General features: G+C 42.3%; 2 protein-coding genes across 3 annotated transcripts; one reads left to right on the top strand and one right to left on the bottom strand.

Annotated features, from left to right (window-relative positions):
* Nucleotides 1–82,998: 82,998 nt before the first annotated feature.
* On the bottom strand, nucleotides 82,999–89,457 carry LOC139555826 (spermatogenesis-associated serine-rich protein 1). Its single transcript, XM_071369222.1, has 6 exons — nucleotides 89,202–89,457; nucleotides 87,473–87,597; nucleotides 84,578–84,745; nucleotides 84,041–84,146; nucleotides 83,497–83,556; nucleotides 82,999–83,296 (listed from the first exon to the last, which is right to left on the bottom strand). Exons 1-6 carry the CDS (start codon nucleotides 89,348–89,350, stop codon nucleotides 83,179–83,181), a joined length of 726 nt encoding a protein of 241 aa, XP_071225323.1. The 5' UTR covers nucleotides 89,351–89,457; the 3' UTR covers nucleotides 82,999–83,178.
* A 2,872-nt stretch (nucleotides 89,458–92,329) lies between these two features.
* LOC139556382 (protein cornichon homolog 3-like) lies at nucleotides 92,330–142,743 on the top strand. 2 transcript variants are annotated; one of them, XM_071370287.1, is made up of 7 exons: nucleotides 92,330–92,893; nucleotides 98,777–98,845; nucleotides 105,424–105,471; nucleotides 131,666–131,778; nucleotides 138,144–138,287; nucleotides 138,860–138,888; nucleotides 141,258–142,743. In XM_071370287.1, exons 1-7 carry the CDS (start codon nucleotides 92,816–92,818, stop codon nucleotides 141,275–141,277), a joined length of 501 nt encoding a protein of 166 aa, XP_071226388.1. In that variant the 5' UTR covers nucleotides 92,330–92,815; the 3' UTR covers nucleotides 141,278–142,743. The 2 variants fall into 2 exon arrangements, with proteins under 2 accessions (XP_071226388.1, XP_071226389.1); XM_071370288.1 differs by lacking the exon at nucleotides 138,860–138,888.
* The last annotated feature ends 1,436 nt before the right edge of the window (nucleotides 142,744–144,179 follow it).

The following is a 144,179-nucleotide window of genomic DNA, read 5'->3' as shown; positions in this document are numbered from 1 at the left end:
CTGAAGAAATTTGGCTTGTCACCTAAAACACTCACAAACTTTTGCAGATGCACAATTGAGAGCATCCTATCGGGCTGTATCACCGCCTGGTACGGCAACTGCACCGCCCTCAACCGCAAGGCTCTCCAGAGGGTGGTGCGGTCTGCACAACGCATCACCGGGGGAAAAATACCTGCCCTCCAGGATACCTACAGCACCCAATGTCACAGGAAGGCCAAAAAGATCATCAAGGACAACAACCACCCAAGCCACTGCCTATCATCCAGAAGGTGAAGTCAGTACAGGTGCATCTAAGCTGGGACCGAGAGACTGAAAAACAGTTTCTATCTCAAGGCCATCAGACTGTTTAACAGCCATCACTAACATAGAGAGGCTGCAGTCAACATACAGACTCAAATCACTGGCCACTTTAATAAATTGACTTAATAAAGGTATCATTAGTCACCTTAAATAACACCACTTTAATTATGGTTACATATCCTACATCACTCATCTCATATGTATATACTGCTCTATACCATCTACTGCATCTTGCCTATTCCGCACGGCCATCGCTCATCCATATATTTATATGTACATATTCTTATTCATCCCTTACATTTGTGTGTATAAGGTAGTTGTTGTGAATGTGTTAGATTACTTGTTAGATATTTACTGCATTGTTGGAACTAGAAGCACAAGCATTTTGCTACACTCACATTAACATCTGCTAACCATGTGTATGTGACCAATACCATTTGATTTGATTTGATATACTCATGCTGTCATCACCCATGAACCTTTGTTACATGAGAATAGGCTATAACATTGATAAAATTGGATTTGGGCTATACTATATTCAAAGGCTTTGTGACTGAATTCAAAGGCTGTGTGATCCTTGAGTTTTGCGATGGTACAGTTGTCTAGACTGTGTCCTATAAAGATGTCTGCTGGGGCAGTTTGGTGAGTGTTTTCTATTTTAGATATCTAGGTTATACATTAATAGACGCTCCCCTCTTTTTGAATTCTCAAAAGGCTGCATGATTCCTAATCACAACCTTAAAAAGGCGCTAAATGTACTCTCTGACACAAAATAGTAGTGACCCAAGGTGACTCCTCCTCACAATTAAAAAGAGGGCTACCGAAGATTATCAATTATATTGACAAGATAGTCTAATGACCGCTCTAACAGTGGAAATACATGACCTCAAAGAAGGAAGGCAGGCGGGAAGAGGCGAGATCAGGTGTGACCATTCTAGCCAATGAGAAGGCAGATACGCGTGTGAACAACAGGCAAAACTAAGTTGTTTTTCTCAAAGTTGCAGGAATGCCACTTGCATCCACTTATGTCAGTACATTTGTAACAGCCTAAACATTATGAAACATCTATTAGATTAAATAAACCTCACGTAATTCGACATGCTTTCATAGACCTCCCCCCCCCAAAAATCCACACTTGTTCTGCTTATCTCACATGGACATATTTTGTGCGGAGTAAATCCTCTCGCTTGCCCTTTTCCTCTCTGCGGCCACTCAGAGGGTCAAAATAGTTCAACTTTGGTGTGTCACCTATTTGTCTAACGTGTTATCTGCTAATAGGAAGCCCAATTGGTCCCACCTGTTTGTCCTCTGCCTGGTCTCCTCCTCAGAACACTGCAAATCCATAGATAGATAATTCTCTCACCAAACAACCATTAGCCCAGCCCCATTAGTTAGCCTGATTAGCTAACCAACTTCTCAAAGCAGCATGTAAAACAATCTCAAACTGATCAGCCAGATGGTTTAATGCCAGATGTGGTCTTCTGTAACTCAGTTGGAAGTGAATGGCACTTGCAATGCCAGGATAGTAGATTCGATTAACAGGACCACCCGCATGTAAAATCTATTCACGCATGACTGTAAGTTGCTTTGGATAAAAGCATCTGCTAAATGATATACATTCTATTCATATATAATATGGCTATGATCAGATTACCTGCACATTAGGTAAAAAAACAAATGTCATTTCCACCTTTCTAACTAGGCTGCTACCTACGTGTTATTTGTGTCTATTGATAGTTTAGCGTCCATTGGAGCAGCACGTGGTACAGTTAGCTGACTTTAGATGCAGATAGGATGTGAAAGAGTGAAGTAATAACATCATATTAGCTCTCTGTATAAATAGGCGATTGGCTATTTGTTATAGAAAGCCGTAAGTGTAGTTAGAGGCCCAAGTCATGCACTCATCCAGCCAGCACTCTCTCCCTCCGCCGGAATCAATTTGCACACTTGACATTTTAAACTGTGGCCAAATACCGTCTAAAATATAATAACCGTGCTTTCTGAAACATCAGTGATCAATTCATGCCTTTTTTCGAATATTAAAATATAAAAATGCGTTGTAACTTCTCTCTCTGTTTTAGGACTATTTAAGAAGTTTAAAAAATGTATCTCCTCAATCTCAGAGCTACTTGAAAGCAGCACTATAAAACATCCCGCTGTTCTTTCAGAGACGCCTCCTCCCCCTCTCTCCCTTCCCCTCCTTTCCCCCCCCCCCCCCCCCCCCTCCCAGGTTCTCAGATGAAAAAATGATCGACGTGGTCGTTCCCACCCCAAATCTGTCATTCGTTTATCCAAAATAAAGGAAGCAATCACAATTATTAGATTAATCAAAAATGTAAATGAATAATTTTAATCCATCCCGATTAAAATTAAAATTATAATTTTAATCTACTTTCCTTGTCTCACAGCACCAACACAATTAAAAAAGAAAACAGAAATAGGAGGATTATCAGACAACAAAGTCACATGAGTTGCTCCTACGTGGGGGAGTTCACATTGATTCCACAAGGCCTCCATGTCAATTATTCATAAGAAAGAAACAAGCAAAGCAATTCACTTTGCTGTGTACTGTGGTCTGTCAGGAAAGATACTCTATCTGGGAAAATAATGTTGTAAAACTCTGCACGGCACACAGCATATTCATTCAATCAGCATGATTGGTTATGATTGAATTATTCCCAACAACTTTTGGTGTAAACAAACATGTATGTAAATTATGTTAAGGCTTTGTATTAGTGTTTCTCCTGTGAGGGATGTAAAATGATTGTGACACTGTTGTCACATCTACTCCCGCTCCTCTGCTCCGGCACTTGACGTCACCGGTCTACTAACCACCAGTCCTGGCAACCCATCTTTACGCACACCTGCAACCCTCATTACGCACACCTGCGTCTCATCATCAGTCACACCTGGACTTCATTACTCCCTTGATTACTCACCCTTTATATAGTTCTGTTAGTATTTGTCAGGTAGTATTGTTTGTGTTTCCATGTCAGACGCGTCTCTTGTTTTGTATCGTCCCATGTTCATTATTATTAAACTCACTAACTCCACTTGTTTCCTGACACCTTGTGCCTACATTACAACTGTGTCTGTTTGGGACCACAGTTGTACCTGTTCAAAGGTGGTGGGTGTATGACAGAACACATGCTGATGGTTAGACCTACTCAGCTTTCCTGAACTATCTTGGAAAATTATGGTTTGTGAAATTGCCCCAAAGCCCCTCACATCCTGTGTTTCAATTAACATGCCATTTGGCAGTCAGCATGACCATGACTATGCGGCTGGGGGGCAAGTTGGGAGCAGCTATTATGCTCCTGAGGAGAGTGGATCAACCAAGGATCCGTTCAGGTGTTCGCTAAGCTGTTTAGAATCTGTAGAGGTGCTACCTGCTGAGAAGCTCTGGGGCACTGTTTTTCCTGTCTCTCCTCTCTTTTTTTCTATGTTCTTCTACGAGGATTTCATAATACCCGACGGAAGGATAAAAACAATGCAGGAGGAGGAGAGAATCCTTCCTGTTGTGATGGAGGAAATAGAAGAGGGGTTTCTGGAAAAAGAGAAGGGGGAAAGCTGCCCTTAGGGAGACCAGATAAAGGCTTGCCAACAGGAGTCCTTGAAGTCATTCACGGTAGCTGTCCATGGTGCTGAAACCACAAAATAAACCTACTGTACCTCACCAAAAAATGTCCCTTTACTCTCAAGAAACCACACTGTCCATTTCTATCTAAAACCATTACAGAAGTATAGCCTGAAAATACCAGTATATTGTGACATTATCCAATGAAAAAGGGAAGCTTGACCATCAGCATTTTGATTGTAGTTAATCATGCATGTTTTTGACTTTTTTTTTATCATGTAGTGGAAATTAAAGATAACTTGAACGATGGAGTTCATGCATCCATTCACAAGTTACAGATCCATATGTTGACAGACAGTGAGGAGATTTAGGTTGCAATCAAATCTGTCATGGTGGAGTTTATTAGCTTTGGCATATATGTTCCACCCCTTTGGATCTTCTCAGGTCGTGAAAATCTCAGGTGGAATGTGCTGCTTGAATTATGCAGCCCCAGCAGTCAGATCATTTGCATTTAGGCAGCATCTTAGCTGAAACTTAAATTAGCCATAGCAATGAGGCCTGGATAGATAGCAGCTAATTGCATCACTGCAAGGGTGAGAGAAGCGACAGAGAGAGCGAGAGAAAGAGAGAGAGGCTGGGAGAGAGAAAGGGGGAAAGGGAGGGGAGAGAGAGAGACAGAGAGATAGTGAGTGGAGACAAGGTGAGAGAGGGAGTCTTTCCCCACCTTCTTTGTGTGATTTATGTAAATGTGTTAGATTTTCCTCCTTCAAAAGTCAGTCAGGCAATCAGTTAGCTTCAAGTCTCTCAACTGTTACATGGTTCAAAGGATAAGCTAACTTCCCTTATTATCGCTAGTTATGAATGTAACGTGTCAAGTCATGAGCATGTCTGCCACGCCACCACAGACTAGAATCCCTAGATAGGCCATAGGAGAGATGTAGGAAATCTAAAGCCCAATTGAAAAGGCCCTATTATATTTTATTGGACAAATCAATAGAATGAAACAGGAATTTCCGTGGAAGGTAAAGAGGCCTCATCAGGCCCCATCATACATAGAAATTACCTTTCCCTGTCTATCATCTGTGTGTGTGTGTGTGTGTGTGTGTGTGTGTGTGTGTGTGTGTGTGTGTGGGTGTGTGTGTGTGTGTGTGTGTGTATGTGTGTGTGTGTGTGTGTGTGTGTGTGTGTGTGTGTGTGTGTGTGTGTGTGTGTGTGTGCGTGCGTGCGTGCGTGCGTGCGTGCGTGCGTGCGTGCGTGTGGCACCCGCTCTCTGCTTTCCACATCTGTCTGGTGCCCTTAGGGTCAGAGACTAAGGCTCACTCTAACACAATCTATATGAGTGAAAAGCCTAACCGTTTAAATTAAAATCAAGTTGGATTGTTTTCCACATATAACATGTCTACAGTGCTGTAAATTGAGCAAGTTACGGGGGATGGAAATGGAAGAAAGTATAAGGGCTTCATAACTATTTATGCTTCCCATAACTTAAGAGGTCTATTGTGATATTTGATGCTACTGTATATTGAGTTCCACAAGAATCTTCTACAATACAACACTGAAATAACCAATTTGTAACAGTTGAATGCATATAATAAGACCAACAGAATCCCCATGTTTTGATTGGCTTATCATTGTGGTGTCTACTTTTTGATGGCTTATCATGGATGTTCTTATCCATCACTTTTTTAATGAGATTCATGTTTAGAATGAAACCAACAAACAGTGTATCATTGGCACCCCAGTCAGTGTACTTGTGCTGCATCTTCTTGAATACAAACAGGCACTTTGTTTGTCTAAATATAGACTCAGATCCTTTGGGGCAGAGACTATGTGAAGATGACTATCTTCAGAAAGAACTGATTCTGTTTTGTATATGATGTGTAACTGAAGACAAGTAAGATTTGACCTACAGTATAGGCCCTGGGACCAGTACAGTAGCTTGCCATTTTACATTTGAACAGTGTCCATCTCATCAGAGGCTAAGCATTTCTCACAATATTATAAAAAGACAAACTTGCAAAGCTCACCTCTTATTCATAATCTATAATAGTCTCACTCTCCTGTGTTAGATGTCCACCAGTCTCGGAGACCTTGCGTTAAGCCATTCTCCCCGCAGGCGAAGACTTAAAAAACATCCTGTTTTTTAAATGTGAGGAGCTCCCACTGTCCATCTGACTCCATCTGATACGCAACATTGAAGAGATGGATTTGGGTAAAGGCCCAGCAACAGTCTGGGTGTCAAGCTGCTTCACACTAGTGAGAGCTGAGAGCAGGGACAACACCCACCAGGCACCAGGCCTGGACCAAGACCAAGACCACATGTCCTCCCCTCCACTGCCCGAGAAGGCCTGCATCTCGCTGGGGATGGACCAGCACCACATCACGCCTCACTGGTGGAGGACCAGGGGTCAAAGTTGAAGGCAGAGAGGAACACGTAGAACTGATGATTAAAGATTTTGATGGCCTCGTTGCTGAGCTGGAGCCCTACTCAGGGGGGTGAAGAGAGCGTTGACGAGAGAGGCAGGAGTTCATCAGTTTATTGGCATATATAGAATGTACAGGTAACTGACCCCAAAAAATGAACCACCAACATAAAGTGTCTTAATAGGGCATTGGGCCACCACGATCCATAACTGCTTCAATGCACCTTGGCATAGGTTCCACAAATGTCTGCAATACCATCCTTCCACGAGAAATTCCATCATTAGGTGTTTTGTCGATGGTGTTGGAAAACGCTGGCTCAGGCGCCGTTCCAGAATCTCCCATTAATGTTCAATTGGGTTGAGATCTGGTGACTGAGACTGTCATGGCATATGGTTTATATCATTTTCATGGTTATCAAACCTTTCAGTGACCACTCGTGCCCTGTGGATGGGAGCATTGTTATCCTATGGGCGCATAGCCATGGTAGCCAACATAATGTCCTGCCCAGCGTTTTTATAGAGCTAAAGTTAAGAGAATGAACGTTTGCCACATTCACAAAGACATTTTCTTGATGGATGAAAAATATCTGGGATTAGTCTGCCATGCGAGGTTAAGTGAATTCCTTCATGTCTGAGGGCTATCTCCTGCGATGTGTTCCACCACCTCATTGCAGATAGCCAATTCTGCTGTGTGTGTGTGTGTGTGTGAGTGTGAGTCTGTGTTTGAATTTGTGTATGTGTGTGCATTTGTATTTGTCTATGAGCACTCTGTGCCTGCATGCTTGTGTGTATTATTGAGCTCTCTTTCTAAGCTCTCTATGAACTGACTAAAAGTGTCAGTAATAAAGCCTCTCCTGAAAAAGCCAAACCTTGACCCAGAAAAATATAAAAAACTATTGGCCAATATCGAATATCCCATTCTTCTCAAAAAAAATTGAAAAAGCTGTTGCGCAGCAACTCACTGCCTTCCTGAAGACAAACAATGTATACGAAATGCTTCAGTCTGGTTTTAGACCCCATCATAGCACTGAGACTGCACTTGTGAAGGTGGTAAATTACCTTTTAATGGCGTCAGACCGAGGCTCTGCATCTGTCCTCGTGCTCCTAGACCTTAGTGCTGCTTTTGATACCATCGATCACCACATTCTTTTGGAGAGATTGGAAACAAAAATTGGTCTACACGGACAAATTCTGGCCTGGTTTAGATCTTATCTGTCGGAAAGATATCAGTTTGTCTCTGTGGTTGGTTTGTCCTCTGACAAATCAAGTGTAAATGTTGTTGTTCCTCAAGGCTCTGTTTTAGGACCACTATTGTTTTCACTATATATTTTACCTCTTGGGGATGTCATTCGGATACATAATGTTAACTTTCACTGCTATGCGGACGACACACAGCTGTACATTTCGATGAAACATGGTGAAGCTCCAAAATTGCCCAACCTGGAAGCCTGTGTTTCAGACATAAGGAAGTGGATGGCGGCAAATGTTCTACTTTTAAACTCGGACAAAACAGAGATGCTAGTTCTAGGTCCCAAGAAACAAAGGGATCTTCTGTTGAATCTGGCAATTAATCTTGATGGTTGTACAGTCGTCTCAAATAAAACTGTGAAGGACCTCTGCGTTACTCTGGACCCTGATCTCTCTTTTGATGAACATAAAAATGATGCAGAAAAATGTATCCATGCTTTTGTTACTTCTAGGTTAAGCTACTGCAATGCTCTACTTTCCGGCTACCCGGATAAAGCACTAAATAAACTTCAGTTAGTGCTAAACACGCCTGCTAGAATCTTGACTAGAACCAAAAAATGTGATCATATTACTCCAGTGCAGCCTCCCTACACTGGCTTCCTGTTAAGGCAAGGGCTGATTTCAAGGTTTTACTGCTAACCTACAAAGCATTACATGGGCTTGCTCCTACCTATCTTTCCGATTTGGCCCTGCCATACATACCTACACGTACGCTATGGTCACAAGACGCAGGCCTCCTTATTGTCCCTAGAATGTCGAAGCAAACAGCTGGAGGCAGGGGTTTCTCCTATAGAGTTAAATTTTTATGGAATGGTCTGCCTATCCATGTGAGAGACGCAGACTCGGTCTCAACCTTTAAGTCTTTATTGAGACTCATCTCTTCAGTAGGTCCTATGATTGAGTGTAGTCTGGCTCAGGAGTGTGAGGGTGAATGGAAAGGCACTGGAGCAACGAATCGCCCTTGCTGTCTCTGCCTGGCCGGTTCCCCTTTCTCCACTAGGATTCTCTGCCTCAAACCCTATTACAGGGGCTGAGTCACTGGCTTACTGGTGCTCTTCCATGCCGTCCCTAGGAGGGGTGTGTCACTTGAGTGGGTTGAGTCACTGATGTGATCTTCCTATCCGGGTTGGCACCCCCCCTTGGGTTGTGCTGTGGGGGAGATCTTTGTGGGCTATACTCGGCCTTGTCTCAGGATGGTAAGTTGGTGATTGGAGGTATCCCTCTAGTGGTGTGGGGGCTGTGCTTTGGCAAAGTGGGTGAGGTTATATCCTGCCTGTTTGGCCCTGTCCGGGGGTATCATCCGATGGAGCCACAGTGTCTCCTGACCCCTCCTGTCTCAGCCTCCAGTATTTATGCTGCAATAGGTTATGTGTCGGGGGGCTAGGGTCCCTCTGTTATATCTGGAGTATTTCTCCTGTCTTATCCAGTGTCCTGTGTGAATTTAAGTATGCTCTCTCTAAATCTCTCTCTTTTTCTCTCTTTCTTTCTTTCTTTCTTTCTTTCTTTCTTTCTTTCTTTCTTTCTTTCTTCCTTTCTTTCTTTCTTTCTTTCTTTCTTTCTTTCTTTCTTTCTTTCAGAGGACCTGAGCCCTAGGACCATGCCTCAGGACTACCTGGCCTGATGACTCCTTGCTGTCCCCAGTCCACCTGGTTGTGCTGCTGTTCCAGTTTCAACTGTTCTGCCTGCGGCTATGGAACCCTGACCTGTTCACCGGACGTGCTACCTGTCCCAGACCTGCTGTTTTCAATTCTCTAGAGACAGCAGGAGCGGTAGAGATACTCTGAATGATCGGCTATGAAAAGCCAACTGATATTTACTCCTGAGGTGCTGACCTGTTGCACCCTCTACAACCACTGTGATTATTATTATTTGACCCTGCTCGTCATCTATGAACATTTGAACATCTTGGCCATGTTCTGTTATAATCTCCACCCGGCACAGCCAGAAGAGGACTGGCCACCCCTCATAGCCTGGTTCCTCTCTAGGTTTCTTCCTAGGTTCTGGCCTTTCTAGGGAGTTTTTCCTAGCCACCGTGCTTCTACACCTGCATTGCTTCCTGTTTGGGGTTTTAGGCTGGGTTTATGTACAGCACTTTGTGACATCAGCTGATGTATGAAGGGCTTCATAAATACATTTGATTGATTGATTGAACTCTGTAGGAGATTTTTTTGCAGCCAATCCTCATTCTGGGGGAGAATAAGCTCAATTACAGGATCTGTCCATCAGTTGGCCTGCCTGTTTTCTGGGGCCTGTGTTGTTGCAGCCAATCACAGTGACAGCCAGAGTGGATTTGTCCATCCCAGTTGAGTGTGATTTATCAACCGGCTCGTGACCAGAGCATCTTCTGGCCACTGTGTGTGTGTGTGTGTGTGTGTGTGTGTGTGTGTGTGTGTGTGTGTGTGTGTGTGTGTGTGTGTGTGTGTGTGTGTGTGTGTGTGTGTGTGTGTGTGTGTGTGTGTGTGTGTGTGTGTGTGTGTGTGTGTGTGTGTGTGTGTGTGTGTGTGTGTGTGTGTGTATTGACAGCGAGAGTCACCACAAAAGCCGCAAGAAGTTTCCCTCGCACCAAAGGGCTGTTTCTCTCCATTGAACTGTGAAGTGCAGCAATATATTTTCATTGTGAATTTATGGCTTGTGAACGGGAATTAGATAGGGTTATTTAATGATACATGGGGCATTCCCTGCTCACCTTGGGGTCTCCTTCTCCACTCTGCTCTAGCATTATGTGGGCTTTTTAAAATAATTACTATAGTAAATGGAAAGTGCACTGTCATAATGTGGCTGGGGAATTCACAGACAGTTATTTGCCAAACCACTAAATATATTTTCAATATACTGTACTGTGATATAAGTAATTTATCGCTGTGACCTTGTCTTTGAGGACTAGCTACCATGATTTGTTTAGTTTCCTTTTTATTTAGTTTTCCTCTTAGAGTTGAAAGCTTGAGTTTGTGATGTGGTTTTACTGCCGAGCTGAGACCCAGCATTGACAAATCAATAGCCTTTAAGAAAAACCATATCACCAGAGTCAACTGCATTCATCAAGTAAAGGCAGTCTTCTTCAGTGACTCACACTGACCATTACTCTGCAAAGCTGCAAATGTGATCTGGTAAGAAACGGGCCCAGAGAGAAAGAGGGAGGGATGGATGGAGATTTACAAAATCCCTCCCTTTCACAGAACTGAAACCACTCTCGCCTCTATCTGTGATATTTCAATATCAGACTATTTCCATGTATCATTGTTATCAAGTATGCCCTTCTTCAGCATACTGCTTAAATTAACAATGTATACAGCAGTGATGTTGGCTTGCTGAGAGTAATCTCTCTCAGACATCCATCAAAGCACCCCCACCCACCTCCTTTCCATGACAGTTAGACATTTTGGACTGTCTGTGCATACGGCAGTAAGGATTGTGTATTCTCAAGGCTTTGAGACTTTGTGATATGGGAGCAATGAGCGCTCCCCGTGGGTAATCTTTTGTGTGCTGACCTTGCAGGAGTTCTGCTGGAGCTAGATCCAGCAGATTTGCAGTACCTGGTCCACCGTTTATTGTTACTAGCTGCCCAGAGGAACAGAGAGGAATGTCATCATCCAGGAGACCCAGGAACTCATAGAGGCAGTAATTGTAGATGTAATCACATTGTATCATTATATTTACGTCTGTCTTAAAAGTTTGTGAATAAACAAATGATCCTGACACTGAACAAAATGCAATTGCCGATAGAAAATGATATTCTTAAAGTTCATAACACATGGATATTGTATTCTTGAGTGTATTGTGTAAGAGTTGTCACATAGAATATTATTTCATAGCGGAGTCTGACTTATACGGACATTCCATGTTATTCATAAACAATGACATTTGATTGATACTTTCCTCACTGGAGGAAATGCTGAAATATTGATGTGTTTAATTTATCAGAACAAAACTGCAGTTTAGCTAATTCAGCCATCGTCCCAGGTTTATATTGCCCCGGCTCAGAGAAAGTCTAATGAAATGTAATCTTAAAAAATAAATGTAAAAAAATACTGCAATTGGGTTGCTTTTATGTGATCACTCATTGCACACAAGCCACTGTAAAACGAATTAGGAGTACATCAGGGGAGAAGGCAATATGCGGCTGTGTTCACTCTGGGCCTGCAGCATAAAACCCATTGTGCCTGGGTGTCATTTGTAATGTGTTGTGTTGTTGAATGTGGAGCTGTACTGGTTGTCAAGGACAACCATAATACGTGTTATGGTTGTAGTTCTGTAGTATGACATTGTAAAAATAGCAAAGCATTGTACAGTACAGTTCCTATTTGATTTAGCTAGCGTATAACCTTCAGCCAAGGATTTCCACTGATTCATAAGTACTTGAGCCTTCAGGCCCCTCAAGTTGTCCTCCAAACCTTTTTTAGTGTGTCCATTTGTGATGGGATTCAAGCGCTGGAAATGCTGAACGCTCTGGAGTTAGTCCACTGATGAGTACTAGTAAATAGGATGCTTATTGTGGAGATGGATAGTGTAAAAGCTCTTCCAAGTAGTCAGTCTGCCTTCATGGCTTTTCTATTTGTAACCATATAGCACTGACTCAAGGACTAAACAATACACATTAAGTCACATCTATAAATGCCAAATGTTGCTATTGCTTTGTTGTTGCCCTTGTAATACTGTTGAATTGTTACAGCATTTATAAACCATCAACAGTAGTTTATTGAGCAATACCATTTTTGGCCATGGTCCTTATTCTACTGAGACTAGTACTGAGCTATCAACCGAAATGTTGGTTATTTTTCAGTTTTTAACAACTGTCACGCCCTGACCGTAGAGATCCTTTTTATGTCTCTATTTTGGTTGGTCAGGGTGTGAGTTTGGGTGGGCATTCTATGTCTGGTGTTCTATGTTGTCCTTGTTTTGTATTTCTATGTGTTTGGCCTGGTATGGTTCTCAATCAGAGGCAGCTGTCTATCGTTGTCTCTGATTGAGAATCATACTTAGGTAGCCTGTTCCCACCTGTGTTTGCGGGTGGTTGTTTTCTGTTTTGTGTGTTCACCTTACAGGACTGTTCGTTTATAGTTTTTGTTGTTTTGTCAAGTGTTTCATATTTTAATTAAAATAATGAACACTTACTACGCTGCACCTTGGTCCTCCTCTCCTTCTCCAGACGATGATCGTGACAACAACCAATTGACCGATGTCGGTTAAATTATTCAGCCTGGTCTCATAGACTACACGTAACATAGTAAATGTAAACCTGGGACACTGAAATTAGTATGATATGTTACGTTTGGTATGGTTACATAAGACGGAAGGTTACGTAAGGCAAAAACAAAAGTAGGTTGGTTGGATGGGGTGGATGGGTGGACGTATAACATGAACGTATAGCAACCCAAAGGTTGCGTGTTTGAATCTCATCACGGACAATTTTAGCATTTTAGCTAATTTGCTCATTTGCAATGACTTTTTATGTATTAGCTACTTTGCAACTACTTAGCATGTTAGCTAGTCCCTAGCCCTATCCCTTTAACCTAACTCCTAACCTTAACCCCTAACCACTAACCCCTAGCCTAGCTAACATTAGCCACCTAGCTAATGTTAGCGGTAGCCACTTAGCTACCTGCAAATTAGCCACTGGAATTCGTAACATAACATAAGTTTAGCAAATTTGTAACATATTGTATTAATTGCAATTCATAACATACTGTACGAATTGCAATTCATAACATATGATACGAATTGTAATTCGTAACATATCATACAAAATGGATGATGGCCAACCACAAATAAATACATACCATACAAAACTTAACATATCATACTAATTGGAATAGCCCAGATTTACATTTTACTATGTTACATCTACCCCTGAGTCGAGGTTGAATTATTTGAATTCCATTAAGTTTGTTATTTTTTTGTGACCTCAATGTGCACATTGCACAGTTTCTCAGGAGCTAAATCAGATCAAGCCTGAACTGTGCGATGTAGTAGGGAGTTATTAATTGGTGGTAATTAACTACAATGACCATAATCCACTGCGGGACCACTTGTCCGGTCTGTATGTGTTTTTTTAACGCACGCATTAGATTACTGTGGGGCAGACAAGAAAAGAAGAGACTGAAGAATGAGCGATAAAGAGAAGTTGCTTCAAGGATTCTCTAAGTGATCTAAGTGATTGATAGTTGGTATTCAGCAGTCATAAAAGTATGCCTTATTTATAAAGAAGAACTACTAAAATAGTGATTTGTCATACAGCATAGGCAACAGCTCTATAGATGAGATGACTTGGGGGGAAAAAAGTCATCAAATACAACATATGCAATATTCCCAACAACTGAAATATTTAATTGAAGTAAAGTAATGTGAGTAAATTATTGTTAATATGCGGCAGGTACCCTAGCAGTTAATAAGAGCGTTGGGCCAGTAACCGGAAGGTCTCTAGTTCGAATCCCTGAGCCGACTAGAGGAAAAATCTGTCGATATGCCCTTGAGCAAGAATTGCTCCTGTAAGTCTCTCTGGATAAGAGCATCTATTAAAATGTAAGTGCTAAGCAGTAGGCCTAACGGGCAGTCACTACCATCATGGGACTTTTATGAATGGTTTTATTCTGTGTTGTTACAGCATTCAACCCACATAATACATAGTGCATTTCATGTTTAAAAACAGTAACGAAACCGAACCGAGCTCAAAAATAAGTAATTTCTCAGCACTAATTAAGACTTGTTTTCAGATACTTCATAACATAGTTTGAAGAAAAAAATAATTCAGCACACCAAGTTTAGACAGCACACCTAAAGTAATGCACCCCCAATGCAGTGCATAATAGAATTTGATGCATAGCTAATTACCATTACCTCACCAATATGTATTAGTATCTTAGCCTCCCTCATCAGCCACTCTATTACCCCCATTTATCCCCTCCAGAATTCCAAAATGTTCCCGCTCCACATCCTTGCTTCCCTGTGATGGTGTCCCTGAACTGTCTGTGAAAACTCTCTCTATTGAGTAACACAATGATGGGCTGCCATCTGTCGCCTTCTCATTAAAGTAGAACAAATGTTAATGCTTCTCTACTGTCTAAAAGTGCCTGAGCTATGTCAAGGACAAAATTATATTGCGTCCAAGATTGTTCCCCATATGACTTGGCATTTTGCTATGTCTTGCTGATTAAAACTTTCCCTCGCTCCCCTCTCTTGTTTTTCCATGAAGAGCTCTTCCTGAATATTTTATGACCTTTAACACTTAGTCTTTTTCATAACTCAGAACGTATAAGAAATGTCAAAATGACCCATGCTTAGAGATGCTGTGGACTTTGCAACTGTCTCTACACTGTCTCTACATGTTACATAGCATGTTGTATTGAATACACAGATGTGGGATCTTCATTTGATCACCCTGTTGCAGAAGAACTTTCCTGCAATGCAGGACATTTAAAACTTGCAGTGTATTTTAGGTTTAAAAAGGCTTCTGAAGTTTGTAATTCACACTGTGAAATTTCAGAATTGATTTTTCCTTACGAACACCTACAAGACAATGGCCATTAATTATAATCCACAGAATAATTCACATTTCCTGATCCTGCAGGATTATTTTCCTGCTGAAGCAAACTGTCTCAAAGTAAGATCTTACGTCTGTGGTAGGTTTTATTGACTGCTAATGTGGCCTTAACATTCAGTGAAGTGCTATAAAGGTTTTAGAGAGATATATTTGGTTGTGAAGTGGTTGTTTTGCATTTGGACTGTTGTGAGAAATTCTTTCCAGCAGCATATTTGTTGTATAATGTAGGTCATTTGTTTTCTGTGTCTGAAACACTTTTTCACTCTGTCAACAAAAAGGGGATGAAGCAATTATGTTCCAGAGACAGTCCACCTGCGTGCATCATAAATCTTTCATAATGTTGAGATAAATTATTCCTACACAGCAAATTGTCCAGTGTTAAATCAACACTGACACTGTTCAATTTAACACTGGTCTGGTGTCTATGAGTCCACACTTTTCAGTGTTAACACACTTCTAAGTGTGAAGCCTTATTTACATATTTCCCAGAGTGCCTTTGCCTTTTGAGTGAATTGTAGAGTTGTCATAAATGACTGTATTTGTTAGTGACAGAGACAGTTGTTGCATTCATCCATTTTCAGTCCTGTGACATACACAGTGGCGATTTTAGTATTCAGTCCCTTTGACTTTTCCCACATTTTGTTACGTTACAGACTTATTCAAAAATGTATTAAATTGCTGTTTTTCCTCATAAATCTACTCACAATAACCCATAATGACAAAGGAAAAACAGTTCAATTTTTTTTGCAAATTATTATTTAAAAAACAGAAATATCACATTTACATAAGTATTCAGACCCTTTACTCAGTACTTTGTTGAAGCACCTTTGGCAGCGATTACAGCCTCGAGTCTTCTTGGGTATGACACTACAAGCTCGGCACACCTGTAATTGGGGAGTTTCTCCCATTCTTCTTTGCAGACCCTCTCAAGCTCTGTCAGTTTGGATGGGCAGCGTCGCTGGACAGCTATTTTCAGATCTCTTCAGAGATGTTCGATCGGGTTCAAGTCCGGGCTCTGTCTGGGCCACTGAAGGACAGTCAGAGACTTTCCCCGAAGCCACTCCTGCGTTGTCTTGCCTGTGTGCTTAGGGTCATTGTCCTGTTGGAAGGTGAACCTTCACCGCAGTCTGAGGTCCTGAGCGCTCTGGAGCCGGTTTTCTCATCAAGGATCCTGACTAGTCCCTCGATCCTAACTAGTCTTCCAGTACCTGCCACTGAAAAACATCCCCACAGCATGATGCTGCCACCACCATGCTTAACCCTAGGGATGGTGCCAGGTTTCCTCCAGACGTGACACTTGGCATTCAGGCCAAAGAGTTCAATCTTGGTTTCATCAGACCAAAGAATGATGTTTCCCATGGTCTGAGAGTCCTTTAGGTGCCTTTTGGCAAACTCCAAGCGGGCTGTCTTGTGCCTTTTACTGAGTAGTGGTTTCTGTCTGTCCACCCTACCATAAAGGCCTGATTGGTGGAGTGCTGCAGAGATGTCCTTCTGGAAAATTCTCCTATCTCCAAAGAGGAACTCTGGAGCTCTGTCAGTGACCATCGGGTTCTTGGTCACTTCCTGACCAAGGCCCTTCTCCCCCATTTGCTCAGTTTGGCCGGGCAAACAGCTCTAGCTAGTTGTCTTGACGGTTCCAAACTTCTTCCATTTAAGAATGATGGAGGTCACTGTGTTCTTGGGGACCTTCAATGCTGCAGACAATTTTTGGTACCCTTCCCCAGATCTGTGCCTCGACACAATCCTGCCTCATAGTTCTACGGACAATTGCTTCAACCTCATGTCTTGGTTTTTGCTCTGACATGCACTGTCAACTGTGGGACCTTATATAGACAGGCTTTTGCATTTTAAAATCATGTCCAATCAATAGAATTTACCACAGGTGGACTCCAATCAAGTTGTAGAAACGTCTCAAGGATGATAAATGGAAACAGGATGCCCCTGAGCTCAATTTCGAGTCTCATAGTAAAGTGTCTGAATAATTATGTAAATAAAGTATTTCTGTTTTTATTTTTAATAAATGTGCAAAAATGTGGTGTATTGTGTGTAGATTGATGAGGAACATTTTGTATTTAATACATTTAAGATTTTTTTTTATTTTACTGTTATTTTTACCAGGTAAGTTGACTGAGAACACATTCTCATTTGCAGCAACGACCTGGGGAATAATTACAGGGGAGAGGAGGGGGATGAATGAGCCAATTGTAAACTGGGGATTATTAGGTGACCATGATGGTTTGAGGGACAGATTGGGAATTTAGCCAGGACACCGGGGTTAACACCCCTACTCTTACAATAAGTGCCATGGGATCTTTAATGACCTCAGAGAGTCAGGACACCCGTTTAACATCCCATCTGAAAGACCGCACCCTACACAGGGCAGTGTCCCCAATCACTGCCCTGGGGCATTGGGATATTTTTTTTAGATCAGAGGAAAGAGTGCCTCCTACTGGCCCTCCAACACCACTTCCAGCAGCATCTGGTCTCCCATCCAGGGACTGACCAGGACCAACCCTGCTTAGCTTCAGAAGCAAGCCAGCAGTGGTATGCAGGGTGGTATGCTGCTGGCAAATAAGAATAAGGAATAAGGCTGTAATGTAACAAAATGTGTAAAACGGGAAGGGGTCTGAATGCAATGTACATCTTGGTGGGGCAAACTCAACCAATTTTTAGTTGCATGCCAGCAAACACACAACACAACATTTGCTGGATTGACAGCAGGCCCAATGTATTCAACCTTATCTGGCCCATTGTGTTGCATGTGAATGTGTATCCTTTAAAACTTGGGGGAAAAAACCTTTCAGACAGATGTTTTATATCCTTAAACCCAAACTTGGACCACACACCCAAACCACCGAATAGCAGGCAAAATAGTGATTGCTTGCCAGGCTTGCTGTTAGCCATTGATTTCTTTCAAACCACCTATTGTTGAATTTGCGATTTTCAACTTGTTGTGTAAAGTTTATGTCCAATGACAGATGAGCACTGATACATTTTATCTATAATTTATCTTCGTATGACAAGGATTGAAAAGGATTTGCCAGCAGATTATTGATGTGATTCATGAGGATGACTGCTTGTCTAGCTTACTAGCTAAGATTGTGAAAGTATGATGTTGACATGATCAGTTCAATCAAAGCAACAGTAGATATGTGATTTGAAGTCATATTATCTGTGGCCAATAACCTTGAGCATTCTTGGACGGGTACTTTTAATGTGAATCTATGGCAGCACCCAAGGGGGCTTGAACTGCCTAGCTCTCCCGTAGATTCAACAGTGACGTAGTGTCTCCATGAGTGACAGAACACTGAGACAGTCATGGCTCAACTACAGAAGATTACTAACGCCTATGCTCTGTATTTTCACTGGCTGCACCTACACCACAGAAAGCATTGAGCTAGGCTGAAATACCTGCATTTTGGAGCTGACTTACTCAAGAAAGAGAGACTGTTTGTATGCAGCTTTATTAACTCAAGGACATTTTTTTCTCACATTGTTGGCAAACTGATATGTGACACAAATTAATGCCATAATAACATGCAAAACAGGGATAATTTTTGTTTTTTGCTAAACAGGTGGGGCTCAAAATCACCTTCCTTGAATGACGGGTCACCACTGGACCTTCACCAATTGAGATCCTAAGCGAATATGTTGTCATTAAAATGTTCTTATTTAAAACAACAAGTATTTAATAAGGCCTTATTTAGAGTACCTAGTTTTACCCTAATACAGTGGCCTGAAACTCCGAGTTTTTAGGCCTGTAAGTCACATTATTATGGCTTGCAAAGTGATGTGTATTTCCTATTGAAATCAAGCCAGAGTTTGGAATTCATTTTCACCCACAACCTGAATTTAGAATGACTGCCAGGTAGGGTATTAGACTACCTAAACCATCTAAACTGGAACAACCATTCTAGTTATGGGTGCAGTAAGTCCAATTAACAGATTGGTTTAGTTTAGAAACATTTAAGTTATTAATATTTGAGTAGCATAAGATTAATTTATCAATCAATGTACATGCAAAAACATAGATATTAAAACAAACCATTCTAAAAATCAACCTGAAATAGAGCATGCTGGAAAATATGATAATGATGGGCGTGGTTATTAACACCAACATTGGAGTTCTTTTACACATGAGTTTTTAACTTTTAACTCTTAATTTAACACAATGTTACACTGAAACATCTACAGTAGGTAACACTAGCCAATTTGATGGCTTTCATTTTGTCTAGGTCTACCTTCCTCTCAGGCCAAATGTCTCCCCCTCAAAAAGCCTCAAGTCTTTTTGTTGTCAAAGCAGTCCCCTAAAGTATTTACTACTGCAGAATTCCAAATCAATCCTTGGCTTCAAACCCCCAGGCACTTGTGGGCAATTCCATGGTAACGGAATTACGCTGTGTGTGTGAGTGTGTGTGTGCCTGCCCGCATGTGCATGTCTGCGTTTATGTCTGTGCCCACACGTGTGTATGTACAGTATGTGCCTGTGAGTGTACGAAGTTACTTCCACCCCCTGTGTTTGCCATATAAATAGATAAATGTAGATGTTTGCATCTCTCAGGGCTCAGTTGCCAGGTAGTGAATAGTGATGCCTTTAAGGATGGTTATCCTGTTGAAACTCCTCACATAAATATCAGGAAACATTGACTTTTGGACAGATATTATCACTTATTCAGGAGTCCAGGATTTTAATTAACAGTGACACAACCCATTCCAGGGTGACCCTGACGTGTGAGGTTGTCAATAAACCCTGGCTGTTTTTCCCTTCATTTCTCTAGTGTCTAACGGGGAGTAGCATCCTTACATGATAAAGTGCCTATCATAGCACCTTTTCAGCACTAGGCTTTAGTGTTTGGCAGCCGATGGTCGGAGTTAGCGATCCGCCTCGTGGGTTGTCTCTCTTCAAGGATAGCCTAATTAATGGTGAACTCCCAGCTCAAAGACGAGTGCTTCGTTTCAAATGGATGGATTTATTTTGCCCTCTACAAACAATACCCAAGTGGGGTACTGTGGGCCAGAGCTGTTATGCTGCACAAACTTCTATAATCTAAGGCCACTGCGGACACAGAAACAGACTGCTACAGATGCTGTCAAGGTTACCAAAACTAAACATCTTTATTCTGTTGTTTCAACCAAATTTGATGTGACATTAGCATTACATTATGGAGGAAAGTGATTATGTGAAGATTGTATAAAAAAGCTAAGGATGTTTTAACCTTTTAATAGAGCAATAGCAACTAAGATTCACACATCTTTATTTTGCATGATTTTCAGAAGATATTCATGGGTGATACTCCGAGAAAAGGTGAGGATAAATCTGATGGTCTCATGCTCAGTTTGCATGGGCCAATTCATTTTCTGCATTATAGCATGCATGACACCATAAACAGTCCATTATACACGTAATTCACACACACATTGCCCCCCTGTTTGCGTATAAATCACGCAATTACTATATGCATGAAATAAAACACCTAATGGTTTCCGCATCACACCACTAATTTGCAGCAGAAGTAATGGTAGGACATGGGAGAAATTTCAAAAAGCAATTTACTAATATCCCAATGATGCCGCTAATGGTCTCTGTGAAATCGCCATGGAAACTGTGTGTAGTTGTAGTATTTTGACTATCCCTCCTCCACTCCAGACAGACACATCTGCTAGATGTAGATACTACATAAAGTGGAGTGTCGAGGCTGCAGCAGAACCCATCCAGTTAGCTCCACTACCAGTGGATGTGTGACTGTGCGCAGATCAAAAGGTTTGGGGAAGCTAGATAAATGAATTCCTCATGGCCAGACTCACTCTGGTATTAGGCTCTTGAATGTTTATATGTCCTCAGAGAGGGCATGCCTATAACGCAGCAGCACTAGTATGTCTTTGCAAAAGTGTCCTTTCTCAAGCATCACGTCTTGTAAACAATGGACGCAGGTTTAAAAGTGGTGCTTTCATTCGGCTGTGCCTATGGTAGCAGCCCGAAAATGAGAAAATGGTATCAGCGCACAAACATCACTACCAATGACACTGAAACCAAAAGAGCCAAGAGGTGTAATCTGCATGCGGACTAATGAAGGCTATTTAAATGCATGCCTTGAGCATTAACCACATGATACAGTGCCTTGCAAAGGTATTCATCCCCCTGGGGATTTTTCCTATTTTGGTGCATTACAACCTGTCATTTAAATAGATTTTTATTTGGATTTCATGTAATGGACATACACAAAATAGCCAAATTGGTGAAGTGAATTTAAAAAATAACTTGTTTCAAAAAATGTTAAACTGAAAAGTGGTGCATGTATATGTATTCACCCCCTTTGCTATGAAGCCCCTAAATAAGATTTGGTGCAACCAATTACCTTCAGAAGTCACATAATAAGTTAAATAAATTCCACCTGTGTGCAATCTAAGTGTCACATGATTTCAGTATATATACACCTGTTCCGAAAGGCCCCAGAGTCTGCAACACTACTAAGCAAGGGGCACCACCAAGCAAGCGGCACCATGAAGACCAAGGAGCTCTCCAAACAGGTCAGGGACAAAGTTGTGGAGAAATACAGATCAGGGTTGGGTTACAAAAAAGTATCCTAAACTTTGCACATCCCATGGAGCACCATTAAATCCATTGTTCAAAAATGTAAAGAATATGGCACCACAACAAACCTGCCAAGAGGGCCGCCACCATAACTCACGGACCAGGCAAGGAGGGCATTAATCAGAGAGGCAACAAAGAGACCAAAGATAATCCTGAAGGAGCTACAAAGCTTCACAGCGGAGATTGGAGTATCTGTCCATAGGACCACTTTAAGTCATACACTCCACAGAGCTGGGCTTTACGGAAGAGTGGCCAGAAAAAAGCCATTGCTTAAAGAAAAAAATAAGCAAACACGTTTGGTGTTCGCCGAAAGGCATGTGGGAGACTCCCCAAACATATGAAACAAGGTATTCTGGTCGGATGAGACTAAAATTTAGCTTTTTGGCCATCAAGGAAAACGCTATGTCTGGCGCAAACCCAACACCTCTCATCAGCCCGAGAACACCATCCCATCCCAACACCATCCCAACACAATGGCCTCGTCAAAGCCCAGACCTCAATCCAATTGAGAATCTGTGGTATGACTTAAAGATCGCTGTACACCAGTGGAACCCATCCAACTTGAAGGAGCTGGAGCAGTTTTGCCTTGAAGAATGGGCAGAAATCCCAGTGGCTAGATGTGCCAAGCTTATAGAGACATACGCCAAGAGACTTGCAGCTGTAATTGCTGCAAAAGGTGGCTCTACAAAGTATTGACTTTGGGGGGGTTGAATAGTTATGCATGCTCAAGTTGTCAGTTATTTTGTCTTATTTCTTGTTTGTTTCACAATAAAAAGTATTTTGCATCTTCGAAGTGGAAGGCATGTTGTGTAAATCAAATGATACAACCCCCCCAAAATCATTTTTAATTCCAAGTTGTAAGGCAACAAAATAGGAAAAATGCCAAGGGGGTGAATACTTTCGCAAGCCACTGTATATGTTGTCATCATTAATGTGTTACCCGACACTTTGTCTACTTCCAGCAAAATCTACTGAAACTGTAATGAAACTGAGGCCTGATGTATACTTTTTCATCACCACGCCATGCATCATTTAGCCTTAAAAAATGTAATCGATTAGGCTACACTCTGTATCGTTCCAGCTATGGTAAATCAAATCAAAATAAATTGTCTTGTTTGCCCGCTTTAACCCCGGAGTGTGTAGAATGTTTGATATTCTCCTCGTTACTTGTGATAATCACAAGTATGAGCCTTCAACCACCACTGTAAAAGTGAAATTATAAGTATGCAATATCATGTTACTCAAGATACTGGATTTTATGTCAACTATTTATTTGACATATTAAGGTAGGCCTACTGTTTAATGTTCAGTATTAGTCAACTGTCTTTGGGATCTTGAAAGTGTCTTTACAATGATAATTAATCATTTTCATTGCTATCATTATGAAAATGGGAAGTGTAGTCTAAGAAAATGAGTTGAAGAGGCTGGGGTCCGGTGGCACTCATCGATAGACAGACAGAGCTCTGAGTTGTGAGTCGTCTCAACCAGCCTGGCTCTGAGTACTAATACATCCATTAGCTCTGTCATCAAACTCCTCTCAAGTGCCCCCTCCCCCCCCCTCTCCAGCCTCCGCTCGCCTCTACCCTCCCCCTGCCTGCTTCCAGCTGTTAGCCCGGGGCCACATCCCTCACGCGTGCACACACCTCCTTCAGGACCTCTCCACTGATTTATCGACATGTCCAGGCAATGCTTCAAAAAGACTGAAATGTCCTTTGGAAAAATCTGTGCGCATCAATCTCCCCATCCTGGTGCTCCGAGTAGGAGGAGGAGTTAATGCCTCTCTGATGCATATTCCTTGTCTGCCAAATTACATTCAACCTTATGGGGAGACAGACAGACAGTTAAAGCATCACAACTTTCTCACAGACAGAGAATGACAGACAGGCTTCCGCTTAAGTGACCTATTTTCTGATGTAGACTCAAAGGACGATGCATTTGGTTTCTTTGTTGGATCAATGCAGAGACTCCCAGGACGGTTCTTATCATTTATCTTGTAGACTCAAAGCTGGACATGCTGCTGAACTTCCCTAATTCCACAGGGAAATATCATAACGAAACTATTGGAGCATTTATTTCCAGTTGGTTCAACCTAATTTGTCACACTTTGAATTCCTCTCATGGAGTGTCATCATTGTGCAGTTTAGCTGTGGGCAGGCTAGTTGATCAAGTGACAGAGTGAGGAGAGTGATGAACATTACCCACTATTCACATGTAATTACTATTTTTATCCAGTCAGACTAAGACAGTAGTTCCTTGTTGGTAATAACCACTATGGACGATCCAAGAAGCATGAAATGGGGAAATATTTGTTTTGGACAGCCTGCACCCTAGGTCAATTTGGATGACGTGCCCACTGATAACACTCAAATAAAACAATTGTCTTCTTCTCCTGTTTTTTATCATATTTCTCTCTCACCATGGAGACACCCAGGTGGACTGATGATGAATCAGGTTTGAGAGCGAGAGAGAGAGAGAGAGAGAGAGAGAGAGAGAGAGAGAGAGAGAGAGAGAGAGAGAGAGAGAGAGAGAGAGAGAGAGAGAGAGAGAGAGAGAGAGAGAGAGAGAGAGAGAGAGAGAGAGAGAGAGAGAGGGGGGGGGGGGGGTAATAAAAGACAGTCAAAGGTGGATTTTAAAAGGGAAATGCTGTATGAGAGATTTTATTGAATGATAAACAATTGGTGTATCATCCATAATGAGGATGAGACCAATGTAGGCCTTGTGTAGAAAAGCAATAAGCAATCTAAAGTGTTTGAAAATTAATTGGTTTTATCAAGAGTTAGTCATTTAACATTGATAACTTGATTTAGTAGAGTAATATCAAATAAATTTCCAATGGGACGGAAAATATTAAGGGAAAAGCTATTGGGTTTTGTAAACCAATAGGCTAGCTAATGAAATGGAACAAACCACAGTTCCATCTTATTGCACTGGGGCCCCTGTGGCCATTTCGGATCCAGCTTCTGATATTATTTCCAAAGGGGTCCATGTAAGGCATCATTCATTTTTAGGAAACTCAGTCCAGAGACCCCTATGGCACCAAACTAAGTTAAGCCTGTCTCCGAAAGAAACATTGATCCAGTTTTTAAAGTTACACACAACTCATTGAGGAAGAATTACATACCACTCTAGGCGGAGTTTGCCAAGTTCACCATGAACACAAGTTATTAAATCAAGCCAGGGGTTGGAACCAAAATAATTTTCCAATCGTTTCATTGTGAACAGAACCACACATTTCTTTTATTACGTTCCACTGTTCCGAACAGCAAATTAAAGTTCTGAACCGGTTCGAACCCCCAAAAAGTACCGGTTTGTATCGTTCTTTCTGTTCCCGTTTTAACCTGTGAAATCAAGAGTATTTTTATATTTAGCTCATTAAAATACTTCACCAATGTGCAGACAGAGCAGTTGTTTACATGTGTGATGGACAGAGAAATGTAGTCTATGGCGCAAGATGAGACAAAGAGGGTTGAGGAGGAGGCTTGAAGTGCTGGGTATCTTGTTATGACATACTTTATTTGAATTAGGTCTACAGAATTATACTTAGGAGGACCAGCTTCTATTGTTATAACATTTACAGAAAATGCAGAAATGCCAATGGGGGCGGTGTTGCAGTCTTTTTTTTTTTTTTTTTTTTTATCTTTATTTTAACAGGGAAAACAGACTGAGACCTGGATCTCTTTTACGGCTGTGCCCTGTGTAACATGTTGACATGTACAGTTTTAGACATACAGACAAGAACATTTCAAAACATACACGATTCAACAGAAACAATCACAGACAACATCATATTGATCCTCCATAAGCATTTTAAAATGGGCAAGGGACACCAGAGTGTCTAACTTAAGTTGGATCTGCAGTTTGTTCCATGAATAAGGTGCAAAGGAACTGAAGGCAGTCCTACCCAACTCTGTGGAGACCGCAGGAGTCTCTAATGTAATCCACATCTGTGATCTGGTTTTAAAATTAGTACATCTTGTGGAAATTAATGATGATATATATGGAGGTAGTTTTAAAAGAAGTGCTTTATAAATAAACAAGAGAGCATGTTGCTCTCGCCTCACAGATAGAGAGACCCAACCCACATGTTGATATAGGATACAGTGATGAGTTCTGTAACTATCACCCGTGATAAACCTGAGTGCACAATGGTAAATAGCATCCAGTGTTTTTAATGTGTTTGCCGATGCATGCATATAGATAATATCACCATAATCTAAAACGGACATAAAAGTAGCCTGCACAATTTTTTTCCTATTTACAGAGGACAGACAAGCCCTGTTTCTGTAAAGGAATCCTATCTTGAATTTGAGCTTTTTTCCCAATTCAGTAACATGTTTTTTAAAAGAAAGCCTATCATCTAACCATACCCCTAAGTATTTATATGCAGAGACCTTATTGATTTGAGTACCATCCAAGCTAGTGATTACAAACGTGTTTCTAACTGAGAGTTTAGACCTAGAAAAAAACATGACATTTGTTTTCTTAGCGTTTAAAACAAGTTTAAGCTGTAAAAGAGACCCCTGTAGTATCCTAAAATCAGACTCCAACTGCATTAAAGCTTGGTCCGCTGTTGGAGCAATAGAGTACATCACTGTGTCATCTGCATATAAATGGAATTTACAATATCTGACATCATCACCAATGTTGTTTATATAAAGTGAGAACAATAGTGGGCCAATTATTGAACCCTGAGGGACCCCTTTAAGTAACTGTAAGGGGTCAGACTTGACCCCATCGACCATGACGGCTTGAGTTCTATCTTTAAGATAGTCATAAAACCATCGGCAGGCATCAGTGCCCAGTCCTATAGATGACAGCTTACTCAAAAGGATAGCATGGTCTACAGTGTCAAAAGCTTTTGACAAATCTACAAACAACGCAGCACAGTGCTTTCTATCGTCTAAGGCATTTGCAATATCATTTACAACAAGCATAGTGGCCGATGTGGTACTGTGTTTAGATCTAAAACCAGATTGATTGGTACTAAGAATACTGTTAGCAGAAAGAAAAGACTGTAACTGTTTGTTGACTATAGATTCTAGAATCTTTACCAGACAAGGGAGCCTAGAGATGGGTCGATAGTTATCCAAATCACTACCGTCACCTCCCTTATGTAATGGCAGAACAAAAGCTGCTTTCCACACCTTAGGGATATTTCCTGTGCTTAATGTTAGATTAAAAATGTGTGTTACTGAACCAGCAAGAATAGGTGCAGCACACTTAAGTAAGTACGGGTCTAAATTGTCAGCGCCTAAGGATTTCTTAGTATCAATGGCACACAGGGCAATTAAAACCTCTGCTTCAGTTATTGTCTGGAAACTAAAAACAGGGTTACCATTTTTCAGAGTAACGGTTGAAAAGCAAGACGAAAAATCAACTAACTGGCCAGTACCACAAAGTCCACTTTTCCTTTCAAATAAAAAACCAGCAGAGATGAAATGCTTATTAAAAGCATCACAAATATCATTTTTTTCAGTTAGAATACAGAAGTCTGAGGTAATTTGCTTAGGAAGAGAAACAGCAGAATTCCCCCGTTTCAGTGAATTAACGGTTTTCCAGAATTTTGCAGGATCTCCTGCAGAATCTGTCATAGCATTAAGGAAGTAATTTGATTTTGCCTTTTTGACAGCTGCAGTACATTTATTTCTCAATTGCCTAAAAAACAGCCAATCAGCTGGAGTACCTGTTTTCCTCGCCAAGGCCCAGGCCCGATTCTTTTGCAGGAAAAGACCTGACAATTCAGGAGAGAACCAAGAACTGGTTCGGTTTCTTACTCTGTGATTCTTAAGCGGAGCATGTTTATCAGACATAGAGGTAACAATAGAAGAGAAAAAAGCAAGGGCTAAAACCGGGTCCAGAAAGCAGCAAGTGGATAAAAGCTCAGAGTGATATAAGTCAAGGATAAAAGCTTGCTGTGAGAAATGTTTATAATTTCTCTTAGAGATTATACAGGGATCAGGGTGTTTCAGCCTGGTATCTCTAATACAAGCAATAGGGCAGTGGTCACTGATATCATTTGCAAAAACCCCACTGGCTGTGTATTTATGGGGGGTATTTGTTAGAATAATGTCTAGTAGAGTGGATTTTACTGGGTTCTTAAAGTTGGGACGGGTTGGTTTAGTTATCAGCTGAGTTAGATTTAGCTCAGTACAAATGCCTTTTAATTTATCGGATACTGGTGAGAGCCAATCCAGGTTAAAATCTCCCAAAATCAGTAATTCAGAGTTTGCATAATTAGACAGTATATCAGATAATTTGCATAGAGTACAAGGAGGAGCTGAGGGGGGGCGATATACCCCTGCTAGAGTTAAATGAGCATTATTACCAAGTACCACGTTTAAAACTAGACATTCATATTGCTTTGAGACAGAGGTTGATATGGACACAGAAACATTTAAGCAGCATTTAACATAAATCGCAATACCACCACCTCTACCAACTCTATCAGTTCTATAAATATTGTATCCAATCAACTGAACATCTGAATCTGGCACAGAATCACACAGCCACGATTCAGATACAATCAGAACGTCAACATTTGATTGTGAGACCAAAATTTCAATAAAGTCCAACTTTTGGATCAGGCTTCTAGCATTCAAATGAATTATTCCAATACCATTGCTACGGGAATTCATATCAGATGGAGTATCCAAGGTAGCACCTGAAGCTGCACTGGATGAGCAATAAACCATTTTCGAGCTATTGACAGAGCTCAATTTTATGGGGACAAGATTACTACTAACAATACCTCTCTGCATGTGAGTAGTATTCGCAATACGGTGATTGGACAATAATCTAGGAATTGCAGAAAGGTTGTTAACTGTAGTTTGTTCCATATTTGCAATTGAGGAACTAATTAATGAAACTGGGAGAGGAGCATTGAACATAGTCTGATAGGGGAGCGTACAATCCCAAAAGTCAACCCCCGAGAATACACAACGTCAGTCTATATTAAGAACCACATTCCTGTAAAGCTTAGAGAGGATCTCATGTTAAATACTGTTGAAGTAATATGGTTACAGGTTAATCTGCCTCACCTAAAGCCCATTCTTATAGGAAGCTGCTATAGACCACCAAGTACTAACAGCCAGTATCTGGATAATATGTGTGAAATCCTTGATAATGTATGTGATATCAACAGAGAGGTATATTTTCTGGTTCACCTACATATTGACAGGCTTTCATCAAGCTGCCCACTCAAGAAAAAGCTTCAAACTGTAACCAGTGCCTGCAACCTGGTGCAGGTTATCAGTTAACCTACCAGAGTATTTAAAAACAGTACAGGAATTAAATCATCAACATGTATGGATCACATCTTTTCTAATGCTTTAAAGCAATATCCAAATCCATCGGATGTAGTGATCACAATATAGTAGCCATATCAAGGAGAATAAGTTTTCAAGTGATTCATATGTTGATGTAAATAATATTTGCTGGTCTGTGATGTGTCATGAGGAGCAGCCAGACGATGCACCTGACACATTTATGAAATTTCTTATTCCAGTTACTAATAAGCATGCATGTCACGTTCTGGCCATAGTTCTTTTGTATTTTCTTTGTTTTACTGTGGTCAGGGCGTGAGTTGGGTGGGTATTATCTATGTTTTCTGTTTCTATGTGGGGTTTCTCGTTTGGCCTGATATGGTTCTCAATCAGAGGCAGGTGTTAGTCATTGTCTCTGATTGGGAACCATATTTAGGTAGCCTGTGTTCTATTGTGTTTTGTGGGTGGTTGTCTTCAGTCTTTGTGTGTCTGCACCAGATAGAACTGTTTTGGTTTTCACTTGTTGTTTTGTAAAGTTTGGTTAAGTGTTCTTCGTTATAATAAATAGAAGATGTATTCATATCACGCTGCGCTTTGGTCCGATCCTTCTTCCACCGACGAAAGCCGTTACAATGCACCCATTAAGAAAATTACAGTAAAAACTTAAATTCACTTGGATTGATGAGGAATTGAAAAATGTTACAGTTGAGAGGGATGATGCAAAAGGTATGGTAAATAAGTCTGGCAGCACAACCGATTGGCAAACGTACTGCAAATTGAGAAATCATGTAACTGAATAAAAAGAAAAAACTATACTATGAAACAAAGATAAATTATATAAAGAATCACCTTAAATGACATTTTGGGCAAAAAGGCAAACTCAGCTCCATCATTCATTGAATCACAAAACCCACTGATATTGCCAACAACTTTAATTATTTTTTTATTGGAAAACTTAGGCATGACATGGCAGCAACAAATGCTGGCACTACACAGCCAAGTATATCTGATCAAATTATGAAAGACAAGCACTGTAATTTTGAATTCCATACAGTAAGTGTGGAAGAGGTGAAAAAATGATTGTTGTCTGTCAACAATGACAAGCCACCAGAGTCTGACAACTTGGATGGAAAATTACTGAGGATAATAGCGGACTAGAAAGTGTGTGCCCTCAGGCCTGGAAGGAAGCAAAAGTCATTCCGCTACCTAAGAATAGTAAAGCCACCTTTAAGCTCAAATATCTGACCAATCAGTCTGTTACCAACACTAAGTAGACTTTTGGGAAAAATGGTGTTTAACGAGGTACGATGCAATTTTACAGTGAACAAATTAACAACAGACTTTCAGCACACCTATATCAAATCAAATGAAATCAAATGTATTTATATAGCCCTTCTTACATCAGCTGATATCTCAAAGTGCTGTACAGAAACCCAGCCTAAAACCCCAAACAGCAAGCAATGCAGGTGTAGAAGCACGGTGGCTAGGAAAACTCACTAGAAAGGCCAAAACCTAGGAAGAAACCTAGAGAGGAACCAAGCTATGAGGGGTGGTCCTCTTCTGGCTGTGCCGAGTGGAGATTATAACAGAACATGGCCAAGATGTTCAAATGTTCATAAATGACCAGCATGGTCAAATAATAATAATCACAGTAGTTGTCGAGGGTGCAACAAGTCAGAACCTCAGGAGTAAATGTCAGTTGGCTTTTCATAGCCGATCATTGAGAGTATCTCTACCACTCCTGCTGTCTCTAGAGAGTTGAAAACAGCAGGTCTGGGACAGGTAGCACGTCTGGTGAACAGGTCAGGGTTCCATAGCCGCAGGCAGAACAGTTGAAACTGGAGCAGCAGCACGGCCAGGTGGACTGGGGACAGCAAGGAGTCATCATGCCAGGTAGTCCTGAGGCATGGTCCTAGGGCTCAGGTCCTCCAAGAGAGAGAAAGAAAGAAAGAGAGAAAGAGAGAATTAGAGAGAGCATACTTAAAGTCACACAGGACACTGGATAAGACAGGAGAAGTACTCCAGATATAACAGACTGACCCTAGCCCCCCGACACAAACTATTGCAGCATAAATACTGGAGGCTGAGACAAGAGGGGTCAGGAGACACTGTGGCCCCAACCGATGATACCCCCGGACAGGGCCAAACAGGCAGGATATAACCCCACCCACTTTGCCAAAGCACAGCTCCCACACCACTACAGGGATATCTTCAACCACTAACTTACCATCCTGAGACAAGGCCGAGTATAACCCACAAAGATCTCCGACACGGCACAACCCAAGGGGGGAGGCAACCCAGACAGGAAGACCACGTCAGTGACTCAACCCACTCATGTGACGCACCCCTCCTAGTGACGGCATGGAAGAGCACCAGTAAGCCAGTGACTCAGCCCCTGTAATAGGGTTAGAGGCAGAGAATCCCAGTGGAGAGAGGGAAAGACAGCAAGGGCGGTTCGTATCTCCAGTGCCTTTCCGTTCACCTTCACACTCCTGGGCCAGACTACACTCAATCATATGACCCACTGAAGAGATGAGTCTTCAGTAAAGACTTAAAAGTTGAGATCGATTCTGCGTCTCTCACATGGGTAGGTAGACCATTCCATAAAAATGGAGCTCTATAGGAAAATGCCCTGCCTCCAGCTGTTTGCTTAGAAATTCTAGGGACAATTAGGAGGCCTGCGTCTTGTGACCGTAGCGTACATGTAGGTATGTACGGCAGGACCAAATTGGAAAGATAAGTAGGAGCAAGCCCATGTAATGCTTTGTAGGTTAGCAGTAAAACCTTGAAATCAGCCCTTGCCTTAACAGGAAGCCAGTGTAGGGAGGCTAGCACTGGAGTAATATGATCAAAGTTTTTGGTTCTAGTCAGGATTCTAGCAGCCGTATTTAGCACTAACTGAAGTTTATTTAGTGCTTTATCCGGGTAGCCGGAAAGTTGAGCATTGCAGTAGTCTAACCTAGACGTAACAAAAGCATGGATTAATTTTTCTGCATCATTTTTGGACAGAAAGTTTCAGATTTTTGCAATGTTACGTAGATGGAAAAAAGCTGTCCTTGAAACAGTCTTGATATGTTCGTCAAAAGAGAGATCAGGGTCCAGAGTGACGCCGAGGTCCTTCACAGTTTTATTTGAGACGACTGTACAACCATCAAGATTAATTGTCAGATTCAACAGAAGATCTCTTCGTTTCTTGGGACCCAGAACAAGCATCTCTGTTTTGTCCGAGTTTAAAAGTAGAAAGTTTGCAGCCATCCACTTCCTTATGTCTGAAACACAGATTTCTAGCGAGGGCAATTTTGGGGCTTCACCATGTTTCATTGAAATGTACAGCTGTGTGTCATCCACATAGCAGTGAAAGTTAACATTATGTTTTCGAATGACATCCCCAAGAGGTAAAATATAGTGTGAAACATATGCACGCACCACTTTTCCATTTAAAAAAAAATATATAGTGAAAACAATAGTGGTCCTAAAACGTAACCTTGAGGAACACCGAAATTTACAGTTGATTTGTCAGAGGACAAACCATTCACAGAGACAAACTGATATCTTTCCGACAGATAAGATCTAAACCAGGCCAGAACTTGTCCGTGTAGACCAATTTGGGTTTCCAATCTCTCCAAAAGAATGTGGTGATCGATGGTATCAAAAGCAGCACTAAGGTCTAGGAGCACGAGGACAGAGCCTCGGTCTGACGCCATTAAAAGGTAATTTACCACCTTCACAAGTGCAGTCTCAGTGCTATGATGGGGTCTAAAACCAGACTGAAGCATTTCGTATACATTGTTTGTCTTCAGGAAAGCAGTGAGTTGCTGCGCAACAGCTTTTTCAAAATAATTTGAGAGGAACGGAAGATTCCATATAGGCCAATAGTTTTTTATATTTTCTGGGTCAAGTTTTGGCTTTTTCAAGAGAGGCTTTATTACTGCCACTTTTAGTGAGTTTGGTACACATCCGGTGGATAGAGAGCCATTTATTATGTTCAACATAGGATGGCCAAGCACAGGAAGCAGCTCTTTCAGTAGTTTAGTTGGAATAGGGTCCAGTATGCAGCTTGAAGGTTTAGAGGCCATGATTATTTTCATCATTGTGTCAAGAGATATAGTACTAAAACACTTGAGTGTCTCTCCTGATCCTAGGTCCTGGCAGAGTTGTGCAGACTCAGGACAACTGAGTTTTGGAGGAATACGCAGATTTAAAGAGGAGTCCGTAATTTTCTTTCTAATGATTATGATATTTTCCTCAAAGAAGTTCATGAATTTATTACTGCTGAAGTGAAAGCCATCCTCTATTGGGGAATGCTGCTTTTTAGTTAGCTTTGCGACAGTATCAAAAATAAATTTGGGATTGTTCTTATTTTCCTCAATTAAGTTGGAAAAATAGGATGATCGAGCAGCAGTGAGGGCTCTTCGATACTGCACGGTACTGTCTTTCCAAGCTAGTCGGAAGACTTCCAGTTTGGTGTGGCGCCATTTCCGTTCCAATTTTCTGGAAGCTTGCTTCAGAGCTCGGGTATTTTCTGTATACCAGGGAGCTAGTTTCTTATGACAAATGTTTTTGGTTTTTAGGGGTGCAGCTGCATCTACGGTATTGCGCAAGGTTAAATTGAGTTCCTCAGTTAGGTGGTTAACTGATTTTTGTTCTCTGACGTCCTTTGGTAGGTAGAGGGAGTCTGGAAGGGCATCAAGGAATCTTTGGGTTGTCTGAGAATTTATAGCACGACTTATGATGCTCCTTGGTTGGGGTCTGAGCAGATTATTTGTTGCGATTGCAAACGTAATAAAATGGTGGTCCGATAGTCCAGGATTATGAGGAAAAACATTAAGATCCACAACATTTATTCAATGAGGCAAAACTAGGTCCAGAGTATGTGTAACGATCGTCGTCCTCGTCTGATGAGGAATATGAAAGATAGGACCAAACTGCAGCGTGGTACGTGTCCATGTTAACTTCATTAAACTGAACACTGAATACAAAATAACAAAGGTGAAACAATGAAAAAACGAAACAGTCCTATCAGGTGACACAACACAAAACAGGAAACAACTACCCACAAATACAGGTGGGAACAGGCTACCTAAGTATGGTTCTCAATCAGAGGCAACGAATGACAGCTACCAGGGAATGACAGCTACCTGGGAACCATACCAGGTCAAACACAGAAATACAAAACGTAGAACAAAACATAGAATGCCCACCCCAACTCACGCCCTGACCAAACCAAAATAGAGAAATAAAAAAGGAACTAAGGTCAGAACGTGACAGTACCCCCCCCCCCCCCCAAAGGTGCGGACTCCGGACGCAAAATCTGAACCTATAGGGGAGGGTCTGGGTGGGCATTTCACCGTGGTGGCGGCTCTGGTGCGGGACGTAGACCCCACTCCACCTTAGTCTTGGCCCACATATGTGGTGCCTCTGGAGTGGCGACCCTCGCCGCCGACCCCGGACTGAGGACCCTTACAGTGGGCCCCGAAAAGGAGGGAGACTCTGGCAGCGCCGGACAGGCGGGAGACTCTGGCAGCGCCGGACAGGCGGGAGACTCTGGCAGCGCCGGACTGACGGGCGGCTCTGACAGCTCCGGACTGGAGAGAGAACCTGGAGGGAGGAGACGGAGAGACAGCCTGGTGCGTGGGGCTGCCACAGGATCCACCAGGCTGGGGAGACCTACAGGAGGCCTGGTGCGTGGAGGAGGCACCGGATGGACCGGGCTGTGGGGGAGCACTGGAGCTCTGGTGCGCAGCCTTGGCACCACTCCTCCAGGCTGGATGACCACTTTAGCCCGGACCCTCCAGAGTGCAGGCACAGGTTGAACCGGGCTGTGGGGGAGCACTGGAGATCTGGTGCATACCACTCGCACCTCTCCCTTAGGCTCAATGCCCACATTCGCCCGGCACGGGCGGAGCGCAGGCATAGGGCGCACTGCACCCTCCCAGCGCTCCGGAGACACAGCACGCAGAGCCGGCGCAGGATACCCTGGGCCGAAACGGCGTACCGGAGACCAAACACGCTGAGCCGGCACAATACGCCCTGGCTGGATGCCCACTCTCGCATGGCACTTGCGGGGGACTGGCCTATAGCGCTCCGGGCTATGAGCGAGTACTGGCGACACATTGCGCTTGACCGCATAACACGGTGCCTGACCAGTACTACGCTTCTTCCGGTAAGCACGGGGAGTTGGCTTAGGTCTATCGCCTGACTCCACCAGTCTCCCCGTGTTCCCCTCTCGTGCCTGTTGTGCTGCCTTTACCGCATATCGCCACTGCTCAGCTTTAGCTGCCTCCAGTTCTTCTTTGGGGCGGCGATATTCCCCAGCCTGTGCCCAGGGTCCCTTGCCGTCCAATATCTCCTCCCATGTCCATTTCTCCAGATAACGCTGCTTCTCCTTACCCTTTAAAAGGGTTCTTCAAAGAACTTATAGAGGTACCCTCATTGTTTCAATTTGAAGAACCCCTAAAGGATACTCCAGGAAGCTTTTTCTTTTTAGAGTGTATGCTGCCCTTCAGTCCCTAGACTTTTTGGCCCAGACGGGGACATGGATCACCCCAGAAAACACTATTTCAGCTGCTCTCCCTTCATCTGACTACGTGTTCTCTCATAGTCAGAGCATCTGATCGTCGCGTTGGAACCTCGGAGCTACTAATTTCTCCTCTGAGATTTTCTCTCTTCTCCCTCACTCAGCTGTACATCTCTTCATTTGAATTCCATGCTGTCACTGTCACTAGTCCACTCAAGCTTAAAATTGTTATTTATTTCCGACCAGGTGCCCTTAGAGTTAATCAATAAACTTGACACCTTGATAAGCTAATTTATTGACGATGGCTCACTGCTCTTCGTACTGGGTGACTTCAACCTCCATATGTCTGCCTTCGATTAATTTCTTTCTAACTCTTTCTTTCCCCTCCTTGCCTCTTGACCTCTCTTTCCCAGTCCCCTTCCACTCACAAGGCAGGCAATATGTTTGACCTCATATTTACAAGTCTGCTCACCTACTAATCTCCCTGCACCCCCCCCCCCCCCAGCTCTCTGATCACTACCTTGTTTCTTTTTCTGTCTTCCTCTCCTACAATCCTAGTCCCTCAACCCCTACACAGATGGTCATGCGTCTTCGCAATTTTTTATTTTGTGTCACGGAGGCTCTCTGCACTTCCAAAACTGTCTCCCTCTCCTCTGTTCTCATCCTCCTAGATCTATCTGTTGCCTTTGACACCGTGAACCATCAGATCCTCCTCTCCACCCTCTCAGGGCTGGGCATCTCAGACTCTGCACACTCTTGGAATGCATCCTACCTGGCAGGCTGCTCCTACCATGTGACTTGGAGAGGATCTGTGTCTGCACCACGTACTCTCACTACTGGTGTCCCCTAGGGCCTGGTTCTAGTCCCTCTCCTCTTCTTTCTATTCACAGTCCCTCAACTTCGCAATATCCTCATATGAACTCTCTTATCATTGCTATGCGGATAACACTTTAGTTAATTTTTTTAACTTAAGTTTATTTAGTACAGTGCCTTGCAAAAGTATTCACCCCCTTGGTGTTTTTCAGGCGCAGGAGAGCAAAAACTGTGTTACAACGGCGCAGTTTAATAATAAAAATCACCGTAAACAAAACAAGCAAATACAATAGGTTAAAAAAAACGTTGCACACCAGACAACGTGCACAAGCACTTACAATAAACAATTCCGGACAAGGACATGGGGGGGAACAGAGGGTTAAATACACAACATGTAATGATGGAATTGAAACCAGGTGTGTGGGCAGACAAAACAAAAGGAAAATGTGGGAAAAGTGGATCAATGATGGCTAGAAGACAGGCGACGCCGACCGCCGAACGAACAAGGAGAGGAACCAACTTCGGCGGAAGTCATGACACAACCTGTAATTGAAATGGATTTGATCTGGATTTAATGTAATGGACATACACAAAATAGTCCAAATTGGTGAAGTGAATTTTTTAAAATGACTTACTAAATTACTGCGTGCATATGTATTCACCCTCTTTGCTATGAAGCCCCTAAAGAAGATCTGGTGCAACCGATTACCTTCAAAAGTCACATGATTTAACTAATTAAGTCCACATGTGTGCAATCTAAGTGTCACATGATTTGTCACATGATCTCAGTATATATGCACCTGTTCTAAAAGGCCCCAGAGTCTGCAACACCACTAACCAAGGGGCACCACCAAGCAAGCGGCACTGTGAAGACCAAGGAGCTCTCCAAACAGGTCAGGGACAATTGTGGAGAAGTACAGATCAGGGTTGGGTTATAAAAAACATCAGAAACTTTGAACATCCCACGGAGCACCATTAAATCCATTGATAAAAATGGAAAGAATATGGCACCACAACAAAACTGCCAAGAGATGGCCGCCCACCAAAACTCACGAACCAGGCAAGGAGGGCATTAATCAGATAGGCAATAAAGAGACCAAAGATAACCCTGAAGGAGCTGCAAAGCTCCACAGCGGAGATTGGAGTATCTGTCCATAGGACCACTTTAAGTCGTACACTCCATAGAGCTGGGCTTTATGGAAGAGTGACCAGAAAAAAGCCATTGCTTAGAGAAAGAAATAAGCAAACACATTTGGTGTTCGCCAAAAGGCATGTCGGAGACTCCCCAAACATATAGAAGAAGGTACTCTGGTCAGATGAGATTAAAATTGAGCTTTTTGACCATCAAGGAAAATGCTATGTCTGGCACAAACCCAACACCTCTCATCACCTCGAGAACACCATCCCCACAGTGAAGCATGGTGCTGGCAGCATCATGCTGTGGGGATGTTTTCATCGGCAGGGACTGGGAAACTGGTCAGAATCGAAGGAGTGATGGATGGTGCTAAATACAGGGAAATTCTTGAGGGAAACCTGTTTCAGTCTTCCAGAGATTTGAGACTGGGATGGCGGTTCACCTTCCAGCAGGACAATGACCCTAAGCATACTGCTAAAGCAATGCGAGTGGTTTAAGGGGAAACATTTAAATGTATTGGAATGGCCTAGTCAAAGCCCAGACCTCAATCCAATTGAGAATCTGTGGTATGACTTGAAGGAGCTGGAGCGGTGTTGCCTTGAAGAATGGGCAAAAATCCCAGTGGCTAGATGTGCCAAGCTTATAGAGACATAACCCAAGACACTTGCAGCTGTAATTGCTGCAAAAGGTGGCTCTACAAAGTATTGACTTTGGGGGGGTGAATAGCTATGCGCGCTCAAGTTTTAAGTTTTTTGTCTTATTTCTTATTTGTTTCACAATAAAAAATATTTTGCATCTTCAAAGTGGTAGGCTTGTTGTGTAAATCAAATGATACACCCCCCCCAAAAAATCATTTTTAATTCCAAGTTGTAAGGCAACAAAATAGGAAAAATGTCAAGGGGTTGAATACTTTCGCAAGCCACTGTAAATATTATCTTAACTCTATTTCTTGAACTGCATTGTTGATTAAGGGCTTGTAAGTAAGCATTTCAAGGTATTCGGCGCATGTGACAAATAAAATTTGATTTGACACTACTTTTCTCTTTCCACCCTTCTGACACCCACGTGGCAGCACACATCTCTGCATGCCTGGCAGATTCTCAGCTTGGATGTCGACCCACCACCACAAGAAGACGGAGCAGATCTTCCTCCTGGGTAAGCCCTGCCCGCTCCAAGACCTCTCCATCACTGTTGACAACTCCATGGTGTCCACCTCCCAGACTGCAAACATCAAAGCAGTGACACACTACTGCAGTTTCATGCTCTACAACATCTGTAGAGTACGACGCTAACTCACACAGGAAGCGGCACAGATCCTAATCCAGGCACTTGTCATCTCCCGTCTGGACTACAGCAACTCGCTGTTGGCTGGGCTCTCCGGTTGTGCGATCAAACCCCTGCAACTTATCCAGAACGCTGCAGCACACATGGGGTTCAACCTTCCCGAGTTCTCCCATATCACCCTGCGCCTCTGCACACTCCACTGGCTTCGAGTCGAAGCTCGCATCCACTACAAGATCATGGAACTTGCCTACGGAGCAGCAAGAGGACCTGCCCCTTTTTACCTTCAGGCTATGCTCAAACCCTACACCCCAACCCAAGTACTCCGTTATGCAACTCTGGTCTCTTGGCCCTGCCACACCTACAGGAGGGCAACTCCCGTTCAGCCCATTTCAAGCTTTTCTCTGTCCTGGCCTCCCAATAGTGGAACCAGCTTCCTCTGAAGCTAGGACAGCTTTCCTCTGAAGCTAGGACAGCTTTCCCCTGAAGCTAGGGCAGCGGAGTCCCTTCCCATCTTCCAAAAACATCTCCCCCAAAAAGTATTTCATGAACTAACACTTGCACCTGACTTTACTGATAGCTACCTTATTGAGGAAAAATTTACTTACTATGATTGTGATGTGTGGTTGTCCCACCTAGCTATCTTAAGATGAATGCACTCTGTAAACTGAATGAGTAAAATATAAATGTAAACACCATTCTGCATAAAAGCTCATATAGAGTGTGTCTGAAATGAAGCCTTCAAACTGAAGGATCTAAAATAGCACATTCCAGAAACTCTCTGTAATTTTCATTGTGTGTGGTATAGCATTCACGAAGGCAGCTGCCAGTGAAAGGTGGGGAGGACATGACATTTTCAAATTGCTACTAAACCTGCCACCTCGATGAGAAACGTCAGAGTTCAAGGGCTAGTATTTGTCTTACCTTCCTTTCAGTCTGTCTATCCATTATTGATATTTCTGATTCTTTCTGTGTGTTCTTTTTCCTATCTACACTGTTGACCCATTAGCAATAGGGATCTGAGTTATACTGCACTAAACCAAGAAGAGACTGAGCTAAAACAAATCATGTGGAGAGAAAAGAGTTGCAGGACGGATCGATCTGTTAATGGATTTCAGCTCTACACTTAAATGTGAGTAATTCATCACAGAAACCTGACTGTAGTTATTATATTGTATAGATAAATAAATAAACTAAACCCATTAAGATTAGAATTTCTAATAAATGGATATTGCTACTCTTGTTCAAACCTTTGTTTCCCTAAACGCAGCCAAAACGTTGTTTTATGAGAAAGAGAACTCCATTGATGCACTTAGGCACTATAGCAGCACGTTAACATATTGTTCTAAATAGGCTACATTAAGTAGTGCAGACGTTTGTAATTCACAAATGTGCTGTATGTCCAGCGTTTGGTTTGCTATTTGGCATGATTCTGGCTTTATATTGAAGTGGATCTCCACTATGGTCTGTGAGAACAGGATCGGCTCATGTATGGGAACTGGGAGAATTAAGTTGAGTGTGTTTCAGACTCGTCAGCAGAAAGCCTGCTACTCTCCTTAATACCATACATCGACTGTTAGTTTGCCTCTCTCACACACTTTGATCAGCCTTGACAAACACAAACTGTCTGCAACGCAGTTTCTCTTTTCCCGGTCATCCGTCCTGAGCTAAATACTTTTTCCAATTTCTAAATATCCCTCTGGTCTCTGGTCTCACCACCACAATAACCCTGTCAGAGACGAGTGTCGGTGACGCATCATCAGTGAAATGCATAGCTACGTCAAAAAATGCATAATGAAAACGCATAGACATTGAGTAAGTGATGTCTGATAGCAGCAGAAACTTCCTCAAAACACATGGTGCAAGTCTGTGATTATGCTGAAGAAGGCTGCTACAGTAAGGGCCTCTTGGGCATGTGGGGGGGGGAACAACATTAATGACAGAAGAGGGGGGAAAGCAGAGGGAAAAAAACACACTTGTGACATTGTTTGACAGATGCCTCCAGCATGAGTCTGGCAGTGTCTGTGGAAACAGCTGGGAATATAACGTCATTTTAAATGTCATTACTCTTCCTGATAATTAGGAGGAATGGAGCGTTCAGTTATAGCCCATTATGGCCTGTTACTTTTTTGGTCATTACTGGATTTCAAAATGTCTCCAGTTAGCTGTAGCTAATTATCATGGCTTGTGCTCTACATCTGTTGGTCCTTCCATCAAAAAAAAGATGCATGAAAAGCATTGGTAACATTCTACCTCCAACACCAGCGCACTTCATGCCCACATGTCAAAACACATATGCAAGATGTTCTTATCAGCAAGAAGAGCTGTAAAAAAAAAAAAAAACTATTTAATGAGTGGCAGTGAATCTCCACTACCCACGTTAGCATGTTCCAGTGTCATGTGGGGAGGCAGGAAATCTCTGAAGCATGTTGCTGAAATCGCTGACTGAGGTGTCTCCGGGCAGATCTCCAGGGTCATGTATTTTTTTAGAGGTTTCACGCTGATGGAATGACAGTGGGGCAGTGGCGGCCATCTTGGATTGGCTAAACGCTTAATCCCTGTGATCTCACCTCCACTCGGACGAGAGAGAGACAGAGACTGATAAGGGGGGTTGCCTACACTGGGAAAACCCTTTTACAGAGGGAGATTTCGTAGTATATAGTGTTCCTTTTCAATTAAATGTATATTATTTTGTTGGAAAATTTCAGTGAGCGAAGAATGCCATTCTGTAAGATTATGGACACTATGTCCTTATTAGCTATTGCTTCATATGGAGTACTTTCTCATTACTGCATTGTAATGTGTTGGATGTTGAAATGCTAGGGGTGTAGTGAAATGCTAGGGGTGTAGTGAAATGCTAGGGGTGTAGCGAAATGCTAGGGGTGTAGCGAATGCTAGGGGTGTAGCGAATGCTAGGGGTGTAGCGAATGCTTGTTGTGTAGCAAAATGTTTGTGAGAGGTATTAGTGGAGAGCTGCCTCCTGTGGAATGCTTAGCTATATATGTCTTAGATTCTGAGTTACTCTATGCCGTGTTTGTGTAGGCTATAAAGTACAGATGCAAACACATAGGATGGATACTATTTACTGTCAATATTTTGGCCTCAATGCCTTTTAGAAGAAAAGTCATGAGCAACATCATAACAAACATGAATTAGAGTGTTTAGGCCTACTGAAATGACTTACGGCTATGCAACGTTGTATTTTTATTATCATTGTTGATTGACAGCACACAAAATGTAGCTAAAGCTCAGAACACTTCTATTTTAAAACCTCATACAAGAGGCCCCAGTTGTTCCTCAAAGCGATAAGCCCTAATTTTAGAATGCTGTGCGGGGCGGTTGATGTTAGCAGCCACTGAGCCACCACAGCAGATGACTGGCTGAGTGAGTAACATGTCATAATAAGCCTCTGATCGTTATTCCCTTTCTTCTATTCCAGGAGCTGCAGGATTCTTGCTCTTCGTTTTGTCCTGACATCCACTCCTCTCATCTTCATGCTGCTATTTTTACATCCACTCCTAACCAGCTCCTAACAACGGTGGGGAATTATGGGCCGCCGCAAACATAACAGGAGGGTAGGATGGAACACTGACAGAGAGGATCATAGTCCCTATTTGGTAATGACATACAGTACATTGGTGGGATTAGTTTGTATGATATTGTATGTTAGTGACAGTGTCATTACATTGTCATGGGTAAAGGTGAAACACTGTTATTTTTCTGAATCTTTTATATTTTGACCACAAGTCAATGAAAATCCATTCTGGCTGTATAGCCTATAGCAAATATGATCAAGGCTCTCATATGGAGAGCCTTGATCAATGCAATTCTAAGTGAACCAGATAGATGCTTGCCTAATACAGTAAGGCTCTTTGACAGGCCGGTATTTTATATTGAAATATAGTTCCATTCATCCACGGGGTTTATCAATTCCTGTGTTTTCTTATTCCGTTCTATCATACATCAATGTCAGTTGTGTTCTCAATCAGAACCCTCTGACACTATGTAATCTGGGCAGAATCCCTGGGTATACTCTACTGAATGGGGGATGCAGCATATTGTCTTCTCAGCCTGAGAAAATTCCATGAAGTGTATTCCTTCCTAGTGATTCCAAGATGCCCCAGATGGAACACTGTGGAATGTTTGAAAACCATGGAGTCAGAGTGTAATTTTCCATCGGGTCCCCAGCAGGGTAGGGTGGTGGGTAGTGACGGTGGGCTACTGTACATCCTTGAGTAGGACAACCCCTTACAGCTTGGTAAATAATTGATAATGTTCACAAAGCATTGGAGGGGAAGAGAGGCTGGGAAGGAGGCAGAGGCCCCGCAATAAATAAACCGACAATTATCTCCAGTATGCCATGACTCCTGGATTCACTTGCTGTTTTTTTCCTAATATACAAAATGTCTAAGAGTGACTGAGGCTTCCTGATCTTTTTATAAAACTGTCAGTCGGCATTAATTGTGAATGTTAAAATATGTATTGTCTGTGGCAGAATAGTTTCATGTGAGATCCATCAGATTTCTTGAGGGACTTTGTTAATGTGCCACAGATTGTGCAGAGACCCTCAAAATTGCATTCTACATAAATTATGAAATATGTTTTCTCAAATTGGGATCTGGATGCAGTGAGATTCAGGTGAATCCAGTGGAGACTGGGAGGCCATTACACACAGAGAACAGGATGGAGACAAACATTTTACCTCATTTGTTTTTGTGTCTAAGGATGGGATGGGATGGGGGAGGTCGTGTTTGTGTTTCTGCACATTTACCTGAGCGCATCTGTGGAAATAAATATTTCAACAATTCCTCTGAGGACTATTTGTTATGTATTTTGTATGTATTCCTTGCCAGGGTATAGCCACACAAGCAGGTAACGTCAGGGGTAATCCATCATCTCAAATGAGAAATCTTATAGGAACAACACCATGCTATTGTATAATATTGCACAAATACAAAATACAAACCCCAGAGTAAATCTGAATGGTTTATACCATAAAGCTTGCCAGCCAGTTTAACTAAGTGGCAACGCATGCATGTTATTTTCAGAATCAGTCTTTTCAGACCACCATCGTAGCAGAGCCAAACGATCAGAGTTTAATTTCCTTGAAAGCTTCCATTTGTGTGTGATAAAGGAAATGTCACATAAAACTACACTCGTCGATTGAGTGTAAACATAAAACAAATCTCTGCCATATATTACGGCCATTAGGGCTAGTTGGTTTGTGGCAGGCAAGCAGGAAGAAGGGTGGCTTGTGAGAGGTTTAACCACAAGAGGTCCCATGGGTAAAACAGGGAGCACACCCCCCCATTAGTCACTGGTAAATCAGTCTAATGCCTGCTGTAGAATTTTACAGCAGCAGCAGCACCAATAGTACCACTACACTGCATTCAGCTCATGATAACCATGTCTACTAGTCCCAAAACTCCCCCGCAGGTTTTCTTCCTCAGGCTTTTCCCAGGCTTTGTGTGGGTGTATTGAGGACTTAAGGTGTTTCACATTGGATTTGGGAAAAGTGGGTCTCCTTCCAAAATCAAATCACATTTTATTCGTCACATGCTTCATAAACAACAAGTGTAGAGTAACAGTGAAATGTTAGGGCCCCTCCCAACAATGCAGAGAGAAAAAAATTATAATAATAGAAAAATAATGACACAAGGAATAAATACACAATGAGTAATGATAACTTGGCTGTGCAGGGGTACAAGGTATTGTAATTGAGGTAGATATGTACAAGTAGGATACAGTGGCTTGCGAAAGGATTCACCCTCATTGGCATTTTACTATTTTGTTGCCTTACACCCTGGAAATAAAATAGATGTTATTATATCATTTGATTTACACAACATGCCTTCCACCTTGAAGATGCAAAATACTTTCTTTAGTGAAACAAACAAGAAATAAGACAAAAAAAACTGAAAACTTGAGCATGCATAACTATTCAACCCCCCCAAAGTCAATACTTTGTAGAGCCACCTTCCGCAGCAATTACATCTGCAAGTATCGTGGGGTTTGTCTCTATAAGCTTGGCACATCTAGCCACTGGTATTTTTGCCCATTCTTCAAGGCAACACCGCTCCAGCTCCATCAAGTTGGATGGGTTCCGCTGGTGTACAGCAATCAAGTCATACCACAGATTCTCAATTGGATTGAGGTCTGGGCTTTGACTAGGCCATTCCAAGACATTTAAATGTTTCCCCTTAAACCACTCAAGTGTTGATTTAGCAGTATGCTTAGGGTCATTTTCCTGCTGGAAGGTGAACCTCCATCCCAGTCTCAAATCTCTGGAAGACTGAAACAGGTTTCCCTCAAGAATTTCCCTGTATTTAGCGCCATCCATCATTCCTTCAATTCTGACCAGTTTCCCAGTCCCTGCCGATGAAATACATCCCCACAGCATGATGCTGCCAGCACCATGCTTCACTGTGGGGATGGTGTTCTAATGGTGATGAGAGGTGTTGGGTTTGCACCAGACATGACGTTTTCCTTGATGGCCAAAAAGCAACATTTTTCTCTCATCTGACCAGAGTACCTTCTTCCATATGTTTGGGGAGTCTCCCATATGCCTTCTGGCAAACAGAAAACATGTTTGCTTATTTTTTTTCTGGACACTCTTCCGTAAAGCCCAGCTCTGTGGAGTGTACGGCTTAAAGTGGTCCTACGGACAGATACTCCCATCTCCACTGTGGAGCTTTGCAGATCCTTCAGGGTTATCTTTGGTCTCTTTGTTGCCTCTCTGATTAATGCCCTCCTTGCCTGGTTCGTGAGTTTTGGTGGGCGACCTCATGGCAGGTTTGTTGTGGTGCCATATTCTTTCCATTTTTGAATAATGTATTTAATGGTGCTCCGTGGGATGTTCAAAGTTTCTGATATTTTTTTATAACCCAACCCTGATCTGTACTTCTACATAACTTTTTCCCTGATCTGTTTGGTTAGATCCTTGGTCTTCATAATGCCGCTTGCTTGGTGGTGCCCCTTGCTTAGTGGTGTTGCAGACTCTGGGGCCTTTCAGAACAGGTGCATATATACTGAGATCTTGTGACAGATCATGTGACACTTAGATTGCACACAGGTGGACTTTATTTAACTAATTATGCAACTTCTGAAGGTCATTGGTTGCACCAGATCTTATTTAGGGGCTTCGTAGCAAAGGGGGTGAATACATATGCATGCACCACTTTTCCGTTGTAATTTTTTTGAATTTTTTGAAACAAGTAATTTTTTTCATTTCGCTTTACCAATTTGGACTATTTTGTGTATGTCCAATACATGAAATCCAAATAAAAATCTATTTAAATTACAGGTTGTAATGCAACAAAATAGGAAAAACGCCAAGGGGGTGAATACTTTTGCAAGGCACTGTAAGACTCAATCTAGTCAAAATGCAAAGAGCATTAGAGCACCACTCTGTCTGTTAAAAGTAATTATTTTATGGATGCAAATATCTTCATGGCTACTCAGTCACTGACTGAATTCAGCAGCATCGTGCTTGGTACTTCAATATTTGATTGGGGCTCAAACCTGAATGTACCAGACAAAATGTGTCAGTTCTGAAAGTATTTAAAAGGATACTAGAGGATTTTAGCGTTCTATTAGATAGCCATAGACTTCATTGCCTTGCTAAACTACCTAAACGTGCTTCATACTAGACACAAAGACATAAAAATGGTATCCATGAGTTCATCTGACTCTGGGTAAGTAGATAAAGGGCCTCATTGCCAAAATCCTGAAGTATCCCTTTAATACAATGAAGGTCTTGATGACAGCACTCTGGATTCTATGGACAAATGACTGTTGCTAGAGGTTTCAAAATGCTTTCTCCCATTCTATGCCAAATGAAAGCGAACCAGTCAGGTTAAAGGTTGACTTGATGGTGAAGGGCAACATTCAGCGAGGGGAAGTGTGCCCAAAGCATCAACCTGCAACAAGGTCAAATTAAAGGGTTGTTTAACAACCCAGCGATGCAGCACCACCGTGGTGGGCCTTTATGAGCAATGGCATGTCATCTCTTCCATCTGAAGCAATCTCATGATAGATTTTATGACAGTGCTCTGCTCCTAAATGGTAAGGGGTAGGAAACGACTGTGGGATGTGCTGTACCTGTGCATCACGTCCTGTGTTATTGTGATTTCATATTTCAGGCCCTGGAAAGATCATTTACATCCAGTCAGTGGAATTGATATTTGACAGAGGCAGATCCCAATATAGCGGCTATTGTGTATGGTGGGATGAATATCTCCACAGTAGAGGTAAAAGAAACAGCCTACTCCCTCCTACAGTATAGTAATCTTATTACTTGCCAAACCTCTTCCTTGAATTTGGCCTTAGGATATGTCATGTATTCTTGGGTTTGTTTGTCTGCGTCCGTGCTTGCGTGTGTTTTCCGCGTGGAGAGTGATGTGTCTGCAATGCTAATAGTGTCATTCCACAGCAGGCCACACAGTAGTACACACACACAGAGAGCTCCTGAACTAGCAAACACCTATCGTGACTGCAGCTTAGACCCACTGCAAGGCTGCTTTACAGACGTGTTAGTGTGATAAACATCTTAAGTCTGTTCCTATCATCCTATCAGACCCTGCCTCCCCCATCCGGATATTGAATTATCAGCCATTCCAAACACACCAGGAAGACAGTAACTACAGCAATCTGTTAGGAAAATTTCCCAAGGGCACTGTATAAGGTTTCTTTGTAGGATGGAAGTTATTCTGGGCCTGTTTATTGCCTGTTTACAGGCTGTCTGTAGATAACAGTATATTACCTAAATTACCTTTCCTGCAAGAGCTACTGCAACAATAGCTCTGGTTAGTTGTCACAAAAATGATTATATACAAATTTTAAAAAAATGTACACTCACGTTTTAAACCATGCATGGTCACATTTCTCTAAGTGCATATCTAAGGACCCTACAATGGCTCAAAAGCAGAAGAGCTGACATATAGTGACGCTACGGTGGCATGACCATAATATTGAACATGAAAGAATGACGTTTAATTTGACGATTTTCTCCAGTAGACTTTGTCAACCACTTTGAATAGAAGGTTGATGACATCCGCTCCTCATTCACTCAGCCTATTGAGTCCACTGGTCCACTCACACAGAACTACCCTATGCTTTACATCTTTCTGCCCTCTCTCCAGATGAAATCCTGCGAATAGTGAGGTCCAGCTGCCAGGACAACCTGCTCGCTCAACCTCATCCCCTCCTCCCTTCTCCAGATAATCTCTGGAGACCTTCTCCCATTCCTCACTTCCCTCATCAACGTATACCTGACTACTGGCTGAATCCCCTCTGACTTCAAAATGGCCAGAGTTGCTCCCCTCCTCAAGAAACCAACACTCGACCCCTCTGATGTCAAAAACTACAGACCGGTATACCTTCTTTCTTTTCTTTCCAAAACACTTGAGTGTTCTGTCTCTGACCAACTCTCTCGCTATCTCTCTCAGAACAATCTTCTTGACCCTAACCGTCAGACGGGTCACTCAACCAAGGCTGCTCTCCTCTGTGTCACGGAGGCTCTCCGCACTGCCAAAGCTGACTCTCTCTCCTCTGTTCTCATCCTCCTTGATCTATCCGCTGCCTTCGACATCGTGAACCATCAGATCCTCCTCTCCACCCTCTCAGGGCTGGGCGCCTCAGACTCTGCACATTCTTGGATTGCACCCGCGTGGCTACCAGGTGACGTGGAGAGGATCTGTGTCTGCACCATGTACACTCACTACTGGTGTCCCCCAGGGCTCAGTTCTAAACCTATCCTCTGTATACAGCAAATCACTCCGCTCGGTCTCTCCTATCACTGTTACGCGGTTGACATTCAACTACTTTTTTCCTTCTCCCCTTCTGACACATCTCTGCATGCCTGGCAGGTATCTCAGCTTCGATGTTGTCCCACCACCTCAAGTTCAACCTCAACAAGATGGAGCAGCTTTTCCCCCCGGGGAAGGCCTGCCCGCTCCAAGACCTCTCCATCACAGTTGACAACTCCATGGTGTCCCCCTCCCAGAGTGCAAAGAACCTTTACGTGACCCTGGACAACACCCTGTGTGTGACCCTACCTCACCCAGGAAGCAGTGATCTTGTCATCTCCCGTCTGGACTACTACAATTCGCTGTTGGCTGGGTTTCCCAAACCCCTACAACTTATCCAGAACGCTGCAGCCAACCTGGTGTTCAACCTTCCCAAGTTCTCCCATGTTATCCCGCTCCTCCGCACACTCCACTGGCTTCGAGTCGAAACTCACATCCACTACAAGACCATGGTACTTGCCTACAGAGCAGTAAGAGGAACTGCCCCTCCCTATATTCAGGTTATGCTCAAACCCTATAGCCCAACCTGAGTTCTCCGATCTGCCACCTCTGGTCTCTTGGCCCTCCCACTCCGACCCAATGGTGGAATCAGTTTCCCCCTAAAGCTAGGAGTCCCTGCCCATCTTCCAAAAACATCTGAACGCCCCCCCCCCCCCCCTCCCACACACACACACACACTTTATTGAGAGGAAATGTTGTAGATAAGAGCGTCTGCTGATTGACTAAAATGTCAAATGTAAATGTTTCCTTGTGCTGCAAACAACAGCTATGTTGAACTGAGAAACTGTTGCCAGCTTCATGAGTGCTTGAGCCAACTTACAACATGAAGAAACAGAACATCATCAAGATGCAGATACCCTGATCTACTCAGCCAAAACACTGGCTCCAACTATCGGTGATGATACGTGGCCAACATATCAATCATATTTGAATTGAATTTGACAAAATAATATCCTGAAATTGAAAGGAAATTAACGGTAGAGCAATCTTGGACAGCTGCAGGTTAACAAACTAATAAGGACTGCTGAGGGAGGGGATACGCTATTATAGTAAATCAAATATAAGACAAATAAACAGAGGATTAAATGAGGTGTGAGGAAAGGGAAATGAGGAGGTACAGGGGGCAGAAGGTAATGGACGTTGTTGTTTAAAAAACACAAGATATAATAAATCTCCCCTGAAGAATCATTTGTTATTCTGGTAACTTCTTACATAAGAGAATACCAGAGACTTTGCTGTCTGTGGTGATGGATGGGTAAGGACCCTAGTAACACCTTCACAACAACTGTAGGTTGTTCCTATTCCATACTGGACTGTATCATAAACAAACCAGAGAATGTACCTGATTTAATATTATGATCCAGGTCAAAATAAGCCCATTTTATGTTTCTTGGTTTAATTACATTGATATGTTTTTTCAGCCAATCCACATCCTGTGATCTTTCCTCAGGTCACGTTGTGGTCAAGCAGAAGTAGCCCATAGCAACTGCCGGACAGAACACTCCTCTGGAGACTCCCATCAGTTCTAGAGCCGTTTCTAACTTCCCTATGGCTCATTTCATCACACAATCTGAAGAGAGACAATTTAGAGAAATTGGGAGGAAATATGGTTATAGGAGGATATCCAAGCTCCAACCCGCGCTGGTGTTCTGAATATATCAAAGGGAATGGGACTTCGTGGATATAAAGGGGGGGGGGGGGGCGGTAGAATGTTGTCCTTCTTTACAGGAGCGAGCAGTGAGATGCGAAGTGGTTTGGGTACCTTGAAGTACTGTTTTTTTCTATCAAAACATCATTAACATTTGCTGCATAGCCATTTGTAAGGTCCATCATGAAGACACAACTTTGCTCAGTTTTTTTTTGTTTAATGATAAACATGATATCGATTTTGTTGCCATGGGTCCCCAGAGAAGAATTACACATTACATCTGAGGGAATGTTTCTGCTGCTGCCAGAGAGCAGGGACCTACAGAAAGGTTAAGTCTCAAAGATGTTTTAATTAGGAGCACTAATGAGGGAGCAGAATGATATGGGTAAACTTTCAGTACGGATATACAGTGCAGCCCAAATTCTACCCACCAGTGACAACACCAGAGGGCCTATTGGTTTCTGCTCTATTTTCCCAGCGGTACTGTGTATTTGCAACTTCCATGAATTAATATTGCCAATAAAATCTATTCCAAATACTCTACCTCTTTTTTTCTTTCTTACTTGTCTGTCCTACCAGAGCTGTTGCTCTCATTTTCTCTGTCTCCTAGCTGCCTAGACGTTTCACCATAATGTTCCATAAGGAGAGGACAGAGTTACTAAAAATGACTTGTCTGCATCCATTTCTGTCAGCCAAGCATGTCATACATAATCAATTACGCTTAGCATGTATGGATTGGGTTTCCGGATAGGAGAGTCTCTCTCACGGCCCAGTGAAAGTCTATGGAGACTGCAGCAGACAGCCAGTGTTGCTATCAGGAATGAGTAATTCCCTGGTGGTAATAGTATGCCTTCATTCCTCCATCCCAGCCCATTCTCCTCCAGTCACATCTAGTCATATACATCACATCACCATGGATCCATCTGCTCCGTCTGCTGCCTGCATGGCTGGAGGGGCCTGCCTGCCTGGCAGTGTGAATGAACCAAAGAGAGGAAAAAAGTGAGATTCAATGTTGATGGTGGTGAGAATAACATTGTGTAGAGTAGAATAGATGGTCAACTGTGGTGGGTTTAGTGGCGGATGTGTTGTGAATCCTAAATGAAAGGTGTGCAGTATGGCAGAGCGGCCAGTGTTCAACGAGCCATGGGTGTCATGCTACGTTGACAAAGTTGGGTCCCTGGGCGCCCTGTGTCACGACCTGTTTACACCTCTACAAGATCTGTGCCTTTCCTCTCAGTTGAACAGGTGACAGCTGAAATATACAGTAGTGAAGAAACTGCGGTAAGCTGTGCTTCAGGGATTCATTTCGTATTGTAACTGTACCCATCTCTCTGCACATAGCTACTGTACAGTACATGATGATGTTTACGCTATAAGATATAGAGGTGAAAGAAAGAGTCTGTTTATGCTTGTTTTGTTTGAAGCTACTGGTTTTAGAACACCTACTCATTCAAGGGTTTTTCTTTATTTTTACTATGTTCTACATTGTAGAATAATAGTGAAGACATCAAAACTATGAAATAACACATATGGAATCATCTAGTAAGCAAAAAAGTCTTAAACAAATCTAAATATATTTGAGATTATTCAAATAGCCACCCTTTGCCTTGATAACAGCTTTGCACACACTTGGTATACTCTCAACCAGCTTCATGAGGTAGTCACCTGGAATGCATTTTAATTAACAGGTGTGCCTTCTTAAAAGTTCATTTGTGGAATTTCTTTCCTTCCTAATGCGTTTGAGCCAATCAGTTGTGTTATAACAAGGAAGGGGGAGGGGGTATACAGGAGAAGCCCTATTTGGTAAAAGACCAAGTCCATATTATGGCAAGAACAACTCAAATAAGCAAAGAAAAATGACAGTCCACCATTACTTTAAGACATGAAGGACAGTCAATGCTGAAAATGTCAAGAACTGAAAGTTTCTTCAAGTGCAGTCGCAAAAACTATTAAGCGCTATGATGAAACTGGCACTCATGAGGACCGCCACAGGAATGGAAGACCCAGAGTTACCTCTGCTGCAGAGGATAAGTTCATTAGAGTTACCAGCCTCAGAAATAGCAGCCCAAATAAATGCTTCACAGAGTTCAAGTAACAGACACACCTCAACATCAACCGTTCAAAGGAGACTGTGTGAGTCAGGCCTTCATGGTCGAATTGCTGCAAAGAAACCACTACTAAAGGACACCAATAATAAGAAGAGACTTGCTGGGGCCAAGAAACAAGAGCAATGGACATTAGACCAGTGGAAATGTGTCCTTTGGTCTGGAATACAAATTTGACATTTTTGGTTCCAACCACCGTGTCTTTGTGAGACGCGGTGTAGGTGAACAGATGATCTCCGTATGTGTATTTCCTACCGTGAAGCATGGAGGAGGAGGTGTTATGGTGTGGGGGTGCTTTGCTGGTGACACTGTCTGTGATTTATTTAGAATTAAAGGCACACTTAACCAGCATGACTACCACAGCATTGTGCAACGATACGCCATCCCATCTGGTTTGTGCTAAGTGGGACTATCATTTGTTTTTCAACAGGACAATGACCCAACACATCTCCAGGCTGTGTAAGGCTATTTTACCAAGAAGGAGAGGGATGGAGTGCTGCATCAGATGACCTGGCCTCCACAATCACCTGACCTCAATCAAATTGAGATGGTTTGGGATGAGTCGACCACAGAGTGAAGGAAAAGTAGCCAACAAGTACTCAGCGTATGTGGAAACTCCATCAAGATTGTTGGAAAAGCATTCCAGGTGAATATGGTTGAGAGAATGCCAAGAGTGTGCAAAGCTGTCATCAAGGCAAAGGGTGGCTATTTGAAGAATCTCAAATATAAAATATATTTTGATTTGTTTAACACTTTTGGTTACTACATGACTTCATATGTGTATTTTCATAGTTTTGATGTCTTTACTAGTATTCTACAATGTAGAAAATATTCAAAATAAAGAAAACCCCTTGAGTGGGTAGGTGTTCTAAAACTTTTGACCGGTAATGTATGTTACAACAAAGCAATAGAAATGTGCATGGCTCTCTTAATTTAAATCCAGCTCTCATTTCCTGGTTCTGCTGCTATCTAGCATCCCTGGATGTTTCTGTATAACCTGGTTAGAAAGAAGTCTATTTTTTGGATTAACACATGTTTCATAGCATTAGATGGTTGCCTGATAATGAGGTCAGGGAAAGAAAGGGAATGGAAGAGAGGGATCTGGTTTGTCTAATGCCGCAACAACACTGTGATAAAAGACACTCAACAGTGGGGTACTCTTTCATTATCTCGCTTTTCCAACAAGGCAGAATTATTTAGGGAATTAGAATCACAGAAACTGTGTCACTGAGTCATTTTTCAGGGGAAGGTTTGGTTGGTAGTCATTTCATAAAGTGCCTCTTTCTATTTGAACTTGTACAGGAGAGCTGAGGTTTGATAGTGACCCATAAAGATTAGCCACCAGTGAGGGCTGGCCATCTGGACAGTGTTGGCATCACTTATGACATCATAGAGGTTAATAGTTCATCGTCCAGGAGAAACACCTCTGATTCAAGCACATTGATTCAAACCTGAGTAGGGTTTCAACTGGGAATTCTGGAATTTGGGCAAAGTTACCAGAATTTTGCGACCCTAAACCTGAGCAGATATCATGAGATTGCCCCTACAATAGCCCACCAGGTTCTGTGTATCTGACCACGTCCCCATAGCAGTCTGATTGTGTCCCCATCAGTGACCACAGACTCGCCACACACCTGGCAGGGTGTAACGGCAGTGGATTTAACTGCAGTGTTTATTGAGTGGCCCAGAGGTACCCAGAGCATTCAGTGAGTAACACATGAAGGTCAGAGTTGATGACCCAGCTCAATCTGGGTCCTGGAGAAAAGAGGGAGGGATCTGGGAGCCACTGCAGGGCATGTCGATCTTGTCAATATGATTTCACAAATTATTTGAAACATTTTCACATTGTGTTTCGTTCAAGATATGGCCTAAGAGTGTGTATTCAGAAATAGAGGTCTTGAACACTGACAACCTGTCACGCCCTGACCTTAGAGAGCCGTTTTATTTCTCTATTTGGTTAGGTCAGGGTGTGATGTGGGGTGGGCATTCTATGTTTGGTTTTCTAGGTTTCTGTATTTCTATGTTCTGGCCGGGTATGGTTCTCAATCAGGGACAGCTGTCTATCGGTGTCTCTGATTGAGAATCATACTTAGGCAGCCTTTTTTCCCACCTAATGTGTGGGTAATTATTATCTTCCGTGTGTGTTTGTGTGCACCTCGGTCACGTTCTTTGCTGTTTATCTGTTTGTTTTTGTTTGTTAAGGTTTCACTCCTATTAAAAGATGTGGAACGACACGCACGCTGCGCCTTGGTTGTTTTATGACAGGGAGTTTGAGGATAGGGAGCGTGACAGAATTACCCACCACAAGAAGACCAAGCAGCATGCGCCAACATGGAGGACGAGTTGGACCGGGAAGGAGAGAATGGCAGAGGACAAGACCCGGTCACGGAAGCCCGAGAGGCAGCTCCCAAATTTTTTGGGGAGGGGCACACGGGGAGATTGGCAGAGTCGGAGTTTAGACCTGAGCCAACTCCCCGTGCTTACCGTTGGGAGCGTGTGACTGGTCAGGCACCGTGTTATGGGGTGATGCGCACAGTGTCTCGAGTGAGCATTCACAGGACAGTGTGCTCTGTGCCAGCGTCCTGCATTTGCCGGGTGGAAGTGGGCATCCAGCCAGAACGGGTTGTGCCAGCTCTGTGCTCGAGACCTCCAGTGCACCTCCACGGCCCAGTGTATCCGGTGCCTTCGCCAAGAACCAAGCCTCCTGTATGTCTCCCCAGCCTGGTGAGCCCTGTGGCAGCTCCACGTACCAGACTGCCCATACGTCTCCTCACTCCAGTGATGATCCATGGTAAGAAGCCTCCAGTGATGATCCATGGCAAGAAGCCTCCATTGATGATCCATGGCACGAAGCCTCCAGTGAGGAGTCATGGCATGAAGCCTCCAACGACGGCCTCCAGTCCGGAGCCTCCAGCGACGGCCTCCAGTTCGAAGCCCCCAGCGACGGCCTCCAGTCCGGGGCCCCCAGCGACGGTGCCCAGTCCGGGGCCCGCAACGAGGGTGCCCAGTCCGGGGCCCGCAACGAGGGTCCCCAGTCCGGGGTCGGCGACGAGGGTTCCCGCACCGGAGCTGGAGCGGGGTCTGCGTCCCGCACCGGAGGTGGAGCAGGGTCTGCGTCCCGCACCGGAGCCGCCACCGATGTAGATGCCCACCCGGACCCTCCCCTATAGGTTCAAGTTTGCGGCCGGGAGTCTGCACCTTTGGGGGGGGGCGACTGTCACGCCCTGACCTTAGAGAGACATTTTATTTCTCTATTTGGTTAGGTCAGGGTGTGATGTGGGGTGGGCATTCTATGTTTGGTTTTCTAGGTTTCTGAATTTCTATGTTTTGGCCGGGTATGGTTCTCAATCAGGGACAGCTGTCTATCGTTGTCTCTGATTGAGAATCATACATAGGCAGCCTTTTTTCCCACCTAATGTGTGGGTAATTATTATTTTCCGTGTTTGTTTGTGTGCGGTTGCGTCACGTTCTTTGCAGTTTACCTGTTTGTTTTTGTTGGTTAAGTTTTTCACTCCTATTAAAAGATGTGGAACGACCTTGGTTGTTTTATGACAGGGAGTTTGAGGATAGCGAGCGTGACACAACCTCAATTCTACTTCACTAATAAGACTACACAGTCTCTAAAATGAAACAGTCCTTTGAGTCCAGTTTAAGAGTGAAACAGAATAAGAAAGGTAACTCAATGTCTTTTAAAAACAGCCTATAACACAACCTCTGCGGCGGTGAAGAAAGCCAAGGCCCAAAAAAATCAATCCAATAGCGCCACAGAGCACACTCAGTAATGAGAACGGGGTTGAGGAACTGGCAACAATGGGACCCTTAATAAACTCAATCCCTGGCCTGCATCTAAAGCGGCAATCTTTTGGATCCTATTGTTGTGTGTATAATGTACAGTATTGATTAGCTGTGCATTTACATCAAGGTGAACTCTAGGGACATTGCTATGTGGACCCCAGTGTAGTTTGTCTGGCTGGCTAACAATCACATCCTTCCTGGAGATATTTTCCAGGCTGATTTAAAGGATGCTGACTTCACTGTCTACTAAAGTTAAATTAAAAAGCAGGGCCCTTCTGATTGAATGGCAGGCAAAACTCTTACTGAAATGATAAAAGAGATAGACAGTGGAAGAGAGAATAAGAGAGGAGAGGAGAAAAGAGGAGGTGCTAGGCACAGAGAATAGACTGGGTTAGAACAAAGCGCTGATCCAGCACACCATGTCCTACCCAGATCGGCTGATGCTCGCTGGCAAATTTAGAAAGGCGTGCAGGCAGGCATTGTTACTCAGTCCTCAGTGTGCAGAATCACTCTCAGTGAGACCGCTTTGACTTTGCAGCATTCTCTCATTGAGCCAGTGCAGCACGACGGGCAGCTCTCTCTCTCTCTCTCTCTCTCTCATCTCTTCATCAGTTAGGCCTGATAGAGTTCCCTAGATTGACACACGGTGGCTTTTCACAATCAACATCACAGAGAAAAAGAGATGAAGTTGAACCTTTACTGAGGAACATTGAGACTCATCCATACTGTGGGCTACTGTATGTCTTTCAGCTGTACACTATGTCCGTTGCAGCAAGAACTCATGCACTGTATATTACTTTGAAAGTGGTCAATTGTTTGTGTAAAATAATTACATTTATTCAAGTTTCAAAAAACCTATAATTTATACTGGACTGGAGACATGATAAGATAACATTTCATAAAGGCAGATGGAGAGGAAAGAGGAAAGCAATGAAACACCGTCCTCTAGTTGTTTGTCTCTATAACACAGTGCCAATAACGTGCTGTACATTACCAGTAGGCTACAGTACATTTTCACACAGGTTTGTACGGTGGTTTATTCATTCCTTATAGACTGTAAAAATCTATTCCGTTTTTGTGTGGATGGAGGGACAAAGCACAACTTGGTGCAACAGGGATGACTAATCAGCAACTTGTCAGGGACGTTCACGTCCCAAGGTCGCTGAGGTTTTACAGTAACTCTCTTTCACCCAACTGGCTAGACTGAAATATGTTGTGTGCTATAGCACATATAAAATGGTGCCCACACAGACTCGTTTTGCAGTAAAACTTCCTGTACATAATCTGCTCTGGTTCCTATGCGTAGTTATCTGCAAAATGCTCAGTAATGCGTATTCACAAGACTTGAATAAGCTCAGAGAATGATAACCTATTGAATCATATATCATATCGTGTTGGGGTGATATCTCACTATCAATCAAATGTTATTCATCACATGCTTCGTAGACAACAGGTGTGGAGTAACAGTGAAATGCTTACTTACGGGCCCCTCATCAACAATGCAGAGAGAAAGAAAATAGAGAAGTAATAGAAAAGTAATAACACGTAATAATAAAAGTAATAATGAATACACAATGAGTAAAGATAACTTAGCTATAAACACAGGGTACTATTATTGTGTAACTAGGAATAAAGTGACAGATAATAAACAGTAGCAATTACAGTACCTGTGAGTAAATGTCTGGAATGCATCAAACTCGTCCATACAAAATACATCAGAGTGTGTTGGGTCATGTAGATAACACCTAGAGATAAGGCCTCACCACAGGGCAGACTCTCCTCTGAAATGGAAAATGGCAAGAGATTACCATGGATAGTGAGTGTGCAGAATAGATCTAATCTTTAAACCATACCTCCCTGGTTGTGTACAAAACTGCCCTTGGATATTGCCTGAGAACACAGTCGTGAGTAAAGAAGCATCTTAAAAGGATGGTTGTGTATGGAGACTCTCTATGCTCAAGAACCCTATACAAATACTTGGAGGGTGCCCCAGAAAATGAAATCAAAACACTTAAAGGCCCAGTTCAGTTACACTGTCCCCCAAATGTATTTTACTTTTATTGGAATGTATAAACCACCTTCCACCAAAAGTGTGTTTTTTGATCAGTTTAATAACATGCTTAGGGAATGTGATTTTGGGAAAGAGGTAATCTTAATGGGAGATTTTAACATTAATTATGAAGACAAGTCTTGTAGAAAAACCATCAAATGGATCACTAATACCTTTGACCTTACACAACCAGGGTGACTTGTTGTTCTAAAACACAGATTGATCTGGTGTTCAGTAATAAACCAGAGAGAGTGACTAAATCATTAATTATGGTTACTGGGCTGTCTGATCATAATCTGACACTTATAGCCAGAAATCTTTCCAAGAACAGGTTTAACCTCTCTACTGTTAAAAAGCCTGTTCTGCTCAGAATACCTAAGAGTGAAATAAATTATTTTGAAAATGCAATTGAGGGAATTAACTGGAATGATCTTTTGTCCTATACAGATAGGGTAGCTGATAGTCAGGTGTTTCTATCCACAATCCAGAATACAATAAATGGCTTCTTAAAGAAAATCAAATCCAAACCTGGCCAAAATAATACTCTTCCTTAGCTAAATTGAGAAATCTGGAAACTGCTGATAGAATGAGATCATGCTCTAAAAACAGCCCTGAAGTCCAAATTAGAGCATGACAGACGTAGGTTTACCATGGTGAGAAATAATGTGATGAAAGAAATCAGACAGGCCAAGGATAACTTTTTTATCAACATAATTGGTGAAGCAAAGGGAAATTCTAAATTGATCTTGGAGAATCTAAAAAAAGTTAACAGGGAAAGACCATAGTAACACTGCAAAAAGACTAGAAATCAATGTGAATGACAGTCTAACAGAGGATGCAGTCGAAATAGGAACAGCATTCAATTCCTACTTTGTTGACTCTGTCAAGATACTGACACAGAACCCCTCCACCGGTTTCTTGGGCTCAGTGCTAGTGAATGACATTCAACCTGTCTTCATCATAAGGGAGGTTTCTGAGTCAGAGGTAAAAAAGGTAATTAGCTCACTAAAGAACTCTAAAGCCAAATATGTCTTTGGGCTGGAATCTACCTTTCTTAAAAACTACAAGAGTCACTCATTGGCCCAATTACTAAGGTCACCAACACATCTATTAGTCAGGGGGTCTTTCCAACGTTCTGGAAGTCGGCCATAATAACGGCAATCTTTAAATCAGGTGACCCTGCTGACGTGAGTAACTACAGGCCCATCAGTATACTACTACCTGTGGTGTCGAAGGTTGCTGAAAAGTGTGTAGCAGAGCAACTGATTGCCCACGTTAACAACAGCCCCTTTACATTACACTCCATGCAGTTTGGCTTCAGAGCAAAACACTCCACAGAAACGGCCAACTGCTTTCTTCTGGAAAATGTGAAGTCCAAGATTGACAAAGTGGGCATTGTTGGGGCTGTATTTTTAAACCTAATGAAAGCTTTTTGTCACAGGTTCCATTTATTTTATTGTTGTTCCCTTAGGTTACCGCTGGAGGGCACCCTTGCCTTGTGTTCTAGTTTCCAGGTTACTCTAATTATTACTTATTGGTTTCACCTGGTTTTGATTACCGTCACTGTTCACCTGGTTGCCTTGCTATTTAGGTTCCTCTGTTGCTTGTATCTGTGCTTAGGTCATATGTTTTGTTTTAGTGCACTCTTGTGCTGTTGCCTTGTTTTTGTCAAGACTTTAAGTAAAGAGCTAAATTTACCTTTACTTGCTGTGTTTCTCTGCGACTGAGTTCGCACAAGCATCATTGTAACACTTTTAATACTGTTAACCATGCGGTTCTCATCACAAAACTGTCCAAGTTCAACTTTTCCCCCGATGCTTTGAGATGGAAGAAATCATACCTTGAAGGCAGAACACAGTGTGTCAAAGAGAGCAATGAGCTGTTGCCCACTCTCAGCTATGATGTGGGTGTGCCCCAAGGGTCAATACTGTACCCCCTCCTGTTCAGCCTGTATATTAATGATCTGCCTTTTGTCTGTACTGGGTCTGAAGTTCAAATGTATGCAGATGACACGGTAATATATGTGCATGCAAAGAGCAAACAACAAGCTGCACAAGAACTCACTACTGTAATGGCCCAGGTTACAAAGTGTCTCAGTGACTCATGTTTACATCTCAATGTGAAAAAAACAGTCTACATGTTCTTCACAAAGAGGGCAACAGATGCTACTGAGCCAGATGTCTATGTGTCGGGGGAGAAGCTCCAGGTGGTATCTGATGCTACTGAGCCAGATGTCTATGTGTCGGGGGAGAAGCTCCAGGTGGTATCTGATGCTACTGAGCCAGATGTCTATGTGTCGGGGGAGAAGCTCCAGGTGGTATCTGATGCTACTGAGCCAGATGTCTATGTGTCAGGGGAGAAGCTCCAGCTGGTATCTGATGCTACTGAGCCAGATGTCTATGTGTCAGGGGAGAAGCTCCAGCTGGTATCTGATGCTACTGAGCCAGATGTCTATGTGTAAGGGGAGAAGCTCCAGCTGGTATCTGATGCTACTGGGCCAGATGTCTACAATACTGTCAGGGGAGAAGCTCCAGCTGGTATCTGATTTGAAGTACCTTGGCATCATACTTGATTCTAACCCCTCTTTTAAAAAGTAGCTGAAAAAGGTAACTCAAATAACCAAATTCAACCTAGCTCATTTCCGATTCATACGCAATAGTTTGACTACAGAGGTAGCAAAACTGTCCTTCAAATCTATGATACTCTCCCACATAACATACTGCTTGACTAGTTGGGCCCAAGATTGCTGTGTAACATTAAAACCCATGCAGTGTGTCTACAAACAGGCTCTCAAAGTGCTTGATAGGAAGCCCAATAGCCATCATCACTGTTACATCCTCAGAAAGCATGAGCGCCTGAGTTGGGAAAATCTTGTGCATACACCGATCCATGTCTTGTATTCAAGATCCTAAATGGCCTGGCTCCCCCACCAAGTACTTTTGATAAACAGAAAACCCAAACATATGGCAGCAGATCTACAAGGTCTGCCATGAGAGGTGACTGTATAGTTCCCTTAAGAAAAAGCACCTTTAGTCAATCTGCTTTCTCTGTGAGAGATTACCATGTCTGGAACAAACTGCCATCAGAAACACATAACTGCACCACCTATCACACTTTCACAAAAAACATATAGACATGGCTAAAGGCCAATCAGACTTGTGAACATAATCCCTAGCAGTGTATTGCCGCTTTTAATGTTGTCTGTAGCTTGTGAGGTGTGGAAACACTGTAACTTTTATGTATTTTGTTTTGTTGTTTTTTGTGGTATTGCTCTGTCTGCGTGTTACATGTTGCTTGTTCTATGTTGCTCTGTCTGCGTGCTACGTGTTGCTTGTTCTAAGTTGCTCTGCATGTGCTCACTGCTCATTGTTTGTCTGTATTGTTATTGTAATTGTTTTTAATAACCTGCCCAGGGACTGTGGTTAAAAATTAGCCGGCTGGCTAAAAACCGTCACTTTTACTGAAACGTTGAATGATGTGCACTGTCCCTGTAAAAATAAAAATAAACTCAAACTCAAAAATGTGATTTTCCTGTGTCTTATATGCATTTCTACACTATGAAATTGGAATAATACTGTGAAATTGTGAAAATTATGATAATGCCCTTTTAGTGCAAGAGCTGTTTGAAAACACCGCCTGAAATTTCAGCCTGTTTTGGTGGGATGAAAATTAGTTGGGATTAAAAGTAATTAGCTAATAGACCAATAAGAAAGAGAGTTCAAAACCTCTCAGCCAATAACAGCTAGTTTTCCCCTTCCCACTCAGATCACTCCCAGACAGTCCTAGCAAAATTCTTGCTTGAGAAATTGCTAAAAAGCCATTTTTGTTTATTTTTTACAATTTTAATTGAAAACAATCATAGTAACTGAAATTTGTGGAAATGTGAAAGGAATGTAGGAGAATATAACACAATAGATATGGTAAAAGATGATACAAATAAAAAAACAATCGTTCTTTATTTCTTTTTGTGTACCATCATCTTTGAAATGTAAGAGAAAGGCCATAATGTATTATTACAGCCCAGGGGGAAATGAGATTTTGGCCACTAGATGGCAGCAGAGTATGTGCAAAGTGTTAGACTGATTCAACGAACCATTGCGTTTCTGTTCAAAATGTTCTATCAAGACTGCCCAAATGTGCCTGATTTGTTTATTAATAACTTTTCATGTTAAAAATTGTGCACTCTCCTCAAACAATAGCATGGTATTATTTCACTGTAATAGCTACTGTAAATTGGACAGTGCAGTTAGTTTAACAAGAATTTAAGCTTTTTGCCAATATCAGATATGTCTATGTCCTGGAAAATGTTCTTGTTTCTTACAACCTCATGCTAATTGCATTAGCCTACGTTAGCTCAACCGTCCCGTGGATGGGACACCAATCCCGGAGAAGGTTTACTCTCTGCACTTAACTTGTACATGAGCCCTGTATGTCAGTGTCAGTGGATACATACGGTACAGGAGGGTCCCCTTCTATGTGTCTGTGATGGGGTGTATACTGCAAGACTAAAGGCCAGCTGAAGAAAAAAGTAGTCCAGTTAATAATGTGAGGGTACAGCCGTCCCCCATGCAGTCTGAAACAGATCCATACAGAGTGCTGTGTAGGGTGTTTCTCTGATCAATTTGTGATAATGTGTTAATCAATATGCCCTGAGGCCAAGCGTACCAGTGCAATAAAAGTAAAACCAAGACTGGAATTGTACTGTACCAGTCACATCCCTGTGTCAGTAGAAATCAGGCCTTGCTAAAATGTGCATACTAATAGGAACATTCTGTATCTCAAGGAATGTTAATGAGAGCAAAAAACAACAACTTCCCTCAGCCTCCCGAGGGGCGCAGGGGTCTAAGGCATTGCATCTCAGTGCTAGGCCTGCTGGAGGTAATTTTGCAGGGCTCTGGCAGTGCTCCTCCTGCTCAAAGGCGGAGGTAGCGGTCCTGCTGCTGGGTTGTTGCCCTCCTACGGCCTCCTCCACGTCTCCTGATGTACTGGCCTGTCTCCTGGTAGCGCCTCCATGCTCTGGACACTACGCTGACAGACACAGCAAACTTTCTTGCCACAGCTCGCATTGATGTGCCATCCTGGATGAGCTGCACTACCTGAGCCACTTGTGTGGGTTGTAGACTCCGTCTCATGCTACCACTAGAGTGAGAGCACCGCCAGCATTCAAAAGTGACCAAAACATCAGCCAGGAAGCATAGGAACTGAGAAGTGGTCTGTGGTCACCACCTGCAGAATCACTCCTTTATTGGGGGTGTCTTGCTAATTGCCTATAATGTCCACCTTTTGTCTATTCCATTTGCACAACAGCATGTGAAATTTATTGTCAATCAGTGTTGCTTCCTAAGTGGACCGTTTGATTTCACAGAAGTGTGATTGACTTGGAGTTACATTGTGTTGTTTAAGTGTTCCCTTTATTTTTTTGAGCAGTGTATTATAATAACCCACCCTTTGAAAGGGAAGCTGTACATTTTATCTTCTGTTAAGAACAAAGCTGTGTCCTACAGTATATCAGCCAATTTCCCACTTGCCAATTCTTGCCATGAGAGGACAATGGAAAGATACCTTTGGTGATCTGCTTTTCTCCAGCCTATTGTGTGCCAAGGATTTGTCATTGCAGCAGTGACACAAATGTTTTAAAGGTAATCCTCAAAGCTTTGTAATTCTTGACTGAGCATGGCATTCTTCTTAATGAATGTCAGGGGTGTTAAATGTTCCATCATGAACAAGGCCGCTGCTTTACATTTCAACAGGCACTTTCCCTATCAAAGAATACCCAGTGTTTCTTCAGTTGTACGATACACCTCCATACAGAGAATACACAGGCAACATGCAATACAGGTCAAAATAATTCATATTAACAAAGGAAATAGAGAGACTAACAGTACAGATAGATAGCACAAAAAACGGTACCATAGAGGCATAGAATACATTAGAGGAAAAACAAAATGAAATGGAGTAACTTATTCAAGAAAGATCAGTGTAATATATATATATATATATATATATATATATATATATATATATATATATATATATATATATATATATATAATAAAAATTAAGCAAACTGGATGGAACACTGGAAAAATGCACCAAATTATTTTTGAATCATAAACATACAGTGGCAAGAAAAAGTATGTGAACCCTTTGGAATTATCTGGATTTCTGCATAAATTGATCATCACATTTGATCTGCTCTTCATCGAAGTCACAACAATAGACAAACATAGTGTGCTTAAACTAATAACACACAAATTATTGTATTTTTCTTGTCTATATTGAATACATCATTTAAACATTCAATGTGTAGGTTGGAAAAAGTATGTGAACCCTTAGGCTAATGACTTCTCCAAAAGCTAATTGGAGTCATGAGTCAGCTAACCTGGAGTCCAAACAATGAGATGAAATTGGAGATGTTGGTTAGAGCTGCCTTGCCCTATAAAAACCACTGACAAAGTTTGAGTTTGCTATTCACAAGAAGCATTGCCTGATGTGAACCATGCCTCGAACAAAAGAGATCTCAGAAGACCTAAGATGAAGAATTGTTGACTTGCATAAAGCTGGAAAGGGTTACAAAAGTATCTCTAAAAGCCTTGATGTTCATCAGTCCACGGTAAGACAAATTGTCTATAAATGGAGAAAGTTCAGCACTGTTGCTACTCTCCCTAGGAGTGGCCATCCTGAAAGGTGACTGCAAGAGCACAGCTCAGAATGCTCAATGAGGTTAAGAAGAATCCTAGAGTGTCAGAAATCTCTGGAACATGCTAACGTCTCTGTTGATGAGTCTACGATACGTAAAACACTAAATAAGAATGGTGTTCATGGGAGGATACCACGGAAGAAGCCACTGCTGTCCAAAAAAAACATTGCTGCATGTCTGAAGTTTGCAAAAGTGCACCTGGATGTTCCACAGCGGTACTGGCAAAATATTCTGTGGACAGATGAAACTACATTTGAGTTGTTTGGAAGGAACACACAACACTATGTGTGGAGAAGAAAAGGCACAGCACATCAACATCAAAACCTCATCCCAACTGTAAAGCATGGTGGAGGGAGCATCATGGTTTGGGGCTGCTTTGCTGCCTCAGGGCCTGGACCGCTTGCTATCATCGACGGAAAAATGAATTCCCAAGTTTATCAAGACATTTTGTAGGAGAATGTAAAGCTATCTGTCTGCCAAATGAAGCTCAACAGAAGTTGGGTGATGCAACAGGACAATGACCCAAAACACAGAAGTAAATCAACAACAGAATGGCTTCAATAGAAGAAAATACACCTTCTGGTGTGAGTCCTGACCTCAACCCGATTGAGATGCTGTGGCATGACCTCAAGAGACCAGTTCACACCAGACATCTCAAGAATATTGCTGAGCTGAAACAGTTTTGTAAAAAGGAATGGTCCAAAATTCCTCCTGACCGTTGTGCAGGTCTGATCCGCAACTACAGAAAACTTTGGTTGAGGTTATTGCTGCCAAAGGAGGGTCAACCAGTTATTAAATCCAAGTGTTCACATACTTTTCCCACCCTGCACTGTGAATGTTTACGCGGTGTGTTCAGAGACATGAAAACGTAGAATTGTTTGTGTGTTATTATTTTAAGCAGACTGTGTTTGTCTATTGTTGTGACCTAGATGAAGATCAGATCAAATTGTATTACCAATTTATGCAGAAATCCATACTTTTTCTTGCCACTGTAGAAATGCTACCAAATATATTTATTGAAACTTGATACAAATGACGGAGTCTTCCATGATTCATCAAACCTTATTTTGAAAGGAAGCAAAGTATTATAAGCATATCTTTTCATTTCAGTCTCCTCCATCTCCCCTAAACAAAGTTAATTGTAAAGATGTTTTTCCTATTAATAATGTGAACTTAACAGCTGTACAGAAAGACTAATGTGAAGAATAAATGACAGAGGAACTTCTTGATGCAATTAAAGCTTTTAAGTCTGGAAAAACTCCAGGGCTGGATGGCATACCAGTTGAGGTATACCAAACCTTGTTTGATGTACTCAGAGGACTGTTATAATAATGTTTTAACCACTCCTATATAAATGGTAGATTATCAGATACTCAACAAGAAGGTCTGATTTCATTATTACTGAAACAGGACCCAAGTGGTAAATATAAAGATCCAGTCCATTTAAAACATTCGAGGCCCCTTACACTTCATTGTTGTGATCATTGACGTCACCAGACCCAGGCTTTTGGGGCTTCAGCCCCGAGTCTTTGCCCTGCTGGGATGGTGTAAAAAAAGCTAGGCTCCACTGCATTACACACTGCAATGGATACTCCAAACATGAGCCCTGTCCTGCCCTGCCTTTTTAGTGCTGCCTAAAAACAGCATTTCTGTGTACAGTGGCACTTTAGGAGACGGAGTCAATGTGGTTTCCCAAAGTCATTTTTGATTCATCCAAAACAATTATATTTTGGCGCGCTTGTACGACTGTTCATTCTCTGAGGGAGAGAGCGCAAAGGTGAGAAGGAGAACCAGAGGAAAACTTTGTTAGCTTGCTATTGCTATAGCACATTTTGTTAGCCCATGATGAGGTTATTCAGAGTTATTGGCCTCACAGTAATCCAGACTCCAGTAACATACATTTCAACATGTTGACTCAAAAGCTGCACTGACAGATAACGTAAAGCTAACTAACTAACATGAGGGACTACCCAGTCTCGCTAGCAGTGCTGCTTCATTAGTAACCTAGCAAAATGAACAGGGTTTTGACAGTACAGTTATTGATTAGCTATCTGGAAACTGAACCCAACTTCTGGAGCTCTGTTCACCACCAGACAAAGTATCACTAACGAACCAATTACTGTCTAATCAAGTACTGTCCAAATTATGCTAAAAGTTACTAATAAAGATATCTAGCTAACTTATGGCTGACATGACGTTAGCTACTTTTTGGTAACGTCAGCTCAATTAGCTAGGTAAAAAAAAATCGTATGTATAGAAGATGGACATACAGAATTGAAGATGCAGCTCAGCAAACATAGAGATGGTTGTTGCATTTGCAGGAGTAAGTGAATATATTGTGTGTCTGTGTTTACAATACAGGTATTTAGTATCTACAGTTGAAGTCGGAAGTTTACATACACCTTAGCAAAATACATTTAAACTCAGTTTTTCACAATTCCTGACATTTAATCATAGTAACAATTCCTTGTCTTTAGGTCACTTAGGATCACCACAATATTTTAAGAATGTGAAATGTCAGAATAATAGTAGAGAGAATTATTTAGTTCAGCTTTTATTTCTTTCATCACATTGCTGTCCCCAGTCCGCCTGGCCTTGCTGCTATTCCAGTTTCAACTGTTCTGCCTGCGGTTACGGAACCCCTACCTGTCCCAGACCTGCTGTTTTCAACTCTTAATGATCGGCTATGAAAAGCCAACTGAGATTTATTCCTGATTATTATTTGACCATGCTTGTCATTTATGAACATTTTGAAAATCTTGGCTCTCTCTAATTTTCTCCTTCTCTCTTTCTTTCTCTCGGAGGACCTGAGCCCTAGGACCATACGTCGGGACTACCGGCCGTGGTGACTCCTTGCTGTCCCCAGTCCGCCTGGCCTTGCTGCTATTCCAGTTTCAACTGTTCTGCCTGCGGTTATGGAACCCCTACCTGTCCCAGACCTGCTGTTTTCAACTCTTAATGATCGGCTATGAAAAGCCAACTGAGATTTATTCCTGATTATTATTTGACCATGCTTGTCATTTATGAACATTTTGAAAATCTTGGCTCTCTCTAATTTTCTCCTTCTCTCTTTCTTTCTCTCGGAGGACCTGGGCCCTAGGACCATGCGTCGGGACTGCCGCCCGTGGTGACTCCTTGCTGTCCCCAGTCCGCCTGGCCTTGCTGCTATTCCAGTTTCAGCTGTTCTACCTGCGGTTATGGAACCGCCACCTGTCCCAGACCTGTTGTTTTTCAACTCTTGATAAGCCAACTGAAAATTATTCATGATTATTATTTGACCATGCTTGTCACTTATGAACATTTTTGAACATCTTGGCATAGTTCTGTTATAATCTCCACCCGGCACAGCCAGAAGAGGACTGGCCACCCCTCATAGCCTGGTTCCTCTCTAGGTTTCTTCCTAGGTTTTGGCCTTTCTAGGGAGTTTTTCCTAGCCACCGTGCTTCTACACCTGCATTACTAGCTGTTTGGGGTTTTAGGCTGGGTTTCTGTACAGCACTTCGAGATATTAGCTGATGTACGAAGGGCTATATAAAATAAAATTGATTGATTGATTGATTTCCATTGGGTCAGAAGTTTACATACACTCAATTAGTATTTGGTAGCATTGCATTTAAATTGTTTATCTTGGGTCAAACGTTTTGGGTAGCCTTCCACAAGCGTCCCACAATAAGTTGGGTGAATTTTGGCCCATTCCTCCTGACAGAGCTGGTGTAACTGAGTCAGGTTTATAGGCCTCCTTGCTCGCACACGCCTTTTCAGTTCTGCCCACACATTTTCTATAGGATTCAGGTCAGGGCTTTGTGATGGCCACTCCAATACCTTGACTTTGTGTCCTTAAGCCATTTTGCCACAACTTTGGAAGTATGCTTGGGGTCATTGTCCATTTGGAAGACCCATTTGCGACCAAGCTTTAACTTCCTGACGGATGTCTTGAGATGTTGCTTCAATATATCCACATAATTTTCCTCTCTCATGATGCCATCTATTTTGTGAAGTGCACCAGTCCCTCCTGCAGCAAAGCACCCCCACAACATGATGCTGCCACCCCCCTGCTTCACGGTTGGGATGGTGTTCTTCAGCTTGCAAGCCTCCCCCTTTCTCCTCCAAGCATAACAATGGTCATTATGGCCAAACAGTTCTATTTTTGTTTCATCAGACCAGAGGACATTTCTCCAAAAAGTACGATCTTTGTCCCCATGTGCAGTTGCAAACCGTAGTCTGGCTTTTTACTGGCGGTTTTGGAGCAGTGGCTTCTTCCTTGCTGAGCGGCCTTTCAGGTTATATCGATATAGAACTTGTTTTACTGTGGATATAGATACTTTTGCACCTGTTTCCTCCAGCATCTTCACAAGGTCCTTTGCTGTTGTTCTGGGATTGATTTGCACTTTTCACACCAAAGTATGTTAATCTCTAGGAGACAGAATGCGTCTCCTTCCTGAGCAGTATGATGGCTGCATGGTCCCATGGTGTTTATACTTGCGTACTATTGTTTGTACAGATGAACGTGGTACCTTCAGGCGTTTGGAAATTGCTCCCAAGGATGAACCAGACTTGTGGAGGTCTACTTGTGGAGGTCTGAGGTCTTCGCTGATTTATTTTGATTTTCCCATGATATCAAGCAAAGAGGCACTGAGTTTGAAGGTAGGCCTTGAAATACATCCACAGCTACACCTCCAATTGACTCAAATGATGTAAATTAGCCTACCAGAAGCTTCTAAAGCCATGACACATATTTTCTGGAGTTTTCCAAGCTGTTTAAAGGCACAGTCAACTTAGTGTATGTAAACTTCTGACCCACTAGATTTGTGATAGTGAATTATAAGTGACATAATCTGTCTGTAAACAATTGTTGGAAAAAGTACTTGTGTCATGCACAAAGTAGATGTCCTAACCGACTTGTCAAAACTATAGTTTCTTAACAAGAAATTTGTGGAGTGGTTGAAAAACAAGTTTTAATGACTCCAACCTAAGTGTATGTAAACTTCCGACTTCAACTGTAGCTACATAGATGGGTTGGCTGACAACGTCACGAAAACAATGTTTCCATGGTGCCTAAATCAGCCTGTTGTGATTCTGGCTGGCACTGCCATGTGGGGAAAAAGTGGCTTATTTCAGCATGTTTCATCATGTTATTGATACCATGTCTTGTTTTGAGGTGTTTTGACTGATTTCATGTCAATGCAAATATGGCAAAAATTTGCTAGCTACTGTAGCTAACCAACAACTGTAATGATGTATTTGAAGCAAGTGGTCATTCTGCAAATGTATTTGATTTCAATAAACATTGGAGATGAAATATAGCTTACATGTTAACAATCTAAGCCAACCTCATCGTTTTGTCCCATGGTTGCACATATTTTGATTTTGTAGCTAAAGCGACAGAGAGAGAACACAGGTATTGTGGTTAGTGTGAAGGGTAAGACAGTTGAATGTTAATCAGGTTTAAGATTGAGTGAACTGCTAATATCATTAAGGAACAGCTCAATTCAGGTAAACATAATTTGCCTGTTGTTCATATTGTGTGTGTGTGTGTGTGTGTGTGTATATATATTGCTTCTGTTTGTGTTTGTCTGTTCAGGATTCTCCATATTGCTACGGCACTGATACTATGCCATCTCTGTAATAGAATAGGAGATCCAGGGAAGCATAACTTCCGACAGCAAAGAAGAGAGGGGAGCAGACAGGTCAGAGCGAGAACACAGGAGAACAAAGAGCGAGGGGAGGCCCACACAAGACAAACATGGCATATTCCTCTCAAGACAGAGGAAGTAGTCCTTGCTAAACATTACCTCTCAAAAAAAGAAAGATGACATTTCTGACATGTCCAGTATGTATAAATTGCTAGACCCTGATATGTTCCCATCACTGAAGGCAATCATTCAGGCCGCGCTGACCATCCCAGTTAGCAGCTGTGAGAGATCTTTCAGTGCATTAAGACGTCTATATACCTGGTTTAGGAGCCCAATGACCAAAGATAGAATGCATCATGACAAATGACAAATATATAAATTCTAACACGCTTGGGAAAGAGTGAAGTCATAGACAGGTTTGCACCTACAGTATAATTTAGTGTGAAATGCTGTTACTACAGGGATGTTAGAGGGGGTGTATTTGGTTTTTGTGTAATTAATTAGGTAGAAATATTATTAGCTAATTGACCTTGAAATCTGTGATTTATTACCCCAAATATGATAAAATCATGATTTTCAAGTGTGTTTGGTGCCTGCGTTTGTACATATTATATGTAAAAATGTGTTGTCCCCAACTGCCCCGACTCTACAGTTATAATACAAGCCTACTGCTAATACATTTATGCTGTTCAAACATAATCCAAAAGGATGGCAGCCTAAAATCCCAATCCAGCTATATTGCATGTAACTAGATTTAAAAAAAAATGCAAAACATTAATTCATTTGTGGTTTAGGCTGCCACCATTTGTAATATTTCGGAACTGCACAGTGCACGCAACATGACTAGCTCACATTAGTTACAGTAATGTGACTAACATCAACATGAGGCTTTTTTTTATTGCCAATCAAATATTGGACATGGTTTATGAAAACATTGCAACAAAATGATAAATACTATTTCCCCCAAAAAAATATATTTAATGGAAAATTACAATATAGTTATGCACTTGTAATTAGTACTTGCTAATAGATTAAAAAAATATATTATTGACACAATATTCTATGGGTTTACTGACCACAAACCATTGAATTAATATTAAGAAGTGTTCATTATTTGGCATCAGGAGAACACAGCGCATGGAAGAAAGCAGTGAGATATGCAACATTAAGTTATGTTTCTGCAAAATGTTCACTGCTAGGGTGCGGGGCGCTTCATTTCAGTCGTGTAGGGATCAAATCCCCCCCCCTCGGAGTCACCTCAGGTCTTCAGGGCTGAGCCCTGGATGTTCTGAATGTCTAGTGACGTCCCATGGTGTTTATACTTGCGTACTATTGTTTGTACAGATGAACGTGGTACCTTCAGGCATTTGGAAATTGCTCCCAAGGATGAACCAGACTTGTGGAAGTCTACAATTTGTTTTCTGAGGTCTTGGCTGATTTCTTTTGATTTTCCCATGATGTCAAGCAAAGAGGAAAAATGACTTGTGTCATGCACAAAGTAGATGTCTTAACCGACTTGCCAAAACTATAGTTTCGTAACAAGGAATTTGTGGAGTGGTTGAAAAACGAGTTTTAATGACTCCTACCTAAGTGTATGTAAACTTCCGACTTCAACTGTATATGGGGGATTGGAAATTATGCAGACAATTACATTGATGTAAGCCATAACCTATCTGCAATATTAAAACTGATCTACCCCCTAATAATTGAAACAATTATGACAACAAAATAAAATGAACATTCAATACAAGAACTAAGAGCCCATCCTTTATCAAAAGAATGGTGTTGTATGTGGATACAGTGTGTTTTTCCAACCTGGTCTCAAAGTATTTGGTATTATCCTGTATGTAAATCCACACTAAACTCCATTTAGTATGATATCTTACAAATTAGAATTCACATATGTTACAAATTTACAAATCGTACAATATGTCAATAATTCACATAACTATTATATGCTACGAATTCTATCTGGGTTGCTAGGTGGCTAACATTAGCTAGCTGGTTAACATTAGCTAGGCTAAGGGTTAGGCTTAGGGGTTATGGTTAAAGTTAGGGTTACATTTAGGAGTTAGGTTAAAGGGTTAAGTTTAGAGTTAGGGGAAGGTGTAGGGTTAGCTAAGAGGGTTAGGGGAAGAGTTAGCTAAAAGGGTTAAGGTTAGTTAAAGAGTTGCTAATTTTGCTAAAATGCTAAAGTTGTTCGTGATGAGATTTGAACTCGCAACTTTTGGGTTGCTAGACCTTCGCATTATACGCCCACCCATCCACCCTGACCAACCATGAAACCACACTAATTTAAGTGTAACGGATTTACATTTACTATGTTACGTCTAGTCTAGACCATGCTGGTTATTCATATTACAATATTTGCAATTAGCCAGATTATCATACAGTAGGAAATAAAAGCTTTATAATTTAAATTTCCAGAATCTTTCAAACCCTGATTTACTAAGTAAAGCTCTTTTTAAACGAAACACGACAATATTGCTATTGTTCTCAGAAAGTTAATTGTTCTCCAATTATAAAATAAAAAAACAACACAAGAAATATTATTGTGTTCAGTTCACCCAAAACAACTGCAGATTTCCATGCATTTAGAGTCAGTGTGAAAGGGCAGCGGTCAAAAGCAGGGTCTGTTCCACCCAGATAAGGTAATATTAAGCATGGGGGAACCACGAGTTAGAAAAACAGTGGTTAATGTTGTAAACAGATGCTCAGCCTATTGCGCAGCAGGGAGAGCCTGTCAGCCTGTGCTTCTAATCTCCCCCTCATCAGGGACAACAGGCATGCTCTGTGAGCTGTGGGTGGTCAAGCAAGGCTGCAGGTGCATGACAATGACAAAATACAAGCTGGGGAGAGTCGATAGAACCATAAGTGACTCTCCTCTACTCTCCTGGAAGGAGGGAGGACCAGACAGTCAGTCCCTAATACACTGAGGCACACACAGGGAAGCAATGGCAGGTGTATGTTTCTACATGTACTGTAAGTTTACATTTCGAATGTTAATGGCCACATGCACCAAATACAACAGGTGTAGACTTTACCATGAAACGCTTACTTACGAGACCATTCCCAACAATGCAGAGTTAAAAAGTAATTAAGATATTTGCAAAAAATATATACAGTAGCTTCAGAATAAAATGGATTAAATGAAGATGTTGTGTTACTGGCCTACACACATACCCCATCATTTCAAAGTGAAATTATGTTTTTAGATTTTATTTGACAAATTACCAAAAAATGAACATCTGAAATGTCTTGATTCAATAAGTATTCAACCCCTCTGTCATGGCAAGACTAAATAACTCCAGGAGTAAACAAATCACATAATAAATTGCATGGACTTACTCCATGTGCAATAATAGTGTTTAACCACATTTTTGTATGAATACCTCATCTCTGTACCCAACACATACAATTAGCTGTAAGGTACGTCAATAAAGCAGTGAATTTCAAACACAGATTCAACCACAAAAAAACAGGGAGGTTTTCCAATGCCTCGCAATGAAGGGCACCTATTGGCAGATGGGTAAACATTTTTAAAAAGTAGACATTAAATATCTCTTTGAGCATGGTGAAGTTATCAATACACCCAGTCACTTCAAAAATACAGGCGTCCTTCCTACTGTAACTCAGTTGCCGGAGAAGAAGGAAACTGCTCAGAGATTTCACCATTAGGCCAATGGTGACATTAAAGCAGTTAAAGAGTTTATTGGCTGTGATAGGAGACAATTTAGGATGGATCAAAAACATTGTAGTTACTCTACAATACTAACCTAAACGACAGAGTGAAAAGATGCATCCTGTTTGGAATAAGGCACTAAAGTAAAACTGCAAAAAATGTGGCAATGAAATTGACTTTATGTCTTGAAAGCAAAGTGTTATGTTTGGGGAAAATCCACACATCACAGTCTTCAAATTTTCAAGCATGGTGATGGCTGCATGTCTGTCATCGTCAAAGACTAGTGAGTTTTTTAGGATAAAAATAAATGGAATAGAGCTAAGCGCAGGCAAAATCCTAGAGGAAGACCTGGTTCAGTCTGCTTTCCAACAGACACTGGAAGACAAATTCACCTTTTAGCAGGACAATACCCTAAAACACAAGGCCAAGACCAAGAAAACATTGAATGTTTCTGGGTGGCCTAGATACAGTTTTGACTTAAATCGTCTTGAAAATCTATGGCACAACTTGAAAATGGCTGTTTAGCAATGATTAGCCAAACAACTTGACGGAGCTTGAATAATTTTTTTACGAATAATGTGTAAATATTGTACAATCCAGGTGCGCAAAGCACCTGGAGAAAGAAAGACTCACAGCTGTAATCGCTGGCAAAGGGGATTCCAACATGTATTGATTCACGGGTGTGAATACTTATGTAAATGAGATATTTCTGTATTTCACTTTCAATAAATTAGCAAACAATTCTAAAAACATGTTTTGGCTCAGTCATTGTGTGTAGATGGATGACACAAAAAATATATATAATCAATTTTTAATTTCAGCTGTAACACAACAAAATGTGGAATAAGTCAAGGGGTATGAATACTTTCTGAAGGCACTGTACAAGGAGTACCAGTACTGAGTCAATGTGCAGGTGTAAGAAGTAGTTGAGGTAAATGCGGTAATACAGTATGTACTCGTAGATAAGGGTAAAAGTGACTAGGCAATCAGGATAGATAATAAACAGAGTAACAGTCGCATGTGAAGACTGTGAAAGAGTGTGAAGAGTGTGTCTATATGTGAGTGTGTGTGTGTGTGTGTGTGTCGTCAATATGCATGTTGTGTGTTTTGTGTGTGTGAGCGTGTGTTTGTGTGTGTGTGTGTGTGTGTGTGTGTGTGTGTGTGTGTGTGTGTGTGTGTGTGTGTTGGAGTGTCAGTTTAGTATGTGTGCGTGTGTGGGTAGAGTCTAGTGAGTATGCATAGAGCAAGTACAAGAGAGTCAGTGCAAAGAAAGTAACAAATAATCATAACAATAATGATACAGTCTACTGCATAGGGAGGCATCTGCATGTAAGTTTATATGTCAAATACAGTAGATAAATGAAAACTGTCAAGCTTAGCTAAATAAGCTAACATACACACACTCACACAGACAGACTTTCACGCTCTGTCACACTCTTCACATTCTTTCAGTTTTCACATGCTGCTGCTACTCTGTTTATTATCTATCCTGATTGCCTAGTCACTTTTACCCCTACCTACATGTACATATTGTATTACCTCAATTTTCTCGTACACCTGCACATTGACTCGGTACTGGTACTCCTTGTACAGTGCCTTCAGAAAGTATTTTGTTGCGTTACTGCCTAAATGCACAAAGGGTTAGTGTGTATGCTGCAGGGGTATTCAAATGGCAATTTATCCAACATGCCCAGGGCCATTGTTCAACCCAAAGTCATTACCACAAATAAAAATTGTATCTACCTCGTCATATCTACACTACCACAACAGAGCAACTATCAGAACATTATCTGCAGTTTGCATAACAATGCAGTGGTAAAGCAGCCATTTGTATCCACGTTACAAATGATGTGCTGACAACGCAGAGTTTCAGTCAGTAACTCGAAATGAGAGGCTTTCGCATTCAGCCCATTGAAAACAGTCAAAGATGGATCTGTTTTTAGGAGCCATGAATGGCAGTCTTTCTTTCTGTGATTAAATCCTAATCAATACAACAACAAACTCTAATGAGAAACCTTGGGAATTAGGCCTACGTTGTTGTTACATGACGTTCTTGCCTTCTTTTATATAAAGTAGTTGTGTAGGGTACTTATTAGCAAGTTCTCTAAAAGAAACTGTCTGGCAAACCAATTTCCAGAGCGTGTTGATGTTTGTGAAAACGTGCCCTACATGGTCTTCTTGGTCTTATGGGCTAGCGTTATGGGCCCTAGGGGGCCTGCCCTACCTTACCTCCTTGCCTGTCCCCCCCAAAAATATTGAAATATTGATAATTTTGTTGACCGAGACGTGCGCCGACATAAAGACGCATCAATCTCAGATAAAGCATCCAAGCGAGCCAAACAGTCTGGACAAAGAGAGTATGGCATGTCATACTGTTTCTGGCCAGACAGCATCAGAAACATGGGCTACATAAAGTAAGACAGAGAGGGGTGCTGTTTCGCTAGCTAGTTTCAGCAGAGAGGAAGTGGCGATGCGCGAGGGCTCACTCTCACCAAAGTCTGTCCTGAATAAGCCCAATGTGTTTCTATGGGCATAATATGCAGACCTAAGCTTGTCGCCTGCATTCCTGCCTTTGGGACAATGACTCGCATTGTTAGGGTGGAGACATGAGCATCTTGTCATTACATACAAATCTCTCATTTCAACCACTTGCAAATTAAAAGGAACATTGGCGGGTGCACAGTTTGGATGCTTGCTTCCTGCTAAAGTAAATTGATGTTTTGCCAAAATTATATAATTACTCCTGTCTAAATTAAATCATTCAAAATATTTTACAAGAAAGCTTGGCTTAGCCACAGAGGATCATTAGGTTATTTAAAAAATAATGTAAATACAGTAGCTGTGGATTGTTTCTAATCACAAGTGCGTAGGCCTATGCATATTTGAGAAGCCAACAATTTGGGCAGCGCACGTGGCAATTGGCCTAGCTGATTATTGAGTTGCGGCTGTCTGTGAAAACCATCTTAAATGTGTGAAGATAATGTGTCTCGAGTATAATTTAAAATACTGAGACATGAAGAAGGGAGGGGTATGTGGAGAATATATGGGCATCTCTCTTCAGAATGCATGCACTCAGCTCTACAGAATGTGCTCCGCTGTCTCTCACCAATTCTTGCACATTTATTGTATCATTGTGTGAATTGTTTGCCCTTTGATTGTTTAATTCATCAGTTCATCGTTACATATGTAACCAGTAGGCCTAGTAAATGTAACGTTAATCCCCGTAATTTGGTTACATTAAATTTCCTTAAATACATGATTGAAAGAACCTGTATTTTCATCAGAATATTTTCGATTGTTTTTATTTGTCGGCTTTAGGCCTATGTATTTTACTTAGTTGACAATGGAAGCTATAGGCCTACTGCTGCATTGGCCATTTGGCCATCTCTGAGTACCATGCATAGCCGCAGGAAGTAGTTTGGGAGCGGGGTGCTGCAGAAGAAGAAAAACTTTGCCTGCGCTGAAGACATCTATATTCATTTCAATTCAAGGGGCTTTATTGGCATAGGAAACATATGTTTACATTGCCAAAGCAAGTGAAATAGATAAACAAAAGTTAAATGAACAAAAATGAACAGTAAACGTTAACAAAAGCTCCAAAAGAATAGAGACATTTCAAATGTCATATTATGTCTGTATACAGTGTTGTAAGGATGTGCAAATAGCTCAAGTACAAAAGGGAAAATAACTAAACATAAATATGGGTTGTATATTAGGCCCAGTGCACTACATTTGTGAAAAATGTAAACTAAATGTGCTGTATTTGAGTGTTTACCAGCATTTTACTGTACAGTAAATGTACAGTACATTTTCCAGTTTTTTTAATACATCGCAAATGCAACTTATTTCTATGTGAAACTGAAATTGCCTGTTTATTCCGTTGCTATTTTAGTCGATGCTCTTATCCAGAGAAACCTACAGTTGTACATTTTCATACTTTTTTTGTACTGGTCCCTCGTGGGAATCGAACCCCCAACCATAGACTTACAAGTGCCATGCTCAAAAACTGAGCCACATCATCACAAACCTTGTGACATCTCAATGTACTCAATTACTGTATTGTTCCTCTTTGTGGTGATGGAAAGTCTACAGGTACAAACCTACATGACCAGCCTATGTACAATACAGTAATGTACTTTAAGTGGTTTGTAAGGATGGTAAATTAATACCGCATAAAAAGTGGTTGTTTTCCAAGTTATTTGATCAAGAAAAATATTTTATTTGGTGTAGATATTTTGTTTTTGTCCATAGCTATGCACTTTTTGATATAAATGTTTGAGGACAAGATTTTGTTCTTTCTGGATTCTATTAGAATGACAATCGCAGAGAACGGGACAGGGCAACAGCTCTTACAATTTCAACTATTGTTTTGTGTGCCGGCGCTACATGTGAGAAAAAAAAATGTTTAAAAAAATGAAAATTTGTATTAATATTTTTTTTTCAGATTTTCCAGGCGGTGCTGCAGCACCCTCAAGACCCCTACTTCCCGGGGCTATGGTTCCATTTGCTAATTTCTTTAGCCACCAATGGATCACGGTGTATCAATGTGTTCAAATGGAAATGGCGGGTGCTCTTGCATTTAACTTTTACATTTTTATAATTTTGTGCTATTTTGGTGGTCTACGTCTAGAAGGTTGTAGTATAGGCCTAGCCTTCAGTTTGGAGCTTAAAGCAGTTGTCAAATCTCTCCTCGTGGAACCGCAAATGTTTCCATTTTATTGTAGCCCTGAACTAGTTCACCTGATTCATCTAATCAAGGGCTTGATGATAGATTGAACTTATCAATCAGGTAGGCTAGCTCTGGAATATCTTAAAATACATGGAATGGCTGGAGGTCCCCAAGGCCTAAAGGAGGTTTCAAGCAGGTGCACCCCTGCTTGTTGAGGCAATGGTTTTGCCCAGTTAATGGCTCAAGGTATTGGTACCTAGCTTTGCCAGTGTTCTGTAAGCTCTTAACAGGACATTATCCTTATGTGGTTAATACGAGAGATCTTAGTAAACAAAATAATAAGTTGACAAAATGACAGAATCCCACGGGAAAACAGGAGTCCGTACCTCTCGAACATCCGATGGTGTAAAGGCACACTTCCCTGGGCGCGCTAGGTACCGTGTGTAGCGTGCAGAACTGCATAAGCAGAGCCTCGAGAAGCCAAGTACTCCTCACTGAGAAGAGGGCCTCAGTGACGTTTTCATTGGTTAATTCTACCACGCTCAACACAACGTAGCCTGCGTGGTGATATGTCAGCAATTACATGTAATAGATCGGATAACTAGTGTGGCTAGTTAGCAGGCTAACATAAGTCTACAGAGTCACATCTAACAAAACAAATATTTGTTTTCTAAATCGATTTTTGGGTTCATTTTGGTTTCCTGTATTAAAAAAAATTTGATTAACTTTTTTCACACCTTGAAAATGTTTGTTTACACCTTTGCTATGGTCACTGGCAGCTGTCATCTTCCATGTGTGATGATGCACAAGATGGAGCTGACAGACATGGCAGCTCTGCTTCTAGCTCCTAAGAAACTTTGCAGTATTTCATTTTTTTGCGTGTTATTTCTTACATTATTAACCCAGAACATTTTTTTGTGTTATTACATACAGCCGGAAATAACTTTTGGATATCAGAGCAGCGGTAACTCACCAGCACCACAACCGAGAATAAAATTTTCCCGAATTGAATCCTTTGTTCGTACCCCCAGGGCAATTTAACTTATCCCAGAGGCTGCTCCAAGTCGCCGCCGGTGGAGAAAAGGTATTCAGAGGGAACTTCTAGTCCGACTCAGAAGGCTGGCACACCATCCACCACTTCAGAGTATATGACTTGCTAATGTTCAGTCTCTGGACAATAAAGTAGACGAGCTCAGGGCGAGGATCCCCGTCCAGAGAGACATCAGGGACTGTAACATACTCTGTTTCACAGAATCAAGGCTCTCTCGGGATATACTGTCCCCGTCCATACAGCCAGCTTGTTTCTCAGTTCATTGCGCAGACAAGGAATAAAGAACTCTCCGGGAAGAAGAGAAGCAGGGGTGTATGCTTCATGATTAACTACTCATGGTGATTGTGTCGTTTTGTTCACCCGACCTAGAATACCTCAAATGCCGACCGTATTACCTCCCAAGTAAATTATCTTCGGTTATAGTCACAGCCGTGTAGATTCCCCTCAAGCCGATACCACGACGGCCCTCAAGGAACTACACCAGACTTTATGCAAACTGGAAACCACATATCCTGGGGCCGCATTTATTGTAGCTGGTGTTTCTAACAAAGCAAATTTGAGGAAAACTCTACCGAAGTTCTATCAACACATTGACTGTAGTACTCGCTTAGAAAAACACTAGATCACTGCTACTCACCTTTTCGAAATGCCTACAATACCCCGCAATCCCTTCGGCAAATCAGATTACGACTCCATTCTGCTCCTCCCTTCCTATAGGCAGAAACTCAAACAGGACGTACCCGTAATAAGGTCTATTCAACGCTGGTCTGACCAATCGGAATCCATGCTTCAACATTGTTTTGATCACGTGGGCTGGGATATGTTCCGGGTAGCCTCTTAGAATAAAATTTACGCTTACACGGACACAGTGACTGAGTTCATCAGGAAGTGTATAGGGGATGTTGTTGCCAAGTTGACTATTTAAAATTACCCAACCCAGAAACCATGGACAGATGGCAGCATTTGTGCAAAACCACCACATTTAACCATGACAAGGTGACTGGGAATATGGTCGAATACAAACAGTGTAGTTAATCCATCGAAGGCAATCAAACAGACAAAACGTCAGTACAGAGACAAAGTGGAGTCGCAATTCAATGGCTCAGACACAAGACGTATCTGGCAGGGTCTACAGACAATCACGGATAACAAAGGGAAAGCCAGGACACCGAGGTCTTGCTCCCAGACAAGCTAAACACTTTCCTCGCCCACTTTGACGATAACACAGTGCCACCGACGCAGCCCGCTCCCAAGCACTGTGGGCTCTCGTTCTCTGTGGCTGACGTGAATTAGACATTTAAGCGTGTTAACCCTCGCAAGGCTGCCGGCCCAGGCGTCATCCCCAGCCGCGTCCTCAGAGCATGCGCAGACCAACTGGCTGGAGTGTTTACGGACATATTCAGTATCTCCCTATCCCAGTCTGCTGTCCCCACTTGCTTCAAGATGTCCACCATTGTTCCTGTACCCAAGAAAGCAAAGATAACTGAACTAAATAACTATCGCCCCATGGCACTCACTTCTGTCATCATGAAGTGCTTTGAGAGGCTAGTTAAGGATCATATCACCTCTACCTTACCTGACATCCTAGACCCACTTCAATTTGCCTACCGCCCCAATAGATCCACAGACGATGAATTCGCCTTCACACGGCACACTGCCCTATCCCATCTGGACAAGTGGAATACCTACAGTACGTCAGAATGCTGTTCATTGCCTATAGCTCAGCTTTCAACACCATAGTACCCCTCCAAGCTCATCATTAAGCTTGGGGCCCTGGGTCTGAACCCCGCCCTGTGCAACTGGATCCTGGACTTCCTGACGGGCCGCCCCCCAGGTGGTGAAGGTAGGAAACAACACCTCCACTTCACTGATCCTCAACCCTGGGGCCCCACAAGGGTGCGTGCTCAGCCCCCTCCTGTACTCCCTGTTCACCCATGACTGTGTGGCCACGCACGCCTCCAACTCAATCATCAAGTTTGCAGACAACACAACAGTAGTGGGCCTGATTACCAACAATGACAAGACAGCCTACAGGGAGAAGGTAATGGCCCTGGCGGAGTGGTGCCAGGAAAATAACCTCTCACTCAACGCCAACAAAATGAAGGAGCTGATCGTGGACTTCAGGAAACAGCAGAGGGAGCACACCCCTATCCACATCTACGGACTGCAGTGGAGAAGGTGGAAAGCTTTAACTTCCTCGGCGTACACATTACTGACAATCTGAATTGGTCCACCCACACATACAGTGTGGTGAAGGCGGCGCAATAGCGCCTCTTCAACCACAGGAGGCTGAAGAAATTTGGCTTGGCCCCTAAGACCCTCAGAAACATTTACAGATGCACAATTGAGAGCATCGTGTCGGGCTGTATCACCGCCTGATACGGCAACTGCACTCCCCGCAACCCAGGGCACTCCAGAGGGTGATACGTTCTGCCCAACGCATCACTGGGGGCACACTGCCTGCCCTCCAGGACACCTACAGCACCCGATGTCACAAGAAGAACAAAAAGATCATCAAGGACATCAACCAACCGAGCCATGGCCTGTTCACCCCGCAAAGTCAGTACATCAAAGCTGGGACCGAGATGCTGCATTCATCACGTCGGAACCTCCAAACCTCCGAATTAAAGTTAAGTTATTTGCGTGTAGCTTTCTATTGGTTGATTCTGATACTTTCCAATTGGAAAACTCTGAACGGCCTACCGCCTATTATCTTTCTACAATAATTTTCCAAGTCGTAAAAATTCAGAGTTTCCTTGATCCGATATGTCATGAATGGAGAGACACATGGGACCATAATTAAAAACCTGTACACACCCCCTCCCTAACCTTGAGGCATGCTGAAGTGACTAAGCAGCTAAAAGTGGCAGCCCTAGTTGTCCCTGTCTATCTTGAACGGGATCAGCAGTGTTGTTTTGCTGAATGAGGGATTGAGCCCACCACTTATCTTCCCCTGGGAATTAAGGAAATCAATGCGATGCACCTCTGCCAGACTATAAGGCAAAACAGAGGTCAGGTTATTAACTGTTGCTGACCTAACTGCTTTTGGAACTCAGCAAAGTCAGGCCACCTGGGAACTTTTTCCCCCTGCTTGGCTTATTGTTGTTTATCTCCCCTCAGCAAATTGCATAACCCAATTGTTCAAAAGTGAATAGTGATGGCAAAAGCTCAAAATGATGTCATGACAATTAGTCACACTTTATTACATCTTTGATCGCCCCCTCCCACCAAACTTCCTTATCAAACTACAGTAGAATCAAAACCACGTGACTGTAATCATGCCGAATGATCATAATATACAGTTTGGAATTGTAATCCATTTCTCCTCATTCATCCCAAAAACATTTTGACATGTCAGTTGTCCAGCACAGTTTTGAATATGACTGGTGCAGGCCTCCATTTACTCAGCTTCTTCACTTCCAGTATGTCTGCCTCCCTGTCCTCCATCCTCTTCCTCGCTACATATGGAATACTGCAGAAAGACATCACACACACCAGCCACAAATAAATGGCAAAACATACTATACATCTGGAATGCCTCTTCATCTAAACCTTGCATCAATCATGTACATTTGCATAAATAATATCACTTGTTAAATACAATTCTTCTTCCCCAGGTCTCCAGAATTGCACTAGTTTAGACGTTATCTTAATTGGTTATATATGTCTCACCATGTCTTTTTTGGAGGTGGCTGAAGAGGAACGAATGTATCTGCACTGAAGGTCAGTGACCTACAGAGAACAATTCCACTGTGAGTATGAAACCACCATCACACGTCACTGAGCATGCCGATACCCATCTTTTCACAAATGTGAAACTGTGGTTATGTCTCAATTATCTCGCTTTCCTTCCAAAGTGTGCATTTGTCCACTCCCCTTCACTGATTTGAAAAGAAATATGGTGGAAGCTCCAACTGCCCTATGACTCCACCAATCTACTGGCTTTAGATTGGTTGGAAGTAGTGAACAAGTGTACACTTCAGGTGAAAGGAGAGATTAATGGGATGCTCCCTGTGTGCTAAATTGTTGTATACTTGCTGTTTGTCCCTTGAAACCGGGCAATATAAAGACCAATAGCACCATCTTTCAGCCATCTGTAGTAATTCATGTATGAAAACAAGACAGAGCTACAGTATATCTACAGCACCGTAGCCTACTGTATCCTATTTCAATCAAATATACAATCAACACAACTGAAGGAAAACAAAAACCTTACCCAAAATATGTTGTTGGTAATGTTGATCCAAACTTGTGAAAGTCAGAACTGTACTCAGGTGTTAGATAGGGTCTAGAACCAGGTGCAGAATGGCAGGTAAACCTGGCTGGAATGGAGGAACAAGCGGTTACATTATGATACATATATTCTCTCGTCTACAGACTACGTAAACATAATCGAGCGTCTGACCAAATGATGCAATATTTTAGTTCTGGGTTAACTGAGAATATAATACATTTAACACTGAGCATAACCTTGTTTAAACCAGAAATAAAATTGTGTGTAATTTTGTGTTTACTTAGTCTGTCCAGGAGAAATTACACAGAGCATAGCCAATCTAGAAAGTATTCTTCTATTAGCCTAAATCATGCATTCCAATTTACCATCAGAAAGCCTAACCATAAAACGCAGATAATCATAAACTACTTATCAACTTTAACACAATAACCTTCATCGGATAATCTTGTTTAAATAATACTTTGAACATTCTGCAAAACGTATGCGTTTTCACTGCTACTGAATATTTGCTGTACATACCTTGTTTTTTCCTCCCGATGGTGGCCTCCAGAGTTCTCTCTGGAGAACACCGTAGGGTCCTATAATGGTGACCTCCCTCCAGCAAACACCGTTTGCCAACATGGAAGGTTCTGGGCTGACCAAAGTTGGGATAAAACGTCCACTCAGTCTGGGACACCATGTTGGCCTCTACAAAAATAAATAAACAGAGTAATAAACATAAATAGAGGTTTGATAAATAGTATGCAAAACATCAGCGTTAGTGATCTAATAAAGAATGACGTCACACAGTTCTATTTATGACGTAGTACTGTACATTCAATAGGGGTTACTGACGAGGTACTGTTTATGTCAGATTATTGGCACTTTATACACTGAGTGTACAAAACATTATGAACCCCTTTTTGCCCTCAGAACAGCCTCAATTCGTCAGGGCATGGACTCTACAAGGTGTTTGTATTTTGTATTTATTAAGGATCCCCATTAGCTGCTGCCTCTTCCTGGGGTCCAGCAACATTAAGGCAGTTATATACAAGTTAAAATATTACATTTCTTAACACTTTTCACAACACATTAAGTGTGTTCCCTCAGGCCACTACTCTACTATTACATATCTACAATACAAAATCCATGTGTACGTCTGTGTAGAGTGCGTGTCTTATCATGTGTGTCTGTGCCTGTGTGTGTGTCTCTTCACAGTCCCCGCTGTTCTAGAAGGTGTATTTTTATCTGTTTTTTAAATCTGATTCTACTGCTTGCATCAGTTACCTGATGTGGAAGAGTTCCATATAGCCATGGCTCTATGTTGTACTATGCGCCTCCCATAGTCTGTTCTGGACTTTGTGAAGAGACTTTTGTTGGCATTTTATTTTTATTTAACTAGGCAAGTCAGTAAAGAACAAATTCTTATTTACAATGACGGCCTACCACGGCCAAACCCGGGCCAATTGTGAGCCGCGCTATGGGACTCCCAATCACGGCTGGATACAGCCTGGAATTGAACCAGGGTCTGTAGTGATGCCTCTAGCACTGAGATGTAGTGCCTTAGACCGCTGCGGCACTCGGGAGCACCTCATGTTTTGTGGGGTATGCATGGGTGTACGAGCTGTGTGGTAGTAGTTTAAACAGACAACTCGGTGCATTCAGCATGTCAACGCTTCTTACAAAAACAAGTAGGGATGAAGTCTATCGCTCCTCCACTTTGAACCATGAGAGATTTACTGTATATTATTAACGTTAGCTTTCTGTGTACATTTAAGGGCCAGCTGTGCTGCCCTGTTCTGAGCCAATTGTAATTTTCCAAGGTCCCTTTGTGGCACCTGACCACACAACTGTAGTCCAGGCGTGACAAAACTAGAGCCTGTAGGACCTGCCTTTTTGATAGTGTTGTTAAAAATGCAGAGCAGCACTTTATTATGGACAGACTTCTCCCCATCTTAGCTACTGTTGTATCAACATGTGTTGACCATGACCGTTTACAATCCAGGGTTACTCCAAGCAGTTTAGTCATCTCAACTTGCTCAATTTCCACATTATTCATTACCAGATTTAGTTGAGGTTTAGGGTTTAGTGAATGATTTGTCCCAAATACAATGCTTTTAGTTTTTTAAATATTTTGGACTAACTGATTCCTTTCCACCCACTCTGAAATTAACTGCAGCTCTTTGTTAAGTCCTGCAGTGATTTCACTCGCTGTAGTAGCTGATGTGAATAGTGTTGACTCATCCGCATACATGACACACTGGCTTTACTCAAGGCAAGTGGCATGTCATTAGTAAAGAGTACGGGGCCTAGACAGCTGCCCTGGGGAATTCCTGATTGTATTGGAGAGGCTTCCATTAAAGAACACCCTCTATGTTCTGTTAGATAGGTAACTCTTTATCCACAATATAGAAGGGGGTGTATAGCCATAACACATGTTTTCTATTAGCAGACTATGATCCGTAATGCCAAAAGCCGCACTTAAGTCTAACAAAACAGCTCCCACAATTGTTTTATCATCAATTTCTCTCAGCCAATCATCAGTCATTTGTGTAAGTGCCGTGCTTGTTGAATGTCCTTCCCTATAAGCGTGCTGAAAGTCTGTAAAATAGCATTGTATCTGGACAAACACCATTTTTTCAAAAAGTTCAATAAGTGTTGGTAACAGGCTGATTGATCGGCTATTTGAACCAGTAAAGGGGGCTTTACTATTCTTAGGTAGCGGAATAACTTTTGCTTTCCTCCAGGAATGAGGGCATATGGGAGTGGCAATATCGTCCACTATTATCCTCAGTAACTTTCCATCCAAGTTGTCAGACCCTGATGGCTTGTCATTGTTGATAGACAACAGTTTTTTCACCTCTTCCACACTCACTTTACAGAATTCCACAGGGAGCATTCCACATGGGTGCTGGCCTATGTTGACTACAATGCTTCCCACAGTTGTGTCAAGTTGGCTGGACGGGTGGTGGACCATTCTTGATACCCACGGGAAACTGTTGAGCGTGAAATACCCAACAGCAAAATACCAGTGCCCCTGGCACCTACTAGCATACCCCATTCAAAGGCACTTACATGTTTTGTCTTGCCCAATCACCCTCTGAATGGCACATTGTTAATCATCAACTAACAATCATCTAGAATCCATGTCTCAATTGTCTCAAGGCTTTAAATCCTTCTTTAACCTGTCTCCTCCCCTTCATTTACACTGATTGAAGTGGATTTAACTGACATCAATAAGGCATCTTAGCTTTCACCTGGATTCACCTGGTCAGTCTAGGTCATGGAAAGAGAAAGATTTCTTAATGTTTTGTACATTGTGAAATCATGGCCTCATATATTGGTAAATTAAATGGGGGGGGGGGGGGGGGGGGGCATTGTCAAACAAACAATCAATCAATCATTTGTAGACATGATCTAAGCCCAGTGACTCACGTGGGAAGGACCTGAGCAGTCTGGTCTCTTCAGGGAACTTGATCAGTTTGATGTGAGGGAGTGGAGCATCACTGTAGCGAGGCGCAGGCAGCCACCGCAGACCAGAGCTCCAGTCAAGGTCACACCTGGAGAAGTACAGTACCCAGTCACCAATCCGTGTGCTGGACAGCTACTTGGTGTGCAGGCTTTTATTCCAGCCCAGCACTTACACACCTGACAGAGCTCATATGTTAATCATCAACTAACAATCAATAGCTTGATTAGCTGTCTTAAGTTAAGGGTAAGGTGCCATAAACATGAGGCATCATGAAATTGGGAAAATATATATATATATTGCAGATAAGGAGAGGTAGGCTGTGCTACCATCTAGAAGCACTGCAGGATTACTGGTTGCTGGCTTGCTGCAGCGTCCTCTGCTCTGACATTGTGACATAGCTAATGATGAGACAGACAGCCCTGTCAGAATGCCATTGTGTCAAGCCAGTTCCAGAGACATGGGAGTGGTGTGAGTAAACACTTTCTCAGTTAGTCTTTTGTGTTCATCTTACATTAACTCTGTTTTTTTAATTTTTTTAATTTAATGTATTTTATTCATAATACAAAAATCAACTTACATTGCTACATCAAACATGTCTAGCAAACCAAACACAGGTATTAACAATGCTCAAACATACAAAAAATATAAAAATAAAATACAAAAAATAAACAATTTAAGTGCAATTATATTCACTCTGAAAATATCTTATTATAATGATTCATGAAGATGTTATTCTTGTTGTTATTCACTAGGGTTAGTGTTTTAATAAGATAATTGAATTCAATCAGAAAAATTGGTAATTTTGGTATAGAATTTTGGAATTTTTGTTTGTGTATAAAGTATTTGGCAACAAGAATAAAAAAATTAACAATCATTTCAGTGGTTTTGTTATCATTGCAATAGTAACATATTATATATTTTATGTTAAAATTATAGGCAGTGTTCATAATGGTAAATAAGTACTTTGCAAGGTTTTCCCAAAATTCTGACACAAATTTACATTCAAAGAACAAGTGAGACAGATTCTCACCTTCTATTTCACAGAAAACGCAGATATCATCAATAGCCACAAATTTGGAAATCATAGAATTACATGGATATATCTTATGTAAAATTTTGAAGTGCACTTCCTTAACTTTGTTTGGTATACAGTATTTGTAAGGCCTTAACCATGCATTTTTCCAGACAATGTCAGGAATAAGCATGTTCCAGAAAAACTTTCCTCTCGGTGTAAGTTGGTTTTGTGAATGAAGAATTTGTCATATATATTTTGTAACGACAATTTATTACAACAAGATTTCTCAAGTAAGCCCACGCCTTCCAATATTAACATAACATTCCAATATTAACATTAACTCTGTCAATGACGTATGTCAATGCATGAAGTGAAATTATAAAGTAATGCTATTGCCTACAGTCTGGTGTTCTTAGATCCTCTCAACGCGCTGGACTTGGATTTAGCTTGCAAATGTCACTGCGCCTGCTCTGTATCTTAGCTACCCTACAAACAAACAGTGTAGAAAAAGAGAAAGCACACAAAATAAAGTGATTGGTTGGTTACAAAACTTTAACCTCTAGACTATACATTCAGCTGTTTGTAAAGTAACCCTTTATCCTTGTACATTGAATCCCTTTTAACAACTTTGTTGATGTTCATACAGTGTATACAGTAGTATAGAGACGATCACTTACTCTGTTAGGTTGGGCTCTATGTGCCGAATGTGCGGTCTGTAATTTATCTCTCCTCCATGTGAATAGTGTCTGCCGTGGGGTCCGAGCTTGTCCTGGGGTACGAGCTTGTCCTGGGGTACGAGCTTGTCCAACGCACCAAAAGAACACATGCTGAATGGGAACCACCTTTTGCACGAGTTTATTACTTTATATTTCAAGGAAGCGTATCCTGATGGCTATTTTACTTTGACCGTGTTTTGCAGCGGGCATTCATGTTATCTAGATTAAGTTTAATGCGTCTCGCCCCAAAAAGTTGTTGGAAACAATAGGCCTGTATGACACGTTTGTAGCCTATAGAACGACCCAAGCTGTTGCTAGGAGAGAATGACAAACTTCTCTGAGAGGGGTGGGTCGTTCCACCAATTAGGTGCCTTTTGAGGAGTGTAACTTCGTGAGAGAAGAAAACGTGTTATTTCTCCTAATTGTAACATTCTGTCATAAAGAGCAAATGTTCAACTTAATAAAAAACATGTTTCCCCATCTCAAGAGGTCAAATAAAATATCGACTATTACATTTACATTTTAGTCATTTGGCAGATGCTCTTATCCAGAACGACTTACAGGAGCAATTAGGGTTAAGTGCCTTGCTCAAGGGCTCATCGACAGATAACAGGGTTGAACGTGAAGGTGCCCACATACATAGGTTTGGTTTGCTTCTAGCAGAACACCGCTTGGCGAAACAAACATCTGTACTTGCACACTCCCTAAAGACCCTCAATATTGCTGTTGTTTGTCGCTCTTGAGCCACTGTAGCAACAACATAGTCAGAAACACTTCCTCAAAATAGTCAGAATTAACCTAAAATAAATCAATAAATCTGTCATTCATTTCAATGTTTTTGCCAAGGAAGACTTAGTCACGCAATTTTACATCTAACTATGATTTTTGGTGCAGTATTTCTCAAGTGAAAACATTTGCATGAAAACTAATCTCCCATTGAATGACAACAAACACTTCATGTTCCCACTCCTACTAGTAGTGTTTTTGACCAGTCACCGACAAAGGGCGTAGACTTCGGCTACCAACTTTGACTTGCTTTAAGAAGAAAATGTGTGCTCAAACAGCCGAAAACAAACGTGCCGAATACCAAAACCAACAAAAACATCATAAAACTTCTTCGTAATATATGTGCAGTTTTAGAAGCATTCGGTAAGCTTTACAGTGTTGACGATTTCATCTTAAATAAATAAAATAATAGAGTCTTTCTATCTACAGTATGGGTAACGAGGGTTGATGTGTGGCTAAAAAGAGTAGAACCAGCTCACCCGCATTACACTATGATTTGACTATTCAATGTTTCTTTTAAAGGAATAGTTTCACTATATTAAAACAATTCAGTTCACGTAACAGGGATGACCTTAAAATAACGGAATAAATTGTTGTTTTTGTACCTTAAAATGAATCACTAATCGCATGAAATAAATAATAATCTAAGCTTGGAGAAATGTTGGTGTTAAGTGGGTTAAAATCTTGCTTGAAGTCACAGAGGATACACGAGGAACACACATATTTTGGCACTTTAGCAAGTCTTTATTCGTTTTAAAAATCAGATTGGTTGACTTTTCAGTGGGTCAATCTAATTACATAATTTACAAAACCCCATCTTATTAAACCATAGATAGCTGTGTGTGTGTGTGTGGGGGGGGGGGGGGGGTTCAAGGAACACTATTATCTGGCCCTAAACCAATGTATAAGGTCAGACCTATCTGGCTAGAGTCCGGTACCAGAGCTCTAACCCCCCCTCTAACCCCCCCCCCCCCCCCCCCCCACCACCACCACCACCAAAGGCTTAGACTTTTAGGTGTTAAAGGGCACTTCATTTAATTGAATAGGATTTTAATATGTGATATTTGTGCACAATTTCTACTTAAAATATCAAAGGCACTAATTTCATGGAACGACCCAGGTATGAAAATGAGAGGTGATGGGAGGGTTACTTGTGCAAAGCATGGAAGGGTCAGGCCTATACCACATTGACAAAATGTCAGATGTATGACCTGTTATAATAACACATTTTGGTATGAATTTGCTTACAGATCCTTTGTGAAGGATCTATATTGGCATTGTAAAGGTTTTATGAAGTATTGGTAGTGCATCAGCAGTTTTCCACTTATTATGTCAGTCACTGACAGTCACTCAATTAGCCCATGTCAGCTAAAAACATATATATTGCAAAGTAAGGTAGTCTAGCCAGCCATCCAATAGTACTGTTGACCAAGTGCCGTTTACAAATGTAGACCTTTTCTTGTACGCTACTATTTAAAAACAGCATAATTTGCTTTTTTGTCATCATTATGGTCAGAAACAAGATTTGGTTGTTAGCTGACATGGGCTACAAATGTTAGGTGACATGGGTTAATTGAGTGACTGTCAGTGACTGAAATAACAAGTGGAAAACCGCTGATGCACTACCAAATTTAGAAATTGCACCTTGTGTATTCTAATTTACAAACTCTCAACAGTAAATTGAGTCCCCGACTGAGTTTTCTTTTTTTTTAAACGGCCAGAGGCGCCTCTGATTATGGTGTTGTTATCTGTCACAACAATTTATCAGTGTCATGTTTTTTTGTATGTTCAGACAAGTAGGCTATACTATGTAACCATAGTCACTAGATGGCGCCAACAGATAATGTACTAAGCATTTGCCTGGCTACTACCTAGTCAAGACCTAAACTTGACTGTCACATAATGGTGCCCTGATGTGCCCTAGTCTAGATACATATGTCAAAGGCTTTGGCAGAGTAAATTGCAATTCGTAATGCTATCCCAATAAATTTCTCGGAGCCACACTCAAAATGTAAATAATCTGTGGCATCTCTTTACTTAGCTGTACTTAGATTTTAAAGCCCTATCTATGTAGCCTAAATGTGGGTTGTGTCTTATTATTTGAGATAATCTGTCGACTCTTCACTTGCTTGAAAACAATAGATTACAGTAATTTATATTTGCTAAAACTTCAAAATCCTAAAAAGCATATGCGTTTGAATGGGAATTGGGAAGATAAATTAGATAAACACTACTGCCTGAACACTGGCCCTTTAAATCCACCTGTTGGGGCGCAAGACTGCGCCTTCTGAATCGTGGAGCTATAGGTTAACTGTGGTTTGAAGACACCGTTTATTACGAGTGCCAGGAGTGTTGCGGAGCTCCTATTTTAATACCGCCACATTGTAGCCAACCAGATTCTCTTTAGTAATTTGCCTGTTCAAAGCATTCTTCCTATCCGGGATGTTTTTGAGCATAATTTGGATCTCTTGATATCCATTTCAAGACATCGCTTGGATTTATATTATTTATATTCTTATTGTGTAATCTCTGCATTGAAATGTCTGTCGTTTTCATCAAGTCTAGGCCACTGGTCTAATTTCCAATTAAGAAATTGCGCCGCAAAACGTTTCGACTTCAAAGTGAGACCGTGGATGCGCGTTTCGTTGGAGACGTTCTGCAACAATTTGTTGCAAACATTCAGAGCAAAGTGATGGATGGAGTCGTTATCACCTCGGTTTGCCATGGCACCTTAATCATTTAGTTTTTTTATGTGATTCATCTGAGTCCTCTTTTCGTGTTATTCAATTATGTTCACTTTCGCTGCCTTTTGCTATATGCTGTCACTGGTCCTCTGTGCTTCCCTGATCTTCTTTGCGATATGGCATGTAAGTGGGGGATTTATTACTTGTTTTTGTTGTTGTTATGCGTCTTTTAAGATGTGAAAATAAATGTTAATATGATTATGAATGATTTTGGCTATGGACAATATTCCATAATGGTGCGTAATAGCCTAGTGTATTTATACCTGCTCACAACCCCTTTGCCTTTTGCGCAAGATAATTAATACATTATTCGATGTATGCAAAGGTGCTGTTTCAATGCCCAACCTTTCACTTGAATTATAATTTTATTAAGATCCCCATTTGCTGATGCCACCCGCTCTAATGGGTAGGAAAATACAATACATCACCAAATTGACACGTGCGCACCTGTATCTCAGACGTTTAGCCTAAAACACCACTCATTTCCACTTAATTGACTAAATGGTCATATCGTTTTATTTTGTTTTTGCAGATTTTTTAGCTATGGTTTCATCAAAGGGTTTTACAATTCACTTGACTCGGTCATCATGCACCTCTGTAATCGATTAGGAAATCTGTTAGAGACGTTGGACACGCTGAGACGAATTTTCCTCCGCACACAGTTTTATCTGTGTGTTATTGTCTTTGTTCAAACCAGCCAGGAGACCCTGCAACACAGAAATGCCAATAAGAACGCATTACAATATTTGGATAATATAATGATTTACTCTGAAAGCCCTTGCGCCCTCCTGCGGAACTTTATATAAAGGCAGATTTCGGTCCGGTCACACAGTCCTTGGCCCCCATCGACCGGCGTACCTTTGCATAGCGATAGACCTTAGACTGAAGGAGAGCTTCAGGTTTACTTCTGAGCCCAGGCAATTACTGGAGGCATGGCATGTGTCAGGCCCATATGGTGTACAAAGCAGTGGACAGATCTTATCTAGTCTGCCTGCTACTCAGGAATAGAAGAACATACAGCTTATGCCAAGAGCAGAATTATCAACATGGATGTTTTCATTCTGTTTATATTAATGTAATATACTGTAAAGTGGTCATTTCACACACACACACACACACACACACACACACACACACACACACACACACACACACACACACACACACACACACACACACACACACACACACACACACACACACTCTGTTATCCAAAACAACTAACAGCTCATACATACAGTACATTCAATATATCTGGCCCAACTGTGGTCTTGTAAAGCACCATGTTCAAACCAACTGAGACTTATGGGAGACACAATGCTTCTGATGGCAGGGTGGCGATTTCAATTCACAAACACAGGCATAAGCTACAGACAAATCAGAATAGCCTGTTATGCAGGCTACATGGCGTGATGTCACATGCATAGTCAAATAAATGGGTTTTAATTACCATCCCTTTTTCACATTACAGCATGCCTGTCATCCAGACATCATTCGGGTAATTGTAATACATGATCCCATACACTCTGACAGTGAAATGTCCCCATACATCCTACAGTAATATCCATCCCTCTGGGCAAAAACTGGGTACATCAACAACAAAGAATCCAAGTAATTTCAACCAAAAATATAAATCTGATGACGTTGAATCAACATAGAAAAGCTCATTGGATTTGCAAAAAGTAATCAGTAATCAACGTATTTTCTTCACCCAGCTTTTAACCTAAATCCAATGACTTGGTGACATTTGATATTGATTTCACATTGAATTCACAGTTAGTTGACAACTCAACCAAATGTAAATCAAAACTATACGTTGAACTGATGTCTGTGTCCAGTGGGACTTTCTTCATTCTCTTTCATCTAATTGTCCTGCCAAATATTGCATCCCTCTACTTGACAGGTTTATTACAGTTCTGCCTGTTTTTCAGTGGACATGTCAGGTGTAGCATGACCTAGGTATCCTCCTCTTTCCTCTCCTGACACGTTTGGAATATCAGGACATGTCTTGTCATTAATCACTGCCTGTTAACAGGCGGTCTCGTCTCTCACAGGGCATGTACTGTACTGCACTAAGGCTGACTGATGAGAACCTTATCAGACACTACGTTGACTGACGGATATGATTGGTTGAGCTTCCATGTCCAAGAAATCATAATTTCAGTCTCAGTGATGACGCTTCTTTACATGTCCAGACCGCACAGCACTCCCCATTCTGGGCTTCGGGGGACTCTGAAATGTTGTATCTATAGCAGTGAAATGTATTTTTATGGTAGTGACAAAGACAAGCTGACGTTCAGTCGTCAAGTTCATTGACTAAGCTGAAACCCTCGACTCTATCTAGCTTAACACATGTTCAAGGTTGATCAATAACAAGATAATCTCATTCGATACGCTTAAAAGTCACTCAGTCTGTGGAGGGAAAATCACACCTCACTGGTTAGCTATCTAGCTTCTGTCCAGATTGAATGATCAGTAATCAATCGTGTAATCCCAGTTACACCATCACTCCTGGGACTGCTTGTAACAGATTAGGGGGAATTTTAATTAACATACCCAATGAACTGTGTTCTCTTGCACTCCGCTCAGCTCCACACTCACCGACAGGAAATGGTTGAGTGATTTCCCTCCATGTAGCAAAGCCCCTAATGTATTATGAGTGTCATTATCACCATGTGAACGGCTCCTCTGCATCCAGTGACTTATGGGAAAACCCACGTGCCCATATGATGTGTAGAGAGAGTCCATTGGCTAAGAGGGCATATGTTAAGTTAACATCATTCACTTTCATTGTGGCCATACAGTATATTGTTGTTTTAGTTTTTCTGAGGCTTTTAGTGGATGCCGGTTAGATTACCGTATTCGTAGTAGGAAACTATGAAGGAGTCATTTGTATACATGGTTTCTGTCCTGCTGCTTTAATATGTGCCTCTTGCTGGTTCCTTAGGCAAGTACAGGACATTCACAGGTCTAATGATCCTTCACACCGACTCCCATGCTCCTCCACTCAATGCTACTGTCCTCAGAGCATGCTATTATTTGGAAATGACATCTTGCTTCAAATGTCAATCTATGTGCAGTACAAGAACATTTCTCTTCGTCTTTGACGCTGTGAGTAACCTAAGTGGCTCTATAAGAGTCAGCTTGGGTTTAGTTCAGTAGTGCTGCGCTTATAAAGGCAGCCCAATTCTGATTCTGAACTAGTCTTGATTAATCAGGTGAGCTCTGAAAAAGATCTGATGTGATTGGTCAAAAGACCAATTAGTGGAAAAAAAGATCAGATTTGGGGCTGCCTGTGTAAACACAGCCTTTGTGTTTGGTTTTGCACGTAGTCCCACACATTCATTAATTCCTCATAGGTTGTTCATCCATCAATGTGACATCAATTACATTAAGTTACATTGTTTCTCACTGTATGTTATATTGCCTTGTGTAAATGAAATTGTATTTTCCTGGCAAGAGGAGATAGGGATTTTATTATTCTGAGCCAGAGGGAAAAAAACAAAATGTTACTTGCCATGCTGGTCTTTGGAGATATACTGTAGGCCTATACAGATGTGAGCATGTTTTTAAGGCCAGTCAACCATGAAGAAGCAGAAATGTCCAGTCCCAGATATGGAACCAATGCCATTAAAAAAAAGTATTGATAGAAAGCTTCAGGAAATGTAATAAAATAAATAAAACACATAGTATAAAGTCCATTCCCTTCATGTAGCTCTGCTGCCTGCAGCCACGTCAAAAAGAGCAGCAATCCCCAAATGGGCAGTCTCCACTCACAGAGGAACCGTTTGTGAAGCTTCCAAGCGGTTGCACTAGGCACATCAGACATTTTCTTGGTATTCAGTTTAGTGAGTTGATTTGGGGCGTCATCCTGCAATGACTGTGACTGTGAGCAGACCAGACCTGTCAGTCCATGATTGCCTTTCCAGTCATAGAGAAGTACTGCACACAATGATGACAAAATTAACCCATTTCAGGCATTTTAAAATCTTCCTGAATAATTAACCATAGCTGGTCAATTATTAACATCAAACTTGTAGTCTCTTTCATCAGAATTGATGTTCTCCGCATCACGGTTGTACTGTTATTTTTTATGTAATTATTTCTATATGAATGCCTAAAGTAGAATGGCAGTGACGTAAGGTAGGGAATATGTTCAAAGAGAGTCAGGGTCTTTCACAAACAAAGATAACAGTTGAGTTGCCAGTCGACCATAGAGTCTGTGGACCAAGGGCGGCCAGCCATGCTCATGTATGGATGTACACAACCGTTCAAAAGTTTGGAGTCACTTAGATATTTCCTTGTTTTTGAAAGAAAAGCAAATTTTTTGTCCATTTAAAATAACATCAAATTGATCAGAAATATAGTGTAGACATTGTTAATGTTGTAATTGACTATTGTAGCTGGAAACGGCAGATTGTTAATGGAATATCTACATAGGCGTACAGAGGCCCATTATCAGCAACCATCACTCCTGTGTTCCAATGGCACGTTGTGTTAGCTAATCCAAGTTTATCATTTTAAAAGGCTAATTGATCATGAGAAAACCCTTTTGCAATTATGTTAGCACAGCTGAAAACTGTTGTGCTAAAGAACTTTCTTCTGAAACTCGTCAGTCTATCATTGTTCTGAGAAATGAAGGCTATTCCATGTGAGTAATTGCCAAGAAACTGAAGATCTCGTACAACGCTGTGTACTACTCGCTTCACAGAACAGAACATGAGTTTCAGAAGAAAGTTTTTTGTTTCTGGCCATTTTGAGTCTGTAATCGAACCCACAAATGCTGATGCTCCAGATACTCAACTAGTCTGAAGAAGGCTTCTTTAATCAGAACAACCATTTTCAGCTGTGCTAACATAATTGTAAAATGGTTTTCTATTGCTCAATTAGCCTTTTAAAATGATACACTTGGATTAGCTAACACAACGTGCTATTGGAACACAGGAGTGATGGTTGCTGATAATGGGCCTCTGTACGCCTATGTAGATATTCCATAAAAAATCTGCCGTTTCCAGCTACAATAGTCATTTACAACATTAACAATGTCTACACTGTATTTCTGATCAATTTCACGTTATTTTAATGGACAAAAAGTGTGCTTTTCTTTCAAAAACAAGGACATTTCTAAGTGACCCCAAACTTTTGAACGGTAGTGTATGTTTACACCTGGTGAGCAGGAGGTGTCACTGTGTCAGTTTAGGCAACATTGAATTCAAATACTTCTATTGAAACCACCCAAAGGTGGCATGATGTCAACTGTGTGCATACAAGATGTCACCTCATATGATGATGATGATAGGCATGAATATATAGCGTGTATTTGCTGAACATTCCATCTCCTCATCACACCCCACTGCCCCAGGTGTTTACAAACAGTCCATCCATGTTGTTTGCCATCGGCCCGTGAAGAATTAAGGGAGCATCAACACACAGTAGAGCCCGCCAGAATCACACCACAGGGAAATATGGCTGTGTGTGTGTGTGTGTGTGTGTGTGTGTGTGTGTGTGTGTGTGTGTGTGTGTGTGTGTGTGTGTGTGTGTGTGTGTGTGTGTGTGTGTGTGTGTGTGTGTGTGTGTGTGTGTGTGTGTGTGTGTGTGTGTGTGTGTGTGTGTTTGTAACATGGGAAAAATTAATAAAATACACACACACACACACATGACCCTAAGGACTTACATACATGCAAACACATCCACTCTCTGCCTCTGCTGTGCCGCTGCATGGCCACAGGGAATAGACATGCAATGTCAGCTGTCTCTGTAAGACGATACCCCCCTATGCAATTACTAGCACTGCTTCCTAATGCAGCTCTGTCTGTCTGATTGATCCTGTTTGTCATGCAGTGTTGTAATCGCTGTGCTAGCTCCCAGACAGCCTATAGAACCACTGACACAGCTACAGCCATTGACACAGCCACTGTGAGTGATTAACACTGATGCAGGCAGAGAACTAAAACACATTGTTCTTTTTCCTCACTTTGTCACTCTCTCGCTCTCACTCTTTCTCAGATAACAGCCTTTGATGAACTGCAGGCAGACTTTAAGGTCCCCATCGATCAGGGCAATCCACTCCATGCGGTACGTGTCTTTCTCTGCTGTGCTAGTACACTTACATGTTACTCATGTACTACTGTCAAACATGTTCTCTCACTCCAGTAGTGAGTTTATTTTGCCGAATGTGTCTGGAATATGTGAGCGTGTGGAAAGTGTGGTGACTAGGATGTTCTCTTGGTGTATTAGTGTATGATGTGTCATGAGTGTGGTATCTGGAGTATGCATGTGTAACCAGCGTGTTTAGAACATGTGAGTGCGTGTGCTGATTGTTTTGGGCAAATATGTGGTGCGTGTGTTAGTGTATGCGTGCGTGTGAGTCTGCGTGCCTGATGCTTGCGTGTGTGTCTTCGTGTGTGTGTATCTGTGTGTGTGTGGGGGGAGGGGGCGGGGGGGCTTGGAAGAGGTGTGTAATCAGCACCAGGGGCCGCGGCCAGGTGTGGTGCCACCCTGCTGCTCCAGAAGATCATCTCCCTCAGTCATCTGCAGCTCTGCATTAATACTACAGCAACCAGATGGCTGCATGCTGTTCAATTCCTCCTCCTCTGGACTGGGACTGAGTGGCTGACAGGCACCTCACATCACAGGTTTAAAGGCCACAACCCCCTGGCTGTGTCTGAAATATCGTGCACTACTTTTGACCTGGGCCCACATACCATGTAGTGGCATTTCAGGTGCACGCTCTGTATAAATTATATCCCCTTCATCAGAGAAGAGATGGGACACTGAGGTTGATAAAGGACAGGTTCCGCTCCATGAATCCCCTCTGGGGTTTCTGGGTTATTATTCCCTCTGGCTCCTTAATAGAGGAGAATGACTTGAGCAGTTTAGGTATGATGTCCCTGGGACAACACAGTTTAGAGGTGACTTTGACTGTACTGCCGCAGCACTTGAATGTTGACAGCTGTGTGTCCTTTGGGATAACTAGAGAGAAAAGATGGATGGAGAGACAGCGTATTCGAGGAACAGGATTGCTGAGCAATTTCAAATGCAAATGTGTGAATTACTTTTTTCAAAGTCATTGTTGCTTTGAAAATGATCTCAAAGTACAGCGACACTTATTTTTTTGTAGCATTTGCTTTGCATGTAATTATGAACAGCACCTGGATACTAAACTTGATGCTAATACTTGTGATCTCAGAGAGAGAGAGAGAGAAAGAAAGAGTCTGAGTGTTCAGACTTTGCCACTTAAAGAAATTGTGTTGTTATCACTGTGCAGATGTTTTTTCAAAGCCATTTTAGCTGTCGCACTAGCTGTTCGGTCAAAACAGATTCCCAAATGAAAATTTGTCAGGCTATGCAGAAGTTGCCTCCCACCGAGGCACACGTTGCTAGGCAACCCCTTGGACTTGCCCAGGCAGGCTCTGGCTCAAGCCAGTTTAAAAGACTTGCTAGCAAACATTTGTGCTATGGAACTAAATAAGTACTGCACTCTGACCACAAAACGTATTTGCTAGATTGGTTCATCGTGTTTTTATTCAAGCAATGAAAGTGAACATCAAAACATGGTGTAGTTTTATTGGGATTTGCAGCTGTTGTTGGTAAGAAGTGAAACTGCTAGCTTCTGATATGACTTACACAACCTTTAAATACTTTGAAATAAAAATGTATTTAGTCAAATCCATTGCACTACTTCATAGTCTCTCACTCCCCATGGCCCCCATGCTCTTTCCTTCCACTGTGACATGTATACCACCTTCCCTTTTTCTCTCCCTCCATCTCTCTTCTTCCACACCATTTCTCCCTCCCTCTCCTCCCTCTCTCCACCTCGACCACCTCATGAGTCCTGATTGGAGATTGATGGCTTGGGCACCACCCTGCTCCCCTGCCACCCTTGCCACCTCTGCCACCAGCGGTGTCATTCCCATAGGGAGCACAGGGGCATGTGCCCCCTCAGATTTGTTTTTAAAGATAATTGTTTCTCTTTAAAACTACTAGCCATCTAGCAATTTTATGAAGTTGGCTTTAGCTAGCCCAGATACTGTAGGTTCCCAACCTCATAACTAGCCACCAAGAAGCCATTTCAGGCTATCAATCAAGTTAGAGTAGCTATCATAGCTGGCATGCCTGCTGCCAAGGTTGGTAGAGTTTTGAAAAGCAAGCAATAACTAAATGTACTGAATAATAATGTACTTTTACCCAGATTACCTAAATGTACTTTTACCCAGATTTTAGCAGAGATGCAGAGAAGAATATATATTTAATAAAGAACCACCAGTCAGGAGGATACAGACAGCTCAAGAGATATGCTTAGATATTTTTTTTTACATAGAATTAAGCAAATGATTATGGCTCTAGATTGCAGGAACAAGCTGTTTCAGGTGTTTGAAAAATGCACAATTCTCCACCACCAGCCATCCTCACATACTTGTGCCCCCTCAGATTGTTGGGGTGCATGACGCCCCTGTCTGCTACATCAGCCTCACACCCAGGCAGCAGGCTAATTAGCGACTGACTGTCATCTGCCCCTCCCCCAGGGGGCTTTCTGGGAGTCAGGGCTCACCCTAGACCTAGAGCAACCATAGTAGGGATGCACAGACACACAAACACACACACAGAGTCAAACACACACACACATATAGAATCAAACCTCACACACAAACATACACACACAGCTGTGAGTCTCTGGTTCTGGGGCTCCAGGCACATATATAAAGACAGAGCCTATTATCACAGGGAGGAGTGCCAACACAGAGAACAGTGGGCTGAAAAAAAGTAGGTTTATTCCTAGAGAGTTTGTGTTCGAGAAGGGGGTGGACGTGTGTGTGTCTGTGTGTGTGTGCGAGCCCTTGTGTGTAGTGTATAAGTCCTCTGGGTCTATGGGGACGTACACTCAGGCCCAGATGTATTTCAGCACTGCCAATGTTGTTTACTTTGAGGAGGCCAGTGCCTATCTGCCTATCTCTTCTGAGACACTCAGATGACACACCAGTGCAGAGCCTGATGAGAGTACGTTATGCTTTAATACTTTATTCCCCACAGCGCTCTGGGCCCTTCTTGTGATGGGGCCCTGCTTTGTGATGCTGATGGCATCTGTTGCTTCTCCGACTCTGAACTACCGTTCTATCAGCCAGGGATTAGCCTGAAGCAAATAATATCATCTAAGTCTTGCATTAAAGATCAGACTGATAAAACAGTGAATAAATGAATGCAAGGAAAGGGAAGCAGTTACCATAGTTGCATTATCATGCAGAGAGAGGAGTATTACTTGTGTTATGATTTTATTTCCCTAGACTGATCATGGAATTGTGTACTACCCATGTGCTCATATAGGTTACATTTTAGTTAGATCTCTAGTAAATTAGTACTATCGGTTATATGTCAGTGTGACTCCAACGGGTGAATGGTGGATTGGCATAATACTGGGTCCTGTCTAAAAACGTTGTTGTTGTTGTTGTTACAAGAAAATGTTGAAAGCTTTACAGTAGGCCCATGTAATCGGCCAGATATCAAACCTGGGATGACGGCTCACTGGGTAAACTCTAGGTATTAGCTCTGGGAGCCGACACAAGTCCTGAGATCTCAGGCAAGGTAAGTCATAATATAAAGCCAGCTTGGAGAACCACCTGCACTATACTGACAGTACATCAGCCTCCACTACTGGATCGTCACATTTCTCCTCTCGTTATGAATATTATTGACGTCAAACGGGAGAACCAAGGACACGGGTAGTTCCTAATGTTGTAAGATTCTGGTTAGTGTTTACAGAACAACTGGTTCTGAGAGATTAGGATCCGGACTTGCAATTGTAACAGTAAGCAGCTGTAACAAATGATGACTGCAGTGTAGCCGTTATTATGAGTACATGTTCCAAATCAAATCACATGTTATTTGTCACATGCATCGAATTCAACAGGCGTAAACTTTACCATAAAATGCTTACTTACAGGCCCTTTCCAAACGATGCAGTTAAAAAGTAAGAAAAATGTGCAATAAAAAGAAGGAAATAGTAACGTATTAAAATAACAATAACGAGACTATATACAAGGAGTACCGGAACCGAATCAATGTGCAGAGGTATGAGGTAGTTGAGGTAATTATGTACATGTAGGTAGGGGTAACTGTAACTAGGCAATCTGGACAGATAATAAACAGAGTATTCAACAGCGTACGTGACGAGTGTGAAAGTGTGTCTGTGTGTTTCTGTATGTGCATGTGTGTGTGTGTGTGTTTGGGGGTTTGGCGTCTATGCATGCATGTGTGTGATTTGTGTGCGTGTGAGCGTATGTAGTCTATGTGTGTGTTGGAATGTCAGTGTACAGTGCATTCAGAAAGTATTCACACCCCTTGACTTTTCCCTCATTTTGTTGTGTTACAGCCATAATTTAAAATGTATTATATTGAGATATTATATTGACATTGAATGTTCCTGAATGGCCTAGTTACAGTTTTGACTTAAATCGTCTTGGAAATCTATGGCAAGACATGAAAATGTCTGTTTAGCAATGATCAGCAACCAACTTGACAGAGCTTGAAGAATTGTTTGTCTATTCATGTTTTGTATTGTGTCATGTTTTGTGTGGACCTCCAGGAAGAGTAGCTGAAGCTTTGGCTGTAGCTAATGGGGATCCTAATAAAATATTAAATGCTCATCTCCAGAAAGTGAACCAGTAATTAGCCCATATTCATTCACTCCTTCGACAGAGCACTGTGTGTACTGTGTACTCTAGACAGTGAAGGTACACACTCCAGAGAACGATTTCCCACCTGTCAAACACTCCTCTTCTTCTCTCAACAGTTCCTTGACCTCTCTAGGTCTCCTCTCTATTCTCACCCTGAGCCTCAGTTTATTTTTGTGTGTCTTATTTACAGTACCCCAGCACACTTGCTTGTCAAGCAAATTCTCGCTGAGTAACATTTCAAAGCGAGCCCTGTCTAATTGCTTGCTAATGAGAAGTGTTGATACGTCGGCAGTTATCTGGCGTCTCCATGGCTACCACTGGAATATATTAGCATGGCCTCGTTCATACTCCTCAAGATGGGAGAGGAGAGGAAAACATGTGTAGAGGCAAATTCAGGTTCGCCCAAATGAGGTGCTGCAGTCCCAAAATAGGGCTAATTTACGGTAACTTCTCATAGATGTTGTGGATTCTTATGCTGAACTACTGCAGTGGGTCGTGAGAGGACATGGGGAGGAGGAAGCAATGCAAAATGTGCTTGGAGAACATCAAAGTATTCTACAGATTTGACTTCACGTATGTATATGAGACTACCCGCAGCTCAATTTGACGTCTCCTCAACCCCAACCTCTTTCCTACCTCTACTCTTAATATAATAGCACATTTCTCTCAGTGGAAGGGGACTTCCTTAAAGTGAAACTTTAAAGTGCATTTAAAACATCTCAATACACTTGGCACTTTTAAAATAGAAAAACATTACAGTAAAAGGAGGCAATTGAAGACATTTTCCACCGTCTTTACCCAGAACAAGTCCAAGAGGACTGACGTGTAGATTGTGTCGTATCAGATTTTGAGATGAGAGATAAAAAACGGCTGATGCTCAAATGGAGATTAGCCACCAGGCTGCACATTTTCCCCACAGAGCCTGTAGAACCGTTACAATGGTCTTAGTTCCAACGTACGCTAGACTGGCTTTCTACAGTAGTGTTACCTCAGATTACATTATTTAGAGGCGTACAGGCGACTCCATTATGAATTATACATCCCATCAGAGGAAGTTCTTCTGTAGTGTTTTTTTTCTCCAAAATACTAATCAAATATGTATGTTTAGTCTTGATTAATGCAGCTTTTGGGAAATAACATTCAACCCCCCCCCCCCCCCCCCCTGTTTCAGGGGCCTTTTCACCAGCACTCTGCAGAGGAAGATAAGCCTGTTTGGGTGTCATTCATATATCATTTATCCTCAAGATAGCACATCATCCCAAGTATGACAATTTTGCACATCAACCAAGTCAATTTGGTCTGATAGAGACACATGTACAGACTGGGACTCTCAGGGCGAGGTATCCATCCACAACAGGCATAGAAACAAGCACTGCCCAAAATAGGGAAAGTTTCTATGTAATCGCCATATGCCATGCTGCTCACATGCGCCATTCAAGAAATGGTGTCGCCTGGCATTGGTTTTTCTAAATATGGCCCTTGATGTCCTCGCCAGTTTCTGGTTGCACTGTAGTTCTGCAGAGAGAGGAGCGCTGGGCCAAGAAGTGGGGGGTAGACAAGTGCTTTAGGCAGTGCTGGGTTGACTCCACAAAGCCCCAGCACCACACACAGACAAACACAGGCAGAAGATGCAGAGTCTGCTTATAGCTCAGCAGAGGTGGGAAGGAAGGAACCAGCATCATCCATGTCTCACTGTGGGCCTACACAGTGTAAATCAAGCTTCACAGGCCAGCGGCATCATGCTACCCAAAACACTCCTGTATACCTAACACACTCCTGAAGCATTCTTGATTCTCCCCAGCTTGTAACAAGTATGCTACAGGCCTTAGTGACTAGACAGTTGGACTTACTACACTATCTAGTCACTAAGGTCTGTAAAATACCCCTATTTGTGGACTGGTGAACCTCATCAGAACAACTGTTGTGTTTCCATATGTATATTTAATGCAGGTGATGTAACTGTTTCCTGTTTGGCTCCAACAGAGAGAGCGACTCCGGAACATTGAGAGGATTTGCTGCCTGCTGAGAAAGGTAAATAGCCACTGAACACTGTCCTATTTAAAACATTTCCTTTATTACTTCATGTGCATATGTCATTTAGCCTACATTTTAAAGCCAGCAAATGATCACGGTCTTCTACATCTAGACTGGTGGCCCGCTAGTTTGTGAGAGTTAAAATAGTAGAATACACAAGGTGCAATTTCTAAATTTGGATGTGTATCAGCAGTTTTTCTCTTGTTATGTCAGTCACTGACAGTCACTCAATTAGCCCATGTCAGTTAACATTAGTCTAGCTAGCTATTTAAACCTGTAGTTATCATGGCTGAATTACCGACCAGGGGGCCCCCCATTGATTTTGTTAGTCACTCTAACTCAGATATCATATACAAAACATTTTCTATCCACCCCATGGCAAAATTAGTAGAATGAATTACATTTGTTATACATTGCAAAAAAAAATCTCTGCCCATGCCAAAATGTGTAAAATTGCCGCAAATAAGCTTTAAAACTGCAATATTTGATGCCAGGGCAGCAGCCACTCTTAATAGGGTGCAAACAGGAAACGAAACACAACAAATAGAATACATAATATACATATACAATGCATAATAAAATGCAAAATACAATACATAATACAATGCATAATACAATACATAATACAATACAATGCAATATACAATACATAATACAATATATAAAACAATGAAATATACAATACACAATACAATGCATAATACAATGCAAAATAAAATACATAATACAATACATAATATATGAAAATGCCTGTGTCTCTTTACAGTCCCCATCGTGCCGTAAGGTGTTATTTTATCCTAAAGAAATCTATAGCTGGTTTTATTGCTAGCTTGAGTTACCTGGGGTGGCACGGAGTTCCATGTAGTCATGGCTCTATTTACTACTGTGAATTTCCCAGCCTCTGTTCTGGAACTGGGGACTGCGAAGAGACCTCTGGTTGCATGTCTTGTGTGAGTGAGTGTCCGAACTGTGTGCCAACTGCTTGAACAGACAGTTCGGTACATTCAACACCTCACACAAAGACCAATAGTGATCCAGTCAATCTCACCTCAACTTTGAGCCAGGAGAGATTGACATGAATGCCATTGACGTTCGCCCTCCATGTATATCTAGTTGCAAAATGTGCTGCCCTGTTTTGGACCAACTGCAACTATGCCTATGTCCTTATTTGCACATGACCACACAACTGGGCAGTGGTCCAGGTGCGACAAAACTAGGGCCTCTAGGACCTGTCTAGTTGATTGAAATGTCAAGAAAGCAGAACAGCGCCTTATCTTGGACTGACCTCTTCCCATGTTAGCAACCATTAAGTCTATATGTTTTGACCATCACAGCTCGCTATCTATGTCACGTTCCTGACCTGTTTTCTCTTGTTTTGTATGTCTTTATTGGTCAGGGCGTGAGTGTTGGGTGGGCAGTCTATGTTTTGTATTTCTATGTTGGGTTTTGTGTTCGGCCTGGTATGATTCTCAATTAGAGACAGGTGTGTATCGTTTGTCTCTGATTGAGAGTCATACTAAGGCAGCCAGGGTTTCACTGGTGTTTTGTGGGTGTTTGTTTCCTGTGTTAGCGTTTGGGCCACACAGGACTGTTGCAGGTTAGTCACGTTTGTTGTTTTGTTAATTTGTAGTGTTTGTTTGTTTGCCATTAAAATCATGAATACCTCCTACTCCGCATCTTGGTCCGATCCATGCTCCTCCTCGTCTGAGGAGGAGAACGACATTGACAGCCGTTACAGAAACACCCACCAAACCAGGACCAAGCGGATTGGAGAAGGACGGCAAGAACCAAAGCAATGGAGAGAAGAGGAATGGACATGGGAGCAAATACTCAACGGAGAAGGACCCTGGGCTAAGGTGGGAGAGAATCGCCGCTCTCGGGAGGAGAAGGAGGCAGCCACAGCCCAGGAGCGCTGGTATGAGGAGGCAGCACGTAAGAGAGGCTGGAAGCCCGAGAGGCTCACCCAAAAATTTCTTGGGGGGGGCTAAAGGGGAGTGTGGCGAAGCCGGGTTGGTTACCTGAGCCAACTCCCCGGGCTTACCGTGGAGTGAGAGGGCGTCGTACTGGTCAGACACCGTGTTATGCGGTAAAGCGCACGGTGTCCCCAGTACGCGTGCTTAGCCCAGTGCGGGCTATTCCACCTTGCCGCACTGGGAGGGCTAGGTTGGGCATCGAGCCGGATGTCATGAAGCCGGCCCAACGTATCTGGCCTCCAGTACGTCTCCTCGGGCCGGCGTACATGGCACCAGCCTTACAGGTGGTGTCCCCGGTTCGCCTGCATAGCCCAGTGCGGGCTATTCCACCTCGCCGCACTGGCAGGGCTACGGGGACCATTCAACCTGGTAAGGTTGGAGAGGCTCGGTGCTCAAGAGCGCGTGTCCTCCTTCACGGTCCGGCATATCCGGCGCCACCTTCCCGCCCCAGCCCAGTACCACCAGTGCCTACACCACGCACCAGGCTTCCAGTGCATCTCCAGAGCCCTGTTCCTCCTCCACGCACTCGCCCTGAGGTGCGTGCCCTCAGCCCGGTACCTCCAGTTCCGGCACCACGCATCAGGCCTATTGTGCGTCTCAGCCGGCCAGAGTCTGCCGTCTGCCCAGCGGTGCCTGAACTGCCCGTCTGCCCAGCGGTGCCTGAACTGCCCGTCTGCCCAGCGGTGCCTGAACTGCCCGGCTGCCCAACGCCGTCTGAGCCATCTGTCTGCCCAACGCCGTCTGAGCCATCTGTCTGCCCAACGCCGTCTGAGCCATCTGTCTGCCCAACGCCGTCTGAGCCATCTGTCTGCCCAACGCCGTCTGAGCCATCTGTCTGCCCAACGCCGTCTGAGCCATCTGTCTGCCCAACGCCGTCTGAGCCATCTGTCTGCCCAACGCCGTCTGAGCCATCTGTCTGCCCAACGCCGTCTGAGCCATCTGTCTGCCCAACGCCGTCTGAGCCATCTGTCTGCCCAACGCCGTCTGAGCCATCTGTCTGCCCAACGCCGTCTGAGCCATCTGTCTGCCCAACGCCGTCTGAGCCATCTGTCTGCCCAACGCCGTCTGAGCCATCTGTCTGCCCAACGCCGTCTGAGCCATCTGTCTGCCCAACGCCGTCTGAGCCATCTGTCTGCCCAACGCCGTCTGAGCCATCTGTCTGCCCAACGCCGTCTGAGCCATCTGTCTGCCCAACGCCGTCTGAGCCATCCGTCTGCCAAGCGCCATTAGAGCCGCCCGTCTGTCCCGAGCCGCTAGAGCCGTCCGTCAGTCAGGAGCCGCTAGAGCCGTCCGTCAGTCAGGAGCTGCCAGAGCCGCCAGCCAGTCAGGAGCTGCCAGAGCCGCCAGCCAGTCAGGAGCCGCCAGCCAGTCAGGAGCCGCCAGCCAGTCAGGAGCTGCCAGAGACGCCAGCCAGTCAGGAGCTGCCAGAGACGCCAGCCAGTCAGGAGCTGCCAGAGACGCCAGCCAGTCAGGAGCTGCCAGAGACGCCAGCCAGTCAGGAGCTGCCAGAGACGCCAGCCAGTCAGGAGCTGCCAGAGACGCCAGCCAGTCATGAGCTGCCCTACGGTCATGAGCTGCCCTACAGTCATGAGCTGCCCTCCAGTCATGAGCTGCCCTCCAGTCATGAGCTGCCCTCCAGTCATGAGCTGCCCTCCAGTCATGAGCTGCCCTACAGTCATGAGCTGCCCTACAGTCAGGAGCTGCCCCTTTTCCCGGAGCTGCTGCCCCTTATCCCGGAGCTGCTGCCCCTTATCCCGGAGCTGCTGCCCCTTATCCCGGAGCTGCTGCCCCTTATCCCGGAGCTGCTGCCCCTTATCCCGATGCTGCCCCTTCATTTAGGTGGGTTGAGTTGGAGGGTGGTCATTGGGAGGGGGATACGGAAGCGGGGAGTGACTATGGTGGGGTGGGGACCTCGCCCAGAGCCTGAGCCACCACCGTGGTCAGATGCCCACCCAGACCCTCCCCTAGACTTTGTGCTGGTGCGCCCGGAGTTCGCACCTTAAGGGAGGGGTTATGTCACGTTCCTGACCTGTTTTCTCTTGTTTTGTATGTCTTTATTGGTCAGGGCGTGAGTGTTGGGTGGGCAGTCTATGTTTTGTATTTCTATGTTGGGTTTTGTGTTCGGCCTGGTATGATTCTCAATTAGAGACAGGTGTGTATCGTTTGTCTCTGATTGAGAGTCATACTAAGGCAGCCAGGGTTTCACTGGTGTTTTGTGGGTGTTTGTTTCCTGTGTTAGCGTTTGGGCCACACAGGACTGTTGCAGGTTAGTCACGTTTGTTGTTTTGTTAATTTGTAGTGTTTGTTTGTTTGCCATTAAAATCATGAATACCTCCTACTCCGCATCTTGGTCCGATCCATGCTCCTCCTCGTCTGAGGAGGAGAACGACATTGACAGCCGTTACAATCTAGGGTTACACCTAGCAGTTCAGTCTCCTCAACTTGCTTAAACGCCACATTATTCAATAATAGATCTGAGGTTTAGGGTTGAGCGAGTGATATGTCCCAAAAACGATGCTTTTAGTTTTTGCAATATTTAGCACCAGCCTATTGCTAGTTACCCATTCTAAAACTGACTGGAGCTCTATGTTAAGGGTGCCAGTTATTTATTTTACTGTCATAGCCGACGTGTATACTGTTGACTCGTCAGCATACATAGACACACAGGCTTTATTCAAGGTCAGTGGAAGGTCATTGGTAAAAACAGAAAACAATAATGGCCCAAGCTGACTGCCCTGATTCTGGAATGAGATGTTCGACAAGCAGGTGTGAACATACTTTTGGATGAAGTAATTTCGTCAAACTTGTGAGGCTACTCCATGCTCATTAGTTTCTCATTCAACATAATTTGCTGCTGCTTCACTCAGTCTCAATCCCGCTTAAAAAGCCTCCCTTCCTAGCTGTTTTACATTCCCTAAGACCAAATATTGGCCAAACATTCCCAGATTTTCATAAAACGGCCACACGTGGTCTCTCGTTTCTGCATCACCAAATTTTGCAGTAGGCAACAATTAGTTGGCTAGTTGCGCCGAGTGCTGTGTAGTCCGGGTGTAGTGCTGCACTTCTCACAGTGGTACTCATTCAGTAAAGTTAGATCAAAGCTGAATCAATGTCTTGGAAGATCACATAATGATTCATTAGTATTCTACATAACATAACCAAGTATAATAGCATAGTATAAGGTTGCTGTTACATCAAAAACACGACCTCATTTCATGATTTTAGGATGGTTAGCTGAATAGTCCCAAAAAAATCTCACACCACAAACTCAAAACAGTGCACCACTAGGTTGAATGTGCTCCGATTGAATCAAAACGCTGTAGTTTAACACCAACTGCTCTAATTTGCTCACAAAACACTTCAAGAAGATCTAAATGCACATTCCCATGAAACTGATTGAGATCAAATGATTGGCAGGCAGATGCAGTTTGGACATTTTCACTGGTAAAACGTGAAGAATTATCATTCATAATGTACAGTGAATATGCCATGGCCTATTTTCAAATGGTGTTTGAGGGTATTAAAAATATATTTTTATTTTGAGACAATGTGTCGGCATAGGCAGATGTTGCAATTGGAAGATGCATTTTATGCATATTCTATCATGATATTCAATGTGTACATCTGTCGGTACATACTTTGAGAAATGATGACGTAATTTACATTTTGATTGCTCTCCGGCACTTAAAAAACACACACACACCATGAGCGAGAGGTGTGTGTGTGTGTGTGTGTACACTGTCCCGCGAATGTCCAGCAAAATGTCCAGCAAAATCCTCCTGTTGTCCAGGAGGATTTTAAATGTGGTCACCCCAGTTCTATTAGAAAGGTAACTTTCAATCCATGATAAGAAAGAGGATGTAAATCCATAACACATTTTTTCAGCTATAGGTTATAATCAATGATATCAAAAGCTGCACCGAAGTCTAACAAAACAGCTCCCACAATCTTCTTATTATCAATTTCTTTCAGCCAATCATCAGTCATTTGTGTCAGTGCTGAGTGTGTTGCGTGTTCTTCCCTATAAGTATGTTGAAAGTCCATTGCCAATTTGTTTTCTGTAAAATAACATTATATTTGGTCAAACACTGTTTTTTACGAAAGTTTGCTAAGCGCAGGTAACAGGCTGATTGGTCGCCTGTTTATACCATTAAAGGGTGCTTTGCTATTCTTGGGCAGCGGAATGACCTTTGTCTCCCTCCTGGCCTGAGGGAAAACACCATCTTCTAGGATTAAATTGAAGCCGTGGCAAACAGGAGTCGCAATGTATTCTGCTTCCAACCTCAGCAATTTACCACCCAGACTGTCGGTACCAGGTGGCTTGTCCTTATTTTAAAAAATCATCTCTTTCACACCATTTTTGCAGAACTCAAAACTACAGTGTTTGTCTTTCATTATTTGGTTCGATATGCATGAATATGAAGGCTCAGCATTTGTTTGCATGTAATGCTTAAGTTTGCTAATCTTATCAACAAAAAAGTGATTAAAGTGGTTGGCAATATCAAAGGGTTTTGTTATGAACAAGCCATCTGCCTCAATGAAAGAGGGAGCTGAGTTCGCTTTTTTGCCTAGAATTTATTTTAAGGTACTCCAGAGCTTTTTACTATCATTCATTATATAATTTATCTTTGTTCCATAGTATAGTTTCTTCTTCTTTTTCTTTAGTTTAGTTATGTGATTTTGTTTGCCAATCTGCTGTGTTGTCAGACTTATTTGCGATTCCCTTTGCCTCATCCTTCTCAGCCATACAGTTTTTCAATTCCTCATCTATCCATGGGGATTTGGCAGTTCTAACAGTCAGTTTGTTGATGGGCGCATGCCTATCAGTAGCCGGAAGAAGCAGTTTCATAAATGCTGCAAGTGCTGCTGTTCCTCATTTCATACATCAGACCAACAAATATTTTTCACATCTTTGCCATCGGAATCATTGCAAAACCTCTTGTATATTGTATATTCGCTTATACACAATTTAGTTTTTTCTAGATATGGCTATTATATTATGATCACTACATCCGATGTAGTGGGGGGGGGGGGGGGTGATCAAGACTTTGCACAGGGGTGAGTACAGTACTTCAGTCACTGTATCTCAAAACATTAAAGGGATAGTGCAAGATTTATCAATTTACCAAGGGTCAGATGAACTCATGGATACCATTTTCATGTCTTTGCATCCAGTATGAAGGAAGTTTGAGGTAGTTTCGAATGCTAGCTGTTCCGGTAGACTTCCAGTCATTGCACTAACGCTAGTTAGCATTGGCTCGCAAAACTCCCTCTAACTTCCTTCATACCGGGGCTGCTGGAATGGAGGCCGTTTTTGTTCTTTATCTCTGTTGTCAACACTGCCTTAGGCTCATCTGTCACTCCTGGGGACTGTTGCAGTACTGACCCAGTGAGAGTGTTGAGCTGCACCATCAACACCACATCAGAAGTTCATTTCCTACCCTGCCTGGAGTCATAAAGCTTATTCATTAGATTTCATCGTTCCTAGAGGATCTTCAGCACTACATGAACTATGTGTATGTTACTGTAGAAATGGTTATTGTTTGTTCCTCATCTGTTACAAATGCATTCTCTCAGCATTTGCGGATATGAGTCACCCCACACAATATTACATAGAAAATGATCTTGGATAGATTGTGGAGTTTGTCTTATGGCAGCAGGTGCTGTACTTTGCAAGCCAGTCGCAGAGGAGCACTAGCTGGTGGTTTTATTTCTCCCGCCCCGTTCGGTTTGTGAGTGTAAAACAGCGGTGTTGTCACAGCAACAGAACCAACCATAGAGTGCTGCTCATCTATCTTTCTTTATTTTTTTGTCTCATTCTCCCTCCCCATTCCCCACACACCTCCCCACACACCTCCCCATTCCCCACACACCTCCCCACACACCTCCCCATTCCCCACACACCTCTGTGAGTACAGAAGCAGAAGCACAGAGGTGGTTAGGCCAGCGTGTTCATTTGCAAGGTGGTGGAGCCTGCAACCCTGCTCGATTCCTGCTCCTAAAATACATAGGAGTTCCATTTTCTCCCTCCCCTATCATTTGAAGGGAGATGAAATGGCGGTACAGTAGATGAGAGAAAGATAGAGAGGGGAAAGATAGGAAGAGATGGAATGGAGAGAGATAGAGATGGGAAAGATAGGAAGAGATGGAGAGAGATAGAATGGGAAAGATAGGAAGAGATGGAGAGAGATAGAGATGAGGGAGGGCTGCTGCTGCGCTCTGGTGATTCCGAGCCAATCAGAGCATTTCTGTATGCTGTTGAGTCATGGAGGATTCCACTCCCCCCCATGGTGCCTGTCTGGACCCACGCCATACCACCATGTCTGGATTTACAGACAACCTCCAGTCATTCAGGCTGCACTACCACACACTGAACAGACAGCCTCCAGTCCCAACTCTCCAGGCTGTACTACCACGCATCGTTTTTAGCTCAGCAAACTAGACTTCTCACAACACTTCAACATGTTGTTTGGCAATGGATGGGGAGTGTCATCCTGACCTACTGTATTACACTCAGGCACAGTTCAGCTCATGGAGAGTTAACAGAACACCTTGAATGCTGTTTCCCAATGTAAGGAGTTATGAAGCGATAAGGAGCGTACACCTTCTGACCTTCTGTCCTACTGTATTACCACCAGGCACAGTTTAGCTCACCAAGCTATACACTGAGTGTACAAAACATTAGGAACACCTGCTCTTTCCATGACATAGACTGACCAGGTGAATCCAGGTGCAAGCTATGATTCCTTATTGATGTCACCTGTTAAAGTGAATCACTGTAGATGAGGGGGAGGAGACAGGTTAAAGAAGGATTTTTAAGCCTTGAGACAATTGAGACATGGCTTGAGACATGTGTGCCATTCAGAGGGTGAATAGGCAAGACAAAATATTTGTGCCTTTGAACAGGGTAGGTAGGTGCCAGGAACACCGGTTTGTGTCAAGAACTGCAACGCAGTGTTTGTCACGCACAACAGTTTCCTGTGGTATCAAAAATGGTCCACCATTGACATCCAGCAAACTTGAGACAACTGTGGGAAGCATTGGAGTCAACATGGGCCAGCATCCCTGTGGAACGCTTTCGACACCTTGTAGAGTCCATACCCCGACGAATTGAGGCTGTTCTGAGGGCAAAAGGGGGTGCAACTCAATATTAAGAAGGTGTTCTTAATGTTTTGAACACTGTGTCATTTGCACTCCTCCTGTCATGCTGTTTCCCAATCAAAGTCAAAGCATACATCCTCTTTCTGTGTGTACTATTAATGGAGCACAGGTTTTCTTTACCTTTATTTGACTAGGCAAGTCAGTTAAGAACAAATTCTTATTTTCAATGACGGCCTAGGAACAGTGGGTTAACTGCCTTGTTCACAGGGGCAGAACGACAGCTCAGGGGATTCGATCTTGCAACCTTCCGGTTACTAGTCCAACGCTCTAACCACTAGGCTACCTGCCGTGACATACAGTTGTACTGTATGTCGCACACAGAAATGATGATGAAATATGAATGTAAATTATGACACAACCAAGGACGAGAGGATTACCATGGATTATTAACATAGAGTCTTAGTAGATGTGTGTGTCTTCACAGGATATTGAAAATAGATTTTTACCTGAAATTCTTAGATCTCTCATACTTGACTGTACTATCCTCTTGTCTTTCTAACAGCTCATCCCAGTTCCCAGCCCCACATTATTACACTACAGAAGGAGATATTAAAAGAAGTCAATAAAAAAAAACTGTTCCTCAAATCCTGCATGTGGCTTTGCATCATCCTGACAGAAAAAACAACAAATCCTTGTGAGCTCAGCAGTGATAAGGAATAGGACTGAGTGTTTCCTCAACACCTTCCTCGCCCAGGTGCGTGAAATTGCCAACTTCTCTCTCCAGAATATTTTGAGTTTATGCAAAAGAACTGGAGCTCAGATCCCAGGCAGTGGGAGAGAGGACAATAACACCCAACTGGTGATTGACAGCCTCTGCTAAGCAATTGGAATTAATATTAATCATGCCAGTGCAGTGTGTTTGGCATTGGAAACGGAACTGGTATATGAGTAATGGGGAACATAGTGTTATTTGACTGTTGTTGGTGTTGTATGCTTGCAATGAAGTGATTGTACATTATAACAGTAGAATTCCATTCATCTAATAATTAATTTAAAGACTCATATTGTAAGTTTAATCTCGGATCGATTTGTTCATGTTTGCATTTATTATTTCTCCAAGTCATCCATTGATTTGGGTAACTCATGCAGGAGTTGCTCCTGTAGCCTCCAGTATTTTGATTGGAGCGCTGCTTTAGAGCTACTCTACTCCTCTGCTTTGATGCTTGGGCTGTCGAATAATAAAAACGTCCCCAGCAGGAAGACTTGGATACCAGCCTTGACCTCCCCAGTGCTTAACACATCCATCTGCATCTACTTTTCATCCCTTGTTCATTCCTCCTTTCCTCCCTAATCGAGTAGGGTTAATGTCCCGGTTACGGAAGACCTCCTGGATGAAGAAGCCTTGTTTTTTTTCTTCTCCAATGTGAGTGTCAAGGTGAATCTCCCTCACATCCAATCAGTGCCCAGCGAGCGGTTGAGCACAGAACAGTCCCCGGTGGTTTCCGTAGCGCCTCATGTTTATTCTTCAAACGAGGAGCTACTTTTGATGTTTCAGTACAGAGTTTCCATCCTCTCCATCACACTGTCTCACGCCGCATTCATCTCTCCAAAAAATCCATTTGCATAGGATTGTCAGTTTGCAGAGAAGCGGGGCGGGAGGTAGGGTGGGTTGGGCTTGACAGATAAGATGTGTGCTTCACGTGGAGAAAGTAGATGTTACCAGGGTACAGAAACAAGCGACTGGTGATGTAGTCAAATTATGTAGCTACAGTGTCAAATGTAGGCCATAGATGACTTGGTGGTTTGAGGAAGCTCCTGTAAGGACTGTTGATGTGGACCAGGAAGTACGACAACTGCACTGAAGACCTGGGGCTATACTATACTGTGGTTATGGGTTTGCTTGTAGTTATGTTGATGTGTGGGTTATTTCAAGTGTATGATGTCCGAACTGTTGCTGCTTTGATGTTATGGTTGGATAGTGAGATACACTTTCACTCTCACAGTAACGCATATACATTAAGATATTTGCCCGATTGAGTTACTATAAAAAAAAGACATACTTTCTTTTCACTGCTCTGATAGAGAAAACACATATTTTGTAGAGGACCTGAAGCTGTATATATATATATACTACATTAGGCTACTTCATTTACAATGTACTGATAGAGACAGGCACATAGACATCGTTAGACAGAGCGAGATAATTTTCTGGAAATCCCACAAATCATTGGTTCAGACTGCTGAGCCCGTTAACTAACTTTGGTGGATATTGTGAACTCTGCATAAAATCAATGTTCATTTCTCTCTCAACATCCGTACAGTATAATGAAGGAATTCCCTTCAAGACAGGAACGAGATTTGTTAGTCTGAAATCCTGCAGTAATTCCTTAAAGTTTCCCATTTATTTGTCACATGCACAAGTACAGTGAAATGCTTAACTTGCAAACCCTACCCAACAATGCAGTATTCAATATCAAAATAGTATAACAAAAAACAACAATAAATCAGGAAATAATAATGAAAGAATAAAAACAACAGGAGAGTGTAAGCAGGGTCAGTGCCAGTACCAAATGTACAGTGTGCAGGAATACTGGAGTAGTTGAGGTAGCTCGATAGTAGATATGTACATATAGGAAGGGATTAGGAGAAAGAGACTGGTAGCAGGATAAATAATAATAATAATAATATTAATAATAATATTAATAGTTAATCATATAACTGTGTAAACAGGACTGAAAAGTGACTGGTAGCAGGAATATGTAAATATTTATGGTAATATAAATGATAATATATACATGCAAACAAGTAATATTGACCAGTAGCAGGATAAATAGATAGATACTAATGGTAATGTCAATCAATAATCAATGAACAGCAGCGTAGTGGTGGTAATAAATCTAGTCAATAATCATTTTAGTAGCAGTTTAGGTGTGAGGGAGTCTGTGCCTGTGGGTCTAAGTGTGTGGCTTCAGTAATGACTGCGTGAGTGAGGGTGTGTGTGAGTGTGTGCGTGCGTGTGAGTAAGAGTGACAGTGAAGGTGTGCATGTCTGAGTGTGTAGAGACCTGTGGATGGGCATCGAGTCATTGTGGCTAGATAATCTGTGAGAGAGGGAGAGCAGTAGTCGTTAGCCATTTAACAGTCTTATGATCAGGGGATAGAAGCTGTTTAGGAGTCCGTTGGGCTGAGCCTTGATGCACCGGGACCGCCTGCCAGACGGTACTCATCCCCTTTGATGCGCTGGGCCGTCTGTACCAGCCTCTGTAGGGCCTTCCGGTCGAGGGCGGTGCAGTTGCTATACCAGACGGTGATACAATCACTCAGGATGCTCTCAAAGATGCAGCTGTAAAAGTCTTCCCCCGCTCCCTGTCTCCTGTAGTCCATGATCAGCTCCTTAGTCTTGCTGACGTTGAGGAATATGTTGCAATTCAGTCCAGTTGTAATGGTGCTGCACTGATGTACTGTAGGGAGACTAGTGAATCAAGTTGAGTATGTTTGCACAGTGACCGCATACAATACAAAGTATCTGTATTGCCTTACTACCGTACTACAAGGCCACAGAGAGGACCTTTACTTTCCTCAGGCACTGTGTCACAGCAGCAGTGAGCTGCTTGTGTTGTCTCAGACAAACCTGATCTACACCCTCTGTGCTGTAATTCACTCTGAAGAAACAACCAGTACTGCCTGGAGCCTTTTGCCTTTAATGTGCTGTGGCCAGGGAAAAGTGGAGGAGAGGAGAGGATCCACAGGGGAAACAGTCTCTCTCTCTCTTTCTCTCTCTCTCTGTCTATGTCTCTCTCTCTATGTCTATCTTTCTCTCTGTCTACAGTGGCTTGCGAAAGTATTCACCCCTTGGCATTTTTCCTATTTTGTTGCTTTACACCCTGGAATTAAAATTGATTTTGGGGGGCTTTGTATCATTTGATTTACACAACATGCCTACCACTTTGAAGATGTAAAATATTTCTTATTGTGAAACAAACAAATAAGACAAAAAAACTGAAAACTTGAGCATGCATAACTATTCACCCCCCCAAAGGCAATACTTTGTAGAGCCACCTTTTGCAGCAATTACAGCTGCAAGTCTCTTGGGGTATGTCTATATAAGCTTGGCACATGTAGCCACTGGGATTTTTACCCATTCTTCAAGGGAAAACTTCTCCAGCTCCTTCAAGTTGGTTGGGTTCCGCTGGTGTACAGCAATCTTTAAGTCATACCACAGATTCTCAATTGGATTGAGGTCTGGGCTTTGACTAGGTCATTCCAAGACATTTAAATGTTTCCCCTTAAACCACTCGAGTGTTGATTTAGCAGTATGCTTAGGGTCATTGTCCTCCTGGAAGTTGAACCTCTCAAATCTCTGGAAGACTGAAACAGGTTTCCCTCAAGAATTTCCCTGTATTTAGCGCCATCCATCATTCCTTCAATTCTGACCAGTTTCCCAGTCCCTGCCGATGAAAAACATCCCCACAGCATGATGCTGCCACCACCATGCTTCACTGTGGGGATGGTATTCTCGGGGTGATGAGAGGTATTGGGTTTGTGCCAGACATAGTGTTTTCCTTGATGGCCAAAAAGCTCAATTTTAGTCTCATCTGACCAGAGTACCTTCTTCCATATGTTTGGGAAGTCTCCCACATGCCTTTTGGCAAACACCAAACATGTTTGCTTATTTTCTTCTGGCCACTCGTCCGTAAAGCCCAGCTCTGTGGAGTGTACGGCTTAAAGTGGTCCTACGAACAGATGTGGAGCTTTGCAGCTCCTTCAGGGTTATCTTTGGTCTCTTTGTTGCCTCTCTGATTAACTTTTACTTGGTACTCATCCCGGATCCGGGAGCACCCCCCACAGTAAAAAAGCTGACTAGCATAGCCTAGCATAGCCTAGCATAGCGTCACAAGTAAATACAAGCATCTAAATATCATTAAATCACAAGTCCAAGACACCAGATGAAAGATACAGATCTTGTGAATCCAGCCATCATTTCTGATTTTTTAAATGTTTTACAGGGAAGACACAATATGTAAATCTATTAGCTAACCACGTTAGCAAAAGACACCACTTTTTTTACTCCACCAGTTTTTTACTCCATCAGTAGCTATCACTAATTCGACTAAATAAAGATATATATAGCCACTAACCAAGAAACAACTTCATAAGATGACAGTCTGATAACATATTTATGGTATAGGATATGTTTTTTTAGAAAAATGTGCATTTTTCAGGTATAAATCACAGTTCTACATTGCAGCTGCAATCTGAAATAGCGTTGGAAGCAGCCGGAATAATTACAGAGACCGACGTCAATTACCAAAATACTCATCCTAAAACATTTCTGAAAAATACACAGCCTACAGCAATTGAAAGACAAAGATCTTGTGAATCCAGACAATATTTCAGATTTTCTAAGTGTTTTACAGGGAAGACACAATATGTAAATCTATTAGCTAACCACGATAGCAAAAGACACAACTTTTTTTCTCCACCATTTTTTTCCTGCATCAGTAGCTATCACTAATTCGACTAAATAAAGATATATATAGCCACTAACCAAGAAACAACTTCATAAGATGACAGTCTGATAACATATTTATGGTATAGGATATGTTTTTTTAGAAAAATGTGCATATTTCAGGTATAAATCACAGTTCTACATTGCAGCTGCAATCTGAAATAGCGTTGGAAGCAGCCGGAATAATTACAGAGACCGACGTCAATTACCAAAATACTCATCCTAAAACATTTCTGAAAAATACACAGCCTACAGCAATCGAAAGACACAGATCTTGTGAATCCAGACAATATTTCAGATTTTCTAAGTGTTTTACAGCGAAAACACAATATATCGTTATATTAGCATACCACATGAGCTAACATCACACCAGCATTGAATCAAGGCAAAAGGGGCGATAACGTTATCGCCACCAAAATATATTAATTCTTTCACTAACCTTCTCAGAATTCTTCAGATGACAGTCCTGTAACATCATATTACACAATGCATATAGAGTTTGTTCGAAAATGTGCATATTTAGCATCACAAATCGTGGTTATGCAATGTAATCTGTCAAAACATGGCATGCATTCTGGCCGGCGCCATCTTGGAAAGGCACCTAAGTTTACGATTATTTATCGATTAGATTGACTAAATAAATACAGGTTGGACAGCTAATGAAAGATGCATTGGTTATTAATGCAACCGCTGATTTAGATTTTTTAAATTTACGTTACTAGACATACATTGTGAGTTACAGCCAGACTAATGCCGCAAAAAATGGCTGACAACTGCGTTTACATTTTTCCACATAAATACGGAATAAAATCATAAATAACTCTTACTTTTGGACGAGCTTCCATCGGTATCTTGGGCAATGTGTCCTTTGTCCAAAAGAATCGTTGCTTTGTTGTAAGACGACCTCTTCAACTTCGGAACTAGCAGCTAACGATAGCTACACGGCACACACATGCCCAAATCCTCAAACGCAATACTAAGGAAATTCAGAAAAATAGCAATATACTCGCATAAACTGATATAAATCGGTTTCAAATAACTTCGTTATGATGTTTCTAACACCTATATCGAATTAAATCACAGACGGATATATCTTTGATCAATAACGAGAGCTTTTGAGCATGCGATTCTGATGTCCTCCCTTGCGTCCTGGCGAGCGTCGAAAAGAAGGGACATCTCACTCCATTCCCTTTTATAAACTCTAAGAAACACCTAGAGACACCATTCCACTTCTCATTGGTTACTGACATCCAGGGGAAGGCGGGTGCAGTTCATGTCAAGCCATAGGGCACACACAGAGTTTTAAACTGATCCGAGTTCAGAGCTTCGCATGTCCTGTCATGAGTTTCGCTGTAGAAAGAGTTCTGGTTCACCCACAGACATAATTCAAACGGTTTTAGAAACTAGAGATTATTTTCTATCCAATAGTAATAATAATATGCATATTGTACGAGCAAGAATTGAGTACGAGGCAGTTTAATTTGGAAATGTAAAAAAATAAATAATGCTAACAGTTCCCCCTATTGACAAAAGGTTTTAATGCCTGGTTCGTGAGGTTTGGTGGGCGGCCCTCTCTTGGCAGGTTTGTTGTGGTGCCATATTCTTTCAATTTTTTAATAATGGATTTAATGGTGCTCTGTGGGATGTTCAAAGTCTATGATATTTTTTATAACCCAACCCTGATATGACTTCTCCACAACTTTGTCCCTGACCTGTTTGGAGAGCTCCTTGGTCTTCATAGTGCCGCTTGCTTGGTGGTGCCCCTTGCTTAGTGGTGTTGCAGACTCTGAGGCCTTTCAGAACAGGTGTATATATACTGAGATCATGTGACAGATCATGTGACACTTCTGAAGGTAATTGGTTGCACCAGATCTAATTTAGAGGCTTCATAGCAAAGGGGTGAATACATATGCACGTACCACTTTTCAGTTTTTTATTTTTTTGAATTTTTTGAAACAAGTAATTTTTTTCATTTCACTTCACAAATTTGGACTATTTTGTGTATGTCTATTACATGAAATCCAAATAAAAATCTACTTAAATTACAGGATGTAATGCAAAAAAATTGGCACTGTCTCTCTCTCACACTCACACTCACACTCACACTCACACTCACACTCACACTCACACTCACACTCACACACACACACACACGCTGGGATGAATCCCTGATAGGCATCAGGCAGTTTGGCAGTCCACTGCTGAGTTGGACTACTGTGAATATGCATGAGCAGCCACAATGTACAGCTGGGAAAACAATGAGAAACAGCATGGTAGTCCAACATTAGGGGCTTTTAAGCAGTACATGTAAATGCTAAACTGGCTTTACCCAAATATGAGACAGAAAAAATAAATAAACTCTTATGCCTTGGTGTTTAAAGTCCCCTTCTAGCTCTCTTTCATAGAAAATTACATTCTCAAATCTCAACGATTTAAAAAATTGAATTGTACTGTATGCAGGATGTAATCAGCTGATGTGTCTTGCCAAGGCCTGATGCGGCTGAGTTAGTGTTGGGTGCATGGCGGGGGCTGGGGGCTGGACGGAGCCATTAGTATGTCACGCGTCGAGTAAATGTGCAGCCAGTGGAGGTGTGAGATCACCTCGCAGAACTACTGCATGTTATCATTAGTTGAAACACACTGAAACACACTGTTCTACATCTAGCCTGTGTCTTGATCAATACGATCCTCTAGTATACAGTAGTCTACCCATTATCTCCTCACTTTGCCCCTCATTTCTCTTTCATTGTATCTTGTTCTACCTCTCTTAGTAGGCTATAAGAGTGAGTAAGGCATGTCTGAGCTCTGTGTTCATGATGCTATCACTCTTCCAAATGGGGTGTGTGAAGCAGAGCAGCTCCCTGCAGATTTCTGCTTTGTCACTGGACACTAGATCAAAGGGGGGTAACAGCAGCATTCTGCAGCAGTACACTGCCTAGATACCTGCACTTCATTAACAAGAGTGTTGATGTGTCCCTGGATACTGAGGATCAAGGTCTAGTAGCAAAATACTGCAGAGATACCAGTCACCTACTTTATTGTCAAGTGTCATCTGAAGTCACTCTTGCTCCTCTTTATATGGAGACTTGTGGATTGTTTTATTCCTATAACCATGGGGTAGTGGCCATGGCTTTCACTGGAATGGATTGGAGTGGAATTCAAACCATTTGTTCCTTTCATGTGTAAAAACAAGAATGGTCCGCAGACTTTTGTGTTCACAACATGAATAATGTTTAACCTGATTACTAATAGGTTTTCCTGATTTAACTCTATCTTCAAGCATGTCAAATATCAGAGGTGCTGAGTTGAAAATTGTCGGTAGAAATGTTTTGAAGCTACTGTATGTATATAAAGCAGTAGCAACTCTGGATGCCTGTAATGCAATTATACCTTTGGGCGAAGTCAGTTGGAAATAAATGTATGTGGACTGCGTAAAGAAAAAGAGCCGAGGCACACCTGTAGCCTAATATTCTACAGATGCCTTCCAGTCCAGCCTTTGGGGACAACTTTTCATCTATCCACAAAGTTTGACAAACTAACTGTACTGTGGACTCATGTGCTATTGGGTCTCAGAGGAATACGTCTATTTTAAAGCGAAAATATGTATAATTATTCGCTACATTTAATTATTGTTGCTGTTGTAACGAGAGAGAGTAATTGGAGAGTAGGAGCTCTTTTGATCTCTGGCGGCAGCAGAGGAAATTTGCTGCTGCTAAAATGAGAGTGATATCCAGATTAGTCACAAACACAAATGAGCGAGGCGGAGAACAATATTGCATACGTGATTGCATATATGTTACAGGCGTTTCATATGATGGATGCCTGGAGAGGCCACTGGGTTTGCTCGACCAGATACACTTCAGTTAGTTTCAACCCCTTTTCTGCTTCAAGTTAATTCAAGTAATTTAATGTATTCCTTTTTATAATGGACAAACTGCTACTGTATGGCACTTGTAGAAAGATGGAATTTCTGGGTTGGTGCTATGGTTTCAGACAGTTAGTAAACCTTGTTAACTTTTTATAACATTTAATCCTCTGGTTCCTTTGTATTGTGAGTGTACTGAAGGCTACATGCACTCCCCTCCATGTATTTGAACAGTGAAGCAATTATTTTACATTTGGCTCTACTCCAGCAATTTGGATTTTAAATTAAATGTGTCATATGAGCCGACAGTACAGAATGTCACCTTTTATTTGAGGGTATTTTCACATACATATCTGTTTTACCATTTCGAAATGAAGGCACTTTATGTATCTAGTCCCCCCATTTGAAGAAGTCAATAGATATTTGGACAAATGCACTTATAGTTTATTAAAGTTGTCAAAAAGTGTTGTATTTGGTCCCATATTCATAGCATGCAATGATTACATCAAGCTTGTGACTCTACAAACTCATTGGATGCATTTACAGTTTGTTTTGGTGATGTTTCTGAACCCGTCTAAATGAATCCTGATTATGCCATGATTAAGACAAATCATGAATGAATCATGAATAATGATGAGTGAGAAAGTCTACAACATAACATGCTAAACTCTCACCATTACCAATAACAGGGAGGTTAGCATTTTTGGGAGGATATGATCTTTCTGCCTCTGTAAATTTCCCACTCATCTCATCGATGAGTCCATGTACCGTGGAGAGGTCAACCGGCTGGTGGCCTAGTGCAGTCACGATAACCTGAAACTCATCACAGAAAAAATCATGGATATGGTGGTTGACTTCCGGAAACACCCTGCACCATTTCTCCCCCTCGAGATTGATGGCTCTGCTGTTGGCACGGCGGAATCATTCAAATTCCTGGGGACCATCTTCTCCCACAGTATCAAGTGGGAGGACAACATCACATTGGTCACCAAGAAGGCACACCAGAATATACTACTTTGTAGAGTCACAAGTTTGATTCAGTCATTGAGTGCTAGAAATATGGGAACAAATACTAAACGTTTGACTACTTTAATAGACTGTAACTGAATTTTTCCAAATTCTTCTGACTTCCTAAAACGGGCCGACAAGATACATAAAGTACCTTAATTTCTAAACGGTAGAACATATATATATGAAAACAACCTTCTGTACTGTTTCCTCATATGAAACATTTGATCTCCAATCCAAAATGCTGGAGTATAAATGTTAGCTTCGCTGTCCAAATCCATATGGAGGGGAGTGCATGTCATAAGGAGCCTTTGTAGTGTTGAGGGTTGTATAATCACTGTTAAGTGGTGTTAACTGGCCGTTGCAAGCGACCCGACATCGAGCAGCAGAGAAGGAGTGAAGGACTCTCGATCAGAGAGAGAGAGAGGAAGAATGGAGGGAGTGGAGTAGAGGAGAGTGGGCTATAGCCCTGTAGATCACCAGAATGGAGTAGAGGAGAGTAGGCTATATCTCTGTAGATCACCAGAGTGGAGTAGAGGAGAGTGGGCTATAGCCCTGTAGATCACCAGAATGGAGTAGAGGAGAGTAGGCTATATCTCTGTAGATCACCAGAGTGGAGTAGAGGAGAGTGGGCTATAGCCTTGTAGATCACCAGAATGGAGTAGAGGAGAGTAGGCTATAGCTCTGTAGAACACCAGAGTGGAGTAGAGGGGAGTGGGCTGTAGCTCTGTAGATCACCAGAGTGGAGTAGAGGAGAGTAGGCTATATCTCTGTAGATCACCAGAGTGGAGTAGAGGAGAGTGGGCTATAGCCCTGTAGATCACCAGAATGGAGTAGAGGAGAGTAGGCTATATCTCTGTAGATCACCAGAGTGGAGTAGAGGAGAGTGGGCTATAGCCCTGTAGATCACCAGAATGGAGTAGAGGAGAGTGTGCTATATCTCTGTAGATCACCAGAGTGGAGTAGAGGAGAGTGTGCTATATCTCTGTAGATCACCAGAGTGGAGTAGAGGAGAGTGTGCTATATCTCTGTAGATCACCAGAGTGGAGTAGAGGAGAGTGTGCTATATCTCTGTAGATCACCAGAGTGGAGTAGAGGAGAGTGGGCTATATCTCTGTAGATCACCAGAGTGGAGTAGAGGAGAGTGGGCTATATCTCTGTAGATCACCAGCGTGGAGTAGAGGAGAGTGGGCTATAGCCCTGTAGATCACCAGAGTGGAGTAGAGGAGAGTAGGCTATATCTCTGTAGATCACCAGAGTGGAGTAGAGGAGAGTGGGCTATAGCCCTGTAGATCACCAGAGTGGAGTAGAGGAGAGTAGGCTATATCTCTGTAGATCACCAGAGTGGAGTAGAGGAGAGTGGGCTGTAGCTCTGTAGATCACCAGAGTGGAGTAGAGGAGAGTGGGCTATAGCTCTGTAGATCACCAGAGTGGAGTAGAGGAGAGTGGGCTATAGCTCTGTAGATCACCAGAGTGGAGTAGAGGAGAGTAGGCTATATCTCTGTAGATCACCAGAGTGGAGTAGAGGAGAGTGTGCTATATCTCTGTAGATCACCAGCGTGGAGTAGAGGAGAGTGGGCTATAGCTCTGTAGATCACCAGAGTGGAGTAGAGGAGAGTAGGCTATATCTCTGTAGATCACCAGAGTGGAGTAGAGGAGAGTGTGCTATAGCTCTGTAGATCACCAGAGTGGAGTAGAGGAGAGTGTGCTATAGCTCTGTAGATCACCAGAGTGGAGTAGAGGAGAGTGGGCTATAGCTCTGTAGATCACCAGAGTGGAGTAGAGGAGAGTGGGCTGTAGCTCTGTAGATCACCAGAGTGGAGTAGAGGAGAGTGTGCTGTAGCTCTGTAGATCACCAGAGTGGAGTAGAGGAGAGTGTGCTGTAGCTCTGTAGATCACCAGAGTGGAGTAGAGTAGTGGCAGTCGCTCTGCAGCAGCAGCCCTCTGTCATTAGCTCTGTGTGCTGTAGAGAGCCTGCCTCCAAGTGTTGCTCTGCTCTCCCTCCCAGGGAGCTGCCTCAAATCACACTTGAAAAGCACTTTGGCACTCCAGCCTCTTGAACTGTGGCTGAGTTGGGCCCTCACAGGAGTCCGCTCTAATTGGCCGACAGGTTGAGCCCTGCCTCGCCACCGGCTAGTGTGTGTGTGTGTGTGTGTGTGTGTATGTGTGCCCTTCAGGGCTCAGAGCCCAGAGACAGATCCCTGATCCTAGCCTCGCCCGGCCCAGATGAGCCCCGAGCTCCACACAGCTGGATCAATCTTATACCTTCAATCAACACAGAGCATCAGAGCTGTTACTCTCCCCTTGTCGTTAGACCTACAGTATCATGTATCTGTGTTGCTCTGTGTGCCTCGCAGCCAAACCCTTTGTCTTCCATCATGTCACTGTTTTAGTCACGGTTGGTGTGATGACTGCTACTGATGTATGTGCTCACAATGTATTTTAGGTTGTGGGTTGAATTTAGTTATGCAGAAGCCTGGTACATTAGCATGGGAGTGGTTCATAATGTTTGTCTGCATTCAGCAGGAGTTTAGCCAGCGACAGCGAGGGTAGTATTGGGACTTGATGGATGGGGGCTGAGAATAAGCGGGGTTAATAAAAAGTTTAGCGTGACTATTTGTATTTTAATGAGCATGGCGAAGTGTCGTGTTTATATATAGAGCCGTTTGAGCAGCAGTTTCTCCATCACCTGGTGTTAAGGAGCTTCTCCACTGTGTTTTTATGTTATTAGGGAGTATGCAGCACTGTGAATAATGTATAATAGAGCCAATGCACATCGTGTACAAGTCCAGGTGTTTCAGACAAGGCTCCAGTTGTGCCTTTAGCTTGTTAAATATACATGAACGTGTGGAGGGCTTCACATCAAATCAAATCAAATCACATTTTATTTGTCACATGCGCCGAATACAACAGGTGTAGACCTTTACAGTGAAATGCTTACTTACAAGCCCTTAACCAACAATGCAGTTTAAAAAATGTTTAAAAAATAAAAGAATACCTAAAAATTAAATAAGAATAAGAAATAAAAGTAACAAATAATTAAAGAGCAGCAGTAAAATAGCATTAGGGAATAGCATTAAGCCTACATACAGTAGTTTAACTCGGCCGGTGCTTCTCTCCTTCTGCTTCTCTGAAAGCTTTTTCTCTTTTTAAAGCGTTACATATTTTAGAGTTTTCAACAGGGTACATCTGTGGCGCTAAGGAGCACAAATCCTGGTATTGTTGGTATTGCCTAGGATAAAACCTTCTGTATGAGTCAAACATAATAACCTTAAACCCCTTTCCGTGTGTTTACACAAACACAGAGCTGGAAACAGGGCTTACACCGTGAGCATTCAGGACTCAAGACATTGTATTCATCAGCACTGTGGTGGCAATCGCATTGAATTTCAGGTTGACTACGCACATGAATACAACTACTAATCCTGTTGTATTACCGTATTGATATCCTTAGTCTTCCACCACTATGTGCCAATATAATCAATGGGATACGCTTATGACTAACACACCTGACTCGTACCATAATCATATGCACAAAGTTCTATAAAAACTATTCAGAGCAGACGCAATTTAAACTAAGGCTTTCATTTTTGACTTGACGCATTAACGTTTATTGGGTAGGCTCCTAGCGTCCTCCAAATGTTTTATTTCACACAGCGTTCATTTCACCACATGAAAGATGGCGCTGACTTTTTGGGGAGAGAGACACTGTATGTGGCCCAGCTAGTGCTAATGACTACTCTGTAATCTCGGTACTCACTCTTTGTCAGACTCTAACCATGTTTGGAGCTCTGCTCTGATGACTAATAGCTGCTGATGCTGGATTCATTAAAGTGACTGATGGCGGTTTGCCACCATGTGTTTGACCCCACTCACTCAATATGAAAAGCTTATGTACAGTAATGCTATCAAACACATGACATGGCACAAGATCAGTGAATAACATTTATGATAATTGCCCATGTATATTTGCTCCCTAGTGGCGCAGCAGTCTAAGGCACTGCATCTCAGGGATAGAGGCATCACTACAGACCCTGGTTTGATTCCAGACTGTATCACAACCGGACGTGATTGGCAGTTCCATAGGGCAGCGCACAATTGGCCCAGCGGGTAAGGGTTTGGCCGGGGTAGGCCGTCATTGTAAACAAGAATTTGTTCCTTGTTAAATAAAGGTTAAAAAAAACTAAAACGTTTACAGGCTAGCCAGTTGCTCAATGACATTGTGAAGCCCTGTGGGTAATTGTTTGGAGCTGTCTATGATTGCCATATTTTACTGAGTTACAGTTCATATAAGGAAATCACATGACTGTCAATACAGATATGCATATGTTGGTCACAGATACCTATAAAGTAGGGGTGTGGAAAACCAGTCAGTATCTGATGTGAACCAATTGCCTCAAGCAGCGCAACACATTTCTTTCGCAAAGAGTTGATCAGGCTGTTGATTGTGGCCTGTGGAATGTTGTCCCACTCATCTTCAATGACTGTGCGAAGTAGTTGGATATTGGCGGGAACTGGAACACACTGTCGTACACGTCGATCCAGAGCATCCCAAACTTGCTCAATGGGTGACATGTCTGGTGAGTATGCAGGCCATGGACGAACTGGGACATTTTCAGCTTCCAGGAATTGTGTACAGATCCTTGAGACATGGGGCTTTGCATTATCATGCTGAAACATGAGGTGATGGCGGCGGATGAAGGGCACGACAATGGGCCTCAGGATCTCATCACGGTATCTCTGTGCATTCAAATTGCCATTGATAAAATGCAATTGTGTTCGTTTTGCGTAGCTTATTCCTGCCCATACCTAACACCACCGCCACCATGGGGCACTCTGTTCACAACATTGACATCAGCAAACCGCTCGCCCACACAAAGCCATACACGCTGTCTGCCATCTGCCCGGTACAGTTGAAGCCAGGATTCATCTGTGAAGAGCACACTTCTCCAGAGTGCCAGTGGCCATCAAAAGGGAGCATTTGCCCACTGAAATCAGTTATGATGCCAAACTACAGTCAGGTCAAGATCCTAGTGAGGAAGACAAGCATGCAGATGAGCTTCCCTGAGAAGGTTTCTGACAGTTTGTGCAGAAATTGTTTGGTTGTGCAAACCCACAGTTTCATCAGCTGTCCGGGTGGCTGGTCTCAGATGATTCCGCAGGTGAAGAAGCCAGATGTGGAGGTCCTGGGCTGGCGTGGTTACACGTGGTCTAAAACAACGTTGGAGGTGGCTTATGGTAGAGAGATTAACATTCAATTATCTGGCAACAACTCTGGTGGACATTCCTGCAGTCAGCATGCCAATTGCATGCTCCCTCAAAACCTGAGACACATTGTGTTGTGTGACAAAACTGCACATTTCAGTATGGCCTTTTATTGTACCCAGCACAAGGTCAGCTTCTTGATATGCCACACCTGTCAGGTGGATGGATTATCTTGGCAAAAATGAAATGCTCACTAACAGAGATGTAAATAAATGTATGCACAACATTTGCGAGAAATAAGCTTTTTGTGTGTATGGAAAATTTCTGGGATCTTTCATTTCAGCTCATGAAACATGGGACCAACATTTTACATCTTGCGTTTGTATTTTTGTTCAGTGTATATTTAGGGCTCTATTTTAACTAACCTAACACAATGGTAAATCTAAGCGCAGGCGGTAGCACTATAGGTTCAGGGGTGTCAGAAATATTTTTCATATTTTCACTATTACAATTATCTGCACACTTGCTGGTGTTGGCGCGAAAGGGCTGGGTTTTGATGAATTAACAAGTTGGGGGCGTGTCGAGGCTTGGTCCATGGCGAAATATATGGTTGCTTTAGGTTGTGTATTTACTGTCTTTTATGTATTGGCTTTGAATCAACTCCAATTTCAATGTTAGTCCGTAATAGTTTATCAAATGGCTTACAGAAAGGAAATAACAAAATATAGACCTATCCCATCTTTGCTAAATTTGCAGTTCACATTGTTCTAAGTAATTGCATGACTTCAATAGCATTCACACTGATACAGGGGCTAGGCCTACTGTAAATTGCATTATGGTTGAGCATGGACATGCCAAACATTGTCAATAAGCAAGATTAAATTCATTATTGATAAGGCCTAAAAAAGAGAATGAATAATTCTAATCAAATTCTAAACAAAACTAAACAACAACTTGTTTTAAATAGGCTATGTCACACTTACAGGCATATTCATTTCTCCCCGTGGGCATATAATATTAAAACAACTCAGACTATGGAGGATTTAATGGACATCCAAAACGGTACCTGCATGGCTAAAATAATGTGGGCCTGCCTACAATTCATAGATAAAAAGGGAATGTTAGCTCACTGTTTTACTCTGCTCAAACTTGATATTTTAATAAAGTTTGGGGATTAAGATTTATTTCAAGAAGCCTCAGGAGCCAAACTCTTTATTGACAGTCTTTTTGATTACTTCCAGATTGCATTGGGTCAACAAAAAATCGGATCATGTTTTTAATCATGTTTTTAAGACAGGTAAATAGCCGAACCTGGCGTTAGGGCTGGAAAATGCGAGCGCGCCAGGTTTTGCACGACGAGCTGTGTTAGACACAAGCGCCGCCTTAACGCCATGTCAAATGGTGATGAATAATCTGTGAATGAGAAGATTTGATGTGAAATGACCTCTCTCAAGAGCATTTCACTTTCCCTCTTACCCCCCCCTTCACTCTTCCGTTCTCTCTCCTTCCCTCCCTCCTTCTCCCCTGCCAGTTGGTGCTTCCAGAGTATTCTATCCATGGGCTGTTCTGTATCATGTTCCTGTGTGCCCAGGAGTGGCTGACAGTAGGCCTCAACATCCCTCTGTTCTTCTACAACACATGGAGGTAACTATCGAAGCTGGACTAGTCTTTTCTTGTCTTTCTTTCATTTTGTAAGATGTCATTAATTCAGTATGGTGCCCAGAAGATAAGCACTTATTTATGTATGTATGTATTATATTATGTATGTATTACATTATATTATGTATTATATTATATTATGTATGTATTATATTATGCATGTATTATATGATATGATGTATTTAACGACTTGAGCATTTCTAATTTGACAGACAGGCTGTGAGTGACTTTGGTTATGATGCCCTGAAATCTCACCTTGAAAATTGGTCACCTGTCAAGGCTTCCTCCCATTAATATGTTGTTTTCTCCCTTCTTTGGGCTTGTTGTTGTTTCGTTATTTGATGTGAATCACTTGCAGAACTCTGTGATTGTTTTGCTCAGCCGGTTGAAGTTACGCAGCAGCACTCACTGTTTCATTAATTGCAGACTCTGCCAGATGCCCAGTGGCTACAGATGCTGTTTTCTCTACACATCTGAGGGGAGACAGGGAGAGGGGGAGAGAGAGACAAAGAGGCACAGAGACAAAGATAGAGGGATGAAGAAATAGAGAGAGAGATACAGAGATATGGGGGAGGGTGACCCACAGCAGCTACAGATCTGTCCATTTCTGTTTTCCTTCCCAGTGAGCACAGCTGATGCCTGATGTCTTCAGCTCGTCCCTCTCCTCTCCATCAGCCCCCACTGGCTCTGCCTCTCTGCCAGCCTCTCCTCCCCACCTCCACATGCAGCAGGGGCTCAGTGACACACAGGATAGTAGAGAGGTTTTGATGTAGGTTTAGCAGCAGCAACACAGTGGAATGGAGCACCACTACCTGTGTAGCGGAGATAATGTACATACTGTACATGCCGATGTAAAGCAGTGGCTACATTTCTGAGAAAGACGTCTCAGTTTAAGGCCAATTCCATAGCTTCATCAAAAGAGGAGGCTCATGATTCTCACCCACTTCCATAGACTTACACAGTAATTATGAATACTTCCGGAGGACGTACTCCAACCTATCAGAGCTCTTGCAGCAACTGACATGTTGTCCACCCACTCAAAGGATCAGAGAATGTATCTAGTACTGAAAGCATAACCTACAGCTAGCTAGCACTGCAGTGCATAAAATGTGGTGAGTAGCTGACTCAACGAGAGAGAAAAAAAAAGTGAAACAGTTTTGTACAAATTAATTTATTCCTAAATGAAGGAGAAGCAAGAGAGAAATAGAGAGAGATTTCGTAATTTTTTTCAGTTTCACTTACTTAGCTAGCAAATGCAGCTAGCTAGTTTAGCCTACTGAAACATCCTGCTCAAACAGCTATGACTATCCAACACAACACTGGAACTCTTCCAAGTCAAGGCAAGCTTTTGGTGTGACTAATTTATTGCCACCAGGGCCCGCCGGTGTAACTGCTTACTGTACACTGTAACCTTACTGCATGATTATAGTGGGTTTACTAACGCGTTAGTTCTCTTAGCTATGCTGACTATGACATTACTTTAGCTAATATGGTGACAACGATGTAGGCTGTGTGTAGCGGTTTGGCTTGGAAAAGTTTTGTCACCTGGTCACATACAGCTGATGTGTTGTGCATTGAAGTCCACAAGCGAAGGGAAGAGGTGAAAGGAGGAGAGTGCATAACGTAGATGCAAGAAGGAATACAACATGGCTGTGAAGGAATACAACGGTGTGTATTCAATCTTTCCGATTCTGTTGAAAAACGTTTCACAAACAGAAGCAAACGGAACAAAACAGGGATAAACATACCTGAATTTATCCAATAGAAACTCTCGTTTGCAACTGTTGGACTAATGATTACACCCACTATCAGCTAGATGCATGCAACAATGTGCAAGGCGGTATTGATTTCACTGTCTGTCCATGTGTCACTGTCTGTCACATCAAATTTGTCTCTCGACCTGTGTGCACCTACGTTGTAAACTTTCATACATAGGCATGATGGGTATAGGCAAAATTTGAGTATCATGTAGTAGCCTAAACCTATCGCTGTTACATTGAGCTGGGTGAATGGAATATGAATGACAGTCATCCAATACGCTGTAATAGAAATAAGGCCATGCTCATGAAAAAAGAATGGTCATCTCTAATCTGAAACGGCACTGACCGCCACTGTTCTAAATGCTACCAGATAGGGGTTATTAAGCTTGTAACCATAGCGGAACCCTTTTTTGGTGCAATTGAAGGTTCAATAAAGAACCATGCTCATAAGGTTCTAAATGGAACCTGTATGTTGCTATAAAGAACCCTTTCCTAAGGTTCTATAAAGAACCATACAATTATTTTTCTATATAGCACCAAAAACGGTTCCGCTATGGTTACAACCCTATTTGGGGCTATATAGAACACTTATTTATGGTTCTTTATATAACCTTTATGGAGAAGGGTTCAATAAATAACCTTTCTCAATCTTAAAGGTTCTTTGTAGATTATTTTGAAGAACCACACAGGGTTTTTTATTTTGGTCAGCCATATTATATTGTTAACATTTAATTCTTATTATTGTGTTCATTGACAAGTTGAATCAAGTGAGCTATCTCTGGAACAGCTGGGGGTCCCTGAGGAGAGAACCACTGACTGATTTAGTCAACTGTTCTCAATTGACACAAGGCCATACATGAGTCTTTCACAAGACACCGTCACTGGCCATAGTCATATATCATTATCACTTGTAGACTTCGGTGCACAACACAACAGCTGTCTGTGACCAGGCGAAGAAAAAACTTCATACCATAACCGCTACACACAACCTACATTGTTGTCACCATATTAGCTAACGTCATAGTCAACATAGCTACAAGAACTAACGCGTTAGTACACCCACAATCCAATCCATGTGTACAATCACACAGTAGTGTACAGCAAGCAGTTTAGCAGTTACAGCGGCGGCCCCCGGTGGCAATACATTTATAAAACCGAAAGCTTACCTTGAATTGGAAGTGTTGGATAGCCTTAGCCAGCTAGCTAACATACATATAATTCCTTTCTTTTTGAGTCAGGATGTTGAGCAGGCAAAATTAGCTAGCGTAAGTGAAAGTTTAAAAAAAAAGTTTTGGGACAAAACTTTTTGAGTCAGCTACTCACCATATTTTATTCACGGCAGTATTAGCTAGCTGTAGTTTATGATTTCAGTACTAGATGAATTCTCTAATCCTTTGATTGGATGGACAACATGTCAGTTTATGCTGCAAGGAAGATGTCCTCTGGAAGTCGTCTTAATAACTGTGTAAGTCTAAGGAAGGGGGTGAGAACCATGGTTTTGTATAGGTTTGGTATTGAAGTCAATGTACCCAGATGAGGACAGAAGCTAGCTGTCCTCCGGCTACACCATGGTGCTACCCTACAGAGTGCTGTTGAGACTACTGTAGATCTTTAGTGCAAAACAGTGTTTTAATCAGTTATTTGGTGATGCAAATATATTTACTATAGTTCTATCTAAGAAGGATAACTTTCTAATGTTTCACAATTTTTATTTCATTAAATTCACTGAGTAGGATGATCCTCCCCGTTCTCCTCTGAGGAGCCTCAAATGTAATATACAGTATAATATGTAACAGGATAACACAACACATTAGTGGAATGACACATTCACTCACTGTTGTGCAAAAAGAGCTGTAAGCAAACCACACCCCAAAATATTGTAATGAGCTGCCTCCCCTACATTTTAAAAGAGCAAATAAACATTTTGTGAACTGTAAAGAACCATTGAAGCGCTCAAAGGTTTCTTTGGGTCGTTATGGATCCACATAGAACCATCACCCTTCCAAAAGAACCTTGAGGAATCTTCTTTTTGTGTGTGTGTACAGTAGAAGGGATCCCGCTCTCTCTGTGTTTTGAGCTGAACTCATCCTTTAGCACACATACTGTACAGACAGCTGCTCCCTATCCCCCACCATGGCCCCCTCACTGTCACAGAGAGGGATGTCTTTCTCTACAAACCTCCATGTGGGTCCCTCTCTCTGTGCCTGTAGCTCACGCTACCCTCAGGTGCTGTGGAGCCCCACAACCTATCAGGTGGAGTCAGTCAGTGTGTTGTAGAAATATAGGCCACCGCACAGCAATGAGTTACGGTGTGCTGTGAAATAGGGCACTACTGTCTCAGGTGGTGCTTGTCCTAACAGTAGAGGTACTATATGATGCAAATGTGTTAGTGGAGTGACTTACCAGGTGGTAGTGGTAATAGTAGTAGTAGTGGGTTGAATGCAGGTTCAGCTGGGGTTTTCAGGTGTTACAAGGTGCATGAGTAGAAATGGAATGGGCAGAATGGTTCTGATTTTGTATTATTTATTTTTGACAAAACTTTATTTTATCAGGTACATTAAACTGTCTGGCAAGACATTCTCTCACATTCTCATTTACAGCAAACTTGTTCTACATGAATTTCAAAAGCCCTGTCACAATTTATTTAATAGTCTGTCTAGTACAAACGACTTATAAACCATTACTGAATAGTTTGTTAGTCATTAGCAAACTATTGGTAAATCATTATAAACCATGTGTTCATGTATCTATTAACATAATTAAATGCATGTACAGTGCCTTGCAAAAGTATTCACCCCCCTTGGTGTTTTTCCTATTTTTTTGCATGTAACTGAAATTGATTTTTATTTGGATTTCATGTACTGGACATACACAAAATAGTCCAAATTGGTGAAGTGAAATGTAAAAAATTACTTGTTTCCAAAAAACAACAAAAAAAGGAAAAGTTGTGCGTGCATATGTATTCACCCCCTTCGCTATGAAGCCCCTAAATAAGATCTGGTGCAACCAATTACCTTCAGAAGTCACATAGTTAGTTAAATAAAGTCCACCTGTGTGCAATCTAAGTGTCATATGATCTCAGCATATATACATCTGTTCTGAAAGGCCCCAGAGTCTGCAACACCACTAAGCGAGGGTCACCACCAAGCAAGCTGCACTATGAAGACCAAGGCGCTCTCCAAACAGGTCAGGGACAAAGTTGTGGAGAAGTACAGATCAGGGTTGGGTTATAAAAAAATATCAGAAACTTTGAACATTCCACGGAGAACCATTAAATCCATTATTAAAAAATGGAAAGAATATGGCACCACAACAAACCTGCCAAGGGAGGGCCGCCCACCAAAACCCACGAACCAGGCAAGGAGGGCATTAATCAGAGAGGCAACAAAGAGACCAAAGATAACCCTGAAGGAGCTGCAAAACTCCACAGCGGAGATTGGAGTATCTGTCCGTAGGACCACTTTAAGCCGTACACTCCACAGAGCTGGGCTTTACGGAAGAGTGTCCAGAAAAAAATAAGCAAACATGTTTGGTGTTTGCCCAAAGGCATGTGGGAGACTCCCCAAACATATGGAAGAAGGTACTCTGGTCAGATGAGACAAAGATTGAGCTTTTTGGCCATCAAGGAAAACGTCATGTCTGGCACAAACCCAGCACCTCTCATCACCCCGAGAACACCATCCCCACAGTGAAGCATGGTGATGCCAGCATCATGCTGTGGGGATGTTTTTATCGGCAGGGACTGGAAAACTGGTCAGAAATGAAGGAATGCTGGATGGCACTAAATACAGGGAAATTCTTGAGGGAAATCTGTTTCAGTCTTCCAGAGATTTGAGACTGGGACGGAGGATCACCCTCAATGACCCTGAGCATACTGCTAAAGCAACACTTGAGTGGTTTAAGGGGAAACATTTAAATGTATTGAAATGGCCTAGTCAAAGCCCAGACCTCAATCCAATTGAGAATCTGTGGTATGACTTAAAGACTGCTGTACACCAGCAGAACCCATCCAACTTGAAGGAGCTTGAGAAGTTTTGCCTTGAAGAATGGGCCAAAATCCCAGTGGCTACATGTGCCAAGCTTATAGAGCCATACCCCAAGAGACTTGCAGCTGTAATTGCTGCAAAAGGTGGCTCTACAAAGTATTGACTTTGGGGGTGAATAGTTACGCAGTAGTTATGTGAATAGTTACGCTCAAGTTTTCTGCTTTTTTTGTCTTATTTGTTGTTTGTTTCACAATATAAAATATTTAGCATCTTCAAAGTGGTAGGCATGTTGTATAAATCAAATGATACAAACCCCCCAAAAATCTATTTTAATTCCAGGGTGTAAGGCAACAAAATAGGAAAAATGCCAAGCGGGGTGAATACTTTCGCAAGCCACTGTACCTACGTATATGCATAAACCATGCATTACAATTCCTACAACCTTTAATCATGTACAACTTAATCATACTAATCATGAACAGTCAGATGTTTCATGTGTCCCCCTACTCATCCTCCATCTCTCCATTCTTCCTTTCATCTTCCCCTCCGTCCCTCCGTCTCTACGGGTCAACTACCCCTCGTGTGTCGTGTCCCTATTCGGTAGGTACTTCCACAGCCCCACAGACACTAAGGAGCTCCTCTATGACCCAGCCTCGGTCATGAACGGGGACACACTCAAGTTCTGCCAAAAAGAGGCCTGGTGCAAGATGTCCTTCTTCGTCCTGTCCTTCTTTTACTATCTCTACTGGTGAGTGACAAATGCACTTTCCACTGTGTTGTTTGGTAATGTGTTAAGGATACAGACAATGATCATCGTTCACCTCAAAGTGACTATCAACTATATACAGTACATCTAGCCTAAGTAGAGTATAGTTGTTATTCCTCTTGTACATTTTTCAGATGTTTAGTACAGGCTTTTACATGCTTTTACAAGCATGTTATGTGCATATTGTTTGGTATTGCTAGGTATTATTACTGCACTGTTGGAGCTAGAAGCACAAGCATTTCGCTGCACCTGCGATAACATCTGCAATCCTGTGTACGCAACCAATAAACATTTATTTGATTTGATTTGACCAGGGATGGAGTCAATTCCATTTCGGTTTAGCCAATTCAGGTAGTGATTGGGTAATTTTCAATTCCCGAACTAAAACGCTTTAATAAAACGTTTTCATAAACCCATTCATTTCATTGACTATGTTGAAATGGAATGGACCCCACAGTCCCTGGAGTACTAGTGACCTCTCACCAGAGGCACAGTTTTTTTTTCAATTGACCAATCAGAAGTGTTGAATGTGACTCTCCTCCTCTCGCCTGTAGCGTGTACTGGACCGGACCTTCATCTAGTAGTGAGTCTCTTCAGTGGGTTTGTCACCTCGTGATACTGACCCCCTCACTGCCCCACGGTGCCCTGCCCCCTGCACACACCACCATACCACACCTGTGAATCTTTCCCTCTCTCTCTTTGTTTCTCTCTCTCTCCCCTCCTTTCTCCCTCTCATTCTCTGTTTCTCCTCACTCAGCGATACTGTAACACTAATGGACACAGCCTTTTCTGGAGAATGGGCCTCCTCAGGGAAATAACCTTTAACCTCTGACCTCCATTACTTCAGTCCCCCCTGACCTACTGGTGTTTGTCACAGTGGAGGTGGTCACTCTGGTGGAGTCCAATATGGAGTCCAATATAACAACTGACCTCCATTGTTTAACCTTGATGAGATGTGCATTTTCTCCTAATGTTTAACCACTGCTATGGATGTTATGTAACGTTACTGTATATGAATGCTTCCCTCTTTGTCTAATAAGTACCACTCCTAACCTGTTCTCACCCACTTCTCCACTTGTCTTTGGCATGATCTCTAACCCTTTCTTGCACACACACACTTACACACAGACTCACGCTCGCTCGCACGCACACACACACACACACACACACACGCACACTTACTGTACACACGCGCGCACACACAGTCTGAAGCTATTGAGCATCAGCTGAATAATGCTCTCCCACTCACAGATTGATGGGAAATCAAAGATTGGCTCTGGAGGCCTAATCCTCCCAATTACAATGGCCAGGTTAGCTTCGGTTCATTAGCACAAAAGCCGTTTAAATGTAATGGAACAAGAAATTACTACGTGGCTCTGATAAGGAAGCAGAGCTCCATATAAATGTTTATGACAAGCCCTCAGTGAGGAATAAGCTATATTCGCCTGCGGAAGCCAAGCTACTGGGTGAATTGAAACAACCTCAATGACAGAGAGATGACAAGCTGACAGCAAGGACATATGTAGCATCTCTGTCTACCACGAATGGCAGTCTAAAGACGAAATGTGATGTCATTCACATCGCATGCCGTAATGGGATGTAATGATATAACGTTATGTTGTAACAGTAACCTCTTGTCAAACTGAATATAGATTCCAAGTACAGGGCTTGAAGTTTTTTTTTACAGTACCAGTAGGTGGGAGATCCAGTAGCTAGAGAGTGTCTGTTCCACACATCTCCTCAGCTGTTGTTCAGCTTGTTGTCTTACTGTTTGGTGCAGTGTTGAAGACCAGACTTGGTCTTCCTCAAGTGACCAGGTGGTTAAACCAGTCTTTTTTCACCTAACAGCTGAGTAATAATGGAGATGTTTGTACGGTAGAATAGGCCCAGTGATCATGTGATGAGCTACGATTTGTAGATACAGGCTACTAATTAATCTAGCTACAGCTCTGAGGGGTGATGGAGCCTAGGCATGATGGAGGTCATGATCTGTCTAAGCTGCCTCTGGTTCCCCTGCGTATGACACCTCCAGGCCACCATACGTATTGTGCGTCCATTACATTAGGAAACATGGATAATGATAACCCAGACAGACACTCAGGCTTCACCACAGCTCACTGGCCAGAGGACACCAGAATGAATGCAAATTTCTCCATTTGGGAGTAGCTAAGTGATCATGATTAGTTAAAGCAGTAAATAAGCTATTATGGTACAGTTAGCTAGGAAGCTGAATTATTTTAGAAGATGTTTATTTACCTAAGGCTAAGAAGAAATGTTAAGTATTGGCATCTGGGAGATCTACGCTTGTCTGAGCAGCTCACAAAATGTTATTAGGCCAACATGACTACTAGTTTGTAAAGAACAAAACTCTAGGGCTGTCCTTACTTTATTAAACCATCAAATCGTATATTTCATGAGCAGTGTTGTCCACGCTAAGACAAAGGCATACCTCTTAGTTCGAGCCCAGTTCTTCAAATTAATATTAAATATTTCAATTGGGTTTATCGACAAGCTTAATCAAGCATAACTGCAGCGGCCTCACATAAATTTCTTGCTTATTTATTTGCTCGTGTTTTGAATAGGCAAAACGTTTATCCGTTGAGAAGGCTATATGCACAACATTAAAGGGCTCTTTGAATTGCAACTTCAAATAAAGAAACACAAACAAATACGAGTGAATCTGGCAGGCACCGAGGCATGGGTCCTAAAAAAGTCTGAACACACTACTATACCACACATGGATGAATCAGTTGTTTCTGAAACACTTTTAACACACACTTGAATGCTCCTTTCTTGTATGCTTATTCATTCCAGTGGATCAGTTTATAATGGGATCATTTTTGGCACTGTTGATAGTTATTGTTGTTGTTTTTACTGTTTGGTCCAATCATGTACTGTAGTCTCAGTCATTGATTTGTTGTCTTGTGTTTTTCCTCCTCTCTTGTCTTCCAGTATGGTCTACTCCTTGGTAACCTCATAACAGCAGAACTCTCAGTATTTGAGCCATCCTCCGGATATCAGAGACTGTTTTCTGGAATTCAAACTAGCTAGCACAAAAAACCAACTTTGCAGCAAAAAATAGCACTTTGGGTCACAACTTTTCTGTTTCATCAGAAGGACAGTCGGTGGGTCTGGTCTGGGGGGAAGAATTTCAGCTCCAGTCTCCATTGTCTCCTCAATGTATGTAAAGGGACATTACTGTTTACAGTTCTCTATAGGTCAAAAGTCCTTTATGAGTCACAGTGACCACCATATCTACTGTTGTCCGTCACTGCCCGGCTAATGTCTGTACTTACAGCCTGTCCTGTCCTGGAGAAGTACAGTAGCATCACCACTACTGTAGTAGGGTACACAGTAGTGTTTGCACAGTTTGTCTCAGGCACAGCACATAGAAACACAGCACAGCACAGTCGTGTTTGTCATCGGGACAAACAGGTCTTCTTCTTCACCCATCTGCCCTTAGAGTCTCACCGATAGTAGCTTCTTCTTCACTGGTGGGAAGGGGAGATGACACATCCTGTACAAAGACATGGTGAACCTTCTGTTCAGGGACAAGGAAACCGGGTCAGCGAATGTTGCATTTTTACCTGCTGCAATACAATACATGGCCTGTGTGTTTATATACATTACATATGTGAATGGCTTTTGTGATGTGTGCATTTTGTGTATTCTTAACAAAATCATTTCTAATGGAAATATGATCTACGAAGAATCATATACAAATGGAATATTGCGTGATTCTCTGTGGTTATAGTGTTGTTATTTGGTAGAGAAATGAAAGCTTGTTTTTTAGAACTAGAAAAGCAGTAATTCTTTGCACAGTAGTGTAGGCCTATTTAATTTTTTTGACAAATATTTGCGATGTTTGGTTGTGTTTCAATACTCTATAGTCTACCCAAATGAGCAAAGGTATCACTGTTTCCATAATGGACCAAATGTGGTACTTATTCATTCACTTAAATTATTCATAGACATTTAAAATGAATTGTTTCCCTTCACACTTTGTCCAAAATACTTTTCAGCAAATATAAATGAATGGCATATCAGCCTCCACTGTAAGATGACTAATATATCAAATGAACGACACTGTTAATGTTCTAACTACCCCCTCTGTCATTACCATTAGCTAGCAGATGCTGCCAATAATGAAACAGTGTCTGAAAACAGCTATGGACTTCAGAGCTTTTGGCAATGCCATTTCATTTGATTGTCTTTCAGAGAATTCATTATACCAATGCTGTCGGTTTGCTGCAGAGTTCGTAATCATGCATCTTAGCGCAGAAGTTTTGCATTAACCTTTACTCAAGGACAAGACAGGAATGCCCATATTGTTGTTTTCTTATTTAAGAGCATTTTGTATGTTTACTGTGTATGTGTCAACCTAAGATGAATTTAGATAATTGTTTATGAAATAAAGTATGACTATTTTAAAATGTGACAGAGGCTTTCTCTTTTTGACATTTAATGTGTTTATCTTTTTTATTTATCTTTTCCTTTCATGGTGTAGGTTTTTGAAATGGATAAAGGACTATAACCTATTTCTGCACACATGTATTTGTTGTTTCCTAATCTCAGCACCTAGAACTAAATATATCACCAGAGACTAGTTGTTTCCTGATAACAATATTTGATGCAGTGACACTGTCAGAGTCCTACAGTATGTGTTCTTACCTCACTTTGCCCTACTACCACATCTCCTGTCTCCTCCTGCTGTATCCTGTCCACCTGTCTGGCATCAGTATCAGTTCCTTCATTTGGTTACGGAGGGGTAGGATCCTTTGTTCTTCTGATTTGTGTGAAGAGCAAAGGAAGCTGTGATTCCTGCTGTTGTCATTTGCAGTCCTTACCTGTGTGATTATACAAGTGTGTGTGTGTGTGTGTGTGTGTGTGTGTGTGTGTGTGTGTGTGTGTGTGTGTGTGTGTGTGTGTGTGTGTGTGTGTGTGTGTGTGTGTGTGTGTGTGTGTGTGTGTGTGTGTGTGTGTGTGTGTGTGTGTGTGTGTGTGTGTGTGTGTGTGTGTGTGTGTGCTTTCATGCATGCATGCTTTCAGTGCTGTGCCCATGTCGCCAATGCGACGTGAGGGCGGCGACAGATCGGTGACAGCCTGTCCTCCCACAATGCACCTGGGCACTCTCCAGATCACTACCACATGCCTCATAATTAAACTGCACTCAGACTGGCGTTACCCTCGACGTTCCTCTCCTCTCCCTCCCCCCGCATTCCGCCCTCGCTCCCTCTCTGCTCCCCTTGGCAGCATCTGACGCTCCTCACTTATAGCCGTGAAATGGCATTCAGCTCATGTCGAACGCCTCTGGCACTCAATCTCAAACTCACTTAACTGATTCTGTGCTCCCACTCCGAAGACGCCCCTTACCCACCTACAGACGCCTGTGTTGTACAGTAGATGTGCTGTACTGCATGTGCTAAGAGGCTCTGTACAGGACATCTCATTTTAGAGAGTGATCAGGTGACTGAGATGTTAATATGTCATGTCTTGCTACACTGTAACGTCTCACCTCCTCCCTCTGCAGTGAGTGACAGATCCCAGCGTTCTACCTACAGAGCCAGTCTGACCTGAGAATACCCCCTACGTCTAAAGCCACCTGCCTGTTCCTGCCTGTTCCTTCCACTCCCTCTAACCCTGGATCTGAACACACATGACACCCTGTGCTGTATCTCCCGTCATAACTCACCCCCGGTCCAGATCAGAGTCTGTCTCGTACTGTTCACTCCACTGGCTTTGGTTTACATGGGATACCAGACACAGTAGATGGGAGTCTGAGACAGTGTTATAAGTAATAACACTATGTTATTTTCAGAAGGAGTTTAAATAGTTAAATAATTGAAATGCTAAAATAACTCTTGGCCTCAGCTG

Source organism: Salvelinus alpinus, chromosome 27 (assembly GCF_045679555.1).
Source record: "Salvelinus alpinus chromosome 27, SLU_Salpinus.1, whole genome shotgun sequence".
NCBI lineage: Eukaryota > Metazoa > Chordata > Actinopteri > Salmoniformes > Salmonidae > Salvelinus > Salvelinus alpinus.
Note: the sequence above shows the minus strand (reverse complement) of the source record. Positions and strands in the feature narration are given on the sequence as shown.

What these genes read in the sequence shown, in the direction of transcription:
- LOC139555826 (XM_071369222.1), bottom strand. Translation starts at nt 89,350, where the DNA reads ATGTGTTCTTTTGGTGCGTTGGACAAGCTCGTACCCCAGGACAAGCTC. An exon ending in ATAGAGCCCAACCTAACAGA is followed by an intron (nt 87,598 to 89,201) that starts GTAAGTGATCGT and finishes GTACTTCTCCAG; the next exon opens with GTGTGACCTTGACTGGAGCT. An exon ending in CCACCTCCAAAAAAGACATG is followed by an intron (nt 83,297 to 83,496) that starts GTGAGACATATA and finishes GTCTTTCTGCAG; the next exon opens with TATTCCATATGTAGCGAGGA.
- LOC139556382 (XM_071370287.1), top strand. Translation starts at nt 92,816, where the DNA reads ATGTTCACTTTCGCTGCCTTTTGCTATATGCTGTCACTGGTCCTCTGT. An exon ending in TCTTCTTTGCGATATGGCAT is followed by an intron (nt 92,894 to 98,776) that starts GTAAGTGGGGGA and finishes ACTCTTTCTCAG; the next exon opens with ATAACAGCCTTTGATGAACT. An exon ending in TTCTTTTACTATCTCTACTG is followed by an intron (nt 138,288 to 138,859) that starts GTGAGTGACAAA and finishes TCTCGCCTGTAG; the next exon opens with CGTGTACTGGACCGGACCTT.